Genomic DNA, 139402 nt, shown 5'->3' on the forward strand with positions numbered 1-139402 from the left:
TGACCAACATGTAGGGTGGAACTTCAAACACTCAAACTCCCCCCCCCCCCCCACTCAACACTGACTTAAGCTTCAAATGGGTCGAGTCGAAAAATTCCTTTCGCGACTTCGACCTATGTGCAGGAACTCGACAAGGAAAGAATAGCAACTCGACGGAGGAGGAAGAGCAACTCCTTGCTCTACCTCAGGTAAATTCTGAAGATGAAGTCTAGACCTAACCTAACGCTGACTGCCCTCGTTCAAGTAGCCACATGGGCGGCTCTACGGAATCGTACTAAGATATATATATATATATATATATATATATATATATATATATATATATATATATATATATATATATATATATAGTTAGTTAGTTAATTAGTTAGTTAGTTAGTTAGTGTGAATGATTAAGATTGGAAATCACATTTGATAAATTTAAAATTTAAAAGAGATTAATCAACTTAATTGGGAAAGAAAAGTTTTGAATCAAATCCCGTGTTCCGAACTTACCTTTGTTAAAAAGACAAAAAAGGAAAAAAGATCTTCGTTACACCTAAATCTCAAGAATCACACAGCACACTACGAGTTGACATCCTCAAATCGATTTTGCCTCAGAAATCAAATCTTTTTGCACCCAAAAAGACTTCCAATCCCTCTCCGGGAAACTTTAGGGGCCGTGCTTCGGCAAGCTCTGCAGCGTATCGGACCACCTCCCGGGCGAGTGGTCGCTGCTGTTGGACGACGCCACCACCTCCACCCTTGCTTCTCTGATCATCTGCAGCACCTCCTCCGTCGGCGGCCGTTTCTCCGCCTCGACTGCCACGCACGCGACTGCGATGTCCAGCAGCGCTGTGAGCTTCTCCTCGGACGGCCCGGGGTCCTCGCCGGAGTCGTTCTTCTCCCGCTTTCGCACGGAGCGGACCCACCTGGGGATGTCGGCGCCGCGCTCCTCCACCAGGTCGTGCATGGGGGTCTTCCCGGTGAGGAGTTCCAGGAGGAGCACGCCGAAGCTGTAGACGTCGGAGAGGGGGGTGAAGGCGGGGTTGGGGAGGCGGGACTCGGGGGCGCGGTAGAAGACGGCGGCAGCGGCGGAGGAGGAGGAGGAGGAGGAGGAGGGGGAGGGTGCGGAGAGGTCGTCGTGGGAGGCGGGGAGGAGGGAAGGGATGAGGCCGTAGTCGGTGAGGCAGGACTCGAAGTCGGGGCCGAGGAGGACGTTGGAGGGCTTGAGGTCGGCGTGGACGGTGGGCGGGTTAGTCTGGTGGAGGTAGAGGAGGCCGGCGGCGACGTCCTCCGCGATCTTCAAACACGACGTCCAATGAAGCGGCTTCCCGCTTCCGGAGGGCCGCGACCCTGCACGCAACCACATCACACAGCCCGCACGCATCACGTAGCAGCTCAAGGCAGAGTAGAACACTTGAGAAAAGCTGAAGCAGTACAAGCCATGTATCGGGGACCGACCACACCGACTCGTGCCCCAAAGAGAGAGAGAGAGAGAGGAGCTCCACTGACCATGGATGAGGGAGAAGAGGCTGCCGTTGGGAAAGTAGTCGTAGACGAGGAGGCGCTCATCCTTGGCATGGAAGTAGGCACGAAAGGGCACCAGGTTGGGGTGGTGCAGGCGGCCGAGCTCCTCCATCCGCCGTCGGAACTCCTCGGCGGGCGGGCGGGACGCGTCCTTGAGCCGCTTCACCGTCACGATGAACCCCGACTCCATCACCGCCTTATACGTACTCCCCACCGTTCCCCGCCCCAGCGTCTCCGCGGACGCCCGCAGCAGTTCCTCCAGGCTGTACATCTCCCCCGCGCCGCCGCAGAACACCAACTTCCCAACATCCTCCGCCTCCCACGAGAACCCGCCCTTCCCCCCTCCTCCGCCGTCGCTGCTGCCTTCTTCGAGGGGCTTGCTGCGGCCGCCTGATCCGTGTCCGATGGATCGGCTCTCGATTAATCTTCTTCTCTTTCTCTTGTATGCCAATAGCAATGCCACTGTCAAGCAAACTGATAAGAAGAACGCCCCGGCGACCGAACCGGCGACGATGCCGATGATCCTTCTAATGCTTTTCTTGTTGGTGCGAAGTAGACGCGGAGGGATGGCGTTTACTTGGTCAAAGGATGATTTTGGACTGACAGTGGGAGGCGGAAATATCAACTTCTGGGTGCAGGGGGCTCCGATTTGATCCCCGCATAGGTTGGGATTGTCGAGGAAAGAGGAGCGGTTGAAGCGAGAAAGGGAGCGGGTGGCGGGGATCTCACCAGAGAGGTTGTTGCCGGAGACATTGAGGTAGAGGAGACTGGGTTGGTCGAGCGCCGGGATCTCCCCCATAAGGCGGTTGTCTTGGAGCAGGAGCCCATGGAGCCGCGGTAGGCCGGCCAAGGACGTCGGAATGGGGCCGGAAAGGAGGTTGTGGGAGAGGACGATCACCTTTAGGCGGTGAAGAGAGGCTATGGTGACCGGGATCCGGCCGGAGAACTGATTGTCGCTAAGGAAGAGGGATTTGAGGTTGACGAGGGGGGAGAGGTCGGGAATGGCACCGGAAAGAGAATTGGCCTTGAAGCTGAGAACGCGAAGTTGGTCGAGAGGAGCGAGGAGTTCCTGAAGCAACGTCCCGGTGAGGTTAAGGAACTCGACCACGAGCTTGGTCACTCTACCATCAGGAGAGCACTGCTTCACCCCCTTCCACCCGCCGCAGAGCTCAGAGACTGCTTCTTGGCGCCACGGCAAGGAGTCGTGAGGATCAATGGAAGACTTCAAGGCCAAGAGCGCGTCGAAGTCGCCGGTTCTCAATTCGACGTCGGCGGAAGCGCGAAGGAACGAGGACGGCAAGCAGACGATGAGGAGGAAGAAGAGATAAAAATCATACCTGGGAGAAACAGGTCGCACTTCCATTGAGAGCGACAGTAGCAGAAGATCATATATAGCAAACGAGGGGTGGCAGAAGGTGCTTCAATGCGGCGTTCTGAAGGCCGCCATGGGAAGGGGGACGAGGATGGAGTCAAGTGTAACCCGGAGTCACACTGCTTCCCGAGTAAAGGCAAAGCTCCGGTCTTCGAGCTTCGAGCTTCCAGCTTCGAGAAGAATTGTATGAGTTCTCTCCAGGTGGTTGAAGACAGCGAATCCGTCGAGGTCTGTGCTTCACGTGAGTCAGCCACAGAGAGCATGACAACGTTTCATGTCTTGACCGCTGAAGAAGACGAAGAAAATTAAAACGAACATAATTGAGTTGAAGAAAGATGTCTAAGAAGGAGTTAAAAAGAGATCGGACGGAACTCAGAGGAGAGCGACAGATGGCGGGCGCTGTTGCAACCCTGAACAGAGCTCGCGCGTCTCTTTCTCTCTCTCTCTCTCTCTCTCACACGCACACACACACACGCACTCATGAAGCGAGTGTGAGAAGTTAATGCTCCCGCCAGTAGCAGCATACGGCGACATCAGTCGCTTTTAATGATCCCGAAAGCTTTCCAGCGCGCGCGCGAGGGACCCTCTCCGTGCTCGATCGATTTGATCATGGCGGTGGGTCCACAAGGGACCCACGTCCGGGTACGACTCGGGTGGAAATGGTCGGGGGTGGGGATTATTGACGCGATGGGTGTCGTCCGGAGCCATGTGGGTGTCGGATCTGCGCCTTCGATGTGGCTGTTCTTGACGCCTCGATTCCACATGGCCTTTGGGTCCCGCCACGTGTGCCTCCTGCACCCAGACCACCTGACCGTTTTCTCCGACCAGTGTATCCCTAGCCTTTGAGGGGTGATGTGGGCTCCAAGCGGTGTCCCGCCATGGTCACCTAACCCGTGAAACCCTCAGGGGTATTTTGGTGGCCGTACACAGTTAGTCGTTGGCGTCGTCGCTTACCGCAAGGACACGGGTCGCCATCGATGGGTCCCATCCAGCCCCTTGTTGCGCCTCCAATAGTCGAACGGAGCTGTCGGGCGGGTAACCCGCAAACGAGTCATTGCGTGTTTTCGTGCTACCATGGGAACGGTATCGCATGCACGAGACACCGAGAAATGTACGACGCGGTCGTCTCGGTGTTTCGACAGCGGTGAGATTGATATCGTTTTTGTCACTTGTAGCGTCCGTACGTACATTGGCTCCACGTGAATGTGATTCGATCACTGTATGGCGTTTGGCTGCGTCCCGTGCACTCCCTCCTATGTCATACGTATCTCGTGTGGCGGGAACTTTCAGGGGTCACGCAACCGGTTCTACGCGATGAGATGAAGCCAGCTGTCAACTCGGAGCCAATTAGATTTGGACGCGTGCATAAACCCTTCGATCGTATACGTACAATACACGATACATGAAGACCCCAACTGCATAAATGCCATTGCAAGAAACTCTTGGCCGAAGTTTACTGCATTTTCTGTGATCGTGATTTATTGGCTTGTAGAGAACCAAATTGATCGAGTCATTTCTCCATCAATAGTCACATTACCACGTGAATTCAACCTTGCGGTCAAACTCGGGTCGCCAATCCAGTTTCTCGTGCTAGTTTGTGTTCCGAGAGAGGACGACAAATACTGCGTCGCCTGAAACTAAGTATTATAAAAGCCATCGACATCTGATTGATAGGACAATTGATTGGTACCACCGAGGGTACTTAAATCCGACTCATCAAACTATCAACTCGATTAAATGAGAGTTGAACATGGGGTGATACAATATCTTGTATTAAAGATCATGTGTCCTCGTTAGCACAGTATAGTTAAGCATTCATCACTCGAATCTTTTTCTACATCTAATATTATATTAAAAGTAAACTTTTGATTAAAAATATTTAAAAATTGACTAAAAAAACTCATATTTTAAAAAATTCTTATGAAATATTTTTTTAATAATCATTTTACCTTTGGCCCCATTAGATTCGTCATCGCGTCTGTCTTGCATTTCCTCGTGCCACCTTTGTCGTGCAAATTCACGATCCTAACGTGAACAAGAAGGAGATGCAAGGCAAGGACTATCATCACCTCTATGAACCTACATCACCTCCTCTATCATCTCCCTTCATCTCTACATCGTCGGACTTGTAACCCTTGCATGAAGAATGAGAGGGCGACAGAGAAGATGAAAATATTGTCATTAACTTGATAAAAAATAAATGATATATTTTAAAATATTTAATCTCGACTTAATGATAATATCCATTGTGAAGTTAATTTGGTGTAAGATTGGTGGCACACAACTATTTCAGAAAATTTTAGACAAAAAGTTCTAATATATTTTTCTCAAATAACTTGATGAGTTTGAATTATAAATATAAAATATAAAAATTCAAGTTAATAGGAGTAGAACCAACCAGCTTTTTCATCAATTTTTTTTTTTCACTTTAACATTGGATTAAATCATAATGTTACTATAATCTTCATATCTAAGGGTTACATCAAGAAAGAGAAATATACCCATTTAGTCCATATAAGTTAATCCATAAACTAACGAATGAGATGAGTGAGTTATTAATTTCAAAAAGTCTAAAACCATTTGTCTAAAACATTTAGCATAAATTAATAATAATATATTTATTAAGTCTTTGTCACTCAACCCAAAAGAGTTTAATTAGATTATTTTGATCTCCCACACTTAATTATGGTGGCTCCATGTTATGTTGGGTCATTTGACATGTTCATGCACACATCAAATAGTAAATTGAATTTGATATCCATTATCACACGACTTAAATCATTATGAACGTTATTTTAGAAAATATCCATATTTTAGATTTGTTTCAATTAATACTTTTATTTTACTTTTTAAAAATAGTACTCTTAATTTATAAAACACCTAAATTATTCTTCAATTTTTTTAAATCTATCATAGCCTTTTGACTCATTATGATTTTATGACCATCACAATAAAGACATTACAAGATATATTTGAAAACACCATAAACGATCTAAAAGGAATCTGAATCAAATAAACTATAAATCTAAAAATATAGTATTATAATAATATATGAGTAATAATAATCAAAGAGATATAATAAATATCACTTATATTATTTTAATAGTATTTATAATATTTTTAGTATATAAATAAAATACTATAAATGTTATTAAAACACTGTAGACAACCCAAATAAAAATACTATAATAGTTAAAAACTAGTTAAAAATAAGTAAAAAAATTAACAAATTAATTTTTGAGGAGTATTTTAGGTATTTTCAAATTAATATGGGTTTTCTTTAAGGAAAATCACTCAATAAAAATTACAAACCTCAATTAAATATTATTATATTAATTAAACTGATAAATAAATCAAAGCATAAAGGTTGAACACAAGAATCCGCAACTCGCGTCCCTCGCCCAGGCGGGCCATCGACACGCGATAGAATGCCGTGCGATGCGCTGTGCTCTCCACCACCGTCGGATCCACCGCCCATATCGGATTGGCCTTTTCCTCTTTTGCCTCCTCCTTTCTATATCGCGCTTCGAAAATAAACCGTTTCTCGCTCTCCCTCCTCTCCCTGGATTCCGCCACCCTCGTGTTCGATCCCGGCGAGTAAGGTCCGCTCGCCGAACACTATTAGCCCCCGCCGAGGCAACGCCTTATGGCCTCCTCGTCGGCCTTTCTTGCGCTCCGGAGCGCCTCCGATTGGTGGGATGAGGTGAACAACTCCAGCCTGTGGCAGGATCGGATCTTCCACGCCCTCTCCCTTCTCTTTGGACTCATCTCCGTCGTCGCCCTCGTAATCTCCCTCTCCCCATCTCTCGATCCCGTTTCTTGAATCTCTCTTTCAGGATTCTGAGCGCTAGGGTTTCGATCTACTAGCATTATCTTGTTGTGATTCCTGGAGTATTAGGGTTCGCCAGAACGAGAGATTCGACTGATTCAAGGAGTGCGTATTTGCTTGTTGTCGTTGTCGTCAATACTCATCTATCACATGTGTTGCAGATTCAATTGGTTAGGATCGAATGTAGAGTACCCGAGTTTGGCTGGACGACGCAGAAGGTCTTCCACTTCTTGAACTTCCTCGTGAATGGGGGTTCGTAATGCTTTTTTTCCGGTCTTTGTTTGTCTAGTACGCTTCATCTTGTTGTACTCATTGACTGCTGCCGCTCGATGACGTTATGACTCTTGCTATTTGTAGTTCGGTCTCTCGTCTTTGTGTTTCGTAGGGGCATCCAGAAAATAAACCCCGTGGTGTGCTTCATGCCCCTTTTTGGCTTTCAGGAAGCTCTACATGATGGTTCTTAAACTGTTCTAATGGCATTTATTCGGGTTTCAGATAATTCAACATATTCTACTGGATTTGCCTGGTCTTGCATTCTTTACTACATATGCTCTGCTGGTTTTATTTTGGGCTGAAATCTATTATCAGGTAAGCTTTCTGAATATCTAATCTCAGTTGCTTGCAGGTTGCCTGATTTGTGCTTATTTATTTATTTTAATGGTATTATGCAGGCACGTTCTGTGTCTACTGATGGGCTTAGGCCAAGCTTCTACACAATTAATGCGGTGGTCTATGTTATTCAGGTAATGGCAGTTAGTACTTTTTCTTAAAATGAACGTTGTCATTCCTTGCATGTTTTTTCTGTTTTTCTTGCGATAGAAAAGGATTTATACATTCCTTTCTGTTTATTGTCATGTTAAACCGAAGCTTGCTCTGAATTGTCCCTTATGAAAATATGTGGTGGATTTTAGGTTTTATCATATCAACATGAAATGCATGAGTAGTTTCTTACAAATTATGGAAACCTAAACATTTAAGAAGCATGTAGTGAAAGACAACAAAGTAGTAAGTCTTTAAACTACCGAACAGTATAGTTTGCATGTGGCTTTGGTCTGTCATAACCTATGGCAGATTTAATGGAACTGATTTATTGTATGTCACATCCTATATGGAACTTGATTTGGAGTTATGGGTGATATTTTTTGACTTTGCCAATAACATTCTTAGGTTTTGTTGCATGGAAAATAGAAGAGGTACTAGGTGCCAAGTAAGCATGGTTACCTACTTTTGTCCGCTTTGTTTATAGTAAAGAAAGTGTAATTGTTAAAATAAATAAAGGTACTATGTCCTCACTTGAGCTGTATACTCTAAAAGTCTCTTACATTCTCACACTTCACACAAATTGAAGGTCCTGCTACTCTATCCATGTGATACCAAGCAGGTCATTGTTGTAGACAATCTTCGACGTAGCTCAGTTTGAATTAAGACAGAGTGATAAAATTTTGATGAGAAATGTTGGATGACGGGGAAGAAGAGGGGCATAGTGTGGAATAAAAAAAAGCTCAACAGTTTAGGTGTGACTTAAAAGAACCCCATATCATAATAAAGTATGTATCTTGAGATATCATGCCAATTAAATGTGAGTTTGGATTGGTCTGATCATATACGAGCCTTGACTCATGGGTAAAAGCAGTTCCTCTTATTGCAAATAGCTCCATCTTTTGTTAGTGTAGACATTGTATTGAAGAACAACTAGGAAGAACACATGGAAGATCATAGGAGATCATGGATCCATATATGTCTTGTTCCATGGTTTCTAGCAAGTTTTCAAATATTTGTTGATGGTCGGAGCGGTACATGTCAACATCCCAGTGCTTGATATGGGTCAGGACTAGTCAGTACCCTTAGATCAGAGACGTCGTTGGCGAAGGAGGCGACAATGAAGGAGGATGTAGGTGTCACGATCTAACTCAAAATACTTAAGTTGAACTTTGCAGTAGTACCATTAGACCCCTATAAACTGATCTTGGTCTTAGCCCACTTTTGATATGGGACTATACCAGGGTGTTACAGTAGATGCAGAGGCAAGGGTAGAGAGAGATGGTTGACAACTTTACAGTTATTGACCAATGAAGAGGGGAGAACGCTTGTGTTAAAAAAGAGAGAAAAACTTAATTTATTCTTAAATTTTATGCCGGTCTTATTTCAATTAGGCTCTCCGACAAGGTTAGTGTACCGGACGGTTTACACTATCCCGAATTGGATTGAGCAATGTTGCTAGATCCATGTACCAGTCATGGCTTGGACTAAGAACCAACCCATAATGATCAGGATAATAACCTTGATTCCTAGGCTGTTTGTGAGTTACTGAGATGTGTATGGCACATATATCTTCCAATACTTGCATATGACTAACCTTTTGCACATGAATTTGTCTATCAATACATAATCTAATGTAGAATACAATATTTTATGGAATGAACTGACACTAAATAAAATTCCAGTTTTAATTATTCGAGCATCACAAACCTTAGATGTTGATAGTGAAACCTTAAAACAAATGCTGGCCATGTAAAAGTTAAGAGATCAAAGAGATATCAAATTTGTAATCCTTGAAGCATTTCAAGCCAGAATGATCAGCAAAGAAATAAGATATACTGTTTTAAGTGAAAGCAATTGGAAAAAAAAGGGGAGCTGGTGAACATCTTGTATGCATATCAACAGGGCTGCAGGAAGAATAGAAAAAAATAAGAGATACAAATATTTTTAAAGATTTGATCATATTAAGGTTCTAATAAAGAAAAATGGATGGAAAAGTCTCATCAAGGGCTGCTGCAGAGAGGTACTCATACAAGAGTCACACAAGTGTGCTATCAGATCAGTATATAAATCTTTGTAGGAGATTCATGATTTTTTCAATCATTGCAAGAGAGTCATGGATATCATAATGGAATTTGAGCAAGAGGATATGGGTCTCATATGGTAGTAGAAAGAAAGAACAAAAAGGTCAGAGAAGTAGTGGTGTTGAGCGGCACAGTTGCAGTAGAAGGGAGGGAAGGAAGAAAAAAGAGAGGGACATAGAGGAGACAAGAGGGAGCTTTTCTGCTTTTCAATCTGTGTGGCTTTTTCACCACCTGACAAGGGAAATCAGCTGGGTGACTTGGTTGTGGACCTTAATCTTTGCTGCTTTATTGGTGATTGGATCATCTTATTTGATTTTATGGAACTTGTTTTCCACTAGCTTGGTCTATTGTCATTAATCTCATGTAGCTTAGTGTCCAATCAACAAACCATATTATGTCTGCAACTGCAAATCCACAAAAAATTAGAAAAGCTGCTTATCTGATAATTTAAAGTTGTCAGGTTATCAGTTAACTCGAGGTGCTAGATTAGAATTAATTAGAAATACAAGATTCTAATCCATTTACATGAAAACTTCTCCCTTGATTTCTCTGAATACTGAATGAACTTAAACATTTGACAAAAGATAAAAGATATGAAAAATAAAAATAAGTCTGCACTGCCCAATATATATTACTGTATTGCTGACAAATTAACAATGTAAGTTATTTGCAACATGTTTTCTTACTTGGCTAATGTCATTATTATCCTCGACATTGCTTAAAGCTAGGAATTTTTTTCAGACTCTGTTTACCTTGATAGATCTCGCTCCTTTGTCTATGTCAATTCTATTCATGTATGAAGAATGAGTGAGTTGGGCTGATTGCTATCAGATGAAAGGCCTGCATTTCCTTTTTAGTAATCGTATGATATCTGTTTAACATGATAGTTGGTTATCCTAAGATCATTTGCTAGCATAATTTCTGCTATATAACATCTGTCTTTTCTATATCTTCTGGAAATTATTCTTCATCATCACATTGCATAATGTATGGATTTCTTCAGAATAAAAGAAACCACCCCCTCCACCCCACTAAAACAATGTTTTAAGCAACACTAGAAAGGTAATTGTGACTTTAGGTGTTAAGACTTTTGGCATAGCAGGCCTCCCTCTCCCTCTAGGAAGCCCACACGACATGCTATTAGCTCAGTGGTTGAGCACGTCCCTGATAATTGCCTCATTGTGCATGGGCTGTGAGGGCTCTCAGCCACATGGATAGTTCAATATGCTCATCAGTGCCTGACCTCATAAACCAAGCTCTACACTTGCATCAAGCTCTACGCTCACATCTACCTTTGGAAAAATAAAGGCTAATAACCTGCCTTTCTACTCCTTATATAGGAGAAAAAAGACATCATCCAAGATGCCCTTTTCATCTTTTCTTTTGGCCATTTTAAATCAGATGAGTCTGAGTAAAACTGGTTGGCTAACATACATGAGATTATCTTCTGTGCGTAACACTATGTAGAAGTTAGGTATTAATACATCAGATTAGTTCAATATTGTTTTTAAATTGTTGGCAGATCTCTCTTTGGTTAGTTTTGTGGTGGAAGCCAGTTCAAGCTATGATCATTTTATCCAAGTTATTCTTTGCAGGTTTGGTTCCCCATAATCTAACTTATGTTTCATAATCTATTGTACTTGGAACAAAATATTATTTGTTTCATAAAATCTTTAATTCTTATGGACATTTTATGGCAGGTGTCTCATTCTTTGCTGCCCTTGGTTTTCTTTTATATGGAGGGAGGTGAGTTATCTCATATGCGCTTATATACCAATATTTCCTTAAAGATCATATTTAAATTTTATGTGTACCTTTGTTTGTTTTTTTAGGTAATATGTTGCAAGGATTAAGTTTCAGTAAAAAAAAAGTTTCAGTAAATTACACTATCTTGCTGGTGTCCACAATGGTGAATGCCATTGGCATATCCTTTTGGACACCATGCAATCACACATGGAGACACAGATAGAGTAGGAAAGTGGAGAGGGGAGGAAATGGGGAAAGCAGAAAAGCAAAAAAAGGGGAGAGTGGGTACTTTGCATCTTGATGGATGAAAGTTGATTGCCTCCAGCTTTTCTCAAATAACCAGGTCATTCAATGCGGCGTTAGGTTTTAAACTTGAGCATTTGCAGTCTTGCATCACCTAATAATTATTGATTAGCTTTCCTGTTTTGTCTGTACCAATTCCCAGTTAATGGGCAAATATAAGAAATCGGCAACAGCAGCAGGTCTAAATTAAGGTTAAACAAAAAATAAAAATTCCATTCTGAAAGATGTTACCTCCAAGCATTGGCTTTGTTCCTTCTTTGTGAAAATTTTTTTTTCTAATACTCAATATGGGCCATGTTAGACATGAAATTGGAGGATTAAATCTCAAAACTGTACTTAACCTGGTTGAGTTTGGTTGCTAGCTCTACCGTGTATGCAGCCTGACCTGACACAAAAAATGCTTACTCATCCCACAAAGAAGACTTATGCTACATGATATTAGAAACAGACAATATGATTTTTTCCAAGAGTCGTAACTTTGATGTTGCCTTTATAGATGAAACTATGGAGGATTGTATTGATCAGGAAAGCTGATGAGTAGGCTATAAATATTCACATACGATTCGTTGGATTGAAAAATTTGATGATTCTTAACAAAAATATAAGCTCTCTCCCTCTGTGTTTTATTGATATTTTTGTAATTCATAGGCTTTTCTTAATGTTGAAGCGCTTCCCTGTTGAATCAAAAGGGCGACGTAAGAAGTTACAGGAGGTATCTATGAACTTTTCTACTCTTCACTTGTCAGCATATTTGCCTATATTGATTGCTTTTTTTCCCCTTGCACAGGTTGGCTATGTTACGACCATATGTTTCCTATGTTTCTTGTTGAGATGCATTATGGTAAGCATGAGAATACTTATTATCTAGCTAGGTTAATATTATATCTGTTAAATATTTGATTTGTTTTGTGTTAGCATTTTAATCATTGAATTACAGATTTGCTTCAACACTTTTGACAAAGCTGCAGACCTTGATGTTCTGGATCATCCAATTCTGAACTTCATATACTACCTGGTATGGTCCATATTTTGCAGTTCTTGGATTTAAAATAACTTGAGCTGCTTTATTTTTTCTACTTTCAGTTCATCTACATAAATTAGGGTAGTCGACTGTCTGCATTTCACCTGTATGGTTAAAAGCTGCTCCTTTTAGGGCCTATATTTCACTTATAAAAAGATTATGTGTAGCATAATAGGTGCTTCCTTTGTAATATAAGCTAGGGTCTTTCTTTCTCTAGTTAGTTTTCGTTAGTCTTAATGTTATAGATTTCCAATAATTAAGAACAAAATTAGTCGGGGCCACTTTAAGTCTCATTTGTTCTCTTGAAATGGTATCAAGCTAGTTTTCATTTTAGCCTTAATATGTTATGGGTTTCCAAGAAATAAGAACAAAATCAGCAAGGACCACTGCAAGTCTCATTTGTTGTTCTCTTGAAATGGGTTTTCTGAAGAAATTTTTTTACTGAATCTGAGATGGTTATTATTAGTTTTATGTCTAGATGCAAATGTATGTCACATTCATTCAGTGACTTGTGGGTTTCTTTTGCTTTTGCAGTTTGTTGAAATTTTGCCCTCAGCTCTAGTACTTTTCATCTTAAGGAAATTACCGCCTAAACGTGGGATCACTCAATACCATCCAATCCATTGACTTGGGGTTCCTACTTTTGTTGTTGATGAACTCACCATAAACCAATTAGTCTGCGAAGCCATTTCATGCTGAAGTTTACAGGGAAGAAATCAAGAAAACTGGCATCCCGTGATGATGGTATAACTACTCCCAGAATAGATCTGCTTTATGGGGTTTGTAGGAATATAATGATTTGTTTTGAAGTCCAATAGCAATGTAAATATCTGCACGATAGTTCATTGTTTAGTTTATCCTGCTTACTAATTCTGTTACTCTGGTTGTCATGTGATGTTCTATGGACACTCTCAAACTACTTGCTACCATCATATAAGCGATTACTTTAGTAACATGGTAATTATTTAGTGAAGATCGATACATCTGTCACACTCTTGATACTTAAGTATCTACATTTGAATTAGTTTATCTTTTTATCAATTGTATTCCTAAACTATTGTACTTCTTTTCCAAGCTTTGATCTTTTCATTTGCTAATAGGCCTTTTTCTAGATCAACATGTTCAGGTACCATGAAGTTGAACACCAGAATGACAATTCTGTCTCCATGAAACTATGATAATACATTATGGTGGTCAGGATCTTTGAAATTTTCTGATGTCAGGGAAAATCCAAGAATCCCAGCTAAATGTTTAGATTCTTGGACCAGGTTTTGACGAACCATTACCAAACGTCAGGCAACACCGAACACTCTTTGCTTTAACTATCGATCTTTTGGTAGTGTCCTTGTGACTAATTATTGCTATCAAAATTGAAATAAATGAGTGCTTCACACGAGGAACACTTTATTTTGCCAGCAAATCATGTTTCTGCATAACTCACGTCCTAAAACACGGAAGAAGCATAAAATGTTTCGCATACCTTTTCTGCTGCTGATGTTTGAGCTCGTTGGAGCGAGGAATGCGTGTTTCTTCTCCTGAGTTGGGTGGGTCTCCTACATTAACCGCCTCTCCATAAACTAACAGTCTCTCTGAGTGTTGAATGTTAGGTCGAGCTTGGTGACCATTTCTCTCGAAGTTGTAGATGATAGATGTGTTCATCAATAACGCTCCCGGTGTTGACAAACCATAACACGTTACGACATTGACATGTTACAGCTCTCTTCGTTGAAAGCACCACTGGTATAATGATTGTCACTATCTATTAATCTGATAGTGCCGATCTCGCTATCTTTACAGGTTAATATTAAGCACATAAATAAGTTTCAAGTTTTTTAGATTTATAAATATTTTAATGTCAAACTTTTTTTTCGGTAAGAATATTGTCAGATCCATTCGAGATTGGAGCACGGTCAGATCAATGAATCAGATCCTGCGACATGATGCAGGTCCATGTTGGTGATTCGGTTTGATTCAGTTGATCGTTGACCGTATCACTTGTCATTCAACCAACTCAAGTTCTAATTTTGACTTCGACTAGGCCAATTCAGATTCGGATCTCGCATCTGTGATCCGGGTCCACAATGTTTCGACAAAAACCAGCGGAACCCAACTGACCCGACAAGCCCCCGTCACGTGACCTCCACCACTGGAGAAGCCACCAATGAGATGCCGCCTTATCCTTGATGCCATATTACACTTTAGATCCAACGGTCAGGCGGATCCACCTCATTAGCCCAAGTCCAAACCAGCCTTGCCTTAGCTTAACACAAAGGTCACGTTCTATTTAATTTCCGAAACACCACTCTCTCTCGGCGCTAGTCGCTGTTCAGTAATATTAAGTGATCTACAGCCTCTTTATAGAGAGAGATTGTTATTGTGGTTTATCAGGGACCTATAAAAGGGGAAAGAAACTAGAAACTCCTTTCTCTCTCTCTCTCTCTCTCTTCGCCTTCTCTCTCTCTCTCTTTCTCTCGCTCGCGCAGCCGCAGGAGCTTTCGCCTTTCTTTCCCCCAAAAGGTGAGATTCCCCCATGCCAAGCCCTGGGGCTGATTTCACGCCTATAAATTGAGATCACATACTCTTCTCCTCGGATCTGCCAAGATTTGCTATCTCAATCGTTGTCTCTCACGCCCCGACCCGTTCCTGAGATCTTAAATTTTCTCTGTCCTGTGCCCTAAGCTTCGGATTTACCTTTCTGCATCTCGTATCTGGATCTGCGACCACGAGGTTGTGATCGATCGTTATCCCTTATTTCCTGCTGAGAAGAGCTTGAGAAGTTCGGAGATGGAATCTGACGGCGGGCATGAGGCAATCCAGCCGGTGACTGCGGAGGAGGAGGCGCTGAAGCGGAACACGGACTGTGTCTACTTCTTGGCGTCACCGTTGACCTGCAAGAAGGTGGATTTCCTTTTCTTCTTGGCTTTTCCTTTGCTTTTAGCTCTTAATGGTGGTAAAGTTGCAGTCTTTTCGCTTCAGCCTTGTCTTCTTTTATTTTCTTTGGCCTGATATGTGTAATCCTCGTGTGGGTTTGCTATGAATCCTGGCCGGTGGTTGGTCTTGGTGATGTGAAAACATGAAGCTGAAGTTGGTTGCTAAAAGTTAAGGTTTGAAGCGCATTTAATTCAATTTATAGTCATGTGATGATAGCGAGATTAAAAACTTTTCGTAGACAACCAACAAATTATGGGAAAAATATATAGTTTGTTGTGCTTGTCCCCGTGAAAGGTGTCAACGATAGGACAACCTGTTTTGCCTTGAACTTTTTTCAGCTTGGAGAGGTTAGTAATGTGTTGCCTATTTTCCCTACAGTATCATCGATGAGGTTGCCTGTCAGTGAGAATTACAGTCTGACTGGCAGATTGGAAGGTCACCTTAGTTACATCTTACGAATAGTTTGATAAGTAGTTGCTCTTGTTATGTGGTATACCTTAGCATCAGTCAAACCAATTATGGGAATTTCACTTCATTATGCAAAAATACATATTGATCAAACTAATGAAAAGTCAGTCGTTCACATATTAGATATTTTATCTGGACTCAGTTGACATAGTATGTTCCATACTGTTAATTATTTATGTTTTATGGGTCACTTTGGAACATATCGTGCTGGTGAACCTCAATTCTGATAGAGGGTTGAGGCAACGCTGAAGATTATGATAAGCTGAAATTGTCAAAGAATAGTGTATAAGTCCATCCACCCTTGAGAGTGACTCCCCGAGTTTCTCAGGGGCAAGGCCCATGTGGTTTCAGGTTTGATTTGTGACAAAGAATATGTATTCATTGTTTTTAGTATATTTTGCACATGACACCTTGCAGAGACCATTTGGTCTTGGGCAGGGAAATGAGAAATTATTTGACGGGGACCAGCATACGCTAATCTTATTGAGGGCAATCAACTTAAATTGACTTATGCAAGGAACCTGTATAAACATTACTCTAATATCTTTTGAACTAGTCATTTAAATCTCTTATACAATCAAACATTTTGAATAAACTTTTGTGGTCTTGGGATGGGACCATGTCAACCCATTAGTACTTTTTGTTTTATTATGCCATGTGTTATAATTTTGGCATATGTTGCATGTTTAAATCACTTTGACCACTTTATCTATCTACTTTGTCTTTCTCTCAGTCAGAGTGGGATCATTTATCAAAGTTCCATGAAATTTTTTCATTATTGAATCTTGTGGAGTGTTCTTAAGTTTTTCTTTGCATTAGAGGAACCTTTTTTTATTCTTTCTGTCAGGTAGAACTCTTAAGTATGACCCTGACATTTGCTGATAAATGACAATCTCATTTTAACTCAGTGAATATTTATTACTGAGGTATAGGATTCAATCTCTTAATCTGTGCATTCCCTATCTAAATATGTTTTTCCTTGACAAAACCCACGTATATGTCCTTTGTTAATTATTATCTGTAATTATATTGATAGAAATTTTTTTATGACTGTTGCTTATTTTTCAGTGGATTTGTATGTATCAGACTTGTGCTTTACTTTTTTTTTGTGAATTATCACACATTCATATCAATTTGATAATCATCTTTGAACAAAAAATAACAGATGTTTTCATCATTCAGGGGGGTGAGTGTGAATATCGTCATAGTGAGGGTGCCAGAATTAACCCCAGAGATTGCTGGTATTGGTTAAATGGTAACTGCCTGAATCCAAAATGTTCATTTCGCCATCCGGTAAGTCAGTTGTACAGTTTCATTTGTTATGTAGTATATATCTGCATGAGTTCATCAAAATGCTTGAAAGGACACTTTAATTTACGATGGTGTGTAAATGACCCCTTGGTAGTTCTTTTCATGTCAAAGCAAACTTTTTGCTTATATCGAATATGCCTTTTCAGTTTGAAAGTATGAAATGTTGTAAAATTATAAAATTGTTGATTGTGGGCTTCCAAATGAGATTAGAACCTGTTAGAAGCAAAGGAATTTAAAGGACCAGAAAAGCCCATTTAAGAAATCTTTTAGAACATAAGTGATCATTCTATATTTAGTTAATCTAGGAAAATCCTGATTGCTGAGACCAAGGAAATTGCCTGTGAGTTGCACCCTCTTTCCTTCACTTCTGTTGAGGGGAATTACACACTGACTTTTACAACCTATATCAATACTGCACTGCCATTACTCATCTTAAATAACGAATGAAAGTGCACATCCATTGATTGCCTGTGGTCTTTGTGCTTTTCTGTTTTTTTTCTTTTCATTTGCTATCATAGTCAATGGGGTTCTTATTGCTGTTGGTTTTTCAGCCACTTGATTCCTGTTTTACAATGCCGGCTCCAGTGACTACCTCTAGACCAATTCCACCTCAAACTGCAGCAACATCAAACCCTGCTGCACGTTCTCCTCCTGGTAACATCAATAAACAGATTCCTGGTAATGTTGGTAAACAAGGTGTTCCCTGCTACTACTTTCAATGGGGGCAGTGTTTGAAAGGTGAAAGGTGTCCTTTCATGCATGGGCCACAGGCATCTAGCAGTGCTGTTTCCCAGCACAATGCAACAACTTCTGCATATCTTGCTGAATCACCACAAACAAGTAAGAAGGGTACACAACAGAGCACTAGTTTGCAATGGAATGTTGCTGAACTAGATAAATCAAGGGTGGCTGTTAACATGCCAGTTGAAATGCCACCTGCTACAACAAAAAATGTTACCAAAGCTGAGAATGTTATTAACAATGAACCATCAGCAAACAAATTATTGTCACCGTATTCATTGAATGATGAGCCTTCCTTACTGCCACAGATGACTCTTTCTGTTGGCAGTGGCTATACTCTAAGCCAGCCATGGAGTCATCAGGTGCAGCCTTGGCATGAGAAACCCGAGAATGTTAGGGATACTGATGAGTTCTTGCGGGAACATTCTCCTGGTTTTGATGTGCTTGTGGAAGATGATAGTAGTCACCCTGATTACTTCCACAATGAAGATAACTTTAGAAGGGTGTCAGCTCATGATGGACAGAAACTTGAACCTGAAGATGATTACGACAACCACCACAGGCATTACGAACCTTTGACCAAGTTTGACAGGGATCGATACAATGCCATAGGCAAAGATGACAACTATGAAAATTGTGGCTTGGAACCAAAGACATTTGATAGGAACTTGGGCAAACCATCATCACTTGAAAGAAGAGTGCGTGACAATGAAAAAAAACTTGATGAGGCAGATGGCTCGGATTTGCGCCATCAGCTACTTAAACAAAGAAGGCTTACCGGTTCAGGGTCTACTGAAAGTCCTCATGGTCGTCATGAGCACCACCGGAGGGATGACCGCCACGCTGAGGAGAGGGGTTATGGCCGTCATTCTAGAGATCAAAGACAATTGCCTGTAAAGAGTTCCATAAGCACTCGTCTGCAAGGTAGAATTACATTCCCTGGAAGATCTTCAATTGAAAGGGCCAGTGATTTGCACTTGGAGAAAGAGAGAGGCAGGAGACCTCGAGGAAGATTGTCACCAACAAGACAAATAACTTACCAGCTGAGACATCCGGAAAGAATAAGACAGCAACAAAGCGAGGATTTTAACAAAGATACAAGGAATACTAGAAACAAGCCAACCAGAAGAGATGACACTAACTCTCTAGATTTTGTTGGTCCAAAATCTCTTGCAGAGCTGAAAGGTGCAAAGATCACTGGGAGTTCTGATGTGCAGTCGATCACAAGTACAGTTGCTAATACCAAACTGAACAAAGAGAATTCTGGAAAAGTAGAGGGGCTTCAGGAATCAGAAAATTCTCCATCATTTGAAGGTCCAAAACCACTGAATGCCATTCTGAAGAGGAAACGGGAGTCAGCCTATGTGGATAGTGAAATTTCTACTTGCCCATATGAAAACAACATTGGTGGTGGAGAATCTGCTATCAATAGTTCTGCACAGGCAGCAGTTGTAAATTTGCCACCAGTTGCTTTACCGGAAGTAGAAAAGGAAGGCAACTATAGAATTGATCACGACGAGACACACGAGGTTAAAGCAGTTGAAGAGGAAGTGCAGGAGGAAGAAGAGGAGGGTCTGATCCCTCCAGAAGACAAGGAGCTAAATTACAACGATCAGTCATCCGCCAAAGCTGGTGCTGTTGAAGCTGAAGATGGCATGGATTTGGAAAATGTGGAAGATGAAGAGCTGGAAAATTATGATCAGAGAGATGAAGACTTCGAGTATGAAGCAGGGGGGGCAGAAGATGGCGAGAACACATTCCAGGATGATGAAGACGAGTTTGATGATGAGGACGACTTTGCAAGAAAGGTCAGTGTCATGTTATCCTGAAAGCAAAGGTAATGGTAATCGGTTTTGCTTGCCGGTTCTTGAAGAACCTCAACCACCTCCAATCTAAGTAATCTACAAATGTCTTGGAAGATATTGATGGCGTTCACATATTTTATAAGCTCACAGCGGCAACTCCTTAGGTTCAAATTTGATGAGAAGGGGCCAAGAGGGAAGTTGAGAAATTTCAGAAGACATTATTTAGAGGATTTCGACTTTGCTTTCTTCCTGATTTCCTAATTATGGGTTCTTCAGAACCCAGTTTGTATCATATGCCGTGCACCAAATGGATCGGTAATGAATCACCCTAGTGGGGTATCTTACAGCTTATCAAATCTGATCTATTCTCTTATGGTACTGCACCCTGGAGAGCTTCATGGAATCCAAACCGGAATATACTCTACTAGAAAATCATGTTGAAGACGAGAAACTATCATGAGAAATCTCAAACCATGTTTCGGTTACCTACATCATCAATCCTTACAAGCAGGTTTGTTCAGTTGGGATGAAGAAACTTATTGCATTAATCGTTTCTCCGTGCTCTGTTCCTTTTTATATTGAACTACAAACGTCTTTATATATACACATTTCAAGCATAAAAGTGTTCTGATTTGAATTGCCAAGTTTAGTGGAGCATTAATTTTAATTTGAGCTTTAAATGACTGCGTCAATTATAATCTTAACTATTTAATCCCTTCAGAGGTTGCATGCACAAGTCTTATATTGGAACAAAAAGACCGTAGGTTGGTTTCGCAGGATGTTCTGAGAGCGTTTGTGAGTTCTTCAAGAAACCTTTATTTGCTAGAGGATTGTGTTCTTTCCTTCGATTCCAGCCATTTACTAAAAGCCAAATGATACGATTTCCTTCGGGAATATATGCATATTTTTAATATGTATTTAGAAAAAAAAAAAGAGTAGTGAATATGTATTCAGTGTTGTTTGATGAAATTATAATTTGATAAATTTATCATTTTTAATATTTTAATATTTATTAAAAATAAACATATTTTTTTTATTTAAAATTAAAAAAAATAAATAAAATAAGATATATAATAAATAAAAATATAATCGTATAAATTAATATTTTAAAATAAGTAAATAAAATTTATCTTTTAGAAGGCATATATTATATTAATTTTTTACTAAATAATATTGACAATGTTATAATTTTAGATACTGTCATAAGTTACTTTGAAACCTTAAAAAAATATATTAATATTTCATAAATATTATAAATATTATAAATATCAACTCATATTTAAAATATGTATCGATTTTTATAATATTTTTTTTAAATTTCAATGAGGCTTGTGTTCTTTTTTTTAGGCTCACGGTATTATTTTATCACAAATGATCTCAAAAATATAATAATACCATCCACAAGTACTTTTAACTAACTTAACTAACGGTATTGGTTTATCGAAAATGATATCGAGAATGTAATAATACCATCCACAAGTACTTTCAACAATCAAGGCGTGGATAGCATAAATTGCATCCACGACAGGAAGAGACACGCCTGGATGTCTTCCTATGCCTTTCGCATCTTTGAAGTGCAGATTAGCCATTCTGATTATCGCAGTTCAGATGTGTATCAAAACTTTGGTAGCTAAAAGAGAATAATTTTAAAACACTTTAATGGCAAATATATATATATATATTTCTATAAGTGAGTTGACGAAGATAGATGTCAAACCCAAAACCTTGAGATAAATAAACTATTAACGTCAAATTCTTTACAAAGTAAGTTAGTTATCATCTTCAAATATATATGTATTTCAATGCCATGTAATCACAACGATTATTTTGACAATTTGTAAATAAGGAACTCAGTAAAAAAATATCACAGGCATTCCATAGTTATTTAGCTACAGATAGGGAATATGTCATCTAATAAACATCTGATTTGCTTATGAACATCAGATTCAATTATCCAACTCTTACAAGGTATTAGGAGATAACTGTATTGATAGATTCTGTCCAACAGATCCTACAGAGTCTCAAAAGGTTTTAAGTTCTAATTATTACCCATAGGATAGATAAGTCACTAACATCAATCTAAATAAGCTGCACCCCGAAAGTGTTCAATCCGTTCACTGCACGTATGAAACTATTCAAATTTCTTAATCAGTGAGAGATCATGCAGCATTTTCTCGATCGCATCATCTTCAAGCATCCGCCCTTTGCTCTGAGTTAAAAAGGACATTTATGGAAATGATAATCAGTTGCAAAATATCGTCAAACTCTACAACCAAAATTAGATCGTGAAGAAGTGAAGGTAAGGAAATATCAAGAGCTACAAATTACTGCAAACAAATCATAAACAGAAAAATAGCATGATGATGTGCTATTTGTTGTCACAATAATTCCAAAGAATGGGCACACGATGGGTCCATTCATGACTTGAATGTTCTATAACAGCAACTAATCAAGGAATGGATATAGGACAATAACTTGAGTGTTAGTACTTGAAAGCAACTTCCCTTGATTATCTTCAATCAAAATTCAGGTCATTTTGTATTCAGACAAACTGACAAAGTCAGTCTTGCATGTCAAAACTGTCTCCAACCAATCACTTTTATGTTTGAAAAATTATGCAAATGTTTTGTTGAACTGCAACAATCTCATTAATTACATTGATTCTACCCACTGATCCAAAAGCAGGGGAATGTATGATCCTTTTCGCATAAGTTCTATCCAACAATTCAAAGATGGAATGTGTGTATATGATCCCTACATCATCATCAAAAAAGCTACCCCATGAAAGTGGTTTGTATCATGTATCTAAGGTGACTAAATGGGGGACACTGGAGGCTGGCCCATGGCATTTTTGGAGAAAATTATGGGTCCTGACGTCATGACTGTTGAAGCATGTAAACAGGGTGATGCGAATACAAATTTCAATTGTTGAAACTGCACTTATGGGCTAACAAGAGAGGAAAACAGTAAGCATCGTTGGAGTTCCTCTATTTGAAGATTTTGTATAGTGCTCAAAGAGAAAGGCTATTGAATAGTGACAGTTTCTAAGAAGTTTATAAAGTTTCTAGAGGAGAAAACAAGAAATCACTAAAAAAGGAATCAGAAGTCCTTGTTTCTCACTTTGCTAAGGAACTGCAGCAAGGTTTGGTTTCTCTTCTCAAAAGATACAGAGAACTACCTTTCACCAAAGGAAAACAAGTGATTCAATTAATGATACCCTCATACCTCTAATTGTGATGGCTATAGCAGAATGTACAGCAAAGCTGATTGTTACTATGTCACAGAATAATCTTAAACAGGACAATGAGGAGAACATTAATACTTCCAGGGGTGCAGTGATCAAGCACATGCAGCACAGAATGAAGAAGCTAACAAATACATAAACACATGAGGAAATAAAGGGAAAAGGACTATTGCAAGCTGAAGTCAGTAATGATGTTAATGATGAAAATATGATCTTGACTGAATTACATAAAACGAACAATAAAGGCAACAATAAGAAAAGGTGGAGGACAGGCCTGCCTTGTCAGCAAACTGTTGCAGTGTGGAGCATGGAATAAGCATTTGATTGGAGTAATTATTTCGATGAAATAACTATAGATTATTAATTGATATCTCCAGCATGTCATGTTTCAGAAGGTTCATAATGATTACTTTAGATCAGAACTCTCCAAGATAAAACTTGTGACAAGGAACCTCCATGAGAGAGAAAGATGGTAAAGCTGAAGAACTGCTCATGGTAGGGCACATTCTTACCTTGATAGATGGGACAATTGCAATAGCTTCTTCAACAGTTTCAGGACAGAGATTTCCAAGCACACAAAGCTGCAAATACCAAGCAAAAATTAACAAATGATGAAAATGTTATCCAGATGATTCTGGCATGCTTCAGCCAACAACTAAGTAGGTCCATACCTCAAATTCAGCCAACTTATATCTGCTTAACACTCTGATAATTCAGTCAAGGGGTAGCAGTACTGATTTTCAAGATAAACAAATTACAAGAAGATGCAATAAATTAAGATATTGAACCAAACATTTACAAGTAAAGTGGCTCAAATTCTAACATCTCATGCACCAATGCTAGCTTAAAAAACTATCTAGATCTTTCCATTATTGAGTGTACAGATTCAAGGATACTCTCGGACTTGTCTCACTGCATCAGGGTTCTTGTAGCGGCTAAAGCGCTTCACATACTGCATTGACTTTTCAAACACCCTAAATTATGGAAATGCAACTAAAATGTCACTATTAAAAAGCGAATACCAAAGCATGCATGGGAAAAGGGAAGTGAAAAAGACATAATAATATAAGTAACAAAAACACTCACTGGGATATCTGGTTTGTAGGATCATCTGATGTCTGTTGAAGCTGGTCATATTTATGGTCCAGAATACGTGCAACTTCACAGTTCATCAAACACTTTGCCTTCAAAAATTCTGGAATGTTGCAGAAATAATAACAGTAACATCCATTGACCAGTAAAATAATTTACCAAGCAAGAAAACGTATGAAAGTTAAAATAACTAATTCTTAATGATGATATTAAACAAGGTAATGCAAAAATATATTCGGATGAGTTCTAACACACAATACATACAGCTCATTTTCCTCCTAAAAGCATACAATCACAAACAACAGATTGAATTTTTAAATAAATCATTAACATATTATTCCTAGTGTCTCAACATTAAACCTTTCGCCTTATCTAATAAGTTAATCTACCTCTTTTTCCAAGTGCAGCATGTGAGTATCCTCAGGGATATGTAAGTTACTAATCAAAAGGGGAAGATAATGTTTAAAAGCTTTACAATTAATCTATCAACACAAAGATCAGGGTTGGAATCTCTAGCACCCTTGACATACATATGGGCGAAATTGGATCAGCAAAAGCAAGACGCCATAAAAAGGACTTCTCTCTGTTCAAAAGCTCATGATTATGAGGAACATGCATATAGCCAACAAATGGCAGGTCATGGAAGTCTCATCCGTGCTTACAAAACTCAAGGGAAACATTCTACAACCATAAGTTAGTCGATCAAAGATTTGCAGAAAATCTACAATAGAGAATATCAAAGGTAAACCAACACAATTGGATGGACGCGCGAGATATATCACCATCGACGGATGTCACAGGTGCGATATAACATCCCCAACAGGAACTAGCAGATGAAAAGGTGGATATGAGGAATCGCTCACCTTCGCCGATCTTTAGTTCGGCGGCGTTCTCTTCCTCCTCCCCAGACATGTTCGCCCGGCAAAGAAACTTGAAAGATTCCTGGAGAGCAAATAAACATCGGAAACGCAATCGATGATTGCTAGGTCGGAAAAGAAACAGATTCTACCCGAAGGAGGTTCAATGGCTCGCAACAAGAGACACACAAACAGAGAGAGAGAGAGAGAGAGAGAGAGAGGCTCACAGGAGGCGGAGACGAGGGAACGAAAGGTGGGCGTCGACGGAGTGGATCGACTTCTCTGCGCGCAAGTGAAACCCTCGACGTAGGGTCGTCAAATACAAAGAAATAAGTTTCATATCAATTTCCCGAAAAGTCCTTTTTCGGAGTATTTGTTCTCATTTATGACCTCTTTCTTCCTTCGTGTCCTGTAAATTATAATTATATATATATATATATATATATATATATATATATATATATATATATATATAAAGCCATTACATCAAGTGGGGAAATGAAGAAGATTATGAAAAAATGATTAAAGGGGTATGCCCTGCTGCCAATTTATTTGAATGGAAATGATGTACTTTTTTTTTAGTTACATTCATCTAGTGCTAAATCAAACTGATTATTTCTTTAAATAAGCTTACAATTTATTATTATTATTTTTTGCTACACTAATGGTATTATAAATCTCCACCAACCTTAATCATAAATCCCGTTATAGGTTATCAGGTTGGGTATATGTATGATATATTCTTTTGAAGATTTGAATGATTTTGGATTGAAACTAACATTATTGTTAATGGATGACAATATGTTATCAAATTAAGCTTCGGCATACCCACAATGAATGAAAATTAAATCTTCTGCACACCGACTAAAATTAAGCTTTTTCTTAAAGGCTTCAAATCAAAAGATAAAAAAATAAAATTTTCATAATATCCGTATGATACACATGCCTGGTGCGTAGGCCATCCATACTACACATGCCTAGCCTACATACGCTCATAATATATCCAATGAAACAGAAAATAATGCCATAGAGGAACAGAAACAGAAAATAATTGTAACTTGCTAGTTAGAAGTATAATGGTCGTCTTATCAAGATAACAAAAAGCACGAGATGAAACTAAACACTCAGGAAACTGGTTGATCTACAAAGGCTTCATCAGCAACTTCCATAAGCGGGCTTGATTGCCTAAACAATCCTTTGTCTGTGGATGTTGAATCGTTTGTTGCACAGCAAATGCAAATTTCAAAGTGCAGAAATGAACTTTTGAATCTTTGACTGTGCTCGCTCCTTCTCTTCAGGTCCATCAAGATCTCCAATGTTATCGTGATACTCCTGTACCAAAGAGTTAGGATTGATTGTATATCAAGCATATTAGACCGACAAAGTATGCCTCGACAGACCATAACTCTTTGTTTCTCTCTTATTTCGGTGGCAGCCGATGTGTTAAATGAGATGATAAACTCGTATGATCAGAAAGATTATGCAATTAACTCTTTAGATCGCAGTTGTATAATCATTGTTCAAGGCACTTAGCATTGTCAAAAAATATCGATCAATGTACTGATTATTTGCTGCAGCTTGGACTCGTGACTTCCACTGTTATAGATTCTAACAACTCACCGATAAATGAACCAGCTAAATCAGACAGGATACCAAGTTTAAGGCTTGTGGTGGCAGTAATGTTTTACCTACATATGGTACATTGGTATAGCTCAGACGGTACTGGTACGGTATCCAAAATTAAAAACCTTGGTCATAACTAAAACTATTAAAAAAATATGCTAGCAGGCACTAGATGTATGAGTGATGCACTAAACACCATTTATTCTGAAAAGTGTAAGATAAATGTTTGTGCATCAATGCATACCTGAAGTATGCATCTCACATCCTTCTTTGTCAATTTATTCTGCTTAAGTAGCAGCTCAATCCTGTCTCTCATCCTCGAATGACTGAAGCCAACAATAACCTCATATCAAAACTAACAACCAGAGATTTTAAAAAGCTGAAAAGTGGATTTTTCACATCTAACTTACTCAGAAGACCAGAGATGTCCCAGTATAACAGCAATCAACTGGAATTATGCAAGTGAAGCGCTTTAGTGCAGGAAGAAAAAATGGTGAATAGATGACGCCAAGAATCCAGAAAAGAGAAAATGACAAACAATCATGATCGTGTGCTTACTTGAAGAGTATAAAGCCCAGCTTCGAGCTTTCGGTTATATCGCTCCTCTTCATCAATCTACAAATATTCAGGGTTAGCTATTGCACCTATAATGAGCATTGGAAGCATTAAAGCCTGATAAGATAGGGACCTCTAAATCATCCAATTGAAGTCTATCAAGTCTTTCAGTCTCAGCTTTTATTCTGTCGGAGTACCTGCAAATTTTCAGAGATAAGGATCCACCACTAACAGCAAAGAATGCACCTGCTTCAGAAATGCATTCCATGGAGATGATGTATGCAAGATCCCAAACTTTACCGCATATAAAGTTCCATTAGTCGGTCTATCTTTTCACATTCGTTTTCTACAAATTTGCTCAACAATCGTTCCCTTCTTGAACCTCTCAGAATACCACCTGCAGAGAACCAACTCCACTTTCTAACCATGTCTTACATGATTTTACCATAAATAGCTCAAATGTAACTGCAAAAACTACAGACATATATATATATATATATATATATATATATATATATATATATATATATATATATATATATCCTAAAGATACCTGAATACCAGCATAGGAGTATCTTGCATTGTATCATTAGAAAAAGCAGGACACAAGTTATTTGATATAGAGAAGAATTAGTAACAAGTGATTTGGTATATTTCTGGTAGAGAAATAATATCTTGGTGACAGTTTCCAGCAGCTAATACTTCAGCATTGTGGAGTTTGGGAGATCTGGAGCAAAGATCAGATGAGGAAAAGCACTAATCATACTTATGAATCAGAGGTTGTAATGCATGTTACTCCTATGATGTACAGGAAATACTTTATTCACACTATAAATATTAGAAAAAGGAACTGATATATATTATGGAGAAAGCCACCGATTTCTACATGAGCAATATTGTGGAAAAGGAATAGGAAGTATTTCGTATATTTTACAACCCATCCTAAAGTTTTATTCCGTAACAGAGACTTCCAAAATAGTGAGTACAGCTAGGATTAAAAATGGAAGATGAAAGTTCAAGATGAAATTCAGTGCAGAAATGTGCACAAAAGGTAATGAATCTGTTGTTTGCCTTAAAAAAGGCAAGCAGAAAATGATGTTGTACATCAAAATTCACAAAAAAAAGTCAAAATTTGGGCAGACAATTTCGATGGGTTAAATGGTAGACCCTAATTAGGGGGGCCAATCTTCAAACTTAAAGGGGCACAAATGTGACAAACACAGAAATAGATGGAGATCTTCAGTCTTCTACAGATGTAGTGGCCATGGAACCAGTCAAGTTAGTATAATTTTTTTATAGTATAAAATTCATATACATAAAATATATATATTAGGTGAACTGATGATCACAAGCCAATCCCACAGAGCCTGTCTAATAATAAGGTCAGGTCAAGATGATGATACCATTAACACCATCTTGACAGTTTTTTCAGGTCACACGATCAGGATCCAACACTTCTAACGCTACTTTCACTTTAGTGATATGGACTGGATCACATGACTTGAAGATGAAAAAGCTTGGAATGTCAGACTAAACTTGAGATAGTACCAAGAGCTTGAAACAATTAAACTTGACATAATGGAAATACACAACGGTGTTCAACAACAATGAACGAAAACATTAAACAGACCAGACATCTTTGAGCATTATACTGGACAAAAATCCATCATACGATGTTTCAAACAACAAATCAATTCAATTGGTCCTCAGAGAGATCTTACCTGGCATAATTTCCATTTTTCGAGTTCCTAAAATAGGAAGTTAGTTTCTTGTCATCTTATTGGTTTTTTTTTGTTTTGAAAACTGGCAGAACTTGAATGTAACGTCTAAACTTCAAGAGAAAGTGTCTTATTCATCATAGGCCAAGGGTCTAGCATATTTTATTTGGTAGTTTTATAAGTTTTATAAGCAAAAAAATTCTAACTTCTGACTGTAGCAATTTATGAAAAAATATCCATAGAACACATAAGAAAAGACAACATTACCAATATATATTTCGTTATCAGTTTCTTTCCCACTCCAAAATACTAAACATCCATAAAAAGAAGAAAAGAAAAACAATAAAATGATGGATTTAACTTGCCTTACCAAATAACGATGCAATGAGTGAAATAAGGCGCTCCTCTAACTCCTCCTGGTAGCTCTCTTTCTTCTTTTTCTTGCTTACTGGAATCTGAATGGTAGTGGAAATTACAACATGATTAGATGAAAGCAGGAAGGACAAAAGAGTGTATAATCCCACAGTAGAAAAAGAAAGAGGGGGGCAACTCAAACAAAAGGATGTTTTACTACTCTTCAAGTTAACTATAGTTCCACAAATAAACCAAAGGCATATTGCAAACTCAAGGCGATTTTAATAAGCAAAATGCTGCCTTCAGAAAAAACCAAGGATAACATGCAACAGAACTGTTATGTCAAAAGCAGTATCAACCAATTACATAAACTTCGAGAAATCTGTCCTAGGTTTCATCCTTTGCTCATACCAAGATTTGATTCATAAAGCAATCCAAAATAAAGCTTGGGAAAGAACAAGATAATGGATCATTGAGGAGACGTGATAGATCTAAAACTTCATGATGGTAACTTCAAGAAGAGAAGGAATGTTATAAAAAATGCTAAGATTTTTAAAGTAGAAGGGCCTAACTTTGTTGTCTCTTGACCAATAGCTTTAAACAGATTTTATTTCCTAGCTAATAGAAGGACTACTCAGTTTTTACTACAAATAAAATGAAGGAGCTGCTTAGGTACTCCATTGAATGCACCAAAATAGGCTGACCTCTACTATTTTATTCTGAAGGCCACCTCATGGGTAGCTTTGGATTTTCTAGTTCCTTGAGTAGGAGCAACATAACTAAAAGAAAAGCAAATGAATTGAAAAATTCTCAATCTTGGCAACATTATATGGCATTTCTCATCGATTGAAAAAAAACTTCTTAGCTTTGGTTACACTTGACAAGAAATGCGACTATAAATTGACCTTATGAATCACAGACAAACTAAGTGTGGTGAGATACAGATGCAATCACTCAAGAAGTAATTCTGGGCAAAGCTATTTCTTAGAGCTTTAGCAAGCAAATACAGCTGTGATCGCAACATCAAAGTACAAGATATATGGATGCAAAGGGCAAATAGAAGAATGGAACTTGCCTTACCCATGAACGCTGCGAAAGCTGTCTTCAAACCCAACACATCCACAAACCGCTCACATGCTGGAGGATACTTCGTCATTGCAAAATCGAGCGCCCTGATCGAAGACCCATAAGCAGACTTCTTCTGCTTCATGATGATGATCATGAGCTCTACGCCCTCTGACTTCAAGAACCTCTCCTTGTTCTCCATTGGCATCAGCAGGCAGCATAGGCAGTCAAACAGGTTCTCAAGCATCTCCTCCTCATCCTCGCTCTTTGGATCTCGTGACTTGTACAAAGCCACCGCCTGCAGCACAGCGTCCACGCCATTCATCTGGCCAAGCCGCTTCTGGTTTGTGGGGCTGTTCTGCAGCAGAATCGCCATGATCTCCGAGGCGTACTGCTTGTTGGCGTCAAACTCACGCACCTTGATCCTGCCGATGAGCCAGCGCAGCAGCTTTGTCCGCTCGCAGACGAGCTCGGCGACAGCTGGTTTGACCTCAATGAGGTTCTCGATGGTAGAGAGGGTATTGTAGATGGCGGTGGCCTCGTCAGGGTCGGCCTCGGAGAGGCGGGCGAGGTTCTGTACGAGTAGCTCCAGAGCGTTGTTCTCAAGAAGGGTGTCGACGAGGACGCGAACGGCCTCCTCGTTGTCATCGTCGTCGCCAAGAACGTCCTCGTCAGTGAGGTCCATGAGGAGGGAGACGACGTCGACGGCGATGTCGGCATTGTCGTGGCCAAGTAGGTCGACGAGGGAGGGAACGGTGTTGAGGGCGACGAGCTCCGGGTACAGCTCGGGGGCGCCGGCGAGGACCTTGAGGCGCTCGATCTCCTCGTGGAGCTCGACCTCGGAGTCGGCGAACTTGTCAGGCTGGTCCGGATACTTCATGCGGGCCTCGAGGTTGTCACGAAGGCGGCGCTCAAAGGCGAGCACCAGCTTCTTCAGGGTGCGTAGGTCGAGCACCTCCACGCCGCCGTTCTGCGCCGACTTCTCTACCGCCTCGAGGAGGGAGAGGTCGACGCCGCCGCCGGCGTCCTGGGACGCGGAGGAGGGGACTGGAGGCGACTCATCTCGCTTACGCTTGTTGTAGTGTTGGTGGTTCTCCATGGAGCCGCGGCTCGGGGAATGAGGGGGAGAGGCGAAACCCTAACCCTAAGTTATGCTGCGGCACTGAGGAGGACGGAAAGGTTCGAGAGGCTCTCTGGCAACTTCGCAATTAATAGCAACTTCAGAAGCAGGCGATTTGGGTTGAGCCAAACTGCAAATAGGTTCAATACCCATTACCAGCCTGACGTGGCACACACATGATGACTAATAGGGGTAATATTGTACGTGTCCAGATAGGACCCCACAGGAAACCTCTCATGTGATTCTTCGCACGGATCTCAACGATGTCCATAAAAAATATCGTGCGAATGACAAAGGCATCCATCAATCGGGAACCACGTTTCGTGGCATGAATGATCTCAGCTTCTCCACGTAGTTGATCCATTCCCCATTGACCACACCAATAATTGACTCCAGAACTGGGTCACGTTCTTTTCCGTGGGCGTCAAGATACCATTTCCTTTTTAATATATATCTACATACACTTAATTCTTCTTATTTTATTTATTTTATATATATTTTAAATTTTAGGCTTTAGGTTTTCTGAGAATTTCTGTGTTTTCTTGAGAAATTTGTTGTTATTATTATTATATATACGCACAAAAAAATATCTAACCATGGCGTTACGGCATTTCCCAATTCCCACGTGGCCTATTTCTTTCTCTCGTGTGCTCGCTTCAATTACCGTCGTTCTCGTCCGTGATCGCCTCTGCCTCCAACGTGCTTTCCTCCTCGCCCTCCAAACTTCTCTGCCTTCGTACCAAAATCACCGCAGACGCTGCAATCGAAGGGGGATCGGAGCGGTCTCCTCTCTTCTCTGGCGAGATGACGGCCCTGCGCGGCCTGCTGAGAGGAAACGCCGCCGTCAATACGCGCACGGCGGGGAGGTGGATCTCGTCTGTGGCAGCGGAATCGGGCTTCTCGTTCCCGGCGAGCCAGGCCCGAAAGGGGGTGGCGCCGAGGAGGGATCCCGGGAGCCGGAACGTGCAGTGGGTGTTCCTGGGCTGCCCGGGCGTCGGGAAGGGGACCTACGCGAGCCGCCTCTCTCGGCTCCTCGGCGTGCCCCACATCGCCACTGGCGATCTCGTTCGTGACGAGCTCGCAGCCACGAGTCCTCTCTCCAAACAGGTAAGGTCCCTTGGGAAACCCTTTCTTGGCCAATGATTTCATTTTTGTGCTGATCCTTTGGTCGGATCACCGAAATCATGGTGGATCTGAGTTTGACTGATGAGATGAAGGATGCGGTTGAATTGGCTTCGGCGTCATTACTTCGTCAATCGAAAGGAAGAAGAGGATTCTGGTATTGATTCGTAGAGCTCGATTTGGGGGAGTATTACTATTTCTCCAGCATGATATTTGGCTTAAGAAACGAGAAACAGAGAAGAGCACGACTTATTTCCTCTTATTTCTACTTTGTTCCTTCTAGCCTCTTATGAAACCTAGAATACAAATTTAGATAAAAGAAATTAAATAAGTAAAAAAATATTAAAGTTGGACTCAAGAGGGTAGGATAATATTTAGGGGAGTAAAGTGAAAATTAATGTTTCTTGTTACTAAGAAATTGATAAGATCATGTCATGAAGCCAACCTTGTTCGGAGGCTTTTTTTTGGACTAATCTGTATGTGTTGAAGATGTCTTGTGATAAGGGATCAATTGGTCGGCCAACCATTGGTGTTGCCCTTAGGCTCGCGAGGAATTGGCCGCTTTGAGCGATGGGCATACTTGTATGGTTTTGTCCTTTCAGAGCTCGTGAGCTCCAAAAGGCGCCTCTAAGGGTAAGGGAGATCCAATGGACTTATGAGCCCTTGGTTCTCATACTCTTCAACCAATGTGAGACTAAATGGCCTCATCAGTGCTCCCTCCATAGGGGAGCCAAGATGCACGGCTCGGGAGCGGGTTTGCTCGGTCGAGGTGCAGGCCTCGGGCACTCCTTCTAGCGCCAATCTGATAAGGGATCATTTGGTCGATCGGCCATTCGTGTGGCCCGTAGGCTCGTAAAGAATTGTCCGCTTTGGGCGATGAGCATACCCGCACGATTTTATCCTTTCGAAGCTCGTGAGCTCCAAAAGGCGTTTCTGAGGGTAAGGGAGACCCGGTGGACTTATGAGCCCTTGGTTCCTATACTCCTCAACCAATATCAGTAGGAGCTCACGAGCTCTGAAAGGGCAAAACCGTGTAGATACGCCTATCGCCCAAAGTAAACAATTCCTCGTGAGCCAATGGGCTGCACCAATGCCCGATCGACCAAATGATCCCTTATCAGATTGCTGCTAGAAGGAGGGTCAAAGGCCTGCACCTCGGACGAGTAAACTCGCTCCTGAGCCGTGTATCTCGGCTATGAGCTCTTGGCTCTCCTACGGAGGGAGCATTGATAAGGTCATTTAATCTCACATTGGTTGAGGAGTATGGGAACCAAGTTTTCATAAGTCAATCGGGTCTCCCTTACCCTCAGAGGCACATTTTGGAGCTCACGAGCTCTAAAAGGGCAAAATAGTGCATGTACGCCCATCGCCCAAAGTGGACAATTCCTCGCTAGCCTACGAGCTATACCATTGGCTGATTGACTAAATGGTCCCTTATCACCTTGGTTATAATAGTGATACTGAATTAAACACTTCTGATGGGAAAACTAGAGGTAACTGGTCACTAGGACATCATGAATGATGGATTCATATGTGTATCATCGTTCATGGTTGATTGTTTTGTTTTATGAGGAATTCTATGGAGGATCACCGCATTCCAAAGAGGATGCTGAATTAAACTCTTTTGATGGGAAAACTAGAGGTAACTGGTCACTAGGACATCATGAATGACAGATTCATATGTGTATGATCGGTCATGGTTGATTGTTTTGTTTTATGAGGAAAGTTATGGAGGAACACTGCATTCCAAAAGTTTTGCATTTTTTTTTTCCTCTGGAATAGTTTGTTCAATACTTGTGCATGACCTAATTATTCTTCCATTTCTATTAAAGGCTGTACCTAGAATGGAGCACTTGTCCTCGTGTGACAGTCTAGAGATTAAACTCATGCAAAATACATTCTCAGTCATTAAATTTCTTGAAAAACAAGTGTCCGAAGACATATATCGGATGACATGGTTCAGTAACCCCATATTGTTGGGATGATGACCTGGAAAGCTGACAATTGAAGATACGAGGAACAAAAGTTTGGTGTGAATAATAATATTATTTTCTAATGCGTTTTATGATTCTGTTATGTATCATAATGAAGGATGAACAAACTATAAAGTGAGAAAATTTCTTTTTAGAAGGCATGAAGCAGCCTGATTCCTAGTAAATATATGGTTGCTTCAACTAAAATAATATTATCTACAAATTACTATCAAAAAAATATTATCTTCAAATTCATGTGGGAAATACGTTTGTGGGGGAAATGATAATGGTGATGATAATGCTGCTCAAGTATGCATAGTTTGTGCAGGATGTTGAGAAACCTATTTTGTAGATTTCTTGTGATCTATCAAAATCATATTAAGTGATTAGAGGTTAAGAAATTATCAGCTTTAATTATTTCTGAGTTTTGGCATATGGAAGCTGTATATGTCACAGTATTTCAGCTACTGCAAGCTTGTTAGTTGATAATTTCTTGGAAATTAGAAGTAAAATGAGCTGAACTTGTTTGTGGACTTATTAAATTTATGGCCCTGTCTTCCATATTGCACTCTAAAACTTTAGTGAGGTAAAACATCCCAGATTATCAATTTTTTGTTGCAGAAATAAAGTGATTTTTTTTTTAGTTATAGAATATTCTCCAAATTAAGCCAAAAAATATGGTTTACAGTAAAAAGAATATATAGATAATTTTGTGGTAATTGATGATTGCTTTGCACATTGTAATGGCTTTCCTAATTATTGACATTCTTATACTTGCTTCATGTTGCACTAGGTGAACAGATATCTGTTCTCTAACAAAACATCATCAATTTAATGTTGTGCTTACACAATCTAAATCTGACTCTGTAGCTCACAGAAATTGTAAATCGAGGACACTTAGTGTCTGATGAGATCATCATCGATCTGTTATCCAAGCGTCTTGAAGATGGAGTGGCTAAGGGTGAATCAGGATTTATTCTTGATGGTTTCCCACGGACAAGAAGACAAGCAGTGAGTGAATGATATTATAGTCCACACACTATCTCACTTTGTTCTAGAAGGTTTTGTGTTGTTTTCACTAGTATGGTACCTATTCTGCTTATGAAATGCTGTTTCTTCTGAAACTTTAGTTGCAGTGCTCAGTCTTTTTGTTTAACTTCATAGATACATTTTCCATTTAATGTTTCAGAATGCATCTTTATTTCCTCTTCTTCTAGGGTGTTCTCAGGCATAGGTGTATCCTGAGTGTCTCTTTGTTTGCATGAGCTTAAACTGCAGCAGGTAACATATATCCTTCCGTTAGTTGACTAGCCTTCCAGGTTTATAGAGAGGCCCTCTTTACCATAACTTGCCTAGCATTTGGCTCCAGTTGATGTTGCGTTAAAATGGTATCGCGCGCTTCTTTCCCTGAGTTTTTTCAGCACTTTTGCTTTCTTTTAATTGTCCATGCCCCATGGTGCCATGTACTTGATTTTTTGTGTAAGGAATTGGAGTAAATACAAAACCAAATTAAGTTTGAGAAAGATAAAAAGATAACTCTTAATTGAAAAGTATGTCTTTCCTTTATAATCCTAGTGATTTTCAACCCAACTGCGAATAGTTCTCAGATTGGACATCTATGAATTTGGAGATAACTTGATTAATTTTCTAGCTAACCCGTGCTCAGTTAAAAAGAAAAAAAAAAACATTGGCACTACCTAATAAACCTCTGGTTTTCAGATAACAGGTCTGGTATGTTTCGCTTGGGGGAACTATATTAGTCATTGAGCAATAGTGGCTTGAATTCATATCATGCTGCATCTTGTAATTCTTTTGCTCATCATCAATTTGCCTGATATGGCAGGAAATACTAGATGGAGTAACAGAAATTGAGCTGGTTGTCAACTTAAAGCTCAGAGAAGATGTACTGCTCGCTAAGTGTCTCGGGAGAAGAATTTGCAGCCAGTGTGGAGGCAACTTTAATGTTGCCTCCATTGATATCAAGGGTGAGAATGGCAGGCCAGGTATTGCTATGCCCCCACTTCTACCTCCTGAACATTGCATGTCAAAACTCATTACCAGAGCGGATGACACTGAAGAGGTGGTGAAGGAACGACTCCGTTTATACCATGAATTGGTAATGCATAAAGTACTTGATTTGCCAACTCAATTTCCAAAATTTGTTGATTCGTTTGGATCTCACAGAACTCTATTAATGCATCATAGCATGTTTTTGGTTCAGGAAGATCCTTATCACTATTCCACTCTCCAAAACTTCTTTGTAATTGAATGTATCAAGAGCATTTGCAATAGTGTCATAGACAAAGCGGTACACTTGGGAAGATAATTTAACCATAATGCGGCAATCTGTTCCAGCTGTTGAGAATTTGACCAATAGTGTCTAGAATAGTGTATAATACTATTTGTTGTTTTCGACCAGACTATAAATACAATACATGATGTCAGAAGGCACTCGCCAGAACAGAGAGGACTTTATCTAGATCAATTTTGTGACTGTCTCAGCTGACGTGTAGAGAATATGAACCAAGACGATATTTGTTTCATCAAACGATGTTTTCATTAGTAGTTTTCTTGTTATGATGCAATTAATGATACTTGCATTATTCAACTAACATGAAGCTTTTCTAATCTCATCCATTTATCAAGTTTTAGCCAATAGTTCTATTCCTTTTTTCAGTTACAAACAAAATTCTAAGGTCAAAAGAGTTCAAATGCAGAATTTGATCTATTATCCTTTGTACCTTGGAACCAGTCTTGTCATAAAATATAGCTTCTTTTCATGTGAATTGGATAATTGATGAAATCAATCGGCACAATAAGACATGCTGTATTGATAAGTTTTTTTTATCTTTTTATCTGTTTGTGATGTTCTTTGATCTAAATAATGGTCTGTTTATGCAGAGTCAACCAGTGGAAGAGTTTTACCGCATCCGTGGGAAGCTCTTAGAGTTCGATTTGCCTGGAGGAATTCCCGAGTCTTGGCCGAAGCTATTGCGGGCTCTGAATCTTGATGACCATAATGAAAAGCAATCAGCAGCCGCGTGATTATAAACGGAGGTTGCAGATCCGTCGCCTGTGTAGTGTAAATGCATACTACCAAGCTCGATTTTTTTCCGAATAAGAGTTCAAACTAACCCTGCCAGAACAAAAAAAGGAGGGTGTCAACTTGCTTAATAATCCCATGGAGGATTTGGTTCTCAAGCAATAGAACAGAATGATTTCAACTTGCCCATACTGATTATTATGTTAAAAGGTCTACAGTTATGGTGTGCAGGATGAGTTATATTCTTTCTTCAACGTGCCCAATACACCCCAGCATTTCTCCACCGTCACACACGTCTATCTTCAAACTCAGTTTTCTCACATATTAAATCGATTCATGGATGTCAACTAGATGGAGGTACTATTCATCAACTTTGATTTAAGCATCTTATATCACATGGATCATAATGGCGCCTCGTAATGAATCGTGTATAATTTCAATTAAACTTCGGTCAGAATACAATCTTCCTGTGTTGTCTATTTCAAGAACCAGAAAATTGATTCCTCTATAAATCCTTTAATCCAGCAAATTAATCATACTTCAGCACCATTAAAAATGCACTTAGGATATAACGAGAATAATGCAATGTATATGAATATTTTCGTGCAAAATCCATAACCTTTTATTAAGTATATAGGAATCAATAGCAAGCATAAATCTTTTCAATTGTACCTTTGAATCAGGTTAATTATAGATTATAACATGTAGTTAGCGATATTTAGTATTTCAGTTTCTATATTTTAAAAAATTATATTAATATTTCTATACTAATGAAATGAAATATTAAATCATATTTTTTCTTGACTCTATTAACAAAACATACTACATATCTTGTTACATACGAAAATAATATAAAAAAAATAAAAAGATAGTTTTACAATCACTATTACTTATCACCCTTGTCCTTGGGTTTCATAAAGATCAAAGGCGGCACCCAAATCTTTAGAATGCCATGATCAGTAAAGAGCCATTGGTCTTGCGCACACGACGAAAGGTCTTGCGCACACTACTTTCGTCGTTGTTGGGTATGTCGTCGAGGAGGATAGTGAAGCTAAAGGCAAAAATAACAAAGTAATCGTTTGGGAGGTTGTTTGAAAGGATAATAAAGTCGAAGACGAGATTAGCAAAGTATGAGAAATGGGATGATATGAGAATAGCCAATGATATGACTATTGGGTAGGTTGTCCGAGAGCATAGAAAAGTGAGAGAAATAAGATATCATACGAGATGAGAATGCTAACATTGGATAGGTTGTCCAGCGGGATAAGAAGTTTGAAGTTATAAAATTAATATCTTTAAATGGTAAAGATAGCGACTATAAAAATATTTTTTTATTTATTTTAACATAATTTCTACACGTCAGTAGAGTCGACAGTTAAATGTTTCTGTACAGATCGGAACGGAATACTAAACTAACTACAGCTAATCTGTGATTAGCACCCTTTCACGCCAAATGTAAAGAAAAGCCACTAGAAGGCGAGAAGAACAAGAAAGGAGGGAAGGGAACGAACCCTACGTAGCCGGAATCTCTTGCCGGACTCCGAAAAAAGCTCCTCCAGGCAAAGATCGGCCTTGGGTGTGGCGGCGGGAGTCCTCCGACAGAGGAGCCTCGGGCTCAGGCACTTGACGTGGACCGGGAGGCACAACGAGCTCTCGATTGATTAAGCAGTCGGAGGGGAAGAAAATCCAACACCGACGACTGAGCAATCGGGGCCGCAAAGCCGATCAAGAATCGGGACCATGGAATGGGGAAGAGAGGAAGAGGGTTTCTTTGCTCGATCGTTGGGTAAAGAGAGAAGCCAGTAAGGGGGAGGAAGAGGAGGGACGGGGACGATTAAGACGATGAATCGTTTGGCCTCGAACGGAACAGGGGCGGTTCACCGTCGCAGTTGCCGAATGCGCTTTATTAACGGAAAGGACGGGCCGCCGACACGCCCACGTGGCGCAGTCATAGTGGCCTTCTGAGCATTGAAGTGTGTTCGGAGTGTTTACGCAGCGAGCACTACGTCCACGCCGGTGTCCGGATCCAGGTGGCAGGTCCAGGTGGCGTGCAAGCATTGGTGCATCCGTGGACGATGTCTTGCTCATGAATCCGCGAGCTTTAATTAGTTGATTGACCTTCCAACGGCATGATGAGGCTGATGAGTTCGATAGGGTTCATTCATTTGAATCCAACTCTTCGTGGAAGATGCAGATGCTGCTGAGCTAAACGACGGCTGAAACGGATCCACCACAAGTGGTGCAGTCAAAACACCCCAATTGATAACCTAACAACGTCTCATCCTCCGACACATCTTGCCAAATCATAAGAACAATTCGCTAACATAAGAGTAGCAGACATTGTTAACACTTTTGGGGCTTCGATTCTTCTCTAATGCTGCACAAAATGATAAATTAGCAATTTACAGTTTGTGCCGATACGGCATCCAATCGAGTTGGACGAAACATAAACTAGTTGTTTATGTTTAAGCAATTCAAACATTTCGCCTGTACAGACTATTTAAGCTGCAAGAAGAGCCAAAAAAGCAAAGAAAAAAACGCTTTCGTCTCGGACAACTGAAACCCTTGGCAAGTTACTGGCCTTGTGCCACTGATCTCACTATATCAATCCAAAATTAGGGTGATCATCTTATTTGATAAGCCTGCTTCTTCAAAAGTTAAGTTGTTTGCATATTCCAGGCTCTTCAACGTACCAGGAATGGCTTCGGCAAAGTGGAAAGGTCCCTTTTGTCCATCCGCCAACTGTGAGGAGCACAGAGACCATAAAAGCTGCATGGGGACAGGCAAGATTCATGTCAACCTTGTAAACAGATAGCTGTGGAAGCAAGGACACGAATTTCTGATTAGATCTACTACCTTTGTCGAGTCAGTTGGAAGGAAATTTCTCCGGATTCTACGTCCATCAGGGAGACGGATCGCAATTTTACAAAGTTCTCTGCTACTTTTTGGTTCTTCGGGAAGAGGAGGATAAATCATCTCTCCATTTAAGCTGGTTTCGGAATCTTTCTCATCAATTACAGGTGGCCAAGAAGCACCTTTACCATCCTCCAGTGAAGCTGCTATTGCACGCATAAGCGCTTCATCATCCTCAACTTCTTTGTCTAAAACAAACAAAAAACATGGTGAATTCTGATGAACCCAAGTCAAAAATTTACATAGCTTGTGCCTTGTATTCTTGTAATGCACAAATTACCAAGTTCTGGTGGACTGGAATTTAAGAATGCAGTCATTTACACTAAGCACAAATTTTCTTTGGCCATTTTTGATGGAAAATCAACACCCATCTTAGTTGCATGCATTATTTATATATGCTGCAATTTTCCATCTCATCACATGACATGTCAGGAAACATTCATAAATCTTTGTGTGTCAGAATCTGTAGTTGATCTAGGTGCATCAAGAGAAAAAATGACAGTAAATAGATATTTTAGATCCAAAAGTCATTTGTTTTAAGGATTAAACATCTGCTGACTTACCTAGTATATTATTGAGTGCAGAATTATGGGTGACTCTTGGACGCTTCTGAGGAAGAATAGCATGATGCTCATTTGGTCCTTTGTCCAGAAATGGAAGCAACTCCTAGATAGGAAAGCCATTGCAAATAACAAAGAAGACAAATTATTAGCTCTGAATCCAATATATTTGAAGGCGAAGTTTACTAGCATATTCATACATCAGGAGATGACTGACAGATGAAGTCAAAACTCAAAAGAATACATAATTATGGATCATTTAGGCCTCCAGTACCTCCAACAGACGCTCCGGATGTACCATGTTACTCCATCCCCTCATTTTTTGTCCAGTAATGGGATCGATAACAAGAACTGCAGGAAGAGTAGTCAAGTTGTAGTAGGTGCAGACCTTCTTCCCCTCACTGGTATCATGCAACACCTGAGATTCTCAAAACAAATGCAACATAAAGCATAAAGCAGGTAGAAAATCGAAATAATAAGCAAAGAGTATAACTGTGCCCTGAATCTTATTAGTAAAAAAAAAAAACACAGAAATGAGATGCCTATGCAAGCATATGCTTACACAAGTACAATGGACTAACCTGAAAGAATATGAAATTGCTATGGATTGTTTGTGCCATGGCTTCATTCGACCATGTATCACGGTTAAGCTTTGGACATGAAGAGCATATGAAAGTGACTATCTTGTAGAACTTAAATCATAGAAAACAGTACAAGTCTAGAAACAATTACCATATGTGAGCTGAATTCTTCATTGGACTGGATATTCATCAACAGCCACTTGCCCTGAACAGAAGCCTCAACCTTTGCCTGTACAGACAATGAAATAGTGCAATCAATGATGCATGGGAAAGAATAACATCAGGAAAAACCCATCAGCATTCAAAACTTCAATTCATATTTCCCAAACAAGATGTTTAAAAGAAGCTCATCTCATTCTTCTTAGGTTCTGATTCTCTCTTTTCTTCTTTATTTGACATGACCAAAGGGAGAAGTTCAGTTGAAAGAAGCCTCTCAAGTTTAAATGGCTAATAATCCACCTCAACAGATCACAGAGAATATGTTTTCACTTTGTTGTGGCTAATGAACTGTTTCAGCAAATACAAATTTCTGATAAAGCATCATAATTCAATCATTTACAATTCCATATCTTTCAAAATAATGTGAGGCTTTTTCAGTATATGAAGAAAGGTAAATATTATGGATACTGAATCTTCTAAAGGAAACAACATGTGCCTTGATTCCTTGGCATGTCACTTATCTTAAGCAACATGTTGTTGACTATGTACTAAATAGAAATAAACAAAAGTAGATCCTCCATGGTACCATCTATGCTTAGGTAGGTTACAACTAAATGTCAAGTGGCTATTGATATTTAGTGAACTTCAACAAGCTTCCCATTGGTATAACACCATTCGCTATGAATGTAATGTTGCATGGATACAGACAAGAGTATCATAAGTACAGGAATCAAAGTGCTTGCTTTCGGAAGATGGATATATCTGGGAAAAAATTTTAATAAATAACTGTGCTTGTGCATTGGTAGGATACCGTACAAACTAATAAAAGCACTTGGCGGTCCCAATTTCAAACCATTTTATTTAGTCTAAAGGTGCAGTATTGAGACTAATTGGAGTCAATAACAACTAGAAGACAGAAAATAACCTTCTGCCAACTCTCAAACTACATATGTGGAATATAGTTACTAAAACTTTGAGAGAGAGAGAGAGAGAGAGAGAGAGAGAGAGAGAGAGAGAGAGAGAGGAGCACACTGTCATGTAAAATACAGTAAGTTGTTTTTTACTTCCATGTTAGTGCATTTTGTGAACTAATACTAATTATTAGTTAAAAGGTTAATGATATCACATTAATTGTCATGACATGTTAATTTCATAACTTTCAGCTTCATATTGGTATCAATTCATACAGAGGATCATTCATGAGTCCAAACTAATACATTATGACAACAGAAATTGGATATACTTCGTTAAGCTTCTTTTTCTTTTTTTTTTTTGGCTCGAGGTAATGTATTGGTATTCTGATCAATGTGTCCACGGTCTTACTTCCTGGACACAGTTTCTGGAATGATATATGGAAGTCAACGTGTATCAAGGAAATTCACAATGACCATTTTTGCAACAACATAGTATATGACCATACCAACCGAAAAATAGGTGAAACATCCTCATCATGCAATGCAAATGAGAAAAAGCAAACAAAATAAGACTAATTATAGGATAGCCACCAATCTTTTAGCCCGATTCCACTTTCACTATCTATATTTTACTACACCCTTAGGCCACTTAAGGTTTCTCTCATCAGTCACAATTTTTTTTATTATCACTTGATGTAAAAGTTATTGTGAAATATTAACATAAAATCTTTAATGCAATGACAGGTCACTTATGATGATATGATACAATGATGCACATGTAGATATTTGTATTGATAGCAATGCTCAAGCAGGCAGTTATTCCTACTATTGCCATGCTACTTAAGCACCATTCAAAGGTGATATGTATTAATGTCTAGACTGTTGATGACACATGGGAACTCACAAGGAACCAATGCAGGTCCTGTTAATAGTATTATTACTGCATGTTAATGCCATATAATTAACATGTAGGCATCTATTAATATTAACATATTGGACTCACTATTTACTATACATTCATATACATCTTATTAATAATAACTATAATGTTCCTCTCCTTAATGAAGAATTCAAATGCCTAGTGCATTCATCTATATATTTCTGACATAAGTGATCAATATGATGAAGGAAATCCTAGGCCCTAGGTGGTAGGAAGTGATCCACCAGTAAATAAAATGAAATTAGCTATACCACAAGAAGGTATCATAAAAAAATTAATAAAATATGATGTATAAATTAGTTCTCGAAGATACATCGGTAGGAAGTAACTAATCCATGTTTGACTCATTCTTAGAACCGTGAATCACTTACCGAACGAAATATAATTAGTTAACTGAAAAAGCACAATAACTCTATCACATTTCACGCACCTGCTCGAATGGCCCTTGGTACATCAAGGCAAAAGGTGGACTATATAGAGAAGCAAGATTATCACGGGAACCATTTGATGTTGATGGGGCACTTTCATCTGATTCCCACACAGCAGATCGTTTTGACCCCTCATCAAAATTGTGAAATGCATCCACTGGCCTGAAGTCGAACAGAGTAAAAGGACATTAGATGGCAGACTGCTCTAAAGTCATGTGCATCATAACATCATTAGAGTCAGGAATAGGAAACATATATCAAGTAGACACTGACCATGAAGAGAAATAGCAACTCCGAATTTGAGAATAGAAAATTTCTGAACATTTAATCTTTTGTGATGCAATCTATTGAATAGAGATAAAGGGGACAAATAATAATTCAAGGGAAGAACTCACAGGAAATAGGATGAAGAAGCAAGCCAAACAAGCTAAAGCAGGAAAAAGATGAACCAAAATGCCAACTTCAGGTTCAGAGATACATGCAAAGATAGAAGTTTGAAAATTCATAATCAAAAGCATTCACAGCGATGCACAGGTTTCAAAAAAACATGTCTGTTCAATTATACACAAACTAACTTCCAAAACTAGAAATTTCATTGCAGGGTGATTCCCACCATTAAAAAGGAGACAGAGAGAGAGTAAACAGGCACAGATCACAGTAAATCCAAAACATTTTATCCAACTTAACAAAGATATGGATTGAACGAGTTCCATATTCAAGCAAAATTCTTTTCCTGTATTTCACAATTCTTAATTTTTATTGTTTTAAAATTCAAAGAAACAAAAGAGAAACAAATAGAGAAGTTACATACTAGAAGAGTTTCCAAATGTAACAAAATTTGCAACATGCATAGCTAAGGACTTGTGCATTTAGGCCAAGGCCAAGAAGCCTTTAAGACATCAAGGTAGCTGAACAAGGACATGTACTTGATGGTTGCCTGTAAGACTGAAACTTATAGCAGCCCAGGTCAGCCTTACCCATTATCAGCCTTCCATACCACTGAGTTGAGAATCAGTCTTCTTTTCATGCCTTAAGCTGGTTATAAGTACCATTATAACTATGTTCTTTCAAAATGTTAACTCTGCACACAATTTTCAGAAAACTAATTGCAAGACTGACAAATATCCTAAAGTCTGTCTTTAATGTCAGGTCTATAACATTCTAGTTTTAATAGTGATTGAGAGAAAAATTTGAACTCTTCTGTGGATCGTTTATCTAGGAGATCATTTATGGAAGAAAAATAATTTAGGCAGTAGTCATCCTTTGTTTAGGACACGATTTGTGGAAGGTAAAGAACCAAGCAGCAGTCATTGTGCTGGAGGATCTGCAACAGATGCAGCCTCCATTACCAAATTCATGGTTTTCTGATGCTATCTTGGTTTGTCACCTTTGCAATGTAAACAGGGCTTTATTTTTGGGTAACAATTGAACTAAAAGAAGGCTTCATGAACTAAGCAATAAACGTTCGATGACAACGGCATTAGTTAGTTTCTGTAGAAACAACGTGAGATGACAAGAACCACACCTGAACAAAGGCATGTCCCCATAAAGAGTCTCTCTTTTGACAGGCAATGGCGGACGTATTTCATCCTCTGGAGGGCGTGGCACCGAACTTGTGGTGCCAAAAAAATTCACCTGTCCACTGCAGAAAGAGAGATTACACGATAGTTTAATTCCGTCCAAAAGCTGCACTAAACCAGACGAATCCTTCCCAACTCACCTAGGGCGTTCATTGATGGGCAGGGGCAAGGCAGACGAAGCAACCCCACCGTCCTCATTGCCAACATAGAAGAGTTGAACAGCTTCATCAAGCCTCCATCTTGTTGCCTGGAGAATTTATCCACCACACCAAGGACGACTACTATCAAAAAAGACCCTAAAACCCCAATCCAGATTAATGCGAAGCAAAAGGGACAGATCGAACGACTATCACGGCAACCAAATCAATTTCGGAGGATCAGGAGCGGGAAACAACCCGAGAAATCCGCCGGATGACAATGCAAGTGTTCAACAGGGAACCGAACCTGCAGGAACTGCGTCGCGGTAGCGGCGGTCTGGCCGACGGCGATCTCGAGGAAGGACAACACCAGCTGCTGCTGCTCCGCCGCCGTTGGTACCGTCTCCATCTGCCTGGGGCTGGGGAAGAACTCCAAATCTTAGGGTTAAAGCAATGCGTAAATTCCTCGACAGAGAGAGAGAGAGATAGACGATCGAGACGCTGAAACCCTCGTTAGGATCTGATCTCGATCTCTCACTCCACGGGATCTCTCACTCTACGGCTAATGAGGTACACACCAGTGTTGCATACCGAGACCTTTTTTAATATATATATATATATATTAGAAAATATATATATATATATATATTACAAATAAAAATTCAACTCTTAGGTTCTTGAATTTTTTTTTCCTTTTTTTTATGTGTATTTGATCTTTAGCTTAGAACATAAATCAATCATGCCTCGGATTTAAGTAGGAAATCTAATGAAAATATATTTTAAATAAATAAATAAATATATATATAAATATATATATATATATATATAATATATATATATATAGAAAAGAAAACCCGAACTCACGTTTGTTTTAGGCGATGGTGTTGAGAAGATGATCAAAAACAGGAGCGTGAAAGAATATTTCTAATGAGAAGATAACGTTTGGTGAGAAAAATCAAAAGAAAGATCTCGTTGCTTTATAGGGTGGATGAGAGGGAAGAAGACTTTGGTAAACGCTTCGGGTCATAAACGATTAAACATAAATTGCACGTTAAAGAGGTAAACATCATTAACACAAAGGAAAGAAAAACAAAAAGGAAAGGAAAGGAAAGGAAAATTTAAGAAAAATAATGGAAATAGTTGTATGGAAATTTTTTTTTTATTTTTTTCCATTACTCGATCCTAATGGAAAGGAAGAGAGATGGAGTTGAAAATGTGAGTCGAATAAATTAAATAAAAAAATAATCTAACAAGTTTGAGCCTAACATATAATTTTTTTTTACTTAGGATATAAAAAAAAAAAATTAATTTCTCATAGATTCTGTATCCATTTGATAGAGACAGTTAATGAGTATTTGAACTTATATCATAACTTTTATGGCTTAAATGATACTATAGAAAACCATCGATAAACTTATAAGTCGATCATTCTCAACTACACCTTAGCTTGAGAATGATATATACGATCACTTTTGAACTCAAATATCTTTTTCTATTAATTAGCGAAGAAGTTCAAATTCAACTTCATAACATGCAAGCTCCTAAGCAGTCCATTACTTCCTTTATGGTAATCCAACAAAAGAAAGTTAAATCTAACTATACAAAGAGATTTATTGGGAAAGCAAGAATGGTGTCAGCCTCAAATCCATCCTACTTTTTGAGTTGATCATCAAAAAAATCATTAGTCAAATACTTGAAGCTATTGCAAAAGGTCAACCCGTACATTATGATTGAATCTCCAATGATAAAAAAGGAAAAATGAAAGAAAAGATATAAGGATGTAAATCCTTCTCAATTGACCCTAAACAATGGATCTTAGAGCGAAAAGCCTTAACCACAATCTTACTTGATTAGGCCTTAGCCTATGAGGAGAAACAAGACAAATTATTATTGATTCTATTGGAACCATAGACAACCTCGAGGACTACTATGATTTGGAGTAGTACATCAAGGAGTTGATTAAATGGGGACATCAATTGTTACCTCTATCAAAAAGTAAAGACATCCCTATACACCCATGATCCAATTAAGCAATAAGTCAACATAATAATTGGAGGGCTGAACTCGAGAGGAGATAATAATGTGGCTCGAAAATTTTATGCGAAAAACCTCATCTAAAAGGAATGAACTTGTTAACTTTGACACCATATTTCGAAGCTTTTGCTTATTTCCCAATAATATGATTGAATCCATCGTGAAACATCGTGCCCAAATTTTAGCGAACCAAGACCAACGAATTTAGTTGGAAACCACTATCATATGATAATGCATCTAGTGTTAGCTTTGAAATAACCACTAAATAATATAAGTTACTCACAGCATATCGGCAACCTTCCTAGCAAAATATTATGTTTTGTCCCTTTTTTTGTGTGAAAATACAACAAAGGGTAAATGATATATGGGGCTTGGCACATGATCGATTCAATAATATGTTAGCTAGATCATTATCCTACGATGATAGCAACTCAATGCTAACAAGAAGACAATGTTGATAATAATGGTGACCCTTGTCTAATAGAGATAATAATTCAACATCGACACTAATGATGACACTATATCATAAGGCAACATATACGATCCAATGGACATTTGGCAACCTCCAACATTTATAAAATCATTACCTTGTAACTATAATACTTGACATTGTGATTTACAATCTTATGGTCTAATAGTAGTCTAAGAGACTATTCCCAACATTAGCCTCTACCTCAGTGTAATAGTCATTCTGCACATAATAAAAATCCTCTAGACGTGTGCCCTTGAGACTCTCACAAATTTAAGAATCATTCAAATCTTCTACTAATAGAATCGTCGAATGAATTTTTATCGAGAATGCCCTCAACATAGTATAGGATGAATCCATTATCTTCTCGTTATCTTTGTATGTGTGTGTATTTGAAGGTGCCTCCTAAGTAGCATATTAACTAGTAACTTATAATATGAAATATAGATAATTTATTTATCATGAAAAAAAAAATCTCGTGGATGTTCATACGGACACACGTACAATATGATCAATGTCATTATAGAAATTTAAGAATTCAAAAATACTTATCTTGATGTGACTCGACAAAGTTTGGATCAATGGATTAAAGCAACACAAGGGTGAAGAAAGGCAGGGAAAAAAAAGGAAACAGAAGGCACTTGATGTTTCCTGGGTGAGACAACCATGGCTACATCCACTGCACTCCTCCGATGAATGAATGAGGCAGTATTTGCCATATGATAGTATCCAGTGATGAGATTGTCATTTAGGTTTATCTCGTGTACCCCCAACAAATCAACTCCAATCTTCTACTTTACATGGAAGCTAATTGAGATGTACTGCAAAGAGCCTTTTGGCAGAGTGTCTTTTAGCTCTGAATCATGGAATCTATTCCAAGACAACAATCTGTTTGGTAAAGAACAAGGAAGAAGTGTGGAGGCCTGAGAGGGTGTAAGTCCACGAGGACAAACAAGAACATCCCCTGTTGAGGAATGTGGTGACAATTCTCTCACCTTTTAGGTGGAAAGCTGTGGAGACTTTGAAGCTCTCTCTCTCTCTCTCTCTCTCTCTTTGTCTATTAGGTGGGTGAAAAGGTAGGGGAGAAAAAAAAGGATGTGGGGTTGTTCCTACCATGGGGTGGGAGGTTTGTAGTCCCAATTCCCAATGACCAGCCCTCTGATTTCATGGTGTGTCAAGGAATAATGTTAGATAAGAACTCTTTCATTTTTACTTTTTTTCATTGCAGCAAAATATAATTTTATCAAGTTAATGTTGAAGTGAATTGCTTAAGACAATATATGGATAAGTGAGCTTTTCACCATGTGTGGTACTACATTCAAGCATGACTCACTAATTTGATAAGTTTAAATAATTGATAATAAAATTAATATTAATTAATGGTTTCAGGTATTTTTCTCTTTATTTTCTTAAATAAAGGAGGGGAGAGAGAATGGTGGATGTAGCACAAACAAACAAACAAAGATGGAGTAGTGAATGAAAGAGAAAAAGGTGATGGATTCATCCTCAACATTACTGTTCTCATCATCATTCTCCTACCTCATTTTAGCACTAAATCTTGTTATTTTTATGAAAATATTTGCAATCCTCTTTCATGTCTATTGTCAAAAATAAAATACATAAATATGAGTTCTCATGTTATGATTTGATTTCATGGGATAATTGATATATTAAATTTATTGAGCTCGAACCATTAACATAAAATATTTAAATTGAAGTTAATAAAAAGATAATCTTAATCTTTGTTCATTTTTGGTGTGAGACTAAATCGGAATATTACATAACAAACCAATGACAATTCAGATATAAACAAAATATTCTTCTTCTTATTTTTCTCTCCCTATGCTTCCATTCAAATTTTGCCACCTTGAGTTCTTCAATATGAAATCTACAATACTATTTTATTTGAATCGAATATTGTGGATTTCTCTTTTGTGAAATTAAAAATTTTGAATTGTTTTATTAATTATTTATTTGAATGATAGTTTCTTCGATATTCTCAATCATTAATTATTTTTTATATTTTTTTATTATGAACTAGTGTCACTTAGATATCATAAGACATAGATAACTATTCGATATATCCTCTCTCAATAATATTAAGGTCGAAAGAACACAATAAATAAATAGCACAAGGAGCACTAATGACCCTCAATTTAAGAAAATTTTTATTTTTTTATTTTTATTTTTGACAAATGCTTATATCTAATCCATTACAATATAAACAAGCAAAATGCTTCAACATATGATTTATCTTTAAAAAAAGCCACCTAACTTACATCTACTTGATTGAATTCATAGTTGTTGGGGACATATCAAACTGTCGGAGATCTTATATTCCAAAATTTCAGGTTTGGATGTCATTGTCTAAACAATTGTATTAGGTTCCTGTGAGTGTCATATGTCCTTGTGTTATCACTATCTTTCACACTGTTGATGAATAGTTGCATGAACACACTTGCTATTTGAGAGGTTATGTTGTGTCTTCAAAATCAAGTAGTAGTAATAGTAGTAGTTGCATTATGAGATTGCTTTGGTACTAAAAGGAACACCACATTAAAGGTAAGCTAGCATTGAATTAAGATTGATGTAGGGGATTAGATTTGGGCTTTGACAAGCATTATTGATCTTATTGTTTAAATTACCATGTAATTATCCTTTATATCATTTTACTAATATGAAATTTTCTTTTTTTTTTAATATTATGTTAAATAATGTACATAATAACATCTACACAAATGTTATTTTTATATTTAAGTGGGGTTGATTTTTCCTACTATTGTATAAATGGACTTGGTCAAATAGATCACCTCAGCCAATGTTCCTAATGTATCACTAGTGCTGCTAGATGATCAATGATGAACAAGATATATTCTCAATAAATAGCTTAAAATATGTAGCATATGTGAAACACTAGGAGAGAAGTTGGTAACTCTAACATTTCACTGAGTTCATATGTCTCTGACAATTTGACTTGGATAATGTAGGACAATCATGGAACAAGCTCCACCAGGACAAGACAAGCTGTCTGAAATTAAATGCATTGTCATATAGCTCCAACAATAACCTGCTCAGAGAAAGGAGTCAGCATGCCTTTGGTAATGTGTTCTTAGATCCAACAAACATTGACACTGAGATGAGAGATCTAAGCTCCCTCTTCCTTGATAATGAATGCATCATCACTTTGCTTTACAAAGAGTCAATTCTTCATGTAGTAAACAAAGTAAAAGAAGGTTTTCTCTCTCACTCCCTCAGGTTCTTACCTTTAAACTAGTTGTCAGTGTGGTAGGAAGAAGGAAGAGAGATCCAAGTGGGCAAAGAACAAGCTCTTGTGGACAAGAACAAAAGGTTTTGAGTTGATACCTACTGACTCCACCCACCATAATTAGTGCCATGCAGTAATTATCTTCATAACCAAGATCAAATTCTAAACCTCATATGCTTAACCATGCCATGGAATAAGAGCAGGTGACCAAGAGAGAAAAACTAGGGGGAAGAAAGGTCTACTTGCTCCCCTAAGTTGATCTTATTCATCCATCACATTCTTTTGGATTCCTACATTACATGAAGAGAGACCAAAAGAGTGGAGTTAATTGTAGTGTAGAAATAAATTGGTCAAAGGACTAATGAATCCCAAAAAAACAAAAGACCAAGATTGATAATCGACTCTTTGGCTTGACTGGCATGTAATCAAAGTTCTTCTTATCCCATAATCTGATCCTACTCCCTAACTTGTGTTATGAATTCCTTTATTTTATACATACATCACAAATATTTTTATATAGAAGTTTCTGAATCCAATTTCGGTTGACATGATTCTTTTGCTCAGTAAAAGGATTTTTCTTTTCTTATTTTACGTTCTGTGTATATGTATGTGTGTCTGTGTTGTAAGAGAGGGAGAGAGAGGAGTCATAGAAATCAAATTTCCCTATAGAACTTTATTATTTTTTTAATTTATTATTTCTTTGTCATATATTCCCCTTCCACCACTATGCATGTTTGAATAAAAACTATATATACTTAAAAAAAATATATATAAAATACTAATTTCATCCGATAATTAATTCATTTGTGGTTGAGGGTTCGAAAATTGGATGTTTGACAACAAAATATTAGGATCATGTCTGGTCTTTATTATTTATCTTTGTAAAAGAATATATACTAATTTAGAAAGAAATAAGTGTTTCTACTTAATATTGCGCATAAATACTTGTATATATAATTGGTGACGCACAACAGTCGTTCGAAGTAGGAAGGAGCTCAAGTTACCAATATGGTGTAAGAATGGGGAGGGATGGAGAGGCTGGCTTTTGTCCTCTGCGTAGACGTGAAGGGGACACCAACCCAGCAAAGGAGATGGGAGGGTGTAAGCTCTACAGTGCCGCGGGGCCCGCTCCTCGCCGCATGGCGACACCGTTGCTGCGTCAACTGCACCACTCTCTCTCTCTCTCTCTCCCTCATCCAATTCATTCATGTAAACGCCGGTAGATTATTCTTCATTTGTTTGTGGTGTAAAGGCGCAAGCAAGAAGAGATGGGGAACGAAGAAACGGCCAATCCTTCGCGGTGAAGACGAGAAGGAAAAGTGTGACAAGGAACTCCTCTCTCTCTCTCTCTCTCTCTCTCTCCACTCAAGGACGAGTAGAAGAAGAAGATAGACGAGGAGAAAGAGAAGGGCGGAGGTTTTTTTCTTTCTTCTTCTTCTTCTTCCGAGTTCTCTCTCTCTCTCTCTCTCTCTCTGTCTCGCCCTCCCATGCCTCCTTGTTTTGTTCCATCTTTACTCCTCTCATCCCCTTTTATACTCGTCATTTGAGTGCAACTGTTTGTTTGGATTCCAAGACCGCTTTGTTCTCTAGCAGAGACAGTAAGAGAGTCAGGGGGTGGAATTTGGAGGCTTTTGGTTAAGACTGTCTCTTGGGTGTTGTAGATCCACAACCTGTGTACTTAGATTTGGGCTCTTCCTGTTTTCTCCTCCTGCCTCTTAGATCTAATTTAGCGTAACAATAAGGAGAGCACATGATTCTGTGTTGGCTAGCGAGGGGTTGTTTTGTGGCTCTAATCTGGACTGGTCAGTGATCCTTGACAGACACCAAATACGAACAGTGGTGTGTGACTGCCGAGGGAGAAGACACCAACAACACGACTGTCATCAGAGTCCGAAAAGGTCACTGTTGTTTTGCTGCTTCGGTCGAGAAGATGGCAGCGGCCTCGTCGTCGGTACCTCTCTTTGGAGTTAGAGAGGAGGAGGATGAGTACGGCAAGCAACCGCCGCAGCCGAAGCAGCAGCCTTTGCCCGCCCAACCTGCGGCTCCCCCGCCAAAGAAGAAGAGGAAGCTCCCTGGGAATCCATGTAGCCTAATATCCCTTCACTTGCTTCGCCTTTTCGATTGATTCCTGACTCACTGAGTCGATCGAAACTGCAGACCCGGACGCGGAGGTCATAGCTTTGTCGCCGAGAACGCTGCTGGCCACGAACCGGTTCGTGTGCGAGGTTTGCAACAAGGGGTTCCAGCGGGAGCAGAACCTGCAGCTGCACCGGCGCGGCCACAACCTGCCGTGGAAGCTGAAGCAGAAGAACCCCAAAGAGGCGCGCCGCCGGGTTTACCTCTGCCCGGAGCCGACGTGCGTGCACCACGACCCCTCGCGCGCCCTCGGCGACCTCACCGGCATCAAGAAGCACTACTGCCGCAAGCACGGCGAGAAGAAGTGGAAGTGCGACAAGTGCTCCAAGCGCTACGCCGTGCAGTCGGACTGGAAGGCGCACTCCAAAACCTGCGGCACCCGCGAATACCGCTGCGACTGCGGCACCCTCTTCTCCAGGTTCTACATGCATGCATCCTTCCTTCCTTCCATCCATCCATCCAGTCAATTCACCGTCCACCCCATCATCCTCATCGCCGTCGTGTCGCCGCAGGTCTCACTCGTCTCGCACCTGCACTCACTCACACGCACACACCCTCGCACGCGCCATGGCAATCAGGGTTTCTTGAGCTAGTAGGTTTAGGGTTAGGGTTTGCAGAACAAAGATCTGTGGATCAGGGAGGAGAACTGCTCCCTCGTGAATGGTCACAATGGAACCAAACTGCCATGGTCGTCGGGATTCCAGAAAAGGCACTCATCTTTCCGTCCTCGAGACGAACGCCAAGCTCATCACACTCTCTCTCTCTCCCATTCACGTGGTGACATGGAGGCAAAGCTTGACAGGTTGCTTTGTTGGGTTGTGATTTGGAGATATTCGGTGCTGCAGGTTCTGACCGTCTCGTAAAATTTGTCATTTGGATTTGACCACACATCGTTCTTCTTCTCCCAAAGCTTGAGGTGTGTGTACCAGTCACTGAGCTTGTTCTAATATGAGTGAGCACCACAGGTGGGGGTGGATACCGATTGAGCTGATCACATTGCTCTGGAAATTGGTCGCCATGAGATGACTCACATTTTCTACGAGATGATTGCTATGAGCAATTATGACGCATCATTGCGTCGATTGATCGATGTAATTGATGCATCGGGCATTGCATTGATGCAGGACGATTCCGAATTAAGCTATTCTTCTTGCATTGGCACTAATCGCTTCTTCATCCGGCGATTGTTGCAGGCGTGACAGCTTCATCACCCACAGAGCCTTCTGCGACGCGTTGGCACAAGAAAGCGCACGGGATCCGAGCGGCATCGACTTGTACGGGAACAGCGGCATCAGCTCCGGGCTTCCTCAGGTGAATTCGCAGCTCTGCTCGTTGCAGACCTCAGCTGTTGACCTCCTCCGCCTCGGCGGCGGCGGCGGTGCAACGCAGTTCGACCACTTAACCGCTTCGGCCTTCCGTCCACCACCTCCGCCTCAACCCACGCCCTTTTATCCCGGCGGCGGCTCGAGCCAGGAGCTCAATGGAGACTCCCCGTTTCTCCAGAACATGCCGACCAACACCAACGCCTCCTGCTCACCATCATCCGCTGCCGCCGCAGCTGGGAACCTCTTCAACCTGGGTTTCTTCTCCAACAGCCGCAGTTGCATGAACACCGACGAGCAAGCAGCGACGCTGTTCGCTGGGAATCTCATGAGCAACAACATCGACATGAACATGTCGTCCCTGCTCACCTCCTCATTACACAGCGAATCCGCAGCTCCGCAGATGTCCGCCACTGCGTTGCTTCAGAAGGCCGCGCAAATGGGCGCAACGTCCAGCCGCGGGTGCTTCGGAATCACGTACTCCGCCGCCGGGGGTTCGAAGCACGCAAGCCTTAGAGACGATTCCAAGAGCAGCGGCCTCGGAGAGAGCTCAAGAACACAAGTGGAGAACGAGAACCACCTCCAAAACCTTATGCACTCGCTGGCGAACGGAAGCAGCAGCATATTTGGCGGTGGGAATGACACGGAGACTGCTGCTTTGGGTGGATTCAATCCGGGCTTGTGCGGCATGGACGAGGACAAGCTGCACCGCAATCCATCGTCGGGTGCCATGGGAGGATCCGACAGGCTAACCAGAGACTTCCTTGGGGTCGGCAGCATGATGAGAAGCCTGCAGGGGGGAGGAATGGCGCAACCAGAACGGCAGCTCGGCATCCCCATGGCCACTGTGGACTCAGAAACGAAGTCAGGTTCTTGTCGTCTACCTTACGGTGATGGGAGTCTGCTTTCAAGGAGGAGCAACCCGTAGGCGGCAGAGGAAGAAGAGAAGCTTATTAGGTTTGTGTGGCTTCAACGTGGTCATTCAAAGATAAAGCTGCTGTTGTTGTTATTGTTGCTTAGCAAGTGTTGTAGGACTTAATTATCTTTGTCTTGGTTCCCAATTATGGTGATTCCTTCCTTGCTCTCTATTTCTTGATCAATATATTGTGTGCTTTTTAGTTAAATATATTATTAAAATTCTTAAAAAATAGTTGGCATCATAATAAAAGAGAATAGAAAAGACACCTTAAAATCGAAAACTTAGGGTTGACTGGTCAACTCTAGGGGTTGACTTTTCATTAGAGGTCAATTTATTTATCCATAAATAGTTTAGAATCAAATCGATTCTTTTTGGAAAGGGGGGTGGAAAATGGAAGAGAAGTGAATCATCGTAAACAAGTAGAATGAACGATAAATGATGACAAAAGGGTGGGCTGATAGATAGAAGTAAGAAGTTTGTCATTACGTTGTGTTTCTTGCTTACACGAGCATATCATCATACACCTTTCCGTCGTCTCTCTCTCCCTCGCGCGCGCTCGCAGAGTGCTGCGGTGCAAGAGCTCGTCATGTGCTTCCGTGCATGTGGGCGCGACGACTGAGGAGTCCAAACCCCGTTGCCTAGTGCATGCAGCTTGTACTGCAGACTTCATCTTGCACGAGAAGAATGTTTGTGCCGATAGAAGAAGAGGAGATTTATCGTCGCAGCCTTCGGAAACTCCAGGCCACATGTTGAGTACCGCTGCGGGGCGGGCGGTGGTTTTAGCTCTTCTCGTGGTCTTTAGCCTGACGCTGCTGTTTTCGCCCACCACCTGTTTGTCGTCGGCACCTCGTCAGCGACGACCGCGAAGGCTCGTCCCCGGCGCCGTGGCCGCACGCTGCTCCGTGGGCATTGGAACTGTTTGCTACATTTAGCCGGGCGTGGGAAGGCGGGACGTCGCGTGCTTCGTCTTGGATCAACAGGATTGGACTGACGAGTCATGTCGATCGTCCTTCCGGACACGCAAAAGAAGGGCATGTTTCGCTCTCTCTCTCTCTCTCTCTCTCTCTCTCTCTCTCTCATTCGGCAAGTCGCTACTGACTGTGACTGAATTCTGTCTCTCCCAATATATGGATTTATATATGAGATTTAAGTTCTTCAAATTAATAAGATTTGTATATCAAAACCAATATTAAATGCGAAAGATTGTAATCCATATTTTATGAACAATTGGATCTTAAATTATTTTAAATCAGTTGCTTAGGCTCGTCAAATTAATATGATGAACGACCATATCAGGATTCAAACTCATCGACTGAACAAGACAAGACAAAGGTATACTGACTGAATTAGCGATGTAAATTCATTAAATTAATAATAGGATTAATTATTTCTTCTCTCTCCCTCTTTTGCTGTGAATTTGCTGGTAATAAGAGAACACGTGATCCTATCCAGTCGGTTCACATGGAGAACAACAACAGTGCACGCCATGGCTTTACAACAATTGCGTGACCAAATCATCATCTGCTTGTTGTAAGCCTATCCGTTGTTTGGCCGTATGCTGACTGCTGACTGTTTCATGAACTTATGAGCGTGTTTACTATACAATCGAACGACTGAAATAGCTTTACACAAGACACGATGTCATGAAACACAGCAAGCGGGCGGGCGGGCAAACCGTCGAACAAGGGGTCCATTGGGAGGAGAATCCTATGTTGTAGAAGACGTGCATGCCCATCTGCAGCACATGCATCCCTGTGCAGACGTACTCCCGGTGGCCACATAAGGACAAGTAGATTGATGGCTATGCTACGACTTCGAAGCAGTCCACTGGGGAAAGAAAACAATGTGAAAAAAGAGATTCCAGAATAAAAATAGAAAGTTGAGAAGATAGAACCTGAAAACGGTGAAAAGCTGGAGAAGACAGAGATCAAGGAAGGATTTCTCGATTATATTATGGCAGATACGAAGTCCAAGTTGAACGTGTGCGATGATGAACAAGGAACAGTCAACATAAAGGAACCACAGAAGTTGGAAGCGATACAAGTCAGAGGGGGTTTTGTAGGCTTAACAATAAAACATGACCCTCTTGATGTTCTCCTTCAGTGCTGGAAGAGGTTTCACGGCTGCGCTAATTGGAGTCCTCAGTCCGCTAGCAGAAGCACCACGTCCAGCAGTCGCCCCAATTGTCATTGAACCACTGTCAGATGTCTCCGGCTCCATGTAAAACCGGGCACGGAAAGCAGCTAGATGAGCATAATATGCCGGTGGCACTGTTCAGAAAACCGTAGAACCGATTCAGCCATGGGAAAATTTAGAGAGAGAGAGAATGCAAGGCAGACATACCGATAGATACAGAGCGCGTGCACCTCGCATAACTGCACAGTAATAATAAAGGTTAAATCTCGTATGGATAACTAGTTAGTGCATAACAGCATGAAGGTGGATGATTAAAGGGATAGAATCTTACGTGTAACAGAGGTTGTTCGTCAGAGTTTGCAAGGCATCAGCTGTGAAATTGTTCTCATCCCACAAGACATGGTAATGTGCAGGACGGCTTGTGCCCTTCATGTTCGATTCAATATGGTCACCACAGATAGGTCACCAAAATTGCAAATAAAGAAATAAATGCATATAACATAGATAAATTGTGATGAGGAGAAATTTACTTGGATGCCAGCATGGCTGCACAAGTAGAAGTCAAATTCGGTAGGGTGGCAGATCATAGAATCAACAACAGTCCCTAGAATTTCCAAGGGTAAACAAATAACACATCAAAATCAACATTGAAGATCAAACAAAGTCATAATAATGAAAGAAAGAATAAAACAGAACAACTGCTGGCAACACAATGTGGCTAACCAGGTAAAATGTTTCCACTCTTATCCACTGAGCGATGATCATTGTGATTATTGGCGAACAGCCTAGTGTGGTGACGTTTTTGAACGACCACAAAAGTCACTGGTGGCTGATAATTTCGTTCTAGAGAGGCACATGCCTGAGACATCAACGAAAAAGAAGTTTAAAAATGATAGCACTGTAATAATAACATCTATGGAGACCAGATATCCTACTTTTCTGATTGCATCAAGTTCATAAAGTAGAACTTGATAGAATTGTCCCTCACTCACTCCATCCCTGGAAAGACAGGACCATCTGTGAGTTTGTATCATAACAAAAAATATTAATAGGCAAGAAATTTCTTAAATGCATACCTGTAAAATATAATTCGCTGAGGCTTCTGTCCGGTAGCTCTCTTAAAGGAAATAAGAAGCTCTCTGCATAGCCCATAAGGTATGAGATGATTTTCTTAGCTCAACAACAAATACAGGGAAAGAAAAACCAACAAATTCTGTAGAGCTGGCTATAGATTAATAAGCTATTCATACTTGATCATGCCACCGGTGACAGTTCCACGCTGAGGATCCTGCCAGACTTTAAAGAGATCTTGAATTAATTCTTGTCGATGGGCCTGAGCACATACTAATCCTGCATATTTTGTCACCTCAGGCCAATCTTGAGAAGCTACAACCTGAAGAGCAAATGGAACCAAGGTAAGAATTAATATCCAGATAAAACATCACAGCAAAAGAACTTACAGCTGCAATAGAGGGGCTAGAATCCTCTCCAGGATGAGGATGCGTGACATCAGCACCAAATATAATAGTAGGTTGGTCACTGACAAATGGTATACGCCTTGACAAGGCATCCATAAGAACCGTGTTCCTGCCACCAACCTATTCATAAAAATATTCTTCAGGGCTCAGTGATAGGAAAGAGGGAACAGATAACACAAGCTCAGCTACCAACCTTCACATTTATTTTAAGAGCAACATTGGCTAGATACTGCCTACTTATCTTGAAAACATGCTTAGTCAAACAACACTGTGAAACTAAACCGAGATCTGTCTCACATATCCGCTTCAAATCACCTGTCATTATAACACTTGTACATCAGAGAACATTGGGAAAGTGAGAAGCAGGGATCAAACTGAAAAGAAGGTACGCTTAGACTGATTAACTAGCATAGCAATGTCATTATGTTGCAGAAATCAAGACTAGGTGCATAACAGCATACCATAAAGAGAACCATTACTATCGGGCAATATTACAATGAGCAAATCAAGTTCTTTGCCCTGAGGTTGGAGTATGTTCATTGCGTCATGATAGAGTGCCTTCAAAGCTCTTTCCACATGATCAGGCCTAGCACTCAAGGGAGGAAGTACAGGTTCTAGAGCAAACTCCTGCAAAAATGTTTTACATCATATACAAGGCAATGAATGGAAATTATAATGTGTTCCAAAAAATAACGATCAAGAACATACCATTCCAGATATCTGGCACATCTGAGCAAGCTCACGACAAAATCCACGAGCAACATTTTCTTGAACATTCCGTGCAAAACTGATACATGTCCAGTTGTTCACTCTCCCACCATTCACCAGTTTCTACAATTTGCCAAACAAGCGAAATTGTAAGCAACACAAGTAGATAATATCAGAAAAATAACAAGACTGTATGAAAAATGCACAGCTTGATGCAGAAACCATTCCACAACTAACAAACAACATGCAGAAGGCTAAAATGATACCGGATGACTATAGTAGTGAATAAACAGAAATGATTGAGTAACATCTAAAAAAGGAATCTCAAAGAATCCTTACATTTTCAGATTCTCTTCATTGAATAGACATTAACACAGAAGTATCCAATGGCTAACATATGAGCAATGGTGCTCGCACTTTCAGCCTCTAGCAGATAATATATTCTAAAATTTTCAATGCATGGACACACATTCGTAAAAAAGAAAAAATATATTCGTCAACGATGCTAGAAGTGTATTTTAGTATGATCAATGGATGCAAGCATATAATACTAAAAGCAGAATCAACACAGAGGAGCTGCAGGCTTAATGACCAAAAAAGACTAAGAGAGCAGTCTAATGCAATACCTTATTCATCATGTTCCACTGGCCAACTCTTGGCAAGCAATCCTTCTCTCTACCGGTGTCGTGGTACTTAAGCTGCACAATCAAAATGATGCAATCAGTCACTCTCAAATTTAGCCTAATCCACAAACAGCAAGCTGTGATAGTTGTTTGTGATAGAGACATGTCTTGCACCCCTCAGTAATCTCAATGTAGATGCTAATAACATGAAATTAAATTGTGTTCCCATTTACCCAAGGAGCCGGCAGAACACGAGCCTCAACTGATGCAAGTCTCTCACTGATCCTGATCCCGAATTCTCTAGCATAAGGATCTTCATGGTATGCATTGTGATGAACTGTCTGTAAAAGAATGACGAGTGAAATACAATAATCATTATGAATGTTCTAAATTCCTTTTAGACATACATAGCAGTTTCATTCTGTATCTATACAGGTTTCTAAACATAGAGTAGAGTTCAATGGTGACTCATGAACAAGTAACGCAATATGAATAACTAAATGAAAATAAATGAAAGAATATCATCATGTATGACTGGTAATCTTCATCAAAACCCATAGGGTCTGATTTAATCTCATTTAACCCAAATCTTCACTTGTCGTGTCTGTGCTAGGAATCTGAGCTGGAAGCAAGTCAAAACAAGCTCAGGTCAATCATATGTCACCTTACCATTTGTTTCAGTAACCCAAAGACAGGGATGAAAAAGGAAAACACTGAGAATTTATGCATTAATTTGGTGGTGCTCTGATATTGATTATAAGAAACAAAAGCCACAGAAAATGAGGATAGCCCAACCCCACTCACAGTATCTCTCACCCTTTAATGGGCTCACTTTGCGAACATGCAATTGAGAGTTCACTATCACCTCTCCTATTTTTCCGAAGGGTTATCTAACAGTGTCCTGTACCTGAACCAAACACTACCTTTGGCTTAAATGCAACTCAATTCAACCAACTATAAACAATTTGCAAACTGCCTGGCTCCATCAGCCTGCCCAACCCAGGCCCAATTCTTAGCAGCAAGGTTTTGCTGAGCAGCAACAGATCTTGTTGGAAAATCAAGTCATAAGTACCATTATTATTACTATCCTACCCTCCCATTCCACATGTGACCCCACATAATGGAATTATCCCAGCCCATTCACAGCTCTATGCCATGCGAACCACACCATCCAAACGTAGTATGAAAATGAAAACTGAAAGTACAGTAGCTCAAGGGTTCTGACGGAAGAAAGAAAATAACGATAAAGAAGTAGAATGCAAGAAAATGTTGTCCTCCAACATCAAGAGCTAAAATTCAGCCTTTGCAACTTGAGAAAAATGTACAGAGACTTGAAGTAACCTAAACATTCTTGGCATATTGCATAAAGACCTTGAGTTGTGAGGGTTCCAAGTGGTGCAGTTGACAATGATGATGAACTTAGTTTTGAACTGTGGTTCTATAACTAAAGATTCTGAAAGACAAGAAAAGATAATGAAAAGCATAATCATTGAGGTGAAAATAAATAACCTGTATGATGTCAAGCTCCCGATCTCGAGGAAGTTGGCATGTCACCTTTAGAAGAGCAGTGATTTGCTTCTCATTCAACCTCTTAGAATATCTCTGCCCCTCCACAATCTTGCATACCTACAAACAATTATAAAAATTGAACATGCATTTTTGAAGGTCTAAAACTTTATAAGCACAACACTAAACTTAAAATATAGATCAAATGAATATATATAAATATATAGATGAAATGCATCATACAAGACAAAAAGCATATTATAATAACAATAGCTCACTTCCATGGGTAAATAATTTGGCCTCTGTTGATTTCCAACTTGCAAGCAAGGCAAACTCAAGTGTTGGATGGCAAAACCATAAGTCTCTTGGAAATACCGCACAACAGACTTCATTGTACCTCTTTCATCAACATGGAAACTGCCATTCCAAAAATTCCAGGACAAAATTTGAAATGTATAAGAATCATCGCAGAAATCAATATATAAACAGTGTTTTCATGATAATTTAACGGTATCTTTTGCATAATAAAGAGGATAAAATGAACTAAATCAATAAACACGAAAGTAGTTCCTCACGTGAGCTCCCTGGTTGCCTGTGATGTTAAACCAGATATGCGATATTTTCTGCGCATATTGCCACGATGAGTGACCTCAACCTTCACACCTCTTAAAGCCTTTTTTATCTGAAGTAGCATAAATAATTAAAAAGTGATATAATAGAGCTGCCATAAACTTGAACAACATTTTCATTATTTTAAAAATAAAATGCTGGCTGACTCTGACTGAGAAAGTGCATAGCTACAAATAATCAATGAAACAGGATAAATTGAGGTGTGTGGAAGTCACAAACATAGGTAACACAGAAAGTGAAAGAGTTTTTTCTTAAGATACACATGAAGTAAACCAAGACAACTTTGCCTCCGCTAAAAGGATCAAAAGAAAAGACCACCTTCCAAAAAACTGTTTTTTATCACAAACTACCAAGTATGTTTGCAAATATAAGAAAAAAAGGTTCTCCATTATGAGTTCTCTCCACTACCCAGGAAAAAGAGAGGTACTCGAGAAAATAAAAAATCATTGAAACCAAACCTTCACACGGTCAGCATCAGAAAGTGGTCTTGATTGAACATCCCTATTAAGAAGCTGAGCGACAAAGTCAATGACTGGTAGTGGCTCAATGAAAGCTGTGGAGGAAATATCTGCACCAGAAAGTAAATTTACAGGACCATACTACGAAGCAACATCTGCACATCAAAATAGAAACTCTAACATGCATGTGTTAAAATTAAGACCACATCAAGAATGTTTAAACCAGCCAAATGTTGTACATTTTTTTAATGCACCAGTTTATGAGACAAGGATATGCACAAGCCTTTCTGTCTCAGAAAATGAAGTAATGCTCTAGAGCACATCAAATGCGCTACATACTCATCCGTTAGTACCATATATAAAATTATTGGCCCTCTAGCAGTACAAGAAATTAAGTAAAAAGCTCAGCATAAACCAACTGAATTCTAAAAAGTGGGGAATCTATAATGTCAAACTTGTAATTAGTCTACCAAGGCATAAAAAGCTAATTTTCATCTGGTAAATCATATTTTCTACATCCATCTTCTATCTTCAGAATGAATTGTGAGGTGTAAATTATTCTCTGACCTCTACAAACACAAATCAGGATATTAAATACTGCAACAGAAAATCAGGTCTCTTTTTGTGGCCACCTATGAATAATATAAAGACAACTTAATAAAAACACATAAAGCAACATAGTTGCAGAATTCTATTCTGTCACAGACTTGCAACAAGTAAATCTGCTTCACCACAAAATCTAGAAAATATACTTTTAGTAAATTGTATGATCACCTAATAGCCACACATGCTCTGGGTTCTCCAGATGATAAAAACCACAGATTACTTTTAGTTACATGTTTGACTTGATTTTTTGAATATATTTTTCCAGCATCATTTGCCTGCCTTCTCCAATAACAGCACAGGTTCAAAAGTACCTATGGGTAAATTGAGAATCAGAGAAATGGGTTATCAGTACCGATATTTAGAGAGAGGCCCATCTGTGTTGGACGAATGCTCTGATAGAAACCTGGCCAACTTTCTAGTCCCTCGCCAAGTTGTTTCCTTGTCCCTATATCAGGTGAATAAAAGGACCGACCAACTGGCACATATCTGCAGACCATAAAGAATAAATCACCTCAAATCTTTGATAATAAAAATATTGAATCAATTACCATGGTATAGAGGCACTATTTATTACCTTGCAGTAGGAAGTTCACCAAGCACAATATCGAGAACTTGCAATGCTTCTTGGGGAGCATCAGCCTGCCTCCCGGCTAGAAACATCTCAAGACGGTGTAGGTTGACACGAGCTGCTAACTTGATAACAACCCGAAACGTCCTATGTCGCCTGCAAGATGAAAATATATATTAATGGATCGTACCACCACCAAAATTAAATCAAAAACAGGCATATCAATGGATCAAATAGAAGACCTTTCGATTCCCGACCCATCATCCTCATTGTCTAGACTGATATGAAACTCTCTAGATGTGAATGGCAATGGGCCAGCTGTATAAAGACTCTTCCTGCCATCATACACTGGAAGACGTCCTCCCAGATAAGCTTCCCTATATAATTTGACTAGATGTTCCATCAAAGCACGATTGACACCACGTGATGTAGCTTCAGGCATAATTGATACCTAATGAAGTAATTAACCATCACAGGATAATATTAAGGCATGAGAAAGAGGCACATACATTTTAAACCATTATTCGAGACGGAACAGGGAAAACTCACATCATACTGGTGAAGGTCTTTGTCAGGTAGTTCAGCAACAAAGTGATTTGCCTTCACCACACATTTGATGCCAAAGGTACCTTTACCAGGGCGCACTGGAAATCTCATTGACTTGCTTGAAGATGCTGGCATAGGCTGGATTGCTTGACTGGAAGCTTTCCCGTGAACAGAAAGCTGTTGAAATTGTTCTGCAACCTCAGTAGCAGAAAACTCTGGCTGTCGTGATGAACTGGGCTTCAATGGAGCTGCTTGGGTAGCTTGATAAGGAGATTGTGTTGCTTGGTGCAGCTCGGGAGCTGGCGGCCTTGATAGACCTGCAGCTGAGGGGCCAGACCCATGTCCTCCAGAAACACCACGGCCACCCCGGCGTCCACCATACTGTTGCTGAGGCGGCATTCCACCTCTGGGCTGAGAACTACCCCGGCCCTGATACTGAGATGGTGCACCTGGCTGCTGAGCATCATGAGGTTGTGGTCGGCCACCTCGACTTTGGTAATATCTCCTGCCACCACGACCACCTTGCTGGGTTTGTTGAGGACTGGATGGAGCCCAACCCCTTCCTGCAGCACCTCCCTGCTGCTGTGGAGCAGGACCCCTATCTGATGGCCACTGGGGTTCTGCTCGTGCACTGTTGCCACCTGTCTCATGAGATTCTGAGCTCTCACCAGCAGAACCTTCGGTTCTGTGTTTTCTCACCATGTCATCAGCTGCATAAGGATGTCATCTATGAACTTTGGGCTTAACAATGATGAATGAAAAAGATCAAATGGAACGAATAGTAGAAAAATCTATATTCAAACTGAAAATCGTAAATGGGAAGGCCCTAACTGACCGAGACAAGCAAGTTTGAAACAAAGATTCCAAAGGAAGATTCCAAATTAGAACATTGAGTACATCTGAATTGATATTTAAACGTTTTGCAGAAACAAGAGCAGATTTCAAGGGGTATTGTATCTTATACTATAAATATGCTTCATTCGTTGAACATAATAGGTACATTGAACCATCAGGAACATACAGCGAATGGTTTCCTGTGGTCAGGACAACATAGAAATGATGTCCATCCTATTGGTTTTTCCTTCAACAACCAGAAACCTGGATCTATTTATAAAATAGATGGACTCCAATGTTGAAAAGGGACAAAAATCAAAGAAGATTTGCTAAACTAAAAAAGGCAGGAATTGCACATATTTGGCATATATTATGCGAAAGCAATAAGCACCTATGGAGGACATTAACAGCATACCTGTACATGATTACAAAATCCTATAAAATAACAGTATAAGGAAGTTTCCAAATTAGCAAATTGAGTACATCTGAAATGATATTTAAATTTTTCACAGAAACAGGAGCAGATTTCAATGGGTACTGTATCTTATAATTTAAGTACGCTTCATTCGTTGAACATAATGGGTACATTGAACCATCAGGAACATGCAGCGAATAGTTTCCCATGGTCTGGACAACATAGAAATAAATGATGCCTATCCTATTGGTTTTGCCTTCAACAACCAGAAAACTGGATGAATCTAATATTGGAAAAAGATGAAAATAAAAAGGATTCAGTAAACTAAAAATCAGCAGCATGACACAAATTGGCATATATCTCAAGTTGAAGCAACAAGCACCATATGGGGGATGTTGATGGCATGAACACCAATAAATGATTACAGAATCATAGAAAATACAGCACAAGGAAGATTCCAAATTAGCACATGGAATACATCTGAAATAATATTAAAAGGTTTCACAGAAACAGCAACAAATTTTAAGGGATACTGTACCGTATCTTTTGAAAATGCTTCATTCGCTGAACATAATGGGTGCATTGAACCATTGAAGGGAACTGTTTTCTATAGTCTGGACAACATAGAAATGCTAATTGCATAAACTATAAAATGGATAAAATCAATAGCTATAAATTTGGAATCTTCGACGGCAAGTCCAAATCCTAAAATTTTAAAACTTGAGGATGCATAAACTATGCGACTTATAAGGATCTATTTTCTATAATGCAAGAACTTAACAGTACAAAATGCTTTGTGATTTATTCAGAACATAAATTAAACAATTTAAAATAGAAATTGTGCATCGAGGTTCTAAAACATCATTACTTAACCCATAAAGGGATCTAACTAAGTCGAACTGTCAATTCTCATGCATGTGGAACAACAGATGGTAAGAAGTTGATTAAGTCTGATCCATTTGCCAGAAAAGAATGTATATGATTATCAAATACGAAAATAACTTAAAACAGATACTTCATTTGCAACATTTAATTAACAAGTAATACATAACGAACACCACAAAAGAAACAGAAAGAGAAAGCATTCCAATGGTAAAACTACCACATATCCCAACCTAGAGATGAAAAATAAATCACAGTAGGAAATGAATGATCATAAACTAACTGCGGAAACGAAGAGGAGACGTTATCACATATATGATTACACAACTAAACCAAACATAGACATTTGCATTGTGCCATAACCCTCAGGAAAAATCAAAACCAAACAAGTAAGCGGCGTGCTAAAAGATCTGTGCCCGTTTGTGCCAGAATCGCAGATCTACAGTATCAGAGACTAAATCACAGCACGTTCACCCCAGGCAACGCTCTTTCACCCTATCTGACTCCACAAAAAGGGAATCAACAAGCACACTAATTCACATCACGTTCTTCCCCAAAGAACGCTATTCTACGAGTACGACAATAACCGAATCCCAACACTAAAACCAAAAGAGTAAAGACAGAACAAAATCAGAATAATCCAAAAAAAAGAGCAAGCCGAACGACGACGCATTACTTTGGACCAATCTCCACTTGACTACAGTACGCAGCGAGCTCGGTAAAGAAAGCGGAAAGAAACCGAAACAGATCGATCTTTACAAGGGACGAACGGAAACGCCAAGAAGAAGAGACCGAACTGCTTTATCTTGGTGGCAACACCAGGGGACGACGGTGTAAATCCGCAGATTGCCCTTGGAAACCGCCTCTGGAAACCACCCCTCCTCACTGCACTTTACCTTTGCGAAAAGAGGAAGGGAAGTGTGAGAGAGACGCCTCCACCCGTGAAAAGTGGCCAACCCGCGGGTACGTGGGGGATTTCAAACGGGCGTTAAGGCGTGGAGGAAAACGACAAGCCCCGGCCCGACTCACCCGAGTCACCGATGACTCGTCTCGGTGCTTGGGTTGGGTCGGCAGGGCGGTGAAGCGAGAGGACGATGTCGTGGCATCCACCGCCCTGTCACAGGACGGGCCACCACGAGCTTTCCGGCACATACCCGGCGTATGATTGGCCGCGCCGTACCGTCGGGAACCTGAGGAGGACACCTGATCCGCTCGATGACCTCGCCCGTAAGATTCTCCTTGTAACCGGACTCGCGATCCCCCGTTGAGGGAACCTTTTGCAACTCAAAAGCGTGCTGACCGCGCGATGGACGGCTCTGATGGCCGCCTGGATTGTGGTAACTTGGAGCGGTTGTTTTCACAGGCTTCATAAGAAGGCAGGGCGCGCACGGGTTGCGCCGGTGCTCACCGTTGGAGGTCACGGGGCGCGAAGTGGTGCCGCGGAGCGGACGCGACACGGGTAGCGTCGTCGGCAGGACGATCGGCCACGTCGGAAGAATCGAGTGGGGCCGGCCACGAGATGCCCCCTCACGTCCCTCGTAGCCGTTATGGTTTGTTTCGGTGAGGGTACCCGTGGGTCCACGAACGGTTGACGATAGCTAAAAGTTCTGTCGCGGCTCGGCTGCAGCCACTGGAACACCGTGCAGGGATGCTTTTTGACACGCGGCGGTGGGCCACGAAGCCCTCCGTATGATCCGAGCCGTTGATCTCGCCAACACATTTTACTGTGACTATGGCGCCAACGTGGGTGATGGATGATATTTCTCTATCAATAAATAATTAATGGAAAATTAGAGAGGAAGAAAAAAAAGAAGAGAAAACAAGAGTAGTGATGCATGGTTGGAAATAAAATTTTATTCCTAAAATTTAATTAAAATAATATTTTTTTAGTTGAATTAATAATAGTATATCATAGAGAACTCAACCAAAAAATATTTATGTAGCTGATTCAAAATAATTAAGATATTATGATTTATTACTATTGGATTTATTCTAACATATCACCCAATTAAATAATAGCATAATGATCGAATATAATGATGTTTGATACTCACTTGTTTATTGATGTTCCTTAATCAAAAGAATTATTCCAAAAAAAAAAGATATATTGACTATGTTCCATAGTATCATTTTTAGTGTTCTTGTTGTTTATCATAGCATCTTTGTTGTTATTTTATTTCTAGAATTATTTGTTGGGTAAGGTTCACATAAAGAAAACATAAACAAAAACTCAAATAGAACAAAGACTTGTCTTCTCTAACACAATACATTTTTTATTTTTTTGAATTATTTTTTAATCATCAATTAGTGCCTTGAGATTTTCCCACTACAAACTTTTAATTTCATCAACTAGGAATCCAAAAGTAAGACCTTTGATGAAAATAATTTTTTTAGTGATTTTATTTTCATGGACGAAATTTATTAGTGACAATATATTGTGACTTTAAGTGATGAAAATTTGGCTTAATTATCTCCACAATATATACTATCTCAATCCATGAAGCCATGAAGCTAACATTCTTCTAACTCTGTTTCTTCCGAGATGTATATTGATACAATAATGATAATAATAATAATAATAATTATTATTATTATTATTATTGGGAATTAAGATCCTCTATTGAGAATTAAACGATGCGCATACCCTAAGTTGGATTGGATGACTTAATAAAAAAAATAAAATAGCTTGTATGATAAATAATATTTATAATAAAAAAACTTATAATTGGATAAGATATGAATGGTCATATAAGAAAAATATATAGTGAATATAAAAAATATATATAAGGGCTTTGGTTGTGAGAATAGAAATGAATATGATAAAATAATTTTAGATTTTATAATTTTATATGATTTTATAATTATAAATACTCACCTTAAGAAGAGATATGAATATTTAATTACTTATAAGAGTGATCATAACTATAGTTAAATAGGATTTTTTCTCACTAAAAAGGGTAGATAAAGTTATTTGTAAGAATTATAAAATTATACATAGTAAAAGTTTGATGAATCAACAAAGGATGATAGTATTAGATATTTGGAAAATGAAAGAAGAAAAAGATAGTAAAAAATATTACTAGACTAGATGATAGAATTTTAAATATTATAACATAAATAATTTTAATAATAAGATAAAAGAGAGATAACTTGGAACTTAGATGAGGATAATAATAATATTATTTGAACTACGATGACTAACAAGATTAAGAATTTAATAAAAAAGAATCTTACTGAAACTAAATGTAGAGGTGTAACTTTAGAAGATAATACGTAGTGGTGTGAGGAATATTTAAAAATATTTTTATTAAAAAATCATGTTTTAAAGATTGATAAAATTATATAAACAAAAAATTAAAAAGATATAAAGAATCTAAAAAAATAGTTAGTATGGTAAGATATAAATCTCATGATAATTTTTATAATAAATTAGATACTAAATATTATGAAAAAGATATATATATCAAATTACTAAAGTCAAAGAAAGAAAATGTAAGGATTTAGATAATATTAAATGCATTAAAACCGAAGATCAACAATACATATTGATGATAATGAGATTACAAAAAGGTAAAAAGTTATTTTTTATATATTATTTAATAAATATTTGACATAATAATTATATTTATGATAAATAATAATGAAAATTTTAATAATTATATATTTATTCATAAAATTAGAGCCAATGAAATAAAAATATGTATTAAAGAAGATAAAAATAGTTAAGAGTCTAGGTTCTGTTATTAACCTTATTAAGGTCTAAAAAAAGTTAGGGGATAAGAGTAGCTTAGTTAACTAGCTTATTTAATAAAATCATGAGATTTGGAAGGATATTTGATGAATGGAGAAAAAGTCTTTTTAGTGTCATTTTATAAAAATAAGGGTGACATATAAAATTGTTCAAATTACAGAGGAATTAAAATCATTAGCTATTCTATGATATTTTAGAAAAGAGTTATTGAAAATAGGATAAGACTTCAAATAAAAATATTTGAAATCAATTTGATTTTATGCCTACAAGATCAATTACATTTATTAAGATAATTAGTGAAAAAGTATAGGGAGAAAAAAAAGGATTTACATTTTTTTTTTTTTTACTTCAAGAAAGCCTAAAATTGGGTTCTTAGAGATTTATTATGGAGGGTTTTAAATCCACTATATTGATATTATTAAAGATATAAATACTAGTGTTAGGGAGTATGTTTAGTGAGTTTTCTACTATTAGTATATGATTACACTAAGGATCTATATTAATTTTTCATATTTTCGTATTGATAATTAATGAACTTACTAGTCACGATGGACCTTCATGGTGTATATTATTTGCTGATGATATTATCTTGTTAATAAGGATATAAGTAAAATTAATTATAAATTTGAGTTATAAATGTAACTATTAGAAACTAAAGGTTTTAGATTTTAGTGTTCTATAAATAGGTAAAATAATATAATTAAAATGGATGAATAAAAAATCTCTTTTAAGTAAAACATTTATGTATTTTAGTTCAATTATTCAATAAGATTGAGATATCAATAAAAATATTATTCATAGAGTAAAAACATGGTAGTTAAAATGGCAAGGGGCATTAGGAGTCTTATGTGATTATCGAATATTATTAAAATAAAAAATAAAAAATAAAAAATAATTATAATATAATAATTCTTTATGGATCCGAGTGTTGGGCAATTGAGAAATATCATATATAAAAAAATTATATATATGAGAATATTAAGATGGATGTGTGAAGTTACTAAGGAAGATAGGAAAAGAAATATTTGTATTTATGAATAATTATATATCACTTCGATAAAAGATAATTTAAAAAAAATATTTAAAATAATATGGATATATGTCGAGAAGACCTAAAAAAATTTAATAGAAACTATAGATAAAAATTTAAGAACTTTGAATTTAATTGAACATATGATTTCTTGATAGCACGAAAAGATCTATGTAATCAACCTTAAATAATTTAGGCTTATGACTTTATTGTTAATATTATATTATAAATTAAATGATAAATATGCACCACATCCCTATCATCCAATTATTTTTAGCAGGAGGGAGCGTTGAGTTCTAATAGTTCATTTACTAATTTATAGAACTAACATTGTGGAAATAGGTTGTTTCATGCTACTATCATATTTTACATATCAAAAAATTTTACATTGTTTACCTTCACACTCATTGTTCTAAAGAGTAGAAGAGGGAAAAAAAAAAAAAAGTGAGGTAGAAGAGGACAGTCATTGCGGAAGAGGGTAAATGATCGAGCATCGTGGTATGGCGGAGGCAATAAACAGAAAAGGAATGACGCTATTACATTTATAAGATTACAAAAAAATAATGATATTATTTGAAAAAAATAAGAACATAAGCATCATATAGGAGAAAAATAAAAAAATAACCCTTTTATATTTATAGAGGAGGACAAAAAAACAAAAGGAACTAAATCAACTATTGAGAGTTATTAACTATTACTTTTTCAATAAAAAACAAAAAAAACTAAATTAAAGGAAAACCACCGAACCAAAAACTCAAGATTTTAAGACCAATCTCAATCTCCAAAGGAAATACGATAAAGACAATAAGTATTCCTGACATGATTTGCTACTTAGTTTCTCTCTCTCTCCCTCTCAAACCAATAAAATAACTTCAAAATTATATACGAGACGACAAATAATCCTGCCAATGTTCAGAACTGCCTCTCTGTGGGCAGCATAAAATCTTTCAATTATTGACATATACTTACAACTAGAAAAGAAATATAACATACATCAGTATGCCAAAGGATACGACGACTATTACTTTTTTTTTATTATTGGTAAAAATATCTCAAAATAATACACACACAAGCAAAAGGGTGCATTGCCAAAGGCACAGCCATTTTGGGCCGTGATGGGCCGTAATCGGATGTTGAATCTGGGCCTCCGTCTACTATAAAAGACAGGTCTGGATCACACTTCGCCCGTTTCCGAACATCAAGTGATCGCGGAGCTCCATGGAGACGAAGACGAGGAGCGGAGGGGCGATCCTTGGATCCGCGATCCGGCTCGCCGCGATTCTGGCGATCTTGGCCCCCGTCGCTTCGATCGACGACAAATGCGCCGCTTGCAACGCCGTCGCGGTACTCGTCTCCCGTTCCTTTCCTTTCCATGGCTTATTCCGTCCTTGCCTTGCCCTGTCCGATGGTCTCTAAATCTGTAGCTGCTCATTTGGATCCTATACCTTCCGTACATCACTGCCGAGTTGCAAGTCGAATGATGATGTATGCGTCGTAGTTTGATTACAGTTTCGATATTGCAAAAGAACCTAACCAATAGATTGCCAAACTGTTGAGATTGCGCTACTCAGATTGGACCGAAGAAGGGAATATAGCGTGTGGAAAGGGCAGATAAGTGATCTCTTCGAGGAGGTTGGACTTGTAATGTATTTTGACTGAATCGTAAACCCACTATTATTGAATAGGGAGGACTGACCATAGTGCTGGATATTAGTTATCCCCAGTAGTACTTGCAGAATCAAGAAACTTAAAAGTAGCTAATGCCACTCCTTTAGCGTGGAAAGCTTAAGGTCACACAAGCATTAGAAGTTCAGAAAGCTTCCTGCAAACCTGAATGAGCTGCAAATGGGAAATCAAAGCTATAAGATAATTTACAGACATATCAACCATTTACCTTTAATGCTATCATGTAGTTACGTCAGGCCGCAGACTGATTTCGTCGGTTTTTTGGGTCATTTGATTTTAAAAGTTTTTAATTACCACCACTTTTTCAGTATTATGAAGAAAGTCTATCCGTCTCATGCTGACTTCTCTCCTTGCTGAGAAATCATGTTCTATTCTAATTTACCTTACTTATTTATGATCGTTACTAGACTGATAATTTGGGGTTGAGTTGGGTTGACTTCAGGTTAACAAAAATCTTCTTAATTTTACCTGTCTCATTCTGATCCAGTTAGGAAAGCTTTATGACTAGTCAACCTATCTGATTTTGGATCACATTTCAGCTAGCCTGACTAAACTTTACAAGAAATACGATATAATGCGAGAAGAAATTAAAGAGGGAAGGCTGTTGCATGGCAATGGGGTAATGGAGATGATAGAAATGATAATAGGATGTTGTCCACGATTGGAGTAATAGGTCCTTGGATTGGAGAAAGACAATCTATTAGGAATATGTGATGGAAAGTTTGAGCTTTGTCAATGTTAAGCTCACCCACTTTTAAGAAACTAGATAACCTTTGAAGCATATGATGCCGATTCTAGAACTCTCATCAAGTTTTCTTCTTCCATATTCTCTGCCCATCTTATACTACCTGAACTGTGACGAAAATCTCCATGCTAGCTGGAGTCATTTCCGGTCTGTGTGACAAACATGCCCCTGTCTTTTTGTTTGATAACTAAACTCATTTATCCAATCCCTATGTATTTATGTGGGTTTGTGGATTCAGGTCAGGGATTGACACCCCTAATCCCTATTAACTCTTGTCGTATATTGAAATACAATATCCTACATTTTTAGTTTGAACAAGGTTGCTCCTATGGTTAAATCTGAACTTGATGGGTTCTAAAAGCATTCAGTGCTCAAAACTCATGGTGCATGCTAGTCTAAAAAGACAACAGAACAATTGTTGATCGTTGCCAAATTCTGATTACTTCTCATTGATCACCTTTCTGAGTGCTAGCACTCATTTTGAAATTATGCTATGTGAAATATGCTTTTATCCTTGGCCCTGTAGTTTCTGTTAGGAAAAGATGGCCTAGTAGATGAGGCTCCTGCCAATGCAGCGATTAAGAAGGCCCAATGTGTGTAGCCTTACTCCTAAAGGTAGAGAGGTTATTATGGTGACTCGAACCTTTGACAGCTAGGTCATGGAGGAGCAACCTTAGCATGATCCCAGGGCCTGCTTTCTTCCTGGTGTTACCTTTTCTAATTTAAAACTCTTTTGGTATTGATGATTTCTATTATTTTGGATGCTTTTTAGGCTGCTAATTGTCTTTGTAAACAGAATCATGTAATTATGAATAGCCAAATATCTTAATACCTGCTACTTCTCTCTTTCTGATTTCTGATATATCTGTAAATGATTTGCAGGCTGAGATAGAGATTGGACTTTCTAATGTAAGTGTCTTACAGTCAACTTTAGAAGTCTTATTCTTCATCCAATTTACTTTATGAATGTGTAAACATGAAAGTTTGGCTCACCGATCTTACTCCATCATGTTCAAGAATGCAATTATTTGAAGCACTTGTACTTCTAAGATTTTAACATTTTCAATTGTATGCTTTTCAGTTGTCCTTGTTAGAATGAAATTAAAATTTAAATAGGCAGTTATCTGATTTTTTTTCATGTAATACCACAACCAGTACCCCTAATTTGTAAGTGGAAGTTCTAATTAAATTGACGAGGTGGGTAAAAATGTTATATAATGATAGAGATAACATGGTTAAGTTGGAAGGTTTCGTTCAGTGTCTTTTTAATCTTTGCTTCAGCTTTTCTCTTGTCAACTGAGATATTAGGAGTACGTCATCTATTCTTACTATTTTGCATGAATATGCAATTTATATAAGGAGGCTACTCACATCTGTTCTCATGATTGTGCATCAAATAGTCATTTTATATAGGTAATTTGCTATCAGGTTGTCCCTCCCTGAAGTTTTTTACTTTCAGTTGAGCTAAAACCAAGCATGTTGGTCATTGTTAGCAGCTATGATACAATATACATGACACATCTGATGTTGCCTTTTGCTTGCAGTCTTTTCCATCAACAACTGTCATAGTCATTATTATTATAATCGTACTCATGACAATGGCTATAGCAAGTGTACGTTGAGAAAGCTCTATGGAAGATTTCATTAGAATTGTTTGATCAAAACCTAGCATAATCATCTCAAATGCTGGTGCTAAATTGCTTCCTTAGGCAGTTTAATTAGAGGGAAAGTTTTCCATGAAGCCAAAAAAGCCACTTGCTTGTTGGGCAGAAAATGTATATTCTCTTATGATTCTAACTTTTTAGCTAGATAACACTGTACAATTTCTCTAGAATGTAAAAGAAACTACCATAAGTGAACGTTAGATTTATGTGCTATCTGTTTGAATGCCATGTTTTGTTAAATTGCCCATGACATTTTCTGAGTTTTTCACAGACTTATTTTACAGTGTGTGTGAATTTTCTAATTGATATTTTCTACAGGAGAAACCTAGAAACCATCTAGATATGCGTCATCGTTTGGATTCTAGAGGTCAACGTGAAGGAAAAGTAATTGATTACAGGTATCATTTTTAAGCATGCACATACACTATAGAGCCTATCTATCTAATTATGCTGCAGGATTTGTAGTATTAAGAGAGATTGAGGAGCAGAATTGAGATATTGAACTAAATTTGTCCTTTCATACATGTTACTGATGAGCATGAGATTCTGTTTGTTAATGCTATGTACCTAATTTCTATTCCACAAGTATTTTCAGATGTTGCTATTCATAATACAATCCCTTATCTTGTAATTGAAGTCATCCATGGAGCCAAAATCTAAGTTTTTAAGGTTCCATGAAATGTTTGAGCAGAATTACACTGGCAATTATCAACCTGGTGCAATTGAGCGAATGAACACTCTGTGCTTGAAATATACTGAGTTGTTGGAGTAGCTGAAGTTTAATTTTAGTAATTGTTCAACTATAATCAAAAGAAGAGGGTATTGAGTGGGAGACAAGACTTCTTAATGTAAGTTGCTAGAAAGAAGGAAGATGCATTTGTAAATATCATGATAATGAAAGAACGGTACCCTTCCTGGTCAGTCTTGTCACTTAAGCCATAGAACTAATTTACATGTGTACCTGCTTGTGCAGATCCCTAAGTAAGCATTTCAATAAAATTGAGCCACATGAAGCACTAACAGAGAATGTAAATCTTGGTCCAACACTGGTTATGGTGACCCACTGAATCTGTACGGTATTCCTCATCAAATTGGGAAATGGAGTACCCACAAATTGGGAAATTGGGAAATGGAGTACCCACAAATCTGTACGGTATTCCTGATCTGTGCCAACCTGTACCACTCAATATCACTGAATAAATAATAAGATGTAAAATATGAAGGGCATTGTACCAGATTGAGCTGTATATTCTGATACTGGAGTTTGGTTGGACTGGTAAACTACCAATTGGTATGATCGAAATTTGAAATCTTGGTGACAACAAGGAAAACCATAAGCAATTTTTCTTCCTCTTTTCTTAGATAATATTCTCATTTCTTTTCTTGAATGCTTGAGTTTTGCCTCTTTTGAGTGTGATGTACCATTGAAATTTACATAATCAGGCATCTATAAGTATGTGCTTCTTTGAGATTTTCATGGCAACCTGTGTGCTTCTTTAATAGTATTTTTAGTTCCTAAAGAAGCTTATTTAATATAGTATTTCTGTCTATAAACTGATAGTAATAGCATGAAATAAGCCTCCTTTTTTGCATTTTTATTGCTAACTTTCTATGTAATTATTATCTTTCTTAATAATTTATAATCTATTCCTTGCATAATAATTGATTTTTTTTGCTTTGCATATCATTCAGAGTAAAACTTTAAAGAGATAATTTGTGGTCTGTTTCAGTATTCTGAGACCAGATTTGCTTTTCCTTAAGCAGTAATTTTCTTCTTGTTTGGCTAATGCATGAATATTTAAGTATGTTGGACTCATTGCTTGCATGGCTGTTGTTTCATGAGACTAAACTGAATACTTAGTTCCTAGCTAACAATGTTTTTAAAATATATTCTTTTAAACAGAGTGAGCGAGTTAAGAGTGGTTGAACTTCTTGATGGTCTTTGTGAAAAAATGCAGGATTATACTCTGGAGAAGGTAGGCTTTTGTTTTTTTACACCTTCAGTTGTTCTACTAAGTCTAAATTTTCACTTCTGTCTCTCAGTAGTTATGGTTTGAAATGGGCTTATTATGAATTTTGAAACAAGATATAGACTTTGGGATTGCCGTATGAGTGGAAACATTTAAATAAAGTTTCTGGCTGCTGAGCATTGTTGCTTCTTTGCAGTTGGATTCTGGTGAACAAGCATGGATAAAAGTAAGAGATTGGAACAGCATTGAAGGCGGTAAGTAACTAAAATCTGATCTATCTAAAACTAAGAGATTGGCCATTTTTCTGTGTCAATTGAGTTGCTGAAGATGGATAACCTCACTTTAAAATAGCCATTGAAAGCTAAAGGCAAGTTCCAATTTCTTTTATTGAAGACGTCAGCATTTTGTATCGGTGATCTAGGAACTTTTATAGATTGTGTACCAATGCATTTTTTCATCAGCATCGCATCGCAATATAAATAATTACAAAATAGTATATGTAATGAAATGAAGTAATAATTTTATACTTGGCATGAGACCATTTATCTACAGGAGTCCGGGTTCTTAAAATTAAAACCTCATATCCTTTTTAGTTTTATATATTGGTGAAATACCAAGAGATGCTAGGCATTGATGGTAATTCCTTTGTTTTTGTTTGCATTCTCCTGTGATTGTTTTTTTTTATGATAAGAATAATTTGTTTTACTCTAAAGATATTCTATTTTTTTTTCTCTTGTTTTTTGGGCAGATAAGCAAGAAGCACGTGCATACTCAAAAGACTTATCCTCCTTCTGTGGAAGGTAAATTATGTTTTATGGTCCTACTTGGCACTACAGTCCCATTTGCTTATTATCTTGTCTTCTGAGATCATTTAGTAATGAATTCTTTGCATTATATAACTAAGCATGATAACCCCATCCTTGTATTTTATTCAAGTAGCCTGCCTTGCTAATTGATTATGCTAAATCTCTGTCTGGATTTTGCACTACCATACATTTTGCTTTACAAGTCAATTGTCAGATTCTATTCATTATGTAGTTTATGCTTGCTAAGGTTGACCTTCATGGTGATTCCTTGTGTAAAATGACATAATTTCCTTCTCTATGTAGGTTGTTGGAGGAAACAGAGGATCAGGTGCGCTGGCGTCCTTTTTTTTTTTTTTATCTTTCATTATTCCTTCTTCCATGGTTTATTTGTTAATTTGTAGCAAATATGGTTTGACCCATGAAATCATAGTTTATATGAGTGGATTGTAGTTTGTGCTCTCCATCAGTGCCATCCTAACATCTAATTTTGGAAACATAGGCATGAAACATATTACCATCTGCAAAGTCCTTGGACTCCTAGGGTATATAATGTATAGTCACTGCTTGACCTAGATCACTCTCCTACAAGTGATTCATGGTTAAACTCTGGCAAAATCATTCATTATATTTTGCTATGTCCAATATTGATCTATTTGTGATATGCAGCTTGCTGAGTGGATAAAAAGAGGATCTGCAGAATCTGGGGGAGTAAGCAAAGCCCTTTGTCAAGATCTTACCGAGCACTGCAGCTACTCCAGGTACTTGGGGATAAGTGCCATTGACATCTCTCAAAATATTCGTGGTTGTTGGTCCTGGTGATCTTTTGCAATTACATAAAAAAGAACCATTTACTATATCTTTAGTAAATTCACCTGTGAGTGCTTGATTGCTTGTGGGGAATCGATTCATCATGGATCTTCTCTATGGCATTTACAAAGAGCTAGGCTTTATAGAAGAATATGATATGCCCGAATAGTTCCACACCGAATTTGGGCTATGGTTTAGTACACAAAGGACTATCCATCCTAAAGACACTTTGAATACTTCTTTTCGAGAACTTGATCCATATTATTTGAGGCATTGATCCTGTCACATACTTCTTTTTCAATAGATTTAACTAGATGGATAAGCGTCTTGATCAAACATAGTGCCTATGGTTTGTTTAAAAATACATTTCTGATTAGTAGTAGAATAAGTCCAAATATCTTGTGGCATGTTACAGATGATGGTGTTTAGAATCTTCATTTTCTTAGAACTCTGGCGATGGTGATATTTTCATGCTGCTTTAGACAATTTTTACCATACTACATTCTTTGAGCACATTCCTGATTTGCAAATTCAGCATATTGCTTATATTGAAGTTATTAAATTGATTTTCGGCTGTATTTCTTGCAGGTCCTCTAAGATGTACGATGGAGAGTTATAGACAACAAACAAACCACAACCAAAGATTCTTCAGGAAATTGTTTCCGAAGTAGGAACTATGATGAGTTCAGTCAATTATTGAAAATCTTTTTTATCTTTTGCTCTAGGAATCAATTCTAATATGAAGAAATAACATTTTTAGGATACAAAGATTTACTAAGAAAAATCTGATGTAATCTTTGATATATTTGAAACTTTCGATTATAGCAAAAACATAACATGGGCATACTATGAAGTTGCTTTCTAATATCTCGAGTAAGTTCGCATATTGTTGGGCGTGAAGGATTGTCTTCTGTTTTGCAGGAGATCATTATCCATCTACATCAACTGTTCGATATCAATGGCTCCTCTTTTTGTGTTCTTTCTCTCTCGCTTTTGGAAATGATGATCGGTACCAATTTGGCACCCTGTGCACCATTACCATTCGCCTGCTCTCGGTGTTATATTCCATATAAAACGTCTCGGTTGTTAAGTAATAAGGCATCACATATTTACTTTACCCGGAATGTGTTCAGGAACGGCACGCTCTTGTGAGACATTTGGAGCTATAGGCAGTTTGCATCGCAAGCAGTTGCAAATGGATTTCCTGTCATGGAGCTATATGCAGGTCAATGCGAGACTATCTTTCATCTCTGTTCAGTTCAATGCAAAAGCAAAAGCTCTAAGACAAGTCCATCTCCCCTTCAAGCGATGAATCTGAGAAAAGAAAAGCAATCCCCGACACTAATGATCAGGAAATATATGCTTGGATCTCATAATAAGCTTATTAATGCTTTTGTAACAAAGAACTGCGGTCCCAAATTCCAACAGATGATAAATTCTCTCTCTCTTAACGCAGGACAGAGGCGTTGCCCCTGATTTGATCTTATGTTGCAGCTTCCATCTCATCCTGTGCCACAGCCACGCCATTAGGCTCATCATCTGCTCGGAGTTGAGAAGAAACATCATCAATTGCAGCGTTGAGTTGCGCAATCTTCTCGGTCAGTATCTTCCTAGTTTTCTGTTATCACCATGTGGTGGATTGTTAGTGCAGATCAAACAAAATCAACAAAGAAAAGAAATATTGTTGTTTTTTTGTCCCCCTGACAAACCTGGCTTTCTTATTTGCATAGCTAACAGAAAATTGACATAAGAAGACCATTGGGTAAGTCATGAAACCTAACACTTAAAAGAGTACCAAAGAAGACACTAGATTGTGCATTAAGTATCAGCAATAAAATCTCTCTTCCATCCAAGTCTCATAAATGTGAGAGATAAACCAATGTTTGACCGTGAAATCCAAAATACATCAGCTATAAGGCCTGTGAGTGTATAACAGATCAATCTCGAATGCATAAGCATATATTTCATTACATGGCTCCTGATCACGTATTCAATGTCTAGTTGCCAATTCATGTACGTGAAGATGATGTGCCTTGACTAGTTACAAAGTCATGCAAACTATCCTGGTTAAGTTTTTGCATCGATGCATTAGTTATGGCTTATATGAGATCTGGTTCCGGTAAACAAAATAGATCTCAGTTTGAAGTATAACAAACTAAGTTCAACTTTTCTATCTTCCAATATTATTTATAGGGATTCTTTTGATTATCTTTATTGGATGTTTTAGAGTTGACCAATAACTGACTGACAATCAAGAAACGTGGCCAGATACATCGTAACATTAATATTGAAAAAACAAGGTTCTTGTACTAAGACCAAATAAATGAGGAAATTAGGATTTTAGGATGGTTAAAATATTTGTAATAGAGGGGTATTTTGCTGATTGATTGAGCTGCAATCAACAAAGAAGCTTGGTGAATGGCCTCAATTCTCCCATTTCTCCATATATCTATTTGTTCCCTTACCCTTTTCTAAAATCTTTACTGAATTCTGTTATGTATTCATTCTAGAGAAGACTAATCCGTTTCAGTCTACATCAATCCAATAAGGAAGAATAACTAATCAGAGTGTGCTAAAAATGGCACACAAATAACACTAATAGAAAGATATTAGAGTGCCAACAGGTGCACTTCTATAAATTTTGAACTGCAATGATTACACACACGAGTAGCAACAATATGTCCAAAAAAATACAGGTCAAGTTTGTTGAAAGCTAAACTCACCACTTGATCCACTGGCATATGGAGCAGTGTGCTACTGTATTAGGACTGGATAGCTAGAATAATACTCTTAGCAAAGCCGAGAAAAGACATCAAGTAAGAAAATGAATGATGCAGAAGTTCACCAAAGTAGCATGATGAAGAGATAAAACTGTTTGTCGTAACCTGTTCTTGAGTAGAGATGTTAATACCATAATCATCAAGACTTACCTCCAAAGCTTTCTCTTCATCATAGATGAATTTTGGCAACCTCCTCATCAGTTCTTTTTTGTCAGTCTCAGTCAGAGCTTTGCTGATCTGAAACAATGCTGGTCATCAGAAAGAATATAGGAACAGCATAATCATGGACAATAGTTTGTCAATGTCTTCAAGAATTTGCTTAATCCTGAAAATGTACATTTCCACTTGGGTACCATATGTTACATAATTTTTAATAAGAGCTGGTATAGCATTAAACTATACCAGAGGCCTAACTGCAGAAGCCACAGACACTTGCACATGCCGTCCCACACACAGCAGATGCAATGTTAAGCATTCTTTGATTCGAGCCAAAAATTAGTTGTTATAGGTTTTCCATTCTACTGCTTACTGCATGAAGAATTAGTTCAGCTTCATCTTAAAAGATGAGGTGAACATTGACAGACATTTGCCACTTGAAACCATTAAGCAAATATATGGTGAGTAAGGTTCCATTCATGCTAGCACAAGTTCACCACAGTTCTACCCATGAGACAGCAATTAAGATAGATACTGAGCAAACATAAGGTAGAAGGAACATATTAAAAAGGGTAAGGTAAAGAAAGATATCATTTGTGTACCTGAGGTGCATATACACAAGCAAGTGCCCCAACCACAATTCCTCCCAGCACAAAGCCCCCAACGAAGATGCTTGCACTGTTTGGCCTTCCACCACTCCTGAATTGCATTTGCATGAAACCAGGCAAGGATAAGGATACCACCAATCAGACAAGAACATATTTACAAATAAAAAAGAAGTTTCATTTGTTATTTCCCCAAGCCCGATCATGATTCTGAAACCTTGAATCCAACCCATGAAAATTGTTTCACATTTCAGGACCACAAGCATCATAAACATAATGACGTTATCTTGATCATAAACCAAATAGAGCTATAATGACATTCTCTTGCACAAGTGAATGCGCACTTGAAACTACATGTGTAAAACAACCTTTACGATTTAAATATGCATGTGACTATCCTCCTCAACTGAGTTGCCATTCACAAGCCACAAGTTGGCAGTGGCCAACTCATTCTGATATCCCATCTTTTAGCAGATCATGAAAGAGAAGAAAAACCACAGTTCAAACTGGTCGATTCCAATTATAAATCTTCTAATTGATTCCCTTACTATGTTACAAATTTTGGTAAGGAATAGGAAAACCTCAACACTGTTGCTAATATTAGCATATGTCAGAAAAGAAACTCCAAAAAGCATAACTAGCTTCAGTCTTCATTCAGTATAAAATCATGGATCCTTAGTATAGTGAAATTTAGTTAACCAATGATTATATTGCAAGAATGTGAGATAGTAGACGTAGACCAAGTGTGTGTGTATACACAGAAGGCATCCCACCCTACAGTTCACCACCTCATCACATATACAGATACACAAATTGAAATAATCTAGCGAAAAATTTGATCCAAGAACCCTAGCATTCCTTTGATGATTAGATACTTATCAATCACAAAAGAGAATGCTTTGAGGGTGCAAGCAAAAGGTTGTAATCATCAACAAGAATAAACAACAGATGCCGCCAATGGAACTACTAGCAGCCAAAGCTGGCAGTTTTGAGCAAGTAGTTCACATACCTATAAGCAGCTCGAAGGACGAATTGTCTCTTGTGACTTGCAATTCCATCTTTCCTTCGGCTACTAGGACGAAGAGACAAGCTCGAAGGAGGGCAGACGACAAGAGACTTGTCCGACGACGGCTTCAAGGTAAAGCCTACAAGGAAAAGAAGGTTAAAAGATCGACATATCTAGTAATGAAGAGCCACTCAAATCGATATTTCACAGAGCACCCGAAAACCCCAAGACAATGAATTTTCAGCTCATGAGGATCAATCTATCGCTCTCCAAAACATAATTCCGAGACCAGCGGATCCAGCGATTCGATTACCACCCTTAAAAATCAGGGAAAAAATCGAAAAAAAGAAACCCTAAAATATAAAAATTCTCGAAATCGAGAGAACGCGAGAGGACCACCGTAGAGCGCTTGGAATCGGGAGTCTCTGACGGAGACGAGGGAGTTCGCGATCGTCGCCATCGCGATCAGCTATTCACCACTCTTGGTGGGCGGAATCGAACGAGAAAAAGAGAAGGGGAAGGGGGACAAGGCGACAGTCAAGAGGCAAGAAGAGCGCGCGTGAGGCGGATAAAGCGTTCGGATCGGGAAGAAGTCGGTCGCCTTCGATACCACCAATGCTCGCGGATCTGAGGATAATAATAATACTAATAGTCTACGGACTAAAACTACTCGGGGCCCGCTTCCGGGGACCCGTCCGGCTTACTTCGAACCGGGTTGAAGTAAGGCATAATAACGGCTTGGCTGAGTCCAGTTATTTCCCGTCAATGTACGTATTCCCGTCGACAAACAGCTTAACACAACTCATTAGGCATAATAAGGAGCTCATAGCCCATTGACCTAGCTAATCTCAGTCTATTAGGCCCAGTAAGGCCCATAGATGAGGCCTAGATGAAGAGACTCATCTAGAAGGCTCAGACATTAGGCCCAATTTAAAGAGCCCCAACTAACAACGCCCATACATGAGGCTCAATCTATTGGGCCTAATAAAGCCCAACACGAGAGGCCCAAGCTAACCCTGCCCATGGGATAAGATCCAACCTACGTGACCTAGCCCGCCAGGCTCTGAGGATAATTCCCAGTTCGACTTCATGGCAGAAAAAAGGGGAGAGAAATCCTCGAAGCAGAAAGGTGCTTCATCCGCAAGTAGTCCAAGGGAGTTTGACGGTTTGGTAGCCAAGATAGTAGAAGCATTCAGAAGGATGGCAAAGAAGGAGCCGACGAGTTTCTGATGGAAGTGGAATCAGAGTGGGGCACCTATGACCATAAGAGTGGTCACAAAGCCCAGTGTCATACTGTTCAGGGAAGCCCTCTGCCCTCCCTTAATTTTCTTTGTCATAGAAATAAGAAGAAGAAGGTGGTATGCAATATCAACCACCCACACTGCAATGAAATGGCCGAGGGGCTTGATCTTTCTCCATCTTCACAATCTCATGCTTAGTTTATCTTGAAGCTGTCATGGGTTGAAAAAATAGTATAGTAGGAAACATCTATGTATGCTGATCAACACATATGACTTGTCTTTGGTGATGCTATTGGAAACCCATTTGCAGGAAGAGGGCTTTGTGAGGTTCCTTCGTCGATTGTGACATGTATGGGAGGATGCATTGGATGCATTTGAAGAAGCTAGAAGCAAGTATAGTGGTATATTGGTGGCGTGGTACACATACCTCACAATTTATTTGATTAGTTTTTCAGGAAGAAGGTATGCTCCTATAGATCTTGGCCTGTATTTATGGGATTATGATGGCTACTTCTCATAATCTATTATGGTCTTGACTAGCAAATCTAGAATTCAGTGATCTACTTTGGTGTGTTTGTGGAAATTTCAATGTTATTTGCAATCCTTGTTTGTGATAAGCTTGGTAGTCGGCCTTTTATCTTGAATAACATAGTGTTATTCTTTTAGAATTTCGTATCTAGAAATAAGCGTTCTGATCTCGGTTTCTATGGTTACCCATTTACTTAGCAACAATCATGTTAGTTCATCTCGGATACGTGCCCATTTAGATAGGATACTTGTTAACCCACAGCAGCTTTCACTCTTTCTATATATGGTTTCACACCTCCCTAATATAACTTATGATCATGTCCTTTTGTTTTTTTGAGATTAATCGAATTAGTAAATGCTAGTTATAAATGTCCTGCAAGCCTAAGTGATGACATGCATGATATACTACATAATTTATTATTATTATTTTAATATTTTTTTATTTTATATTATGTGATAAATATATATTGTTATGTCCTTAGATATGTGAAATGAGAATTGGATCATGATGATATCATGATAATGAGACCAACTCGCCTATAAATATAGACTTTAAATATTCCTGATCACAAGTTACTCGAGAGGGACATCGAGATAACCGGATAAGTCGGTATAATATATATCCATCTATATGATGGAGATAGTTAGTCTCATAGCTACTTGTGTGGGGATACTATGGATATAGTGTAGATGCTCATTGAAGAATAAGTTCACTAAATGATTCGCTTACGGAATGATGGTTGGTAATGATATCTTATCGTTAGATAGTAATTCGATAGTCTCAATTATATATCTGGTCCTTAGACTTGAGACACTAAGAATGTCATATATGAGTATTCCACTCTTTAATATCAGACTTATATGTTTATAAATTTCATACCTAACATAGTCGATCATCGGGAGTGATAGTCAAACTTACGAGGATAATTTGGTGTCAATAGAGAATCATCCACTCTCAATATCATGAGAAGAATATCTCATGCGCTCTCACTCAAGAACATCTATAAATAGGAGAGACCAAAATGTGGCATAGGTTAGTCTCCTCTTGGTCGCCCCTCCTATTTTCCTCCCTCTCCTCTCTCCCTCAACGGACAACCCCTATTTAGGGTGTGTGGATAACAAGAAGGGTCAACCCCTTCTTGATCACGGTGTAGCCTTGTGATGCGCGTGGAGACGATAATCATACTACGATTTGAGGAGTGTTATCACCTCATCTACCATGTGGATCATTGCTACAGAGGAGGATAGTTGACCTCCTTCATCACCATGTGACGTGTGATTGCTTATATACATACTAAATATGTATATATATATATATGTATATATATGTATATATATATATATGTATATATATATATGTATAAATATGTATATATATATATATATTTGCATGTGATGTAAATGTATATTAAATATGTATGAATATGACACATCATATTTGGAGATCGAGTCAAAATCTCCTCTAACGATAATATTAAGTCGATTAGCGTGAAATAATTAGATTGATCCACATGACCTTCTATTGTTATAGGGAGAAATTGATTCCCAACATACGATGAGTTGGTCAAGTTTCTCGAGGCTCACCCATATTACGATTCGAGATCTTGCCTACGATATAGAGATGTCACCGGTGACCTGAAGACATAGTATGCTTGGTCGAGTCCCTCGAGGGCATATCATCGAATCAGACTCATTTTGTAACGATGGTGATGACTTAATTGAACATCATGGTCGGTCGAGTCCCTCAAGGCCGTGATGGTTCGGAGGCCGAATAAGACGGGAATCATAAGGAATTATGATCGACAAAAGTTGCCCACTTTTTCAGGCTTAGTGTGATTGGTCGAGTCCCTCAAAGTTATACTAAGACATTGATTGTATCTCAATCCTCACTAGAGATCTGTTAGGAGTCTTCGATTCATATACCGGAGGGAGTTGTGTGTATCGTAATAAAATAGTAGAAATAGATTAAGATTGAAGTCCTTATCTTGGTTGTTTACCTTTATCTAAAATCTGTACTCCCGAGTTACAGAGGCAGTATGAAAAAGATGGATTTCAAATCCATTCTCCTGTATCTCTATAAATTATTTGAAAAATAAGAAAGAACTCAGCAATATAAGATATCCAAGAGTCTCTTCCGCGCTAGGATGACTGAAGAGATATCGACTCAAAACCATGTCCTTAAGATGATTGAGTGGACAGATAGAAAGCCTCATGGGTCTAAGAATGGTCCTAGATGATAACATGTATGTTGATCTTATACTTCAATCCATTCTAGATTCCTTTTCATAGTTTATTATGAATTTTAACATAAATAAGCTTGAGGTAACTTTCACTGAGCTCCTCAATATATTAAAGAGAGGCTAAGAACACAATCAAAAAAAGATAAGCCAACTCTCTATGCTAGTGAGACTAGAAAGAAAAGGAAGGTAGAGAAGTCCCGTAAGAATGGCAAGGGTAAGGGCAAACCAGATAAAACAAATGTTGCTAAGAAGGACCTGACAAAAGAAGAGACTCGACTAACCATGATGTTCTCCTCTTCGCTAATTTAACCATCGGAAGGGCCGCGCCGAGCAACCCCCAGCGCCGGCCTATCATGTAGGATTGCTGGTCGCTCGAAGACACCCGGATGACCCAATCCCTAATGAGGAACCTTGAACCAGAAAGATCCCAATCTGCTTACCCAGGTATCTCGAACTGGGTCCTCATTAATAGAATGACATCCGACTAAGAAGCATATGTGGTCTCACCTCACCAAGTCTCCCATGTCAACCAGGAAGAGAAACATAGATGAGCTTGCACCTTCGGTAGTGAACTAACCATGCCAACTTAATAGTCAATGGTACTCATGACACCATCATTTTGGTGCTAGAAGGAGGGTCGAATATCGTAGGCACATCCTTCTGTTACTCCTCCCAATGAACATTCAAGTGAAGAGATGTTATCTCTGGTCCCAAGCCCCCTTGGGAAGAGAAGGCATGTACCCCATTTCAGTAGAACGATGCCTCCGCCACAGCCCAAGCACTAGGGCCCTATTGGCACATACTCAATGATCCAGAGCTCTCTCTCCCCCAGGACTAGAGACAAGCCCCTTGATCATCCCGTCAGAAGCATTCCTAAGCCTCACTCAACGAGTCTAGACTCTTATCAACATGATGTAAACTATCACCCCACTTCTCTCTCAATTGACTTAGTCGATAACCCTAGTGCAACGGCTCACCCTTGGATTGCCAACTACATCTCTTCTTCCTAAAGTCCAACCGAGGAGTCCACACCTCTTCAAGGATCTTTTTAGCCAAAAGGGACAAGTGGCCCCGTGCCACACCTTTCGATGGCGGAGTGCAGCATATCGCTAAGACGCGTTATACCCTTGCTAGAGTCTAGGGCCCAGTCTAATGACTCTTGCAAACTCTTGGTGAAAGCTCAACTCCGCCTTTGCCTCATCCTTGGCAGCGTTAGGGAAAGCGTAGGGACCCAGGCTGTAATAGCTCTATGCCTCCATCTCATCGTTGGCAACGCCAATGATAGCCCAAGGAACCAAGCCTCAACAGCCTAGTGCCTCCACCTCATCCTCGGCAATGCCAATGTCAACCCAATGGACCATGCCTTAGCAGCTTAGCGCCTCCGCCTCATCCTCGGCAGCGCTATGGACAACCCAAGAACTAAGCCTCAACAGCATAGCACCTCAGCCTCGTCCTCGACAATGCCAAGGATAGCCCAAGAACTAGGCTTCAGTAACTCAGGACCTCTGCCTCATCCTTGGCAGCACTAAAATAGCCTAAGGAACCAAGCCTCAACAGTCTAGTGCCTCTGCCCCGTCCTCGACAATGCCAAGGAAAACCGAAGAACCAGGCCTCAACAGCCCAATGCCTTTGCCTCATCCTCGACAACATCAAGAACAGACCAAGGAACCAGGCCTTAATAGCTCAGTGCCTCCGCCTCGTCCTTGGTAGCACTAAAGATAGCATAGGGAACTAGGGTTCAGCAGCCATGCACCTTTGCCACATCCTTGACAATGCCCATCGGGCCTCTTAGAGCCTCTGCTTAGCCTCCTTTGCTAGACCTCAGCAACCCTGTGCCTTTACCTCATCCTCGATAGCTTCCTTTGGGCCTCTGCAAGCTTCTACTTAGCTTCCTTTGCTCGTAGCTCTAGGAGCAACTCAACGGCCCAAACCTCAGTAGCGTTCGACCCTGGCGTCCATCGTTGGCAAAATGCTACAACAGAAGTTGTTAAGGCAGATCTATTCCTCAGTCCATGGTGACTAAATTCAGACCCGCCATGGAAGTCGCGCCTCTAATCATCACACCAACGAAACCTAAAGAGGAACACAACCCCCTAAGTGCATCAAACATTAAGATAGAAGAAAGCTTCGCTTGTAAATAAGCACCGGAGGTAATACAAATACTAAGGGCAAGGTGACGCATCACATCCCGGGCAAAGTGCCTTAGTAGCGACAAATGCCACCCATTATAGCATCATCCACCGTCACTAGTTAGGTATTATAGTGGGTCCAATCTATTACTTCAACGTGATCAAACCCCTTGACAGGTCCAATCTACCGCCTCAACGTGGTCAAACCCCTTGGTGGATCTAACATATCGCTTCAACACGGTCAAACCCCTTAGTGGGTCTAGTCTATCGCTTTAACATGGTCAAACCCCTTGGTCGATCCAATATAACGCTTCAACGTGATCAAACCCCTTGGTAGATCTAATAAATTGCTTTAACGTGGTCAAACCCCTTAGCGGGTCTAACCTACCGCTTCAACGTGGTCAAACCCCTTGGCGGATTTAGTCTCGCACCTTAAATGCAGTTGAGCCGAACCTCTGGATGGGTCTGGACCCCCGCTCCAACGCGGTTGAGTTTGACCTCGGATGGGCCCAATCCTCTGCCATGATGCGGCCAAGCCTAGCTTCCCGAGGGCTGCACTTAGGTCGAGCCTATGCGCTCCCTAGCCATGCACCTCGACATGAATACCCAAGGGATGCACCTAGGCCGAGCTTTCATGCTCCTTAGTCATGCACTCGGCGTGAAGCCCAAGGGTTGCACCTAGGCCGAGCCTACATGCTCCCTAGCCATACACTCAACGTGAAGCCCCGATGCCTGCACCTCGGATGAGTAAAAGTTAAAAAGGACTCACTCCTAAGCTATGCACCTCGGCATGAAGACCCGAGGGCTGCACCTATGTAGAGCTTACATGCTCCCTAGTCATGCGCTCGACATGAAGACTCGAGGGTTACACCTAGGTCGAACTTATGTACTCTCTAACCGTGCACTCGACTTGAAGACCCGAGGCCTGCACCTTGGATGAGTAAGAGTTAAAAATGACTCACTTTCGAGCCATGCACCTCGGCATGAAGCCCCAAGGGTTGCACCTAGGTCGAGCTTACATGCTCCCTAGCCGTGCACTCAGTGTGAAGGCCTTGCACCTCGGTCGAGCCTACGTGCTCTCGAGCCGTGCACCTCGGCATGAAGACCCGAGGGTTGCACTTAGGTCGAGCTTACATGCTCCCTAACTGTGCACTCAATGTGAAGATCTAAGACCTGCACCTTGATTGAGCTTATGCACTTTCGAGCCATGCACCATGGTATGAAGACCCGAGGGCTACACTTAGGCTGAGCTTACATGCTCTTTAGTCATGCACTCGGCACAAAGACCTTAGGGTTACACTTAGGCCGATTTTGTGTGCTCCCTAGTCGTGCACTCGGTGTGAAGTCCCAAGGCCTACACCTTGGATGAGTAAAAGTTAAAAACGACTCGCTCCTAAGCCATGCACCTCGGCGTGAAGCCCCGAGGGTTGCACCTCAACCGAGCCTACGTGCTCCCGAGCCATGCACCTTGGCATGAATATTCGAGGGTTGCACCTAGGTTGAGCTTATGCACTCCCTAGTCATGTACCTCGATATGAAGACCCAAGGGATGCACCTAGGCCGAGTCTATGTGCTCCCTAGCTATACACTCAGCGTAAAGACCCAAGAGTTACACCTAGGCCGAGCTTTCACACTCCCTAGCGGTGCACTCGACATGAAGACCCGAGGGTTGCACCTAGATCGAGCTTGCATGCTTCCTAGTCGTGCACTCGACTTGAAGACCCAAGGCATATATTTCGGATGAGTAAAAATTAAAAAGGACTCGTTCTTGAGCCATGCACCTCGATGTGAAACTTAGAGGGCTGCACCTTGTGCTAGTTATAGGTGTCCTGCAAGCCAATTACATGAGTGATCGCACGTGTGGCTTGACACATAGTCTTTTTGCTTATTATTATTATTTATCATTTTATCACTTTATATTGCTTGTTGCTTGAGTATATTGTGATGTTAATGGATCCGTGCAATAAGAATTGGATTGTGATGAGATCATGATAACAAGACTGATTCGCCTTTAAACACAAATCCTAAATAATTTCGGTTATATGTTACTCGAGAGGGATATCGAGATAACTGGACAAACTTATGTACTGTATACCCGTTCATATGATGGATGTAGTTGGTTTCATAACTATTCTTGTGGGGACACTAGGGATACAATATAGGTGCTCATTGAGGAATGAGTTCATTGATTGATCCACTTACATAATGTTAAATGGTTGATGATGCCTTATTGTTAGATAGTGATTCTGTAGTCTCAGTGGTGTATATAATCCTTAGACTTAAGACACCAAGGATGTTATGTACGAGTACTACATTTTTTGATACTAGACTTATAGGTCTAGAGGTTTTAGATCTAGCATAGTTGGTTATCGGGAGTGGTAGCTAACCTTACGATGACTATTGAGTGTCGATAGAGGATCATCCACTCTCAGTGTCATGAGAGAAATATCTCATGCGTTTTTTATTAGGTAAATCCCTGGTCAGGATCATTCAGATTGAAAGAGAAAGAGTTCTTTGGGAGAATCTTATTAGAGCGAAACTTGAGCAGAAACCGTATGGGTCTGACAATATCATGCCCGGTATATGGTCTCTAAGATATTAGATGGATGAGGGACTATAAGTGTATGCTAACTGAGGACAGACATTTCTAATGGATTGGATTTCCCTGTATCGTTTGGGGACTACGGCGTAGTGGCCTAGTACGTCCGTGGTCGATGAGTCGAGTGAATTATTATAGAGATAATAATTCACTGAGCCAGAAGGAGTTCTGATATGTATGACTCACGACCAGCTCGATATTGGACCTAGAGGGTCACACACATATGGTAGACATTGCGATAAGTAGAGGTTCGGATATGAGATATCTGTCGGAGTCCTTATCTTATTGGATATCCAATAAGCTCATGAATTATTGGATTATATGAATGAGATCTAATAAGAATTAATGAGATATTATTGGATAGAGATCCATTGATCTAAGAGATTTGGATAGTTAGATAAAGATCAAATACCTAATAAGACAAGATTCATTAGGGTTGTGTTGACAGGAGACCTCTATAAATAGAAGGGAATCAATGGTTCATAGGGTTTATAGGCTAAATAATATTAAAGAAGTATATTTCATATCTTGTTTATGTCTTGAAAGAATAATCAATAAAATTGAATGAAAATTTGACTTAGGAGAAACGAGTAGTACATATTCTTAATACAAGCGAAAAAGAATTTTGTAATAAAAAGTTCACTTTAGTCAAAGTGACATGGAGGAAGTAACCCGGGAACAAGAACCATATATATATATATATATATATATATATATATATATATATATATATATATATATATATATATATATATATATATATATATATATATATATATATATATATATATATATATATATATATATATATATATATATATATATATATATATATATATATATACCATACCTTGTTCTTCGGGTTCTAACTGTGAATGAAGGTTGAAATCTATCGAGTCAGGGAGCTCAATTGCATCTTACTTGCTGCATCGGAAGATGTACAAGTTTCTGAGTCTGTCAATCTTGTAGTAATAATCCAAAGGGGACCGAGAAGCACTTAAACTGCACTGTAAGACGATCAAACATGACAAATGTTTGCTGTAAGAAGAAACCAGAGAACTGTATATCACAATCAAAGATGACCAAGACATGTCTATTAGATCTCAACTAAGATCATCTCATGCGGAGAAGGCACTCTTGTGTTCTTAAAAATGCAACTTAATAGTCATTCTCAAGTGAATGATTAGTTCAAGCTCACGCATTTAAATGTCAACCCATGATGTCATAGCTTTCTCCTGGATGGTAAGGGTTAAAACTCGGAATGTCAAACTTCTCCATCGAGTTTTCGAATCCTGAAATCATCGATCGAGTAAAAGAAATGTATGTCAATATTTCTACCAGAAGGAAAAAGGAGAATCAAGACGTACTTGGTGTCGATAGAACATATTCATTCAAGGACATCTGCCCAGAACCGCTAGAAGACTTTGAACTCTCACTTGATCGGTGTATGCCTTGTGCTTGGCTTAGCTCCAGCTCGAACGAATGGAGTTGTGCATCGTACATGGGAAGATTATTAACACCGGCTGGCATGCCTTCATGATGGCTGTCGTCGGGCTTAGGTTTCTTTTCGTTCATGCATACCTCATCTGCCTCTACTTCAGACTCTGTATTACTAGGAAATGAAGCCATCTGCTTTCGCTTTGATCGTGCTCTCCTATTCTGGAACCAGTTGTAGACATTAGATTCAGAGATCTGACCATGTTGTGATAGCTCAATGGTTATCTCCTTTATCTTCTGCTTGCTCGGAGTCCCATTGCCTTGATTAAACATACTCTCAAGAATTTGTAGCTGCATGGTTGTTGGAGTCCACCGCTGCCTAGCAGTGATTCTGTGACCACCAGACGCCATCAGGGGATCACCGTAGAGGCCTCCCAGCCTCATTCCTAAAGTGGCCGATAAGTGTAGGGTAAGTAAACAAAAGAGAAATATATTCCATTGTTCTGCTCAATCCAAAACTACAACACATCGAGTATGGCTCCTCATGTACTAGTAAAGAAACTTCATGTTGGAGTTTTAGCTATCAAATGCATGCAACTTTTGCAGGCAACAAGATAGGATATATAAGTGAGATCTGTTTTCAGCATATAAGCAAGAAACTGAGATTTCGAGAATAAGGCGCATGAGTAGTTTCAGAAATGGATTACGTATCGCCGCGGATTATCTTTGTAAAGTTGTCTTCATAATCAAGTCGGAGTCGGTAAACGAGAAAAGTGCACATTTACCATTTATTAGTTTCATGATGTAAAAACAAACTCATGCCCGAGAATGCGTTTTGCGACAATTTTTAAGACAACATGAAATGTGGATGTGGTTGTAGGCAGAAGATCGAAACCCGCTGCTTAATGTGGATATTGGAGTAAACAAATACTAATATCCTCCCCATTACTTCAGATGCAGGATTCTTCTTCTTCAAGGTTCTATTTCTGTATCTGGACTCAATACAACTATAATGTCCAGTGATTTATGACATCAATACAACTATTAAAAGTCCCTCTTCCTCTTCCTCTTCCTCTTCCTCTTCCTCTTCAAGTCACTGTATCACAATCTAAAAGTACATGTCTTGTAGGTTGTTCCCCCTCAACAATCACAGGGTGTATTCTGCTGCTTCTCTGAGCATCTAAATGTAGTACTAAACCTATTTTAGTGAGACAAACCGCAAGAAATCTTCCTTAATCAGACACGCAAAGTTTCTGCTTCCTACTCTAGCATTAGAACAAAACAATTATTCCTTTGAATAAGCCAAATTGCAATTGTGATAAGTTTCATACAATCCATACAGTTGCTTTATCCTTGTGATAAAAGGAGTGCCTAACAAATGAATATATAACCTGATCTAATGTGGCTATGCCGGACAACCACCATTAATTTGCATGCCATTACTGAATTGAGCAGTAACTTTATAGCAAACAGGGAAGAACAGATATTAATCTCAGCTTCATTAGATTTAGTATTTTCCCAAAAAGAAACAGGGCAAGGGGTTAATACTAGGAAGAACAGTTGGTCCAACCTACAAGTCAAATGTGTTAGAACACTAACATATGAAATTCAAGTGACGAAGGTAGATCATGACTTGCCAACAATAGTAGATCCCTCTTGTAACATTCATTCCTTAGCGACCATGACGATGAAGAAACAAGATATCTTTTTGGCATCAAGATCGGGAGGAGGAGGAGGAGAAGAGGAAGAAACGCTGACCTGCGAGGGAGTCGTGGTGAGCAGTGATGGCCTTGTGCATCTCGACAAGTTGCTCACATATGGTGGCATAGACCGCGATCTGACGGCGGAGGACCTCCAGCTGCTCGTCCGTCATCACCTTCACGTAGAGGAGCCCTTCGCCCACCCCTTCCCCTTCCACGCCCGCTCCTCGTCCTCTCCCTTCCCCTACTTCATACTTCCTCTCACCACCACCACCACCACCGGAACTCTTCTCACATCCCATTCTTCGCGTCTCCTCCGTCAAAATCCCGCCTTTCTGCATCCAATATCTCTTCCCGTCCGGCCTCTCCACCCCTTCGCTCTATACTCTCCGTCAAGATCCCACCTTTCTTGGTTCCGACGCTTAGCCCCACGTTGTTCGCTTGTGACTCCGCGAAAGAGGCAAGAAGCGGCGGCTTGGAGTAGTGGCAAAGACAGAGCACGAGCGAAACGAAGCAATTCCAAGGGGCCTCGGTCGAGCGCAGCCTCGCCAGGATTCGTGCCCGCTTTACTGAATCGCCGACGCCTCCCCTCCGCTAGCAGTACTCAGAACTGCGGATACAGATGGGAAGAAGCGGAGAGAGAGAGAGCGAGAGAGAGATGTGTGTGTGTGTGTGTGGAAACGACGTTAAAGGCAAAAGGAAAGAAAGGAAAGATGTGGTGCTGTGGGTGGCGACAACGCTGATATGTAATGATGTTGGACGGAGTGCTCTGCTCACACTTGCACAGAATTGTGGGGGCTCAAAAGACTTCAATTGTTGGGACTCCTTTGGCCTCGCTAGCTATATATATATATATATATATATATATATATATATATATATATATATATATTCTTTTTCTTAGTAATCGATCCATAAAATGATATTTTTATTCTATTTACAGTATTTTTCACTAATATTAAAAAATATTATAATATTTTTTATTATTATTAAAATAAATATTATTTTACAGTATTTATTTTTAAGATACCGTTATACTACTTTCCTAATATTATTGAAAATACTATAACATAATGTAAAATATTATAAATAAAATATTTTTATAATATATATATATATATATATTATAGTATTTTTATAGGTATTACTTAAAAACATTGTAGTACAGTGTAAAATATTATAATTCAATTCATTTTTCCTAAATTCATCAAAAAATATTATAATGAATTAAATTTGATAAGTCGAATTTTCCTAAGACTATATTTCTCTATTATGTATCTAATATTATTCTTCCACATGGGGCATTTATCGAGGAGTCAGCACGTCTTCAACATTAGTCTTACGATCGAACCTCACGTGTGAAGTCAACCATGTCGAGATAAAAGCAAGCAACTCCTAATTCAAGTCGAGAAAGGTTTGTGTCCTGATTAAACTTGATTTAAGAGCGATTCCTCCTTACAAAGTGAGCTACATCGATTAAAACTCGTCGTAATAGTCGGTAGATCTTATGTTGGAATCAGTAAATATATTATATATGGTTTAATATAATGAAGAGATTTATTATCATTTTTTCTGCGACATGAGTCACGATAGAAGAGTGGGATCGACAGCAACCTCCTTTCGCTGGAAGACGAGAGGCTGAGCACGCAAATACAATGGAATTGATTGAGATGGCAGCAAGAAGACATCGTCGAGGCAGGGAATGAGGAAGGTTGTTTGCTCGAGGAAGTCCGACATGCCATGTGCGGCGGCGCCGTCGCCACTTGCGGAAGTTGAGAGACACATGGCATTAGTTTCATTTCAGATGGATAAGCTCTCCATTCTTCTTCTTCTTCTTCTTCTGCAATCCTACTCCCAAGAATGGTTCTTGCGCTGGTCTGTCGAAGACCTGAAGCCTGTGAGCATCTTACCTTCTCAGCGTGTTGAAGCTAAGAGAGTGAGGATTCAAGAAACACTCTAATAATACCATGGGAAAAAACTGTGTTTGTTTAGATGATTTATGTGTTATTATCATAGAATGATCGTATAGAGTATACAGTGAAATTGACTAATTGATCCAATATTAACACATCCATCCCTTGAGACTATCCAATCTAATTTCTCCTCCCTTCCTTGATCATAGACTCCTCGATCGAAAGGTATGGGGGCATTGCCTATCGCTCCTCCGACGTATAAATAGGAAAGAGTTTAAAGATGAGAGTCTAGTTTAGAGAATTTAGAGATGAATATATACATGGAAAGATGAGAGTCCAGTTTAGATGAATATATACTAGATATCAATCAAGAATATTCTCTTTTAGATATCATATTGACTATATAGATTTGCATACGCCACATCATCATCAATCTAATTAGGTGGTGCCACATCATCTCCTGGCTAAGTAGACCAAATCGATCGGGCACCATTTGTTGAATCCTAATTGTTTGCTTATGGTTTCATTTAGTACGAGGACTTTCGATTGGTTGTCAAGCCTTGTCACACTATTATGGTATATAAATGAATGCTACACTGATTGTATTAATTTAGATGTTCCTATTGATTGAATCAAAACAAGCAGAGTGGCAAAAGGTTCAACTCTTAGTTCAAGAGTTGTGTAGCATTAACATCTGATGGTAACATATATGAATATGAAATTGTGTCAAATTCAGAAGTACAATGTTCAGGATCAAATGGAGATGTAGCAAGCAATTCAATAATCCCTCAACATGGAAGGAAAAAGGTCATCTGATAGATGATAACACAATGAGATCTCAACATGAGAGCCTAAAATAATGAGATTCCAACATCTAATAGATCATTTGGGACTCAGACAATGGCAAAGCATGACTCACAAAAAGGCCAGTGCATATTTGAACAAATAACTCACATGTCAGAATGAAATTTATCAGCATGTTGGAAAAGAAAAGAACAAATAAACTCATATTCAGTAACACACTATTGCTATCAACATCTTGATCAGCCTCAACCATTCTAACTTTACATGAAGGTATCAACATTTTGACCCCTGAGGCAACACTACTTGTCATTTATATTGAGCCTTTCCTCTTGGCCAAACATCTTAATGCGTCAGTTAGGTAAAAGCACACTGACATTACTTGCAAAGGCAGATATCATGCGCAATTTCGAAGATTATATCGCGTAGAACGACCCTCTCAATCTGTCTTGCTACAACATCAATGTCCTCGTACAATATGGTTGGCCAAGTTGTCATCTTCAGATCCTGAACCACCATGCTATTTAGAGTGTCAGACTCGTCCATAGGGGAGTTCAAGTATGACTGAATCTGATTCCACAAGTCATCCAACAAGCTTCTTCCTTGTGATGATGATGCAGCTGGACCCAAAATCCATCTCTTGAACATGGAGCAATTTATTTTAGGTCCCAAGACACTTTGCAAAGCCTCATTCACCAAGTCGAACAATAATTTGTGTCCTATAGCTGGGTCATCGTTATGGATGATAGTAGACTCGGTTTCCAGCTTCCCGTATTTGCTGCAAGCTTCCTCTACTTGTTCAAAAACCTGGAGTGAGATTGGCCGTGTCAATGCATCCAACTTCGTTGCTTGATCAGTGGATCTATCCTCATAAAATCCAGCAGTCACAAGGATATCTTGTAAATAAGCTGCATCCCCAGTTTCCTTCTCGATTGTCTCTTTCTTGTGAGGCTGCTCTTCAACTTCCATTTCAGATCCATCCTCACTTTCCTTCTCAGTTGTCTCTTGCTTGTGAGGCTGGTTTTCAACTGCCATTTCAGATCCAAAATACTCGACATGTTCTAACAAATGTGGTTCTGGCAAAGAGTGTATCGTTATTAGTATGTGGCAAAGAGATGTATAACTAAAATACTCAAAATTCTTGAAGTTGCATTTGTGACCAAATGCAGACTCAGAATCAAATCTACGGCCATACAAGAAGCATAAAGTAGATACTAAAAGTGTGAATGCTATCTGTTCTACCTGGAGCATTGGAACTTAGCTCTTCAGAGACACAAGGTGAAGTGTGATGGTCCATGACCTCAAGTGGTGATATTGGACTTGGGTTATCTTGCTTGCAAAACTCATCGGGAGTACTGCTCGACACCGATGCAGGACTTGGTGGCACCTCGGTAGAGTTCTCCTGAGGCACAATAGTACATGTCAAAATAAGGATACACTTGTCCTGGACTTGTACAAGTTTTAATGAATTTAATCGTTCCTTACCTGTGTGATGCCAGAATTGATGATAATAGAGGGTGCAGTTGGTATTTCCTTAACTGAATTGAATCCACTTGCAGTTGGTTCCTTAATCAGCCGGGCTGTTTTCCCAAACAGCTTACCCTTAAGATTGAAGTTATGTTTCAGACTGGAAACTCTTCCTTTCAAGCTAAAACTATCCTTTCTTTGTTTTCCGAATTCTGAGAACCCATGTTGAGATGCTTCCTGCTTCCTGCAGATCTGAGTTCCAGTTATATGCTGGTCCTCTAAGAGGAGCTTCCCAAAAGCTGTTCCAGACACAGGTGCAGAAAATGATCTGACAAGGTTCCACTGTGATACCGACTCTGCATCAAGTGCCACAATTTTCTCTTTCTGTCTTGGAATTGATTCAGTCACAGCTTTCTTGTCTTTCCAGAGGTTCATGTTTTTCCCTTTATTTGCAAAATCAGACATCAATTTTGGCATTACCTTTTCTTTGTTTATGGTGGAAGCATCTGAACATTCATGGTTTATTCGAGACTTCCCCAGAACTATTTCATTCTTCAGGACATTCTTTGATTTCTCTGATACATACTTTCTTGTGTCTCTTCTAATGAACTCTGGTGAATCAGGTGAGTTGACTTGTAAGTCACTCCTAATTGATCTTGTTGACTCAGATCGGATGAGAGTTGATCCAATGTCCTTGGTCACACTTTCTCTTATGTGTTTTGCTATGTCACGAGCAATTTGTTTTGGATCAATTGTCCTTTCACCAAATGAAGTCCCTATGCTGGTTCCTCTACCTCTAGCATTGCTTCTGTTCTTCCCCTGGATTTCATTCTTGAGCCTTTCCTTCACTTCTTCAAGAAAATCTTCCATAGCACATTCCTTACCTAAGTTATCGGTTGAGGCAGCTAATAACTCTTCATTGGCATCAATTCTATCAAAATTAGGTTTCAGAATCACTATCCGTGTCGGTGAACAAGATCGCTCCTGTTTCTTGTCAGTCCTAGTAACTGTCAAGAATTCAGAATCATTAGCCCTGGTACCAAGTTTCATAGCCATTTTGTTCTTTGAGATAAATTGGCACTGTCTGTTCAAATGTCCATGATCCTGCAGGCTGGATCCTTGTTGTGTATCTACATTTTGCTTAGCTGTTGAGACAACATCTTTGGCTTCTGTGGGCTTCTTTTCAGCCAAAATTTTCTTGGTATCTAGATACTTTGCCATTTTCTCTTTGTTAAGAATTTCTTGTGCAATGATTTGATGATCCTTCACATCTCCAAGAATGTGATTCTTCTGGGACCCTGGATGCTCCTGTAACTTTGAAGCTTGCCATGTCTCAAATTCCTTCTTGAACTTCTGCAGCAGCTCTTCTTGCGGATGTTTGCGTGGTTTTCTTGTCTTCTCGGCTTTGGGATCTCGTTGATTACCATTTAGAAGTGTGTTTTGCATCGTTTGTCTAGAGGAAGTGGAGCTGCGTGAAGTTTCAAGACCCAAACTACTTTCCATGATCTTATTTACTTCCATAGTTTTTCTCAATCTATCTGCTTCGAGTTCCTTGGCGTGAATTTTCCTGCCTTCTTCTGATGGCATCGAGTCCATTCCCATCAAACGGGCAACAACACTTGGTGCAACCTTACTTTCAGTTGTTCGTTTGGAAATCTCTCCATCGATCAACTTCTTCATAGGGGTTCCATTGGGAGAATAATACATTTTGGAGGGATGTTTCACCTGAAAAGAATACTGAAACTGAAAAGTTTTTAGGCTAACCAGATTGAATTCATAAGATGCAGAAGTTTCCAAGTTCAGCTATGTAAATAAGATATTGTCTACCATACAGCAACCTAACAAGTAGAACACTCAAACAACTTGCCCAGAAAGAACCTATCAATGTCATTTTAGCGTGCTGCAAGGGGAGTGACTGAGAAATAGATTGCTGAACAGTGTAGTCCATCAATAACATCACATTATCGATCCAGAAATTTCTAAGAAATCAATAAAGAAACTTCACTACAGATAAATCCTTAATAGTTCGACTGATGTCAAAGGAAAGCACACTGAATTTTAACCTTAACATCATCAGGAAGACCCACAGAAAGATTTTTCTTAAATTCTGCCTAAAGTTCAGTAAAATTACCAACAATTGGCTTGCTTTATATTCTTCATATCATTCAATTAGAAAGAACAAGCATGCATAAGGAGCACAATGTTTATAATTTTTCGAGACCAAGATTACTGTTGAATCTTCAGAGTTGGTAGGATACAGGAAAGTGACATTGGACTCTTCCAAGTCAAAAGAGTCATCTGTCACCTTAAATGTATCTCACCAGTGTTTAGAATTTTTGTGCCATATGATTGTTTAGAAAAATCAAAAGATGCCACAATCTAATAATTCTCACTCAATTTGATAGGTTAAATAGAACTAAAAGCTTACCAGATTGTTTTCAGGAACATAGTAATACCCTATAGAAGTGTCAATAGATACATCCAAGCTATTCCGAGGAGCTTCAAAACCTTCCACATTTTCAACACAAGTAATTCACTTAGAAGAAAGAGCACCAACAAAGATAGTAATGTCAAAAAATAGACTTTAAAAGGCAAGACCATTTTTGTTTCTTGTTTTTACTCTTATTCTATCTCTACTATCTTAGAATGAATTGCAATGTTTATCGACACTGAGATCTTAAATCAAACTAGCAGCAGCAATGCAGAGTGCAGTCCTTACCATCACCATGCTTCTTATGCGCCCACTTCTGAGATTTACCAGCTTTGCTAGAATCAAATATGTGTGATATTCCTCCCATGGGACCTGGCATGCTCCCAGATAGGTGATCTTTTAGTTTAATAAAGTTCTCATATACATACATACATATATATATATATATAATCAGAAATTGCCAGGCCACAGCAGAGTCAAAAACCAAGTTTCTTCCATGCTAATCATCTATGATTGTCAAATCAGTGCGGACTAAGGCCAAGAAGTAAACATTAGGAAAAAAATAACTTGACAACAGAAAATATGAAAGAAATTAAGAAGAAATAAAATTTTCAGAATAGACTTGAATCCGGGAAAGCCATTCCTTCAGGTGATTTATGAACATGCATGATACCTTTGCAAAATTTCCTTTTTATACAACAGAGTAGGATGCAGATCATACAGAAGGAGATGGTCGTTTCGGAAAACAATCAAGATCCAAAATCCTTCTCACAGAGCAGAGAAAGAGAAAGGGGCAATTTTGTAGTGGTGCCATTAAATCCTATGAAAACAGCTGACAGCTGAGAGAAGTTCCTTCTTCTATTACTCAAGGACAAAGACCAATTTGAGTCAGACAGGAAGCTCCGATTCCATCGCTTAACTCGTCATACGTGACGTTGATGGAGATCAAGAAAACATAGGATGAAAATCTCAATCAATTATATGCTAGAGAAAAATGGTTGTCTTTTCAGAAAAGAAATAATTAGCCTAAATAAGAATTTCAATCGTACAATTGATGCTTCATTTAGCAGACACTCTTGAAACAAAAGTGCAAGCCAAACCCTTTCTTACATTTTTGAGCTGAAAAGATGCATGCTAGCACAATAAATCATGTACTGTATGACTCCAAAGAGAAGGAAGAACCGAATCAAACTCAAACCAAGCATGAAACTTGTGATGCTTAACAGAAATAAAAACCTTGTTCGTCAGAGCACGAAGAAGAACTAAAAATCAAGTTGCTGCATTTCATGGAAAGGTCAAACCTTTAGGGCTGGAACGGCGAACGGGATCGCTTGGTGATCTCCGCACCGGCCTACGCGAGGGTCGAAGTGGAGAAGCACATCGGGAGCGGAGGAGAGACGACCTTCTACCAGTTGGAAACCGTAGAGAAGTGGTGGAAAGGTCGTGCTTTTTAGAACAGAGATGCACGAAAGTAAAAGCGCTGGAAAAGAGAACCGCAGTAGAAAGCCATTTCTTTTCCCCCTTCTCCTCCTCTTACTTAAATAGCTTCTTCGGAGCAACTCGACCATGGACGTCAAATCCGTTTCCCCAACTCATTCCTGCTGCGGACCATGTGCCGGCATTTCGTAGTTTCTCTCTCTTTTCTCGTTTCCCTTCAAGTCGTTTCACACCATGTTTATGTCGCTTTGATCCGTTTCGATCCAAACCATCCGTTTCGGTATATATATATATATATATATATATATATATATATATATATATATATATATATATATATATATATATATATATATAGTGGTATAAATATGAGGGTACAGCTCACGCGGGAAGGGAGGTTAGTTGGTCGTTGCTTTTGCGCGCTCCATTTGGCGCCACTTTAACAGAACGGTTTCGTCATGAAAACTTCAATGCGCTTAAGGACGCGCGTTGCGGTCCCTCGCGGAGCAGAGCATCTCGATAACCGAGTCCTTATCCATACTCTTCTTTGGTGTGCGATGGAAGGCTTGAAACCCCAATCCTTACTGTCTTAAATCTTAAATGGGCATGCCATGTGAAGAGGTCACTCAAACTTGATTAGGTTAAGAGAGACTGAGGTGCCGGCCACTTTGTGGGCCTAAAGGATGGCTTTACTTACGTGAAGCCATGATGATGGCATGTGTGATGTTCATGATGCTCCACGTTCTCTGGCATCGGCCTTTCTTTTCCTGTGATCGTAAATTACCAGGTGGAAATGGCATGATATAAGATTCCAATGATCAGCATGCATCGAGGCATCACCTGCGTACAGCGTCATCATCTTCGTTTTGATCTGCTTTAATCGACTACTTCTGATAACGTCGCTGGGAACACTGCAAGTTTTTTCTTCCATTAGTTTTGTATCAGGATTTAATAATGCCAAGAAATATGATGTGATCAATGTAAACCCAGAAATCGCTTGATGCAAATCCTGGTCTTTAATAATCAGCAACGTGAACTTCGTCCACCCGCTGGGTCACCAAGGTCGGGTGAGCCTGGTACGCACACGTCAGACCCAAGATGCCGGGGCCCAGTCCAGCTAAAAACAAGGGCAAGTCGATTAAGATGTTCCGCGGACTTCTATTACCAACCGCACAACCACGTTGTTCTCGTCCAATCCACGGATTCGATTGCTTCATGCTGCACCTACCACGATACTGCTGCGGCGTAGCAGAACGCACCTTGCGATTTTGCATATAAATATTTCCAACAAGAGCCGGATTAGATAAACAGGACCTTTTTTTTCTTTCGTTGAGGGTCGTCGTCTTCGCGCTTCTCTCCTCCTCGCGGCGATCTCGTGGAGCGAATTCGATCCTTGCTTCGTCTCGGCCAACGTCACCCGAATCGAATTCCAATCGGATCGATCATGTACGGGTCGAGAGGGTAAGATCGCCACAAACCCCAACCCTAGTTCTTCCCCCTTTTGACTTCCTTTCTTGAGGGCTAGATTACATCTCTAGTTGTTTTGTATCATCTACGTTTTTTTGTTCTTGTGTTGGTGGTGACGTGAAAAGTTGGTTGCTTGAGCCTGTTACTATTCTTGTGGTGGCCATCTAGGGTTACCGTTCTTCATCTAACGGGCGTGGGGCGCTTTTCGTTGCTTAAAGTCGCTGATCCGGCAGCTCATAGAGTTTTAGTTGGGATGTACAGATGCTTACGAACCACTCGCGTAAAAGAAATCAGTAGACCACGGATCTTCTTTCGGAACTGGAGTCCTGGCTACCGACACTAGGAGAACGTTAATTCTTTTAGACACTGCTCTTTGGTCGGGGAGAGAGTTGTCTATTAGCTACCTTCTTGAGTTTTCCATAGTCCTATGTGCAACGTATAAGAAATTCTGTGGTATTTGAACTGCTTTAAGGTTGAACTGCTTATGAAAGAATCTTCTCTACTCTTGCGGTTGTTATCTACTGATAGACTAGCTAAGCTCCAAAGGAATGCTTAGGTGGTGAATTATGTGGCATCTCCTATTGGGCTGAAACCACAATTTTTTGCATCTACTCATAACTCAATAGATGACTAAGGAAAGAAGGAATCTGTGCTAATGCCATTAATTTTTTGTGGGTATGTATGATGCTTTATTTTTCCACATTAGAGTTGATGGTGGATTGTGGTGGGACATATGGCTTGATGGTACTACATCTAGTTCCTTGGATGTAAACATTTTTGGTCAAGTGTTAAATTACTGATCCTCTGAGGATGAGAAAGATTGAGGAGGAAGGTGTTGACTATCACTCGAGGAGAGTGATAAAGTCTCCATTATTTTCTTAATTTAAGTTCAAATACTCGGTTTATATTTTTGTTGAAAAAATTGGTTATGAATTTTTATATTATTTAATGGTTTTTTTAAAATTTGAGATGCGTGATGTACATTTTAGAATATACAATGTTTTTAAATTATGTTGAATTTTTATTCATGATTATTAAATTATAATTAATATATTTGATAAAAACAGTTATGTTTTTATTAATAGGTTATTTTTAATATGGATTTAACTATTTTGAAGCATGTGAAATATTTTTAATGTTCATGTTTTATCAGATTAAATTTAATTTTTTATCACTGTTAATTTAATTGTTTTATGACACATTATGGAGTTTCATGCTTTTATATAATAAATTAGATTAATTATGTCATATTAAAAAAACAGGATTGCACCTTGTTGGGTCGGAGTTGACTCGAGTTGGGTCTGATGTGCACTGGAGTTGCTAGCCTGGACTTGAGCTGATTGGCTCTGACCCAACTTAAGTTGGGTGCGGTCCAACCCAGACTTGAGCCCAAATCGAGCCAGGGTCGAGTTATACCGATGGGTCAAGTTGTGACAAATAATATCATGGTCGACTTAGTAGTGGATGTGGTGAGCGGCTCGAGCAGCCATGGATGGGATGAGGCTAGAGGACATGTCACAGACCACTAGGTAGGACCTCATATATATTGTGCTATGGCTTAATTTTGAGCTATGTTTGTCATTGATGAGGACGCCATATTCTTAAGTGGGGGAAATTGGAATAAGTTGGTCTTGTTCCACATTGGAAGTAGGAGAAGATATGAACGAACTTATAAGGGCTATATGAGACTACTGCCATTAACTTGGGTTTAAGGGGTTTGGTCCATGTGGTTCCAGGCCTATCAAATTAAATGGGTCAATTATCCCATTGGGTTGGGTCGTGATTTTTACACACATGTTACATACTCTAAGAAAATGATTATAAGTTTCAGTCTGTAGTTACACCAAACATCATGAGAAAGATGAAACTAACTAAACTTCCTTCAATGTCCTCATACACCAATTGTTAGTTGCAAAATGTTAGCTCCACTACATTATAATCCACTCTATTTATATTTGCCAAACTTTAAGAAAATTTTTACAATGCCTTCCTTCCAATGAAAGTCCATTTTGTTCGCTTGATATTACTCTTCCTTTTTCACTTTTATAATTTTCTGTTGTTTTCTACGACCACTGTACCTCTGTGCTGCTGCATTCCCTTTTCTCTTCTGCTAGTATCTAATAGCTTGAGATTACTTTATGGGGTCGCACATACCCTTGTTTAGCTCCACTTCAGGTTATTATTTGTAGTACCATTGACTTTGTGTTAGTTTGTAGTATTGATATGAGATATGAATCTGAATGAGTTTATATTTGAGGGCCTTATGGAAACATCAATTAGGATAGGTGGATCCATGGATATATGCATAATTGGTGGATGATGGATACATTCAGTGTCTTTATGGAGAGAAAATGTAGGGACCGAGGAAATGATAGACGAAGAAAGACAGAGCAACAGGTCTAGGAAACTTTGGTAATGATTTGGAGGATGAAAGAATTTGGCTATATCTTAGGTTCCATATTTCTGGTTTTCTAAGACATAACAGTGTTGTTATGTGCAGTGCTGTAACTTTTCACTAATTTATATATCCTACTGTGGTGATTCCCTATTCATTAACATTGTCTTGTATGTTTTGCCTTTGAAAATTTGGTGCATAGCCCTCTTGGAGTTACAAGATTGATGAATTGGAATCAAATTGTGGGTATTGAGATTTCGATTCTCATTCCTTGATCTTCTCTATGATGTAAATATTTTTTTCATGCAACTGGAGAGTGTTGAATGAATCCTGATTCGTATAAGTCAATTTTTTATTATACCTTCATGAGATATCCGATGAAGACTTGAATTTTATATCCTAAATCGTCTCCTCAAGATCCATTTCTTACCAATGCACCAGCAGAGTCTATATTTCTGTTGTTTGTTTTGTGTTCATTTAACGTGCTTTCTGATTGTCAAGGTGATGATTATTTTCAGTCCTCGTTTTATCTAGGTTAAGAATTGATGTTTTGTGTAAAATCTATTCATGCTCGCAGACTTGTGCTGCATGATTGTTTTGCTTTGTTCTGGATTTTTAACACCCTCACCTTCTTTGCATAATAGTCAATTATTTATCTAAGATTTTACATATAGTTCATGCTACATTTAGGTTATTGGATTATGCTGTTCTTTTCTTGGTTGGTTGTAAAATATATTTTTCAATAGAATTAATTGTTCAATGTGGGTTGGGTTTCTCTGTGACCTGGGAACTGAGTGTTGGGGGGTGTTATCTACTTCTTCTTGGGATTTACAATTGAAGGGCAATGATGGGAAGCGGGGGGGGTTCGGACGGGTACGAGGGCACAAAGAGGCAACGAATGATGGACTCCAATCCCTACTTCGCAGTGAGCAGCGGGAGTGCTTCAGATGGCTTCGGTGCCGGCTCGAAGAGACCAAGGACGATGGATCCAAATCCCTACTATGCCGGTATTGGTGCCAGCAGCTTCTACCAGCCATACAGCAGCAGCTACAATGGTGGAAGCAGCAGCATCTATAACTTTCCTGTGGTTCGCCTGAGAGGCCTGCCCTTCAACTGCGACGATCTCGATATATGCAAGTTCTTTGGCGGTCTGGACATTGTGGATTGTCTGTTGGTGAACAAGAATGGGCGCTTCTCAGGTGAGGCTTTTGTTGTTTTTCCATCACCCATGCAGGCCGAGTTTGCTCTCCAGAGGGACAGACAGAACATGGGCCGCCGGTACGTTGAAGTCTTCCGGTGCAAGAAGCTAGATTACTACAATGCTATTGCTGTCGAGGTCAACGATGGATCCTTTGAGAATGAATACCACCATAGCTCACCTCCCTCTCATCCGAAGAGACCAGCTGAGGACAAAGACCAGATGGAGTGCACCGAGGTCCTGAAACTTCGGGGGCTCCCATACTCTGCAACCCAGGCAGATATCGTGGACTTCTTTGGGGAGTTTGATCTGAGTGAAGAGAAAGTGCACATTGTCTGCCGCCCCGACGGCAGGGCAACCGGGGAGGCATATGCTGAGTTCCCATCGGCAGAGATGGCCAAAAAGGCTATGCGCAAGGATAAGATGATGATCGGGTCAAGGTACGTAGAGCTGTTTCCTTCATCCCCAGAGGAGGCAAGGAGAGCCAAATCCAGATCCAGGCAATGATTTGTGTTTAATAGAGGGAAGGTGTAGGTTGCTTCTAGTGCTGCTGCCTCCTTTTTCTTTTTAGTTCTTGGTTCTGCTAGATATAAACTGATTGTTATTATTGTACCTTGACAAATGTTTGATGGTGTACGATACAATCATGTAGTGATTTTTGTTCTTGCATTAAGATCAAGACATAAGAGGATAAATTAGCTGTTACAAGCTTTCAGTTGAAGAACATACGCGTATACAAGCGTTCTAAACCGACAGTGTTTTATTTAGGGGTTCGGTTGTTGTGCGTTAAGATTGGTCGCAGTTGGCTCGGCGCTTATGCGTTGCGTGGTGGTATTATGCGCTGAAGTCTCCCCATGTACAAAGTGGTGTCGTCTTTTGGTGGCCGGTCGAGTGCGTGTTGCCGACAGTTGTGTGATCGCCCCGATTGGGTAGGGTTTGTGCCCGATTGACGGTATCACTTGCGCACGAATTGCTCGGAGAAATCCCTCTCTGAGATCCCTCATTGGTGAGATGGAATGCTTGGTTGCAGCTTCCTCTCGTGTTCGTTCGACAACGCTGGATATCCACGGGCATAAGCTCCGACTGAGCCATGGAATTATCCCTTTCCGTCTTCTTGCTCAGTTCCGTCCGAGCGCATCTCCTTCCCGGCGGAAGCTGCACGGGACCCCCCGCTACCCACGCCGCGCCAAGCTGCCGCCTGACCCAGGAACCTCCCGGTTGCCATCCGAGATGGTCGATGGCGGTGCTCGGCCACTCGACGACGTTCGGGATGGGGACGAGAAACACACGGCAGAATTGTCCGTGGACAATGCGGAGTGGAGCCCCGAAGAGCTTGAGGCAATCTCCGCCCTCTTCGAACGGCCGATGCTGCAGAAGGCCCCGAAGCCCGTGAAAGAGCGGCCGCTGCCGCTCCCCCCGCCTTACGAGATCCGTCCCTCGAGGGTTCCAACGCTAAAGCGTCACGTCCGGTCAGCCTCCCGCTCCGTGCTGGCGCCGCGGTCATCTTTCGCCGATCGGGTGCACAAGAATCCGGAAGCTCTCATCGGCATCGCTAGGGAGATCGCGGCTCTTCCCGCCGACAGCGACGCCTGCGAGGTGCTCGACCGGTGGACTAGGTTCCTTCGGAAGGGCTCTCTTTCGATGACGATTCGAGAACTGGGTCACATGGGCCTCCCCGAGCGAGCCCTGCAGACCCTGTGCTGGGCGCAGAAGCAGCCTTCGCTGTTCCCCGACGATCGAACCCTTGCTTCGACGGTCGAAGTCTTGGCCAGATGCGGCCAGCTGCGAATGGAGTCGGAGATGGGCAAATATCTCAACTCCGCCAGTCGCACCGTGATCGAAGCCATGGCCAGGGGTTTCCTGAGAGCGGGACGCCTGCACCGCGCGCGCAAGATCCTGCTATTCGCCAAGGACAACAAACGAACACTCGACCCGAGCATCTACGCGAAGCTGATCGCGGAGGCTGGCAAGACTCCGGATGGCTACAGGCTCGCGTCGGCAGTGCTGGACGAGCTCGGCGAGAGAGACGACTTTGATCTGGAGCCGCAGGACTGCACAGCCATAATGAAGGTCTGCATCAAGCTTGGGAGGTTCGAAGCCGTGGAGAATCTGTTCAGCTGGTACAAGCAGAGCGGAAGGAATCCCACTGTGGTGATGTACACGACGGTCATACACAGCAGATACTGTGAGAAGAAGCACCGGGAAGCTCTGGCTTTGGTGTGGGAGATGGAGAGCTCAGGCTGCCTCCTGGATCTCCCAGCTTACAGGGTAATGATCCGGCTACTGGTTGCTATGAATGATCTAGCGAGAACCGCTCGGTACTTTTCAAAGTTGAAGGATGCTGGCTTCTCTCCCACCTGCGACATCTACCATGACATGATCAAGGTTTATGCAGCTTCAGGGAGGTTGGCTAAGTGCAGGCAGGTGCGTAAAGAAGCAGAGATGACTGGATTGAGGTTGGATGAGAGGACATTGTCTCTGCTTTCGGAGATGGAATCAGATGCTTCTGCATGAGGTTAGAGAATTTCTTGTTGGTTCCTCTCAGTCTTAAGTTGCTTTCATGTTCTCCTCAGATCACAAATTTGAAGATGTTCTCTTCTCAATGTGATTAGGCTAGCCATGTATACTCTAACTTAGCATCTCGTTTATTTCATAATTATGATTATATAACTTTAACATTCTAGTACAAACCATGTTCTGCTCATCAGAACACAGAAAAGAGTGCTAATTGAAGGTCATTCATCCCTCCAAATCCTATTATTTTAGCAAATGTTGCTAACCAGTGAGCTCTTCTGTTCATTTCTCTACAAACATGAGAAATTTATTTATCATTTGCGAAACTTCTCAAGAAAATTTTAAAAAATTCCTGATGCTATTAATAAGAAACTATGGAGTGTTTTCACTTTGTTTAAGATTTTAGAAGTATTTCAGCATAAAATTCAGTCATAAGGTTCTGCATGCCTTTGTGCAGAGCATATACGATCCTTTCTTTGACGATCATGATTTATACAAGGAAATTATCTTGAATATGTATTTGCATCATGCCAAAATGCATTTCCCATTGTTTGATCTTAGTACAAATTTGGATTCTCTATCTTTGCTTCACTTGTTGAATGCCCTGTCCAAGTTGAGTTTGCACCATCTATCCTTTGGCTTCTTCCATCAAAGTGAATTATGACATATCTTTTCCTAAATACTTTCAAATCCTTGCATTAATATGCTGTTCATAATGTAAGACACAGCTTTATACTCTGTGGAGGACGAACTTGTCCTACTTCCATTGAAAGCTTGATCATTTTTGACCTTTCATATCAACCATATACTATAGCCAATGAGAGATTTCACGATCATACTACTAATTTTTGTTAATCATATTCCTCCTTGAGCCACTCCAAATTTGTACTGTTCGTAGAGATAATTTCTATCTTTACATCATATTATAGTATCAGGTGGAGGTGAATGCAAATTTCTTTCAGATGGCATGCAAAACTTAATCCAGATAGTCCACTACTGATCACTATGTATTATTCCACAAAAGCAAATGCTAGCATTCAGATCCCAGGTTGGCCCCTTGATTACCTCCCTATTTAGTTCAAGGCACCTCATCTCCCCATCAGTGATTGTTGAATATGAATTTTTGACATCACACTTACTGGAAGGACCTTTAATCTCTCTCCTGGCACATCTGATAGACAGAATTACTTGCTTTCTAAGTTCTAAAAGATTATTGACTTTGCTTGTGTAACAATCGCCTTGGTGCATGAAGATCTATGTTCTTTTTTTTTTTTAGGTGGTGGCTTCTGAGCTGTATTTGAACAGAGATTAGCTTGATTCAGTGAAAATCTGGTCGTTGGTATTCTGTAACTAAAAAATTAGATCATGTGTAATTAGGCATGATTCTTAGAGTTATTATTAGCTCCCTTTCTAGGTGATGATTGCAACAAGTGACATGCATGAGATGAAGCACTACTTTGAACTATAGCTATTGCAAGAAACGTACACACTTATATAGCCTTTAAGACAAGACACCTTGATGTTAGCAGAATTTGATTCAAAGATGCAAGAAAAAGAACATCCAGCCATTCTGGTTGCTGTCAGTTAAATGATTTTGTAGCTATGCTCATCCCAAATAGCAAAAGAAAGATGATTGTGGAAGACATCAACTACATGACATACCAAAGCTACGGCAATTAATTGGTTTTTGACTTCGATGAAGTCATGTTCTACAAAGGTAGACTTGTTGCCATGTGAAGCATATGGATCCATGTATTACAACAGGCTTGAATGCTAATCTATGGAGTATCCATTAAGATGATATTGTCTTCATATTTAGATTCTCTAAAGATAGTTTATTTTTATGACTTATAGAAGGGGGTTTTGTAGTCCATTAAATCTACATGTCCTTCACATTGTTGACCTCATGGGACCATTAAATTGATGAACAGATTGAGACAGATCTACAGGCTGTGCATTTGCATCCTCTATTTTCAACGAAGAAAAAAATTCCATCAATGAAGACTCAATGTTGTGAAGCTGTGGATCCGTAAATAGAAGTCCCTTGTGGAAGATAGTAGAAGAGATCACTGCAGATAGTCAAACCTACACTTAACAGCTAGTATGTTGATATGTCTTGGGATCCTTAATCCTTTTGTCTTAGTTTGAGAGTTTGAAGGCTCACAATGATATCTTGTGCATCTATTATCCTTTCATCTTTGTGATGATCCACTTCTTTAGGTGGTATCTGATGTAAAACAGGAAAAAAAACAGAAATCAACATCTATTATTTTTCCCAATTTGTAAGCATGAAATTGCTTGGAAGAGATTGCTACAGGGATGATTTAAATTAGACACTCATGGATTATAAAGTATGATGTTATTAAGTTATGCAGCTCTTTTACATGGATCATTGTCGTGGATCATTGTTATCACTCGTTCTTCTAGTCATTATATTTTGAAAGAACATCGATGCTTATTTTTTGGCAAAGGCAAAGGCACTAATTTCTTGATTAAGTCGATTGTATGGCATATATTTAGTCAAAGTTCGATATTGACTTCTTGTTTGTCCATATCTGTGATGACATAGAATTGGACACTAGATGGCAAAGGAACAGTGACAGAGACTACCAAAGGGAGCCCAATAGGTACCATCTACCTAACATTTTTAATTTAATTTGGCAACATCATATGCTTATTACGTATGTGTATATTGGAAATTAACTTTATTATGTGCCTATGATTATGGTGTATCGAAATTTATTATGTATATATGCTTTCCATGAGCAGTCGTTTTGGTGAACTCATCGCAGAAAGGTAGTAAGAAATCATGAATGCGACATTAAGATGCTCTCTGACATTGACGACAATTTTTATAGGCTATTGTAAGCATGCGTTGTAAAACGCACTCTGAGCTTAATTTGGACTCATATGTTAGTCTAAATAGTCGATTCACAAGTGTATGAACAGTATTTAATGAGTCATAATTTGAACATGCTTATTTGTATATTGTTAATCCGCCACTGTCAGACCAACTCTTATAACCATAGTCTATGTTGCGACTAACTAAGAAATTAGAGTCGTAACTTTTTCCCTGCATACTAAGCAATTGGAGCCGATACCACATGATGCAACATGTCTTGTACTATCCCAAGTTGAAGGAAATGTACCCAATTATCCATGATATATATAGTAAATCACCTCTATCATCATAGTAGACATCCAAGTATGTCCATGGAGGCCAGTTTGGATCAGTTTTAATACATTACATTGATTCAAATTTGACATTAACAACTATATTTTATTATTAATTTGATTTTTCCATATATATATAGACGTGTCAACTTTATGTTGACGTTCAATTTGATGCTAAATGGATGGCATGAGGACAGCAAAATTTGGTCATTAAAATCCATCATATGAATGCCAAGTACATTTGGCGTCAACCAAATGCGCCTCTCTTCTAAGCTGATGGCATTGGAAAAGGCAGAGGGGAATCTGTGGCTGTTTTGCACGCCATTGGTGGCTTAGACTTGTTGACTTTTGAGGCGACTGGTCAAACGAAGACTCCAAACTCCGGACAGCTGAGCAAATAAATCATCCGCCTTCGGCTTCCTTCTTCCCCTCTCTGTCTCTCTCTCTCTCTCTCTCTCTCCTCACATCGCCCCTCGATCCTCTGCAGCCAAGTCATTGGAGAGGAAGAAACATAGAGAGACGAAGGAAGGGGGGAGGTGAACATAGGGCATGGGGAACTGCATCGGGTCTTCTTCTACAAGATCTCCGAGCCCTGCAGATACCAGTCCAGGTATTATAGCTCAAGATCAAACAGCAAAGATCCCTTCTTTATGTACTTGTATCATCAATCAAGATTGTACCTGTTCTTATCTCGCCAAGATTGCTTGAAGTTTCGATCTTTATGCGTGTTTCGGATAGGGTTTGTAGGCTGGTCTAATCCCATGTCATCAAAATCCCTTCTCGCCCTCTTCAATTTACTTGCTTTTGATGCAATTGCGATCGATCTTCATTACCTCTTTCAAGGTCTTCTGCTACGGTTTGAACGATTCCGTGTTCATCGGTCCAAACCGGGGCTCGAGAATTTCTAGTCAAATCTTTTGATTTTGACCAAGCAGATCTCTTTTGATTCCGTCAAAATTTACCCGTCTGCTTCAATTCCCCCAATTTTGTTCCTCGTCCTGTGGAGTTGCAGTACGGTTGGCATCGAAGACGAGCAGCAGCACGGGGACGACCGGGAAGCTGTCAAGCCTCAGCAGCAGCACCTTTGGGCAGTCCACGGGCAGCGGCGTGAGCGTCGACGATGTGTTTCCCGAGGGCCGGATCCTGGAAGCGCCGAACCTTCGCATCTTTACCTTCGCGGAGCTGAGGAGCGCGACGAGGGGGTTCAAGCCGGAGACTGTTCTCGGAGAAGGTGGGTTCGGGCGAGTGTACAAGGGATGGGTGGAGGAGAAGACGCTGAACCCTGCTAAAAGCGGGCTGGGGATGGTGGTCGCCGTGAAGAAGCTGAACCCTGAAAGCATGCAAGGGTTGGAGGAATGGCAGGTGATCTCCCTGTGCTCAACTCTTTTTTGTTCTCTCCTCTTTCGCTTTCGAGTAGCTGCTCGTTCTCCTCTTTCTAAAGCATTTCCTTCTCAGGATTTTACATGATAATAGACTTTAATTTGCTTTCTATGTTTTACCTGATCAATAGATCTCAAGAGTAAAAAAAACCAACCTTGCAATCCTCTCACTGTTACTGAATGTACAGCTCATCAGATTGTTTGTTATTGCTCTGAATCATATAGCTGACATATGAAAAGCACAAGTTTGAGATGCTAATGCTAGTGATTTATAATTAATGCTAAAGCTTAAGGAGGGCTCAAAATATTGAAGTTAAAGTTAGGTTTGATATCGTTATCAAAGCCTAATTTGACTCTGATTAAATCTTAGTATGGTGCATGTGAGACTTCAGTAATAGTTTCACACAGTGATATTCCGGATCCATCTCAATATCAATAACATAATCTCTTTGGCCTATAGGTAGTTTTAGAGAAATATCTCATATCATACGACGATTATTAGATGTGTTAATTTAACTACTAAAATATTATCTTTTATGCAAAATAAATAAGCTTTTAGATGTGGTATTTTCTCAATAATTCTTTTATGCTGATGAGATAATTGATTTATTAAGTTGAAACTAATAATAATATATTCGTTAGATCAAAGATTAAGTCTTAGCTCACTTTCCATGTGAGACTAAACTAAAATGTTACACTTTATAAGGGTTTGGGGTTGATAGGTATATTTAGATTTTTAAAACCAAACTAGTTTGGAAGATAAAAATCGAAGTATAATTTTTTTTAATTACTTAAAATTAAAACTTAATTATTCAAATATATAAGCTTGGTTGTGGGAATTTTCTTTGGTGATTCTATAAGGAATGATAAAAGTTCTTCGAATCTGGATTAATTCAAAGGAATTTAGATTTAAGTTTTTATAATTATACTTTTCAAACCATGTAAATCTTATAATAATAATAATAATGATAAGATCCTAAAGTCTTATCATCGCTCTAATACCAAATGATAAGACCCTAAGATCTTATCGTAGAAGAAATGGAAGATCGTAGAAGAAATGGAACAAATGGGGATGCTCTGATACCAAATGATAAGACCCTAAAGTCTTATCGTCACTCTAATACCAAATGATAAGGCGAAAGGGGAGAAATGGGGATGATAATGATCACTTCGAGGGTATCGACCTCCTTGATTGTTTCGAGGGGATCGGCCCTCCTTGATCACTTCGAGGTGATTGACCTCCTAGGGTTTGTCAAAAGACAGAATAGTATTTATCATAGATTAAGTTGCATCCCTATTTATAGAGTTCCACCCATAGTCAATAAACTTCTTGAACTCTAATAATAAATAAATATTAAATAAACTTCTATTTGGTTCTAACTGAATCAAATCGATTCAATAAACAACTGGACTAAACAGACTCAATAAACATTATTCAAAAATTGATCCTAACAAATAATTCTCTACATTATACTTAATTTCTTTTCCCTCCAAAGAGAAAATGGAGGTCATTTGTTGTCATTCTGCTATGTGACCTAATTGGCGCGCACTCGTCGTTGGTTGTGGTTGCAGTCTGAAGTCAATTTCCTGGGAAGGCTGTCACATCCAAACCTAGTGAAGCTAATGGGATATTGCTGGGAGGATAAGGAGCTCCTTCTCGTCTACGAGTACATGTCAAAGGGCAGCTTGGAGAACCACCTCTTCCGAAGTGAGTCCTCCCTACTGATGCTGTCACCTGTGGCCACCTTTCTTGCACCAATCCACTGCAATGAGATCCTCAATGTCTCTATCGCCAATGACATGACACTAAAAGTGCTCTGCTTTTTCTGTGCACTCACTCCTCTTCGAGGTGGTCTGCTCCCTTTTACTATTCGCTGGGTCTTGTGGCACCGCAGGGGGGGCAGCGTTCGAGCCACTGTCTTGGAGCATACGGCTGAAGATAGCCATCGGAGCAGCTCGAGGCCTCGCCTTCTTGCATTCTTCGGATAAGCAAGTCATCTACCGAGACTTCAAGGCCTCCAACATCCTCCTCGACGCCGTAAGCTTCTGTCATCACTTACACCTCCATGTCTCCCCCCTCGAGGCGCGGTGAGCTAATCCTGCACTACTCTCTGTCTTGTTCCCAGAACTACATTGCCAAGCTCTCTGACTTCGGCCTGGCGAAGCACGGGCCGACCGGCGGCGACTCTCACGTCACCACCCGAGTCATGGGCACCTACGGCTATGCTGCTCCAGAGTATGTTGCGACAGGTATGTGTCGAGTTGTCCTCTGATCTAACCGTTGTGGATTGACGCGATCATGACTGTGCATTTCTACACATTATGGCCTGCAAAGTGTTTGTCGTCGGTCCTCGGTGAATTGATTTGTTGCGTTGAGCAGGACATCTGTACGTGAAGAGCGACGTGTATGGGTTCGGGGTTGTGCTGCTGGAGATGCTCTCCGGGCAGCGGGCGCTGGACACCAACCGCCCGAGCGGGCAGCACAACCTGGTGGATTGGGCGAGGCCGATGTTGGCTGACAGGAGGAAGCTGGCGCGGCTGATGGACCCGCGGCTGGAGGGGCAGTACTCCTCAAAGGGGGCGCTCCAGGCGGCTCAGCTCACTCTGAGCTGCCTCGCTGGCGATCCCAAGAGCCGGCCGTCCATGAAAGTGGTGGTGGAGACGCTCGAGCGCATCGAAGCAATAAAGGGGAGGTCAAGGGAGGCGCGCGATGCCTCCTCGCAGCCGGCGGTGGCTCGCAGCCGCGGCCACACTCCGGTGCACGGTCGCTCGCCGCTGCACCCGTGGCACGAGAATGGCGGGCCGGGCATCGCTGTCGCCACTCACCAACCACACCGAGCAAGTTGATGATGATGATGATGATGCGTGGATGGCAGCACTGCGCTTGTAAAGAGTGGTCACGTTTTTGTATGTTGTAATTTTGATTGTTCGGGGGGCGTTCATCATCAAATCAAAAAGTGTAGTGCTCTCTGACGCATTCATAGTAACGAATATGTGGGATTGTGGAACCAGCGCGCACCGAATTGGTGGTGTTCCTTTTCCTGTTGGATGTCCGATGGTTCAACATTTGCTTGTTTAGTCTTCCAAAGTCTCCACACTGTCTCACGTGTAACTATCAATATCTACAGAGATTGCTGCAAGTAGAATTTCAATTTTAATCTATTTTGGAAGTAAAGAGATAAGAAGCACCAGGATTCGATCAAATGATCTTACAACAATAATCTATAATCTGACTAAATGTTTACGCCATCACTTTTACTTTTAAGATAAACACGCCATCATGCTAAACTTGTATTTTAGATAGATATAAAGTTGTATAAAATGAATGATATTTCAAACTTTCAACCCAAAATACATCATCATTTTCGGTGATGAAAATTTTAAATTTATCAAATGAGATTTTAAACTCTCAATCCGAGATGAGTTAGTTACGTAGGCAATGTGTTCGGATACACTACCATACTATACTAAACTTGTATATAAAGTTTCATAAAATGATTTGATGTTTCGCACTTTCAACGGCACATCTAATTAATATATTCTTAAACTGATTAAGAATATATTAATTAACAACTGGCTTAAGAAAAAAGGAAATATCTAATTTGTTGGGTTTTGTAGAAAGCTGATGTCTTAATGATATATAGCAGGAAGTTGGTATCTAATAAAATGCCAGATTAGCTAATAGACCGAAGAGAGAATGGATACAGAAGGGTTTGTCATGAAGATGATTCAAACCTAGGAAAGGAATCTAACAGGCACAGTGATGATTCCTTACGTAGATGGTGGAATTTTGGGATCTTTCAACAAGCATAATCATCACTTCGAGTGTCAGTGGAAAGAGTATTATTTCCACTAAATTATCTATTGACTTTCCAAGTTCAGTTGTCATCTGGGCATAAAAAGTTCCAAATTGCTATGACTTTGTATAAATCATTGATACTGATGATTCCTGAGAAGCATGATTTAAAAGGCCATGAAAGAAGTGGCTAAAAGGTGAGAAGCCGTAAAGGCAAAAGGGAGATTTTGTACCTTTACGACTTTTAGGCCGAATGGAGATACTGCACACCTACTATGACACCCAGATTTACATACACAAGGAATCTTTTACATGAATATAACAATAACAATAATAATCATTCACATCAAATGTTTTTTATAAATGACAACCAAACAAAAGATTTAGTTCGCTTGATCTTATTGAGAGGATGAAAATGCCCATGAAAAAGCTTCTTTTGTTGGGGTGGGGGGGGAGAAAAGATTTGTAATAGAAAAGCAGCTCTCAAATCTTGATCATTTGGCTATTGACGATACATGAAGATAACAAATTTGACGGAAAGGTATTGTCAAATACCAATATTTCCTGCTTCATCATAAGTAGAATATATCCAATAGTGCAGATGGGCTTTTTACCGCTGCAATGCAAACTGCCTGACTTCTTCCACACAAGGCCAAGAAAAATGCATAGGCTTGCCGCTGAAACCAACATTGTACATCTCTGCAAGCACATAATGATGTCGGTGGCCAAATACAGTAGTGCTTTACTGGTAAAAGGATGTCCTCAGTCCCGAGTGATCCACCTGTGTCCATGGATCTCATGCCGGCCATGACCATGATCACTAATCTCTCCCCCGCTTTCTGCGCTTGTATATCCTGATTTCCAACGACGTCTTCTTCCTCTTTTAGAGCCACTGTCGCTAATACTTCCATCCAATAATGGGTCATCAATTCCATGAACTCGCCTAGTAGGAGAAGATGAGCCTATGCAACCATCATCTTTGGTTCTTAGCTTCTTATCATGCTTTCTTATGTTCTGAGATATCTTGTGAAGCTTCTGGTTGAATCGTGTCAAACCCTTCTCCATGGGCTCGACTGCGTGGGTGACCGTAAACTTCAAATCATTCACGATCTGCAAAAGACAACACAAGCTTCATTAAGAAGACCAATTTGTGGTCGTACAATGTTTTCTGCATCAAAAGTAGGACACACTAATATAAGCAGCTAAATTCTCCATCTGTGCTTACACTTTCTAAATATGTATACCTCTTTTCTGGTTAATACTTGAACCATAGATTCAGGTTATTGTGATGCCAACCAAATTAAAAGGCAACTTTACCTTAATCAAATTTGGTAGTAGCAGCATTAATACCATAATTATGATGCTGTCTTACCTGATCATATTGTTTCAACTCTAATCAAAGATAAGGATAGCCAAACTATCCTGAGGATTTTTTCTGTGATGAGGATTATTAAAATTTATCTGAAACATGTTTGGATTCACAACTAATCAGGATTCTCCTCACAGGCTAAAAAAGACTTGTCAGTACACTTTGTAATCTGATTGATTAACCAATTGACAAGTTACAGTAGTAAATGATATAAAAACAACAGTGTGTAACTTCAACTCTGACTAAAGAAATCATGTGATTTAATGTATGATGTATGTGATGGCCCAGAAATTAGGATTATCAACAATGTTAAAACACAAAGAATCATGTCACTAAAGATGTTTGCGTTTTCCCTCCCAACATGATGGCAGTGGACTACTTAAAATCAATGATGTAAAAACATGGAAATGGGGGCTAAATTCACACAATTTCCTGCTTCATCAGGCGTGAAAAAGAAAGAGAAACTTGCACAAAAGGAATGGCATAATCAACATTTAAGTAACTACTTGGCAATAAAAAGGGGATATGTAATAAAAAAAAATCAGTATTATGTTTCATCATTGAAAGCCCACATTTTACATCGTTATAATGAAAAGATATCAGACGTGTAACACCCATTACCACCAATTCTCAAGTATAGATGCAGACCACAAGAGGACAATCTACACACTGATGTGTTTGACATAGATTCTCTATTAGTAGATCATAGCACTTGGATAAAAGTTTTCTGAAATGAGTCCAATCTGGAATTGTAAACCTTGATAGGAAAAATGTTGGTGAGATGCAATAGTGAGAGAGAACTACAACGTACATATTCTCCTCCGCCAAGAACAACGTCACGAACGCTTTCTCTAATAGGTGTTACATTCTTGGCACCAACACCAGGTTGGGGAAGTCTAAGTTTTGTAGGTCGTTCACAGTCCTTGACCTCATCAGGGTCTAAAGGGCAGTCCAAAGATGCATAGTCCCCAAGAACTGATACACCTCCAGCAAAGAAATCGCCCATTAGCTTGTATGGCTTGGCAGGGAAAACATAGAGATGCACAATGGAAGCAACACACATCTGTGCTGGAAGAACAAAAGCATCTGTTAGAGATTCAGTATTTGATTCAGGCTTCCAAAATATGCATAAAAAAGAAAAATATTTTACAAGTTGATTGTACTGAAATTTCACAGGACTTCGTCAGAAAAATAAAGTATAAGTGCAATCATAAAGGTATCTGATTCCTTGAAAGAACAAGACATCTTCAGAAAAGAAAACACAAAACATTCACATAGCAACTTCACGTTTTCATCAACAATCAACTTCTTTCCATTTCTTAAACAACTAATTCAAATAAAAAATAAAAGCACAACTATAACAATTTTCTCTCTAACATACTCAAAAGGGCTAATTGCAAATTACCCCTTGTAATTAGCTACCCTTAGCATCCCGATCCCTATACCTTCAAAAGTTACATTGAGATCTCCATACTTACGAAAATGAAACATTGAAATTCCCATACAGAGTTAAAAAGATAATTTTACAGAGTTAAAAATCAAGAAAGAGTTACGAAAGTGAAACATTGAAATCCCCATACAGAGTTAAAAAGATAATTTTACAGAGTTAAAAATTAAGAAAAAGAAAAATTTTGTTGGAGCAACGGGATTAAATGTTTCACTTTTGTAAGTATAAATATCTCAATATAATTTTTGAACCGAGATGTTAAAAATAGCTAATTACAAGGGGCAATATATAATTAGCTTTACCCAAAATAGAAGAAGATTCAATGTCATCGACAATGCACATTATTATACAAGCCCAATGCAATTTCAAGGATATCCACAAAGATTATACCTTTAAAAAAATCTATAATAGCAAAGCCCATATGTTATATGCATATTTAAGATCAAGGAAATGACAAAATTACCTCTATACAAATAATGAAGTCCTGCATACTTGATTTGAAATGTAAACTTTGAGCTATGGGGCTCTTGAACAAACCCCAACTATAAAGTAGTGCGATTGCCACATCTTGCCACCATGTTAGAAAGACAATTGATTTAAACATCAGGAATTTTGCGAGTGGTTTCATATGTGCTAATTCATCCTTTGTAGCTGCATAAAATTGGACTAAACAGTATAATGCCCATGATTGACTAAAATTGAGAACAACAGCCATGTAAGGGTACCTACATAATCAAGTAAAACCCAAAATTTGTCACGTTGCATCCAAAAAAATGAGACAAGTGGCATGTAACACACATGATGGATTTTGTGACAGTATAAAAACTGTTTTGATTGGTGAAGGCTATAAAAAATTTCATATTGAGGATCAGACATTTTCTCATAGTAAAAAAAAGCAACATGAAAAATCTACTGTTATTGGATAAAGGTGCCATCTCAGGATATACTCTTTTAAACACCAAAATGACAAGACAAAATAACTATTGTTCTACAGTGCTGCTAATATTAGCTTTATGAATCATTCCAGCAATACTGAGAGCCACAGGCATCCATCTCTAAACAAGTTTGCCATTTAGAAGTACCAATTTTAATAAAACAAAGGTCCTTTCTATCTCATTCCTGGCAGAGGTTGTTAGTTTGGAAGTTATCCAAGAAATTCTGATAAAAGAAGTTCAGGATGCCTGAAAGTTTGACATGAATGTAGTTTTCTATCCTCCTAGTTTTCTTAGTTTATATTTCACAAGCCAAGAGCACAAAACTGAAATAAACAATATAAATATGAAATACTTAGTTCTGACAATCAACATTATGGACAGGAAACACAGTAATAGCTTATTGGGGGAAAATAGCACATAAGGAATATCCTATTTAAGTTATACAATGCTTAAACTCCAATCAACATTATTAATTAACAACTTTGGTGCATGTGAACTTTAACTCTATGTCAACCAGATTATGAAGACTAAGCATTTTTAACACAGAGATGCCACTTGATTTTAAAAGAAATGTTACTTCAGTTTTCTCAAACACATAACAGTTAACACTGCACTTGTTTTAATTTTTCACAACATATCAACTCAGTTTCACTTACCCACAACTCCATGTAAACTGTCCATCACAGTATACTCCAAAAGCTTCAAGAAATACAGCTAAAATGGCAGTTGTAGTCTTTATTATCATCTGTACACGAAGGACAACATTAGATTCTATTAATTTGCCCATTATACAGAAAGATCTAACATTCTTCAGGTAAAAGCTCACATATTGCACAATTCCAATCTTGATAATTTGGTAAAACCACTCTCCCAATTTCCATGGCTTCAAAATGTAATTCATTGGAAAAGGATGCTTTATTACTCCCTTCTCAAAAGCGTCCTTTGATAGGGGTGTGTTCGAACTTGCAGCACCCTGTCTCTTCAAAAATTCAATTGTTCTCTCTTCCCCACCTACAGAAGGAGGAGTGCAATCAGAAATTGTACCTAACTCTATCAGGCAAATACAGTACATGCTCATATCAGAACAACTAAACGTTTCTCATCATGCTATTAGGATTAGGCAAGTCCTACATGTTTCCACTATTTCACATATGTAACAACGCTATAGCTACTTGAACTTGAGTGTTAATCTCCACATATAAGCACCCACTTTGTACTTGCAAATAGTGGTAACCGACTAATATGGCCATCTTAATGCATAAAGGTGACCACAAAAAAATTTGGTCACCTGAATAACCATGTGACCAGTTGCCAATTGTTCTTGTCATCCACAAAACTGAATCTAGAGATGTACAAACTTATAATTCTTTATCATTTGTTATAAATGATGTTCTCAACATGTGACTCCATAACAAAATTTCTGCCAGTATAGAAAAACTATCCTAAGGCCAATCATATCCTGGTGTGCTAGTATCTCTTGGATAAAACTGAAAACAAGATTTGTACTCATCCAAAATTAGGGCAGCCTCAAAAACCTTGCATACGTTAGTTGAGGATGTCATGAAGATGCATGACAGTACATAGACTGCATACAAGAACAGAAAGTACATCAAAGGTAACACACGGACTCGATCCATGCATATGACTAAAAGCCCCCTATTGTAAAGTATTAGGTGCAAAAGAATGCTGGATGATGGACTAACTGCTTCACAAGATAAAATGCACCATCATAGACTATGAAAAAACCAGAAAAATTATTGAAACATGGAAACAGAACTACATAGGTTAAAGCTTCAATTTTCAAATTCAATAATTGATATGGTCTTGAGATCCATCATACATGTATCAACTGCAATATTATGACTCACAAAAGATTCATACATGAAAGAACAACAAAAAAGAATTGAAACCTAGTAATAATAGGAGGAATATGTCTACTAGAAGCCAGCTCAGTGCACAAAGCACGTGATAATGCATGATCTGGGGAGAGTCATTGTACATAGCCTCACCCTTGCAAGAAAAGAAAATTTTTCCATGAACCTGGACTCTTAGTAAAATTGCATAGGAGGAACCTTAAAGTGGTGCAAATGTTTGCACTAATATAGAAATCTAAAATAAATGGAACAGATATATGGTTGAAATGACAAACACCACCCTACAACATTAGCAAGCATAATATTTTTTTTCAGACTATTTGTGAGCTAAACACCACTCTAACTTTTGAAAAAAAAAACACCAAGAGAAAAAAAGATCAAAAGTTAGATTACAAGTCATAAGTTGTCAACATGGTTTAAAGATCTCTTAGCAAAGTAATAATTCTTGTTCCATTCAAAGCATGAATACAAAGTGATCAGCAATGTTGCAAAGTAATAGCACTATCACAAAGCATATTGTTGATGCCTTATTAAGAGAACAAATAAGAAACCATCAGGCAACATGGGAAAATGCTACCTTCTAGCCACATAAGCCCCAAAACGTCATTGTGAACATAAGGAAAAGGATACAATAGCTACCAAGAAAGAGAACAACCAAAACATAGATTGAAGGAGAAGTCACCCATCAATAATCTTTCTCAGAAAATAAGAATTACAGTCAGATCATCTACTAGGGTTTCCTCTAGGTGAAAGGCATACCCAGGCAAGCCACGAGATATCTTCCAAAGCAATACATGGCAAAGGCCTCATAACAATCACGCAGAATCTCACAATCGACGCTGATGGATGGATTCACCAGTGACACATACTACATTAAGAACAACAAAAGAAATCAGCAGTGTTCCAAATAGACACTATTGAAACATCACCATTACGAAAAGGCACTATGTAGAACTCAAAAGAAAACGCCATTTCTTTACTTTTGTGGTTTGTCTTGGTCTGAAAAGTTAAACCTTACTTCCTAATTGGTTGTATGTAAAGTTGAAAGATACAGATACAAGTCAAAAACTCATATCATTCGGGGCAATCACTAAAATTACCAAGTCAATGGCATAGAATAAGATCACCACATTTCACCTATCTTCCAGTGATAAAAGAACTTACGGATTCAATGGCATAGCAAGGGACCATTAAGATCACACCAACTAGAAACTTCTGCTCCTGCAAGAAGGTAGTCCAAACAACAGTAAGATTACAAGTGAACAAGCACTCCAAGCACATTATTAATCAAACCAAGCAAGAGAAGAACTGGAACCACCTCCGGGTTATTGTATGCAGAAAGGTGTTGGAACAGAAGGAACATGGAAAGGAAGAGTGTGATAAGCATCGAGACACCACCAATGGCCGTGGCCCAAATGGGCAGGGAGTAAGATAAGAGACTCCAGTACAGCTGCTCAGTTATCTTCATCAGGAAGAACGACTTGAGCTCTCACCGATTCGGAGCATAATTCAAGCCAAAATTAGACCAGCAAACACATCTCTTATCCAATCAATGGGCTGCTAGCAAATCCAACGAGTGTTCTCATCAGATTAAAAGAAGACCACATTTGGCGACAAAACCACTCATCAATTCCGACTTCAACCTTCAAGATCACAAGATCGACGCGACTCTGCAGCAAAGGGGGTAAAACAAAGATGGGAAACAAAACAAGCTAAAGTTTCCGACTACACGATCTAAACCCTAATCCAAGAGAAAGAGAACCAAAAGCAACGATTCTGGCGATGTTGCGAACCCGCGGAACCCTAGATTCGCGTGGCGAACAGCCTCGCGGAAACCAGCAGACGTCACATGGGAATCAAGAATCATAAAATAACAACAGAATCGCTTTGCGGAGCTCGAAATCGAACAGAAAGAAGAAGGAAAGAGGAGATGGCTCAAAGCCGAGAAGGCGATTAGCGTCCGCCTATTTGAGCGATAGGGGAGTTCGAGTTCGAGTTCGAAATCGTCACTTACGAGAGACGAGCGAGAGAGAGAGAGAGATGGGGGGGGGGGGGAGGGAGGCCAATTGACCGGTTGATGGGAGGCGAACGAACGTTGGACCACCGACACAGCGTAAACAAGGCGGTGCGTCCCTCTGGTCGTGATGGATGGTGAGGACCGACCGGATGACAGTTTGTCTTTGGTGATATAATATTTATCTATAGTTAAAATAGAGTTGATAGCAGAGCCGAATTATAATCCGTAACCAAATATATATATATATATATATATATATATATATATATATATATATATATATATATATACATATATATATATATATATATATACATATATATATATATGTATATATATATATATATGTATATATATATATATATGTATATGTATATATATATATATATGTATATGTATGTATATATATGTATATATATATGTATGTATATGTATATATGTATATATATATATATATGTATATATATGTATATGTATATATATATATATGTATATGTATATATATATGAATTATAATCCATAACCAAATACATATATATATACATACATATATATATATACATATATATATATATGTATTTGGTTACGGATTATAATTCATATATATATATATATATATATATATAGTATTTGGTTACGGATTATAATTCGGCTCTGCTATCAACTCTATTTTAATGTATATGTATATATATATAATAAATATACCACATCAATATGACATTTAAACAGAGCAGTCCCTCAATAAACTTTTTCTGATCGTAACGAATGGACTAACTTCAAAGTGTAGAGCTAATTGTATCATAGTATTAAAAATAGCTTATTAAAGATTAGATAAGGTTTATCTAATCCAACACATATAACTCACATCCGTATCATATCTGATGAAGCTAAAATCCATTATTAGAAATGGTTTGATATGTAAGCTGATAAACCAAGAAAAGAATAATAAATGGGTTCAAGAAATAAATGGCTGAGAGGGAACGAAGTTGCGGAGTGAGCCCATGCAAACAAATTTCTGCAACGCTTTCGTGCCTTTTGCTTCCGAATCGATCATTTTTTTAAAACACTTTTCTTCCTCCGAAGCGTTTCTGCCTTCTTCCGCCGGTCCCTCTCTCTATAAATTTCAAGAGAGCGAGGAGCGCGAAGGAGAGAGAATAGGGGTCGGTCGACAGATCTGGAGAGGGAAGGATTCTTCCGGTGGAGTTTCTCGTAGCGCAATGGGGGTGAAGCCCACCCTCACCTTCCGCTGCAGCAGCGGCCGGCCCCTCTGTCGGTGCAGCCGGTGGCTACTCGATCTGAGACCTTCCGCACCCGCCAGGCCGGCCGCCGCAGTGAGGAATTCCGTGTCGGAGGCAGTGATTGGTTATCGAGCTGCCTCTTGAGGCATGTTTTTAGATGCAATTATCATTGCTAGTTTTTTGATACTATTAGTTTACCGATCTCAATTAAAGTGTTTAGTTACACCCAACTGCCTCAAGCAAATATCATTGTTCATATAAGTAATTAGATTGTTGACCTTAGTACTTTCTATACAGAATTTATCCATCTACATTGATTATTGAAATAATAAATACATTATCATTAGTGATAACAATGAAATCTCTCTCACTTTTTATAATACTTAATTCATGTATGAATACTTTTATACTCAATAATATTTTATATTTAGCTCACGTTAAAACAAACATGATTTCTGTCTCTCAATTCTATAAACAAAATAATACTTCTATTAATTTTTTTTCTTAACTTACATGGGAGCATAGTCGGAGACTAGAATAAAGATATTTACAAGTGATCCTCGGCTTTATGACCAACTACTTCGGTTGCTGCTTTAATCGATGTGTGACATCATCGTCTTGGTCATCTATTATCTTCTATTCAATAACAATTTTTTTTTGTTACTCTTTTCTAACTTTTAAATTAAATAAAATTATTACTCATTGTGATATTTGTCTTAGTAATAAATGTTATAGATTATCTTTTCGAGTATCTTCTAAACTACTTGAAATTATTTATTTTAAACTACTAGAATAAAGATATTTACAAGTGATCATGAACTTCAAAAATAACCCAATTGTTCCGGTTGTTGCTTCATTCGATATGTGAAATTATCGCCTTGATTATCTGTTATCTTCTATTCAACAACAAATAATTTTTTGTTACTCTCATCTAACTTTTAAATTAAGTAAAATTATTACTCATTGTGACGCTTATCTTTATAATAAAAGTTATATAGACTATCTTTTGGAGTATATTCCATATTCTATTTTAAACTATTTGAAATTATTTATACTAATGTTTAAAGCCTTGTCCCAATCACTTCTTCTAATAATTTCATATTTTATATCTTTTTTTAGATTACTTTACTAAATATATTCTCTTAAACATAAATATAAAGTTACAATAGTTTTTACTTGTTTTAGAAAGGTGATCAAAAACTTCTTTTAGTCTACCAACTAAATAGTTTACTATAATAAAGAATGTGAATACCAAGCTCTCTAACAACTTACCTCTCATCATGTGATATATAATATCTCAAGATACCCATTGCATACATCTTAACTAGTTAGCTCTATCAAATGAAGACATCGTTACATAGTTGAAACATGCCTCACCCTCTTACACCAAGCCTCCATGACACTAACTTTTTGGTCAATAATCTTTTAAACTATGATCTATTTCATTAACTACATACTTATCCAGATCCTATAATACTAGTTATCATTTGAAATACTATTTTATAATAATCCAAATTTAGAAAAAAATTAAAATATTTGATTATTTATGTTATCCCTAATTATTTTTCTATGTTTCGCACAAGTTCACACTGTCGAGTACTCCTTTAAACATGATATTTTTCGATGCTATGATCATTAAACTCACAAGGTTTTATATCATGTTATGTTATATTATATTATTTTTTGTTAACTTCACCTATCTTTTTCAAAATCTTGCTCTTTTCTAGATTTATATTTTCCTATTATTCTAGGTCAACTGTACCACAACCCCTTTATAACATTTTCATCTATCTCTCCATCAATTCACTCTATGATACTCAATAAAGTGACGCTCTCGATACTACAAATGATGTCGTTGTCTTCTCCTTGACCAAGTAATATCAAAGTGTATCAGCTTGATATGGTATATGTTACTAACACTTCATCAATTCTCATACATTTAATACAACCTAATAATACTACTGAGCCTAAACATCACATGATAACATGCTCAAAAAATGGTATTTTAAACTAATCAAATCTTTGATCTTCATGCTACCATAAGCTCTCTACTTGACCTACTGAACCTAAAGCATCACGCAAGCCCAAAAATCTCTACTGGTGCAATGCTAGGTGTGAGGATTATGGTGCCCTACTTCATAATATCACATAGACCTTTGTATCATCTCACATCATATAAAATGTCATCAGGTATAAGTATAAGTAAATCATTCAAATTAAATGAAAAGATATAAAACATATCTAGTGGCAAACGATTTCATCAATTATCATGTATTGATTTTACATAAATATTCAATTCAGTTATTAAACCAACGATACCTTAACTTCAAGGTCATACCATGTGCATGCGCCAAGTTGACTCCAAGGTGCCACGTCGGTTGCCGCTGTTGGGGTGGTAGCAGAATATTCCCTATCATGACGGATCCCATTGTGTTCTGAAAGAGACCTCAACCTGGTTTGCAACTTGATGCACTACTTCAAATTCTGTTCCGTGTACTCTGTAAGTTAGTTGAAATGGTAAGCAAAGGCCGAAAGGTTAGAGGAAGAGAGAGATGAGCAGCTACACTCACATATCAAAAATGCCTGAATCTGGATCTGATCGATTCCAAACAACATCCCAATACCTGCATCGCCAGTGGGTGATAAGATCGATATGTGTTTGAGGGATTAAAAAACAGATTAATTGCAGGTATATATTAGCATATCCTCTACCGTCTTCTCTGTTCTTAACTTCCAGGAGATTACCAACTCCATGGTGTTTGACTCCCGTAATGGAACCTCGGGGCTTCGACAACGTGAGTTGGACGATGCCATTGTCCATCACAACCTGCAAATCCACTTCCGTCAATACACATCGCTCATCAGACTACTACTAGTATTACTGCATACCATTTAAAGAAAGAAAAAGGATAGATTACATGTTGGCCTTCGACGTGCACCATCACAGCGGCGGCCACGGCCGGATGCGGATCGCTGCCTGAACAAGCGAAGCTGGTGAGGATATCACTGCATGCAGTGATGACGGATTAAGAAAGAGGGTATAAGGAAACAGCTGATGCAAGTATGGTGTATCTCTGTTAGCTTCTACTCACATGAAGATGATGCCATGCAAGGCCGTGCGAGCGAGAGGCATTTGTGAGCTTGTATTGCCACGAGCTGCTGCTATCTGAGTGAAGACTCCAACGGGCTTTGCATAGGTAGCAGCACCGAGTTGGTTGGGTTTGTTTCGGTTCTCGGTCGAAGCATTATGTGCGTCCTGCAAAGATGAAGACGGAGGTGGGTGCTATATGAATCACGTAGCTTTCGTGTGACAATTCGGCGCACTTATCATATAATGCAACAGATGAATCAATTTTCTAACCAGTATGTTATAACATCCCAATTTTCTCTCTTTCGATTTTATCTTTTTCACCTTTTTTTTTATTTTTATATACCATACTACTTCCAATATTTTTTAGAAAAACTTTCTTTTATTATATTAGTGTCAACTTTGATCTTTCCCTCGATGATGTGGTGGAGTTGATTTGACCTAAGCCGTCTTTTTCTAACAATATGATACTTGAAAACTTTAACTTAAGGAAGAAGTCGGAATCCGATTGGTTGTAAATAAGTATCGTATTGATATCAATATATCAATTGCCTAACAATTCTTATGCTCTGGATGGATGCATCGGAAGATATATTAGGCAGGATATTTATGGCTTAGGCATTTTCATATATGAGGAAATTCTTTGATCAAATAAACTGCATCAAATGCTTTAATACTTTCGATCTGATTCGAGATATCATTCACAGTAAAAATGCTTTGTCTGATTATGGCATATCGAATGCTTTTATTTCTTATTTCTTTTAGTTCTTATTTCCTAACGTGTAGGTAGATGATTTGTCTAAGATGCATCGAGCATTTTGATGCTGTTGCGTTGGGGGATGTATACTATGATACATCGAGCATTTTGATGCTTTTGTGTTGGGGGATGTATACTATGATACATCGAGCATTTTGATGCTTTTGTGTTGGGGGGATGTATCTTAGGGAGATGCTTTGCTCAGTGAGAGTGCATCAAGCACCTTGATGTTTATGTTCTAGGCAATCACACCACATGCAAGGGGATGTTTTGCTCACTCAAGGTGCATTAGACGCTTTAATATTTATGTCCTGGAGAACACATCATGCATCGATCAACATTTTTCTTTCCAAAGAGAGTGGGTTGGGCATTTTTTTGTCTCACGAGAGTAGTTTTCTAGTTTCCCATATAAGATTAGATTGAGCATTTTTTTTCCAACAAAAATGGGCCATACACCCATTGGAGTAGGTTAAAGAATTAAGCAAAGAAGGATGGGGGCCTATAACTTCATCAGCTTCAAGTCGAACATTTTCATGCAGCCGTAAGTAATGGCTCGTATATGACTTTTGATGAACTAAAGGTCAAACCTTTTTTTTTTGCCACCTATCCCAAAGGATGGATGATATGGGGGATGATAAGAGTACCATTTCCGTCACCTATCGTCATCGACGTTAACTTCAAGTAAATCATCAACTGCATCGTATTTGACTCCCCTAACGAAACCTCTAGGCTTCGACAACGTGAGTTGGACGATGCCATCGTCCGTCACAACCTACAAATCCACTTCCGACGTACTCAAGAAAGAAAACAAAAGAATAGATTGCACGTTGACCTTCGACGTGCACCGTCACACTGGCATGCAGGTCGCCTGAGGATGTGCTGCATCGTCTGCGCTTGTGCTTTACAAGAAGAAGATGCCAAGCACGGCACCGCGAGCAAGAGGCATTTGTGTGCTTAGATTGCCACGAGCGGCTGCTATCTGCGTGAAGACTCTTCTTCCCTCGGGCTTTGCATAGGAAGCAGCACCGAGTTGGTTGTGTTTGCTTTGTCTCTCTGTCTAAGTATTTAACAGTATTATGGGCGTCATACAAAGATGAAGATGGAGCTGCGTCATCAACCTCGTAGCTTTCGGGTGACAGTTGGGCACACGTATTGTATGCTGCGACCGACGATCAATACTATAACAGCCCAATTCTCTCTCTCTCTCTCTCTCTCTCTCTCTCTCTCTCTTTTCTTCCTTCTCTACTTAACTACTGTAAATATCAATTTTGATCTAATTCATTTTTATGAATATTATTGCGTTTGAAGTTGGATAAGAATTATAAACGTTATATCATTTGCTCCTATTTATGCTTCGAGTTAAGGATTTCCCAATGTCTATGTGCAATGTTCATTTTGGAAACTCGATGGCACCGAATGTTTTTGTCTAATATAGATGCATCAGAGGTATCAGGGAGATGTTGTTTGCTCAGGGTATATAAGATACATTGATGCTTATATGCCACTAGATGCTACATGCTTTACCCAATTAAATACATCAAATGTTTTGATCCTTATATCTTAAGCAAACATATTAAGCGTCGAGAGATACATTGCCCAATTAGGATATATCAAATAATGTAACGCTTATAACCTAAGCGGATGTATCATATGCGAAGAAGATACACACCAAGTACTTTAATGCTTGTCTCTTGGGTGAATGCGAAGATAGTTTGTCCAATTAGGATGCGTCGCTACTGCCTCAATTGGCTTGCCCTCCGACGACTCTGTTTCCTTTTTCTCTCTCGTCCCCGTCATCTTCTTGTCGGCTCTAGAATCATACTCTATTGCTTCTTTGGTCCTCTCGGAACAGCCCTTTTGGTCCTTGTGGTTGGTGCGATGGCCGCCGAGCGCCTGCCTGGTGGGGAACTCCTTGTTGCACCAACTGCAGATGTACCTATTCTCCTGCGACGCCTCCTCCGCCGCAGCTGCCTCAATAGGCTTGGCCTCCTCCGACATCTCCATAGTTTCCTTTATCATTCTCTTCCTTGTTCTACACCCATCGGCTGTAGGACCGGACTCTCTTGCATCTTGCTGGTGGTGGTGCTGCAGCTGCAGCTGCATCAACTGGGTCGGCCTCAGACGGTCCGATCCGGCTTCCTCCCTCCCTCGCTTCCTTCTTCTCTTCTTGCCGTCATTACGACCGTACTCTCTTGTATCTCTGGCCCTCTCGTAACAGCCCTTTTGGCTGGCGCGGTGGCCGCCAAGCGACTGCCAAGTACGGAACTCCCTCTTGCACATGTTGCAGATGAACCTTCTCTTTTGCCGTACCTCGACAGCATCATCAAAGTTTCCGTAAGAGACGTGACTGGTCAAACGGCACACAACCGCTAAGAGACGTGACCGTTCACCTCCTTTTACTCACCCGAGTCGCCTTCATGCCGAGCGGAGTAACTGCACTCGCAAACCATGAGTGCCGCGCATGCCCCCAGTGCTCCCGTCCACCCCGGCAGCTTCGCGGCTGACGGTGGTGGCAACGGCGACGACAACGGCGACGATCCGTCCCGCGATAAGCCCCTCAAGCCTGCCCACACAGTCGACGCGGAGCCCATCTTCTCCGGGGACGATGACGAGGCGGAACAGACGGCGGACGACGACGCCGGTGCCCCTAGTCCTGGGGGGCGGCCGAAGCAGGCCGAGCCGTCCGGGTTGCAGCAGTGCAATGTCTGCAACAAGGCCTTCGGTTCAGTGAAAGCCTTGCATGGGCACATGCGGAGCCACCCCTTGAGGAAGTGGCGTGGGATACTCCCGCCGTCCATGCGCCCGGGGGCGGAGCAGGAGGTGGCGGACTCCTTGCTCCTGTTGTCGGGGCAAGAGGAGGCGCCGCGGAAGAGGAGGTTCGTCTGCAGCGGGTGCAACCGGGAGTTCCCCACCCGGCAGGCGCTCGGCGGCCACCGCGCCAGCCACAAGAGCCAGAAGGGCTGTTACGAGAGGGCCAAAGAAGCACGAGAGTATGGTCCCAGAGCCGGCAGGAGGAGAGCCAGGAAGCGAGGGAGCAAGGAACCAGGGCCGTCGGAGGTCAAGCCGACTCCTACACTGGCGACGACTGTGGTGGGGGCATCGACATCGACAATGGCAGCGGAAGGAACTACAAGGACAAGGAGGAGAGGGCTGGACCTGAACCTACTTCCGGCATCCTCAGATGATACTACCGGAGGCAATGGCAACGGGAGTTCGACTTCCAGTGCGTTGGCCGGACAAAGCCACAGGGATTCTTCCCACAAAGACTCCAAGTAAGATCCTGTGGGGTGTTACCAATTCATTCATTACTTCTAATACTATTATTATTATTACATTATTATTATTATTTGATTCCATTATATATTATTGGTCGAGTAGAATATTATAACTTTTCTCTGCAAGAATTTATTTTTTTTTGTTTTATGTGAGGTTTTTCATTAGCTATTTCTTAAATCGTGTGGATGCAGACATTCTTTTATGGCCAATAAGTTGTGCCGGCGAATTGTATTTATGTTTTTATTACATGATTATAGTGGATTTCTCATGAAACATAATATGTTATGTACTGAAATTGATCTTAATTTTGTTTTATGTTCATGTATAAAAGTTTTGTTGTGGCATACTGAGTTTTAATGGATTTGTATGCAAATGCACAAATCTCTACAGAATGTGTTACAATCAATATAATTGATTCTCTTTATATATTTACGTATAAATAGCTTAGTAATCTCATGTAACCATTCCGAAGAAATGGATGAGAACTCGCATGCAAATCATCAAATGTTATGCTCAAGAATAGATCATATTTAAACATGAACACATCTTGTATATTTAGATATTATATAAACATGTTATAAATGATATAAGAGAGAGATCAATAGAATTGTCAATTTCTCAAATGTCTTCCACATTGCATCTACACCTCTGTTGGTTATACTCACTTAGATATAGACAAACCCTACAATGATGGTGAAGTATTTTAGTTGTGGAGGAATGCTCCAAAGAAAAAGATATAGACAAACTAACAGTGATGGTGAAGTATTTATGATCAGAGGAGTGAGTGTGAAGAATACATCTTTATCTTCAATTCTCTCCAATCATATCACCATTAATGCTACAATCCGGCAACTGTCACTAAATTTAATGTGTTTTACATGTTATTCGAGCCTCTTATCTGAAACAATAATCCCTCTTGTTTCATTAACAATTAAGGCTATTTTTTTATGATGGCATAAACAAATCATTTCAAAGCACTTTTTTTTTTAATGATAGTATAATGAAATCAATCCAAAGTACTCTCTTGTAATGATAGCTTCGCTAAATCGGTTTTTCAACCAACCATAATATGATCAAATTAGCTCAAAATATTTTTTTTAATGACAAGATGGTATGATGGGCAAATGATATAAGAATAATAACATAAGGATTGATAGCATATAACTCCCCAACATCATATGATTGATACCTCAATGCTAATGATTGAGACCTCACTGCTATATGCCTAACAAGAATTCTCCCTTCAGGTATTACAAATACACTTATAACTACGCCATGTTCTCCAAATTCAATAAATCATGGGTACACCTAATTTTAAACAATGGCCTCGAGTGTAATGATCCAAAATATCATTATAAAATACCTCTTAGTTATATTCTGGAGAGGAGGGGAGGGATTCTTTAGTGTATTCGATTCTTAAAAGACTTAGGCATTCAATTGACTTAATGAATACGACCCTAATATAATTATATAATTCCATATTTAGTATATGGTTGTTGCCATGAGTTTTAATATATTTTTAGATCATATTTAAAGTTATTATCATTTTCAAATCATCAAAATACCCTCATATAAAAAATAAATGTATTATCATAAAAAATTGATTCGTTGGTTAGATTTTTAGTTCTTTGGACCGCTTGTAGTATTTTAGTTTAGTATCCAAAAATACTATAACTTGACAGGAATTGGGTAATGTCGTAATTGGGTAATGTCTTGTCCTTATTTATTATCATTCTCTCATAATCAATGAACACCCTCATATGTTTAAGCAATTTCCTCATACCACTACTAAAACACCCTATACGGGAATCGATTGAGCTGCTTGGCACAATGAGTTAAAATGTTTGTACTTTTTATGGTTGTGTGCTCTGGGATGACATTATTATTTCATTAAAACCAATCTTATGTTACTATATATGTTTCTCATATATGTTGATTATCTTATTATTACCGTTAATTATGAGACCATAAACAAGTTTATTGATACTCTTACCAAGAGGTTTTCCATTAAAAGTTTAGGGGATTTTCACTACTTTCTCAAACTTTTTCTCAGACTTAGAGACACTAATACAAGTACATTAATGATCTACTTAGTAAAATACTTATGACACCAATGTAAGTACATCATCTTAGTCGTATTGGTGGTTTAAGATATTTATCTCTTACTTGTCTTGATATGTTATTTATTATAAATTAATTTATAAATTATGTGATATTATTTAATTAAATATATATATATATATATATATATTAAAATTTTGATTGAATTATAATTAAGATTATCTATTAATAGAAAGAAAATCTATTTATAATATAATTCTTTTAAAGATGACAGAGGAATTATTATAAATTACTATTTTAAACCTTTTGCACTCGATTATATATAAATAGAGATTATAAAGTTATTCTCTTCTCCTACTATTCTCTGCTCCAGGGCAGCAATCTTCCTTGATCGCTGGCTCTACCAATGGGTCATGGTTACACACACAACGATGGCAGAAGGCTTTGCCGGTGGCAACGCTGCATGCAACAACTACTGTTGAAGGGAAACGGTGGTGTTGCATGCAGCGGTTGCCTTAGGTGGTGTCATTATCACGTGCGACGGTGCTGCGATGTGTCGTGGTCGCTTAGCGTCCTGGGAGGGAGTCAGACGGAAAGGGGCAGCCTCACAGGTGGGCTGCGGTGGAAGTAATTGGCCATAGGTGGTGCTGAGCATGGTGGCAGTAGTGTTAGGGGGTCGCCTATCACAAGTGGTAATTGTGATTTGCGATTCGACGTCTGTTGTGCACGATGCAATGTCCACAGAGATGTAGCTCAGCGCAGGCGAGTCCGATTAGGTGGTCGATCGGCTATGCGGTAGTGGACGACGACGTGCGAGGATGCTGCCTGCGGCGGCGATCGTGCGACGATGTTTGCTCATGCGACGGCATCTCCGTGATGGATGAAGGGCTCGTCGGGCTGAACGACAACGTTTCTGGGCAGCTACAGGAAATGGGTCATCGGGTTAGTGAAGGATCAACCTTTGGACGCGGTTGACGCTTCGACGACGGAAGTAGGTCGCAGAGAAGGGAAGGGAGTTCAACGTAATTTTGATCTAATTGGTCGAAGTCAAAATTTGACCTTTCCCTTTAAGATTTTGACTAAGCCCCGATTTTGA

General features: G+C 39.3%; 19 protein-coding genes across 35 annotated transcripts; 9 read left to right on the forward strand and 10 right to left on the reverse strand.

Annotated features, from left to right (window-relative positions):
* Positions 1-483: 483 nt before the first annotated feature.
* Positions 484-3260, reverse strand: LOC103982793 (inactive leucine-rich repeat receptor-like serine/threonine-protein kinase At1g60630). The gene is made up of 2 exons (XM_018824187.2): positions 1495-3260; positions 484-1335 (listed from the first exon to the last, which is right to left on the reverse strand). Exons 1-2 carry the CDS (start codon positions 2870-2872, stop codon positions 653-655), a joined length of 2061 nt encoding a protein of 686 aa, XP_018679732.2. The 5' UTR covers positions 2873-3260; the 3' UTR covers positions 484-652.
* A 3067-nt stretch (positions 3261-6327) lies between these two features.
* Positions 6328-13501, forward strand: LOC135628594 (tobamovirus multiplication protein 3-like). 2 transcript variants are annotated; one of them, XM_065135341.1, is made up of 11 exons: positions 6328-6665; positions 6872-6962; positions 7068-7120; positions 7206-7298; positions 7382-7453; positions 11076-11148; positions 11254-11299; positions 12251-12314; positions 12390-12443; positions 12540-12617; positions 13158-13501. In XM_065135341.1, exons 1-11 carry the CDS (start codon positions 6528-6530, stop codon positions 13248-13250), a joined length of 855 nt encoding a protein of 284 aa, XP_064991413.1. In that variant the 5' UTR covers positions 6328-6527; the 3' UTR covers positions 13251-13501. The 2 variants fall into 2 exon arrangements, with proteins under 2 accessions (XP_064991413.1, XP_064991414.1); XM_065135342.1 differs by lacking the exon at positions 13158-13501 and having other exon boundaries at positions 6401-6665; positions 12518-12617.
* Positions 13502-15015: 1514 nt separating this feature from the next.
* LOC135629427 (zinc finger CCCH domain-containing protein 32-like) lies at positions 15016-20252 on the forward strand. The gene is made up of 4 exons (XM_065136754.1): positions 15016-15140; positions 15303-15521; positions 17205-17315; positions 17885-20252. Exons 2-4 carry the CDS (start codon positions 15408-15410, stop codon positions 19901-19903), a joined length of 2244 nt encoding a protein of 747 aa, XP_064992826.1. The 5' UTR covers positions 15016-15140; positions 15303-15407; the 3' UTR covers positions 19904-20252.
* A 1523-nt stretch (positions 20253-21775) lies between these two features.
* On the reverse strand, positions 21776-25453 carry LOC135628873 (DNA-directed RNA polymerase II subunit 4). Its single transcript, XM_065135817.1, has 7 exons — positions 25300-25453; positions 25079-25157; positions 24210-24318; positions 24020-24097; positions 23795-23828; positions 23636-23704; positions 21776-22088 (listed from the first exon to the last, which is right to left on the reverse strand). Exons 2-7 carry the CDS (start codon positions 25125-25127, stop codon positions 22011-22013), a joined length of 417 nt encoding a protein of 138 aa, XP_064991889.1. The 5' UTR covers positions 25128-25157; positions 25300-25453; the 3' UTR covers positions 21776-22010.
* A 523-nt stretch (positions 25454-25976) lies between these two features.
* LOC135628871 (uncharacterized) lies at positions 25977-31594 on the reverse strand. 2 transcript variants are annotated; one of them, XM_065135815.1, is made up of 8 exons: positions 30398-31594; positions 29339-29423; positions 27551-27647; positions 27384-27447; positions 27254-27310; positions 27106-27143; positions 26940-27021; positions 25977-26404 (listed from the first exon to the last, which is right to left on the reverse strand). In XM_065135815.1, exons 1-8 carry the CDS (start codon positions 31484-31486, stop codon positions 26315-26317), a joined length of 1602 nt encoding a protein of 533 aa, XP_064991887.1. In that variant the 5' UTR covers positions 31487-31594; the 3' UTR covers positions 25977-26314. The 2 variants fall into 2 exon arrangements, 1 of the variants encoding a protein (XP_064991887.1); XR_010493043.1 differs by having other exon boundaries at positions 26346-26404; positions 27106-27165; positions 30398-31592.
* Positions 31595-32153: 559 nt separating this feature from the next.
* On the forward strand, positions 32154-37875 carry LOC135628872 (probable adenylate kinase 6, chloroplastic). Its single transcript, XM_065135816.1, has 4 exons — positions 32154-32614; positions 35473-35613; positions 36446-36718; positions 37504-37875. The coding sequence occupies exons 1-4, from the start codon at positions 32312-32314 to the stop codon at positions 37645-37647; spliced, it is 861 nt and encodes a 286-aa protein (XP_064991888.1). The 5' UTR covers positions 32154-32311; the 3' UTR covers positions 37648-37875.
* Positions 37876-39969: 2094 nt separating this feature from the next.
* Positions 39970-46427, reverse strand: LOC103982738 (plant UBX domain-containing protein 7-like). The gene is made up of 10 exons (XM_009399741.3): positions 46165-46427; positions 45861-45967; positions 45666-45782; positions 44143-44302; positions 41851-41928; positions 41700-41768; positions 41393-41536; positions 41122-41224; positions 40502-40746; positions 39970-40414 (listed from the first exon to the last, which is right to left on the reverse strand). Exons 1-10 carry the CDS (start codon positions 46264-46266, stop codon positions 40250-40252), a joined length of 1290 nt encoding a protein of 429 aa, XP_009398016.2. The 5' UTR covers positions 46267-46427; the 3' UTR covers positions 39970-40249.
* A 6430-nt stretch (positions 46428-52857) lies between these two features.
* Positions 52858-56171, forward strand: LOC135628506 (protein indeterminate-domain 5, chloroplastic-like). Its single transcript, XM_065135203.1, has 3 exons — positions 52858-53709; positions 53783-54179; positions 54955-56171. The coding sequence occupies exons 1-3, from the start codon at positions 53556-53558 to the stop codon at positions 56009-56011; spliced, it is 1608 nt and encodes a 535-aa protein (XP_064991275.1). The 5' UTR covers positions 52858-53555; the 3' UTR covers positions 56012-56171.
* Positions 56172-57929: 1758 nt separating this feature from the next.
* Positions 57930-68343, reverse strand: LOC103982706 (protein argonaute 1B). Of its 3 annotated transcripts, none has more exons than XM_009399718.3 (23): positions 68190-68343; positions 65265-65971; positions 64958-65166; positions 64722-64871; positions 64500-64633; positions 63542-63651; positions 63029-63135; positions 62732-62870; positions 62457-62573; positions 61181-61288; positions 60951-61022; positions 60325-60447; positions 60078-60243; positions 59810-59931; positions 59599-59736; positions 59389-59531; positions 59215-59277; positions 59074-59137; positions 58862-58997; positions 58669-58742; positions 58470-58564; positions 58346-58377; positions 57930-58272 (listed from the first exon to the last, which is right to left on the reverse strand). In XM_009399718.3, the coding sequence occupies exons 2-23, from the start codon at positions 65961-65963 to the stop codon at positions 58067-58069; spliced, it is 3207 nt and encodes a 1068-aa protein (XP_009397993.2). In that variant the 5' UTR covers positions 65964-65971; positions 68190-68343; the 3' UTR covers positions 57930-58066. The 3 variants fall into 3 exon arrangements, with proteins under 3 accessions (XP_009397993.2, XP_064993612.1, XP_064993611.1); XM_065137540.1 differs by having other exon boundaries at positions 68152-68283; XM_065137539.1 differs by having other exon boundaries at positions 68069-68209.
* Positions 68344-73355: 5012 nt separating this feature from the next.
* Positions 73356-80718, forward strand: LOC135629708 (uncharacterized). Its single transcript, XM_065137520.1, has 9 exons — positions 73356-73517; positions 75487-75513; positions 76587-76666; positions 78172-78244; positions 78435-78492; positions 78987-79038; positions 79348-79372; positions 79711-79802; positions 80440-80718. The coding sequence occupies exons 1-9, from the start codon at positions 73392-73394 to the stop codon at positions 80468-80470; spliced, it is 564 nt and encodes a 187-aa protein (XP_064993592.1). The 5' UTR covers positions 73356-73391; the 3' UTR covers positions 80471-80718.
* Positions 80719-81166: 448 nt separating this feature from the next.
* LOC135629709 (uncharacterized) lies at positions 81167-85007 on the reverse strand. 2 transcript variants are annotated; one of them, XM_065137522.1, is made up of 5 exons: positions 84798-85007; positions 84402-84537; positions 83390-83486; positions 82782-82868; positions 81167-81469 (listed from the first exon to the last, which is right to left on the reverse strand). In XM_065137522.1, the coding sequence occupies exons 1-5, from the start codon at positions 84856-84858 to the stop codon at positions 81335-81337; spliced, it is 516 nt and encodes a 171-aa protein (XP_064993594.1). In that variant the 5' UTR covers positions 84859-85007; the 3' UTR covers positions 81167-81334. The 2 variants fall into 2 exon arrangements, with proteins under 2 accessions (XP_064993594.1, XP_064993593.1); XM_065137521.1 differs by having other exon boundaries at positions 84795-85007.
* Positions 85008-94160: 9153 nt separating this feature from the next.
* Positions 94161-97052, reverse strand: LOC135628922 (WUSCHEL-related homeobox 8-like). The gene is made up of 3 exons (XM_065135910.1): positions 96331-97052; positions 94503-95018; positions 94161-94427 (listed from the first exon to the last, which is right to left on the reverse strand). Exons 1-3 carry the CDS (start codon positions 96611-96613, stop codon positions 94345-94347), a joined length of 882 nt encoding a protein of 293 aa, XP_064991982.1. The 5' UTR covers positions 96614-97052; the 3' UTR covers positions 94161-94344.
* Positions 97053-99055: 2003 nt separating this feature from the next.
* Positions 99056-104377, reverse strand: LOC135629013 (uncharacterized). Of its 2 annotated transcripts, none has more exons than XM_065136107.1 (6): positions 104186-104377; positions 103173-103256; positions 102882-102961; positions 100472-102190; positions 100229-100388; positions 99056-100062 (listed from the first exon to the last, which is right to left on the reverse strand). In XM_065136107.1, exons 2-6 carry the CDS (start codon positions 103249-103251, stop codon positions 99365-99367), a joined length of 2736 nt encoding a protein of 911 aa, XP_064992179.1. In that variant the 5' UTR covers positions 103252-103256; positions 104186-104377; the 3' UTR covers positions 99056-99364. The 2 variants fall into 2 exon arrangements, with proteins under 2 accessions (XP_064992179.1, XP_064992178.1); XM_065136106.1 differs by having other exon boundaries at positions 100472-102196.
* Positions 104378-105635: 1258 nt separating this feature from the next.
* Positions 105636-110089, forward strand: LOC103982652 (uncharacterized). Of its 2 annotated transcripts, none has more exons than XM_009399640.3 (2): positions 105636-105782; positions 109024-110089. In XM_009399640.3, exons 1-2 carry the CDS (start codon positions 105766-105768, stop codon positions 109886-109888), a joined length of 882 nt encoding a protein of 293 aa, XP_009397915.2. In that variant the 5' UTR covers positions 105636-105765; the 3' UTR covers positions 109889-110089. The 2 variants fall into 2 exon arrangements, with proteins under 2 accessions (XP_009397915.2, XP_009397922.1); XM_009399647.3 differs by having other exon boundaries at positions 109110-110089.
* Positions 110090-110230: 141 nt separating this feature from the next.
* On the forward strand, positions 110231-114732 carry LOC135584181 (pentatricopeptide repeat-containing protein At2g01860-like). 8 transcript variants are annotated; one of them, XR_010493047.1, is made up of 3 exons: positions 110231-111649; positions 111777-111896; positions 114465-114732. XR_010493047.1 is itself a non-coding variant. In XM_065135819.1 (2 exons), the coding sequence occupies exon 1, from the start codon at positions 110393-110395 to the stop codon at positions 111893-111895; it is 1503 nt and encodes a 500-aa protein (XP_064991891.1). In that variant the 5' UTR covers positions 110231-110392; the 3' UTR covers position 111896; positions 114465-114732. The 8 variants fall into 8 exon arrangements, 4 of the variants coding, with proteins under 4 accessions (XP_064991891.1, XP_064991890.1, XP_064991893.1 ...); XR_010493045.1 differs by lacking the exon at positions 114465-114732 and adding an exon at positions 113827-114280; XR_010493049.1 differs by lacking the exon at positions 114465-114732 and adding an exon at positions 113425-113802.
* Positions 114733-115384: 652 nt separating this feature from the next.
* LOC103982635 (probable serine/threonine-protein kinase PIX13) lies at positions 115385-119539 on the forward strand. The gene is made up of 6 exons (XM_009399622.3): positions 115385-115679; positions 116082-116431; positions 118021-118156; positions 118344-118486; positions 118575-118698; positions 118829-119539. Exons 1-6 carry the CDS (start codon positions 115619-115621, stop codon positions 119293-119295), a joined length of 1281 nt encoding a protein of 426 aa, XP_009397897.2. The 5' UTR covers positions 115385-115618; the 3' UTR covers positions 119296-119539.
* A 992-nt stretch (positions 119540-120531) lies between these two features.
* LOC135584189 (protein LAZ1-like) lies at positions 120532-127922 on the reverse strand. Of its 3 annotated transcripts, none has more exons than XM_065137500.1 (9): positions 127663-127918; positions 127188-127539; positions 127034-127090; positions 126629-126737; positions 124822-125006; positions 124652-124740; positions 123524-123785; positions 122425-122676; positions 120532-121354 (listed from the first exon to the last, which is right to left on the reverse strand). In XM_065137500.1, the coding sequence occupies exons 2-9, from the start codon at positions 127335-127337 to the stop codon at positions 121007-121009; spliced, it is 1452 nt and encodes a 483-aa protein (XP_064993572.1). In that variant the 5' UTR covers positions 127338-127539; positions 127663-127918; the 3' UTR covers positions 120532-121006. The 3 variants fall into 3 exon arrangements, with proteins under 3 accessions (XP_064993572.1, XP_064993573.1, XP_064993574.1); XM_065137501.1 differs by having other exon boundaries at positions 127884-127900; XM_065137502.1 differs by lacking the exon at positions 120532-121354 and having other exon boundaries at positions 122477-122681; positions 127188-127922.
* A 6724-nt stretch (positions 127923-134646) lies between these two features.
* Positions 134647-135249, reverse strand: LOC135628378 (zinc finger protein ZAT4-like). Its single transcript, XM_065135002.1, has one exon. It carries the CDS (start codon positions 135247-135249, stop codon positions 134647-134649), a length of 603 nt encoding a protein of 200 aa, XP_064991074.1.
* Positions 135250-135417: 168 nt separating this feature from the next.
* LOC135628379 (zinc finger protein ZAT2-like) lies at positions 135418-136245 on the forward strand. The gene has a single exon (XM_065135003.1). It carries the CDS (start codon positions 135418-135420, stop codon positions 136243-136245), a length of 828 nt encoding a protein of 275 aa, XP_064991075.1.
* The last annotated feature ends 3157 nt before the right edge of the window (positions 136246-139402 follow it).

This window comes from Musa acuminata, chromosome BXJ3-1 (genome assembly GCF_036884655.1).
Source record: "Musa acuminata AAA Group cultivar baxijiao chromosome BXJ3-1, Cavendish_Baxijiao_AAA, whole genome shotgun sequence".
NCBI classification, from domain to species: domain Eukaryota; kingdom Viridiplantae; phylum Streptophyta; class Magnoliopsida; order Zingiberales; family Musaceae; genus Musa; species Musa acuminata.

Coding starts and splice junctions, on each gene's coding strand:
- LOC103982738 (XM_009399741.3), bottom strand. CDS start 46,266: ATGGAGACGGTACCAACGGCGGCGGAGCAGCAGCAGCTGGTGTTGTCC. Junction 45,783..45,860: donor CCCATCAATGAACGCCCTAG/GTGAGTTGGGAA, acceptor CTCTTTCTGCAG/TGGACAGGTGAATTTTTTTG. Junction 41,929..44,142: donor ACCAAGGGCCATTCGAGCAG/GTGCGTGAAATG, acceptor TTGTCTGTACAG/GCAAAGGTTGAGGCTTCTGT.
- LOC135628506 (XM_065135203.1), top strand. CDS start 53,556: ATGGCAGCGGCCTCGTCGTCGGTACCTCTCTTTGGAGTTAGAGAGGAG. Junction 53,710..53,782: donor GAAGCTCCCTGGGAATCCAT/GTAGCCTAATAT, acceptor TCGAAACTGCAG/ACCCGGACGCGGAGGTCATA. Junction 54,180..54,954: donor TGCGGCACCCTCTTCTCCAG/GTTCTACATGCA, acceptor CGATTGTTGCAG/GCGTGACAGCTTCATCACCC.
- LOC135629427 (XM_065136754.1), top strand. CDS start 15,408: ATGGAATCTGACGGCGGGCATGAGGCAATCCAGCCGGTGACTGCGGAG. Junction 15,522..17,204: donor CACCGTTGACCTGCAAGAAG/GTGGATTTCCTT, acceptor TTCATCATTCAG/GGGGGTGAGTGTGAATATCG. Junction 17,316..17,884: donor AATGTTCATTTCGCCATCCG/GTAAGTCAGTTG, acceptor TTGGTTTTTCAG/CCACTTGATTCCTGTTTTAC.
- LOC135584189 (XM_065137500.1), bottom strand. CDS start 127,337: ATGAAGATAACTGAGCAGCTGTACTGGAGTCTCTTATCTTACTCCCTG. Junction 127,091..127,187: donor CTGCATACAATAACCCGGAG/GTGGTTCCAGTT, acceptor ACCTTCTTGCAG/GAGCAGAAGTTTCTAGTTGG. Junction 125,007..126,628: donor ATATCTCGTGGCTTGCCTGG/GTATGCCTTTCA, acceptor CTCCTTCTGTAG/GTGGGGAAGAGAGAACAATT.
- LOC135628379 (XM_065135003.1), top strand. CDS start 135,418: ATGAGTGCCGCGCATGCCCCCAGTGCTCCCGTCCACCCCGGCAGCTTC.
- LOC103982706 (XM_009399718.3), bottom strand. CDS start 65,963: ATGGTGAGAAAACACAGAACCGAAGGTTCTGCTGGTGAGAGCTCAGAA. Junction 62,574..62,731: donor CAAATTATTTACCCATGGAA/GTGAGCTATTGT, acceptor AATTGTTTGTAG/GTATGCAAGATTGTGGAGGG. Junction 59,138..59,214: donor CAGCGAATTATATTTTACAG/GTATGCATTTAA, acceptor CTGTCTTTCCAG/GGATGGAGTGAGTGAGGGAC.
- LOC135628872 (XM_065135816.1), top strand. CDS start 32,312: ATGACGGCCCTGCGCGGCCTGCTGAGAGGAAACGCCGCCGTCAATACG. Junction 35,614..36,445: donor CACGGACAAGAAGACAAGCA/GTGAGTGAATGA, acceptor CTGATATGGCAG/GAAATACTAGATGGAGTAAC. Junction 36,719..37,503: donor TCCGTTTATACCATGAATTG/GTAATGCATAAA, acceptor CTGTTTATGCAG/AGTCAACCAGTGGAAGAGTT.
- LOC135584181 (XM_065135819.1), top strand. CDS start 110,393: ATGGAATGCTTGGTTGCAGCTTCCTCTCGTGTTCGTTCGACAACGCTG.
- LOC135628871 (XM_065135815.1), bottom strand. CDS start 31,486: ATGGAGAACCACCAACACTACAACAAGCGTAAGCGAGATGAGTCGCCT. Junction 27,448..27,550: donor CTAATGGAACTTTATATGCG/GTAAAGTTTGGG, acceptor GAAAATTTGCAG/GTACTCCGACAGAATAAAAG. Junction 26,405..26,939: donor ATGTGAGATGCATACTTCAG/GTATGCATTGAT, acceptor TCTTTGGTACAG/GAGTATCACGATAACATTGG.
- LOC135628873 (XM_065135817.1), bottom strand. CDS start 25,127: ATGTCTGGGGAGGAGGAAGAGAACGCCGCCGAACTAAAGATCGGCGAA. Junction 24,098..24,209: donor CCTACAAACCAGATATCCCA/GTGAGTGTTTTT, acceptor TCCATAATTTAG/GGTGTTTGAAAAGTCAATGC. Junction 22,089..23,635: donor CAATTGTCCCATCTATCAAG/GTAAGAATGTGC, acceptor TTTTTAACTCAG/AGCAAAGGGCGGATGCTTGA.
- LOC135628594 (XM_065135341.1), top strand. CDS start 6,528: ATGGCCTCCTCGTCGGCCTTTCTTGCGCTCCGGAGCGCCTCCGATTGG. Junction 7,299..7,381: donor GGGCTGAAATCTATTATCAG/GTAAGCTTTCTG, acceptor GGTATTATGCAG/GCACGTTCTGTGTCTACTGA. Junction 11,149..11,253: donor ATCCAAGTTATTCTTTGCAG/GTTTGGTTCCCC, acceptor ATTTTATGGCAG/GTGTCTCATTCTTTGCTGCC.
- LOC135629709 (XM_065137521.1), bottom strand. CDS start 84,858: ATGGCGACGATCGCGAACTCCCTCGTCTCCGTCAGAGACTCCCGATTC. Junction 84,538..84,794: donor ATTCCAAGCGCTCTACGGTG/GTCCTCTCGCGT, acceptor TTTTCCTTGTAG/GCTTTACCTTGAAGCCGTCG. Junction 82,869..83,389: donor CTTGTGTATATGCACCTCAG/GTACACAAATGA, acceptor GCATTGTTTCAG/ATCAGCAAAGCTCTGACTGA.
- LOC135629708 (XM_065137520.1), top strand. CDS start 73,392: ATGGAGACGAAGACGAGGAGCGGAGGGGCGATCCTTGGATCCGCGATC. Junction 78,493..78,986: donor TTGGAACAGCATTGAAGGCG/GTAAGTAACTAA, acceptor TTTTTTGGGCAG/ATAAGCAAGAAGCACGTGCA. Junction 79,039..79,347: donor TTATCCTCCTTCTGTGGAAG/GTAAATTATGTT, acceptor TTCTCTATGTAG/GTTGTTGGAGGAAACAGAGG.
- LOC103982635 (XM_009399622.3), top strand. CDS start 115,619: ATGGGGAACTGCATCGGGTCTTCTTCTACAAGATCTCCGAGCCCTGCA. Junction 115,680..116,081: donor CCCTGCAGATACCAGTCCAG/GTATTATAGCTC, acceptor GTGGAGTTGCAG/TACGGTTGGCATCGAAGACG. Junction 116,432..118,020: donor AAGGGTTGGAGGAATGGCAG/GTGATCTCCCTG, acceptor TTGTGGTTGCAG/TCTGAAGTCAATTTCCTGGG.
- LOC135628922 (XM_065135910.1), bottom strand. CDS start 96,613: ATGCAGAAAGGCGGGATTTTGACGGAGGAGACGCGAAGAATGGGATGT. Junction 95,019..96,330: donor TCACCACGACTCCCTCGCAG/GTCAGCGTTTCT, acceptor CGGCCACTTTAG/GAATGAGGCTGGGAGGCCTC. Junction 94,428..94,502: donor ATATGTTCTATCGACACCAA/GTACGTCTTGAT, acceptor CGATGATTTCAG/GATTCGAAAACTCGATGGAG.
- LOC135628378 (XM_065135002.1), bottom strand. CDS start 135,249: ATGTGCAAGAGGGAGTTCCGTACTTGGCAGTCGCTTGGCGGCCACCGC.
- LOC135629013 (XM_065136106.1), bottom strand. CDS start 103,251: ATGGGAGGAATATCACACATATTTGATTCTAGCAAAGCTGGTAAATCT. Junction 102,962..103,172: donor GCATAAGAAGCATGGTGATG/GTAAGGACTGCA, acceptor AAAATGTGGAAG/GTTTTGAAGCTCCTCGGAAT. Junction 102,197..102,881: donor ATGTTCCTGAAAACAATCTG/GTAAGCTTTTAG, acceptor AAAACTTTTCAG/TTTCAGTATTCTTTTCAGGT.
- LOC103982793 (XM_018824187.2), bottom strand. CDS start 2,872: ATGGAAGTGCGACCTGTTTCTCCCAGGTATGATTTTTATCTCTTCTTC. Junction 1,336..1,494: donor CCTCTTCTCCCTCATCCATG/GTCAGTGGAGCT, acceptor GGTTGCGTGCAG/GGTCGCGGCCCTCCGGAAGC.